The sequence below is a fragment of the Arctopsyche grandis genome, chromosome 9 (assembly GCF_051622035.1).
Source record: "Arctopsyche grandis isolate Sample6627 chromosome 9, ASM5162203v2, whole genome shotgun sequence".
Taxonomy (NCBI): Eukaryota; Metazoa; Arthropoda; class Insecta; order Trichoptera; family Hydropsychidae; genus Arctopsyche; species Arctopsyche grandis.
In genome coordinates, this window is record NC_135363.1 from 22,059,573 (window position 1) to 22,193,516 (window position 133,944).

Consider the following 133,944-nt stretch of genomic DNA (forward strand, 5'->3'; position numbering starts at 1 on the left):
TTCTCAATTTGAAATTTTTTTTGAGAAATTCTCGAGAAATAATTCTCGAAGAAACACTAATCCCGCCTTCAACGCATCACGCCGCGAGTGTGACAATAATCGCGCCGCGCCTACCTCGCACTCGAATGTGCTGACCATTCAGGGCTGTACCACAAACATACAGCGGATGGCCCACTTCAGCAAACATATCTATACCTATATATAAAATTGAATGTCTGTGGAACGGGAACGGGAACAAGAACGGAAACAGGAACGGGAACAAGAACGGGAACGGGAACGGGAACGAGATCGGGAACGGGAATTGCACGCGTTGTTGTGGCATTGCGACGCATGCCGGGTTCAGCTAGTTTATTAATAAATAATAAATGTGAATAGATATCCAAAAAAGGCAACTGAATATAGTCAATGATGAATTATTGAGTACACGAAATTATATCATATATTTAGTAAGAGTGATACTCGTTAGATAAGCCTCAGTTTACAGATAGAGTTTATCATCGAATCTGTAAACTCATATTTATTATCACTAGAGATTTTCATCTAAATGGTAGAAATTATCGTAAAAATACATCTTAGATTCTTATTTAATCATTACGCACAAATAAATTTTTAGTGTGTGATTTTGACGGCATCTGAAATATTGGAGAATCTGTGATTTGCGGGATGGGTCCACTAATGTTTATTTTGTTTTATTATTATGAATATATTGACCACTCGCAAAGTCCGATGATTTTTCATCCAATACCTTCTATATATCAGGTTTTAAATGATTTTTTTTTAATTTAATACCATACTCTTAAAATAAATGCATCTAAATTGCATATTGGCACGTGACCTTTAAGTACGTGATACCGCACAATTCTATAACGTGAATCAATTATTTAGTCGCCACGTAAGAATGAACATTTGGGTTAGTTAGTTTTCGATTTCTCTGCCACGTCAATTAAAAACTGATTATTTTTAATGAATTCACTAAGCTTAAGACTATCTAAAAGGTCAAATTTTTCAAGGACTGATCAAAATATCAATTGCAACGAGATTAATTTTAGCCGATAATATATATCAGTTGTTGCCGACTTAATTTTTTAAATATATTTATCAATTATTCAACAATTGCCTCAATGCTTCAAAGTAATTTATTTTTTATTTATGGAATTTATTATTTAAATCATAATTATAATATGTCTTATATTTGAAATCAATCACAAACTAGTACAATGTTATGGTTTATAAATATGACTAAAGTGTTAACATTCCATAGAAGTATTTATAAAGTTTCTACCACTTCTTCGATTTATTGAAGCATCACCAACAGATTTTTTTGAATTGCTAATAGTTTCCTTGTAGTGTAGTGTTCTGAATAAATGTACCGTTGTTGCAAACCATTGGTGTTTGTCAGAAAAAGAAAAATAATCAAAATCACAGGAATACAACTATATTTGCAAATTATAATGATTATAAAAGATAATCTGCTACATAAATAAAATAAATGATGTTTTTAGTCTATTATCTACATTTTTCAATTTACAACCATCAAATTTTTTATGGTACATATAGTTTCTCATGGTATTCTGAAATGGCAGAAATTTTTTTGATGAAGACCCATTTTTTTATTATTATTACATACATCCTTTACGTTTCACTTACGACTACAATTCAGGAAAAAGTTTGCCTCTTATCCGATCGTTTTCATACTTTGCCATATTGCTCATTTTGGTCATCAATATAATTAAATGGAGCCTCCGCCATTAGATAAAATATCGTATAAGAAGCATTTCAGGTCCGAAGATTTTTAATCTCGGTGACAGTTGGTAGTCATTAATTTTATACATAGATGGCGGTAGTAAAAAAAAATATTGGCGTTTTTATTCAAAATAATAATTTTATATACAAATTATACAAAAGGTATGTTTTTAAAAAACTTTTTTTAAAACTTTTTTTTCCAATTTTCATACCCCCAAGTACGACTAAGCAATTCAACTTTTACTATAACGATAAATTATATAAAATAACTACACAAATAGATTGATTACTGTACATATGTATCTAATATGCATGCGCTAATTTTATAATTGGTCTTTTATACCGCAAAAAATTTGAAACTGCGATGATGCAATGTTTTCTTACACTTACACCATGCAAATAATATTATCTTTATTGAACTTTGCTAGGGACGTCCATCAAGGGAGTAGCATATAATAAGTAGGAATACAACTAAAGATGTATTTATTATAAACCGTGCTAGTTGTTGGCACAACTCTCTAAAAAACTGACAGGTTTAATTATCAGATTCATGGACTTTTATATATCCTTCTTATAATATTAATATTTGACTCAAAACTAATGCTAATGATAGTAAATATGATTCATAATGTACTAACTTTTGAAGTGATTATGTCAACGCGGAGATTTATGATTGTTAAGAGGGCTGGACACCAGCGCCTTGTCCATACAAACGTATTACACTTCTCCCTTCCTCAGTTATGGCACTGGAGAAATTATTTTAATATGCTATGGATATCCACCACTAGGATGCATTTATCGTTTTATTTTTTGATTAGTTATTTTTTATAGGAGCTAGGAGCCGCCAAACATCTATAAAATCGCCTCTTTTTTACACCTACGAAACGAGTCCAGCGTGCTTATTTAACGGTCGATTTTTTAAAAAATACGCACATAGTTGCACAGAAAATATCTTTCTCATACCGATGATGAAATTTTTTTAAAAATTGGTCCAGTTTCGGAGGAGAAAATAGGAGAATACGAAACCTCGATTTTGTCGATTTAAATACGTTTTATCTGGTCGAAGCGCAACTGTAGCATTCACTCAATATATATATATATATATATATATATATATATATATATATATATATATATATATATATATATATATATATATATATATATATATATATATATATATATATATTGATATATATTGTCGCATTCACTCAATATATATATCGAAGAAAGGAACGGCAACAAAATTAAGGTTTCGGGTGTACAGCCTTCTTAATGATGATGCAAACATTACTATAAATGTGTTATTGAACACAAACTACTAAATTTCAGATTGAATATAAGCAGCTGAATATGTCAATCAAAGCACACGATACTGGGTAAGGTTAGTTTTGTCAATAAACAGTTGCATTAATGGAAAATAAAATGTTTAATGTAACTTTAAATAAACTTTTATTATTTACAATCATTTATACATTTAAATATATTCATATATACAAATAAATGTTTAATCCAACGAGATCACAATTATTTTATTCATTTTCGGATAATGTGTACGACGGCCTGTCTGCTTCAGTATCTGCGAAGATATCTAAGAGCCATTGTTAGCTCGATTTGCAGATTGAAATTTGTTGTTAATAAGATCTACACTGTAAGTAAGTACACAGTTTAATACAAGTAGACAGCTTGATAGTTTAGATTTAGAAGTATGCGGCGATGACAAGGATTGCTAAATTTCTACAAAGCCGTCAATGTTTATAAATATTTGGTTTTATTGAGTTAGTGATTTTTATCACTGCTTTGCACACATATTTTAAAATACATGATATTTCAAATACATTTAATATTGGTGTATATGTAGTAATATTTAGACCCCAAACGGAATGTACGATATTTTTTCAATGTACATTCAACGATGATCCCAGTCATAATCTGAATATGAACAAAATAAAATATTTAATGACCATTTATATATGTATATGGTCATTTTAGTGGCGACTTGAATTTACCATACATACTCGCATTCATCTTGCATAAAAATAAAAATAATTTTCGTACAAAAACAAACTCTCAAACATTTCTCATATCCATACTAAAAATACAAGTTAAGTTTCTACATCTAATTCAAAGCTCGACATTGGAAATTTAGCGTACAATTAGAAAAAATCTCCTGTAAAAATGAACTAATAACTATCTACACACATATATGTATTTTAAGTGTTCATATATGTATGTATGCATTACTAAAGCTTAGAACAGTCTAAATAGGTACACAGAAAACAACGGTGTCTGTCTATTTACACTCGCCAATCGTTCATATATATCACATTTGAGAGTTGATTTTGCAAAAAACGATTAGCAATATAAAACTGTTCATTATCTATTATTACATACACATATTCTACGTGGAAAACTACATTTTAATAACACACATATTTATTTATTCGCAAAAATAAATTACCATCCACATAGGGCAGTTTCACCCAGCATGGAATACACGTATTTTGAGCACAATATTTTATAAAATACTTATAAATAGAAGGAAAATTGCATGTTATATTATAAATGTGTTATAATTAAATACTTTCTTAGATCCGTTGAATGTTTAAATTACCATTAACTATTAGCTGCACATTTTCAAAACAGTTTTGAATTAATTTTCTTATATGGAAGCCTTTTGCTATATATAATAGACGGCATTTGATTGTAAAAAGGTAATAAGCAATCTACATACTTATGTAAATTTATATTATGTTACAGTTGTATACATCATGTGAATAACTTTAAGGAAATTAATCTATTGAATTACACATACATAGCAAGCGAAGTTTGATTACAAAATTTTAGAATTCTTTGTACTTTAAAATGTCTTCATATCTCTATTTATATATGTAGAAACTATCTCTTGCTTGCATAGAAGTATAATGGTAAGATATATTGTAAACATTAGCGTAACTACACTAGGATCAGTTTTATTTTTTGAATTGACATAATTTATTTTATGATTAGTTAAGGTAGATAATCAAAATACGTGGATGATTATATAAGCGTTAAGATTGCTTTGATTGTAAGTCCAGAGTTCTATACCAAATTTTAGACCCTACACACCATTTTGGATCCACGCCAAAGAACATTAGTTACGCTATTGAATACACATATGTATGTATTAAATATGTCACTAAATTTCAAACTCGGCTAACTGCAATTCTTGAAATATTTGAAATGAATGTATATATTTTGTTCTGATTCTTCTAGCACCTCTTTTAGTGAATAGTCATTGTTTGGATTTACTATATTTTTGTTTGAACTCTCAGATAACCAAGTTTGATATTTAGCGACAAAAATTTGTTCGCCAACAGATCATCAGACCAAAAGTTAAATATAATATGCATTAAAACGTCACTATCTAAAAATAATGAGTCAATCAAAGCTGTGGTGATTACAAGAGCAAATTTTAAAATGAAAATTCTTCTAAGAATACATAATAATGAACAGTGCTTTTAAGTTTATGAGTATTAATTAGCTGTCAATGCTCGTTTGTATTAATTCCCCAATAATTATAATCAAAATTTGTTCTCGTGGACTGGATTTTACAAACTATGATAATGATTATAATCAGTAATGAATGTTTGCTTACCATGCCAGCGACTCTATTTATTTTAATATATTTTAAAACATTCCATAATTTCGTCTATAAAATCAATTGTACTGCAAATTGAATCAATAAAACACATTGGCGTTATATATTGCTTTATTTTCATTGAGAAAATTGATATATAGGTAGGTATATTTTTGGTGATGTGATTAATAACGTTTAAAAAAAGAATATATAAATTCAATATATATAGAAAGACGGCTTAAAATGATTTTGAACAACAAATTAATAGTAATCGTAAGAGAAACATAAAAGAGGTATGTAAAAAGTCATCATTTTAAATTATTAGTTTTCCTGTGATACTACATACATATGTACGTTGAAATTAAAATGTATAAAATATATTATAATCACATATCAATAAATTTTAACTCATACACACTGATAAATCATTAACGCGATCTGTTCAAATTAAAAATACAATATTATTTCCATATACATACGTAATTATAGCACATAAAATATGAATAGATAAAAATTTTAAATAAAAAATATTATATAGGTAATTCATAATATAAACGCAAGCACGTAGCGTGCAAGATAAATTAATATTTATTAATTTAATTAAATAAAAATGGAATATTCCAAGATTTAAAGCTTTTCAGCTACATATTGTTTTTCTATTATGTGGAGACGTTGCAGAATGTCCATGTTTTCAACCGGATCATTATATTATATACACTTCGATTACTCGGTAACAATATACCACACAGTGTTCTAACACATTTCTTAATTATTTAATTAAAGTAAAGAATCCTTCACTAATAATTAATTAGTAATTAATGTAACATTCACATTACTAAATTTTCCACTGACTATTAAATCTTTTTTTTCATTCGGTCTAAATTTTCTCAATTGACATTTTTTTGAAAAATATAATATCTATTCAAAATAGATGTCTGGTATGCAAAAGGACAATATATAATATTATGACAATAATAAAAATTAAAACCAAGGAAAGAAAATTAAATTACAAAAATTGTTTTAAATTTTGACTTCAGCTTACAATAACTGTAATTATTACATACAAGTAAAAAAAAATTTACTAGTTTTATGGAGTTTATAATGTTATTAATATTGCATTATAAGCTTTTTTTTAAGTTCAAGGTTGATTGGTTTGTTTTACGTTAATACTTTGTATTCCACTTCACGTCTAACGAATACATACACATTATCAAATAGTATTATCCGATTAAGCAATCGTAGGGTATTATTATGTATTATAAATTGCAAAATAATATAGCAAGAAGAAATGAACTTCCTTTCTAGTTCACTAAAATAGCACCTTCAAAATTTATCAATTTATTAATGAAAATAAAAAATTAAGCGATTTTAAATCTTAAGTACATTGAAAATTGAAATAAAATAAATTTGATGTCAGAATAAGTACCTTCGAATATTATCACAATAATACCATCCAATAATCAATATTATTCCTTTAAAATACGAATATTTTCATAGTACACATATTAAAGAACTTTGTATAATGTAAGCATATGATAAGAAAAAATATATAATTCATTTGTAAAATCAGTCACATTTCAATTGAAGTGAATTAAAATAAATCATATTTAAAAACAATTAAAACTTTAAGTTTTCTCTGCTGGAAATAAGTACATATATGTATATTACAAATAAAGACACTCGTTGTATGACATGCAAACTGAATAAGCCGATAAAAGCTTTTGATGCAAAAAACGATCAAAAATTATCATTCGTCATTGAACAAGTGCTCAATTTCAACTGAAAATATGTACAAAATTGCATTTATTGAATAAAATAAATATATATTATGAAAAATATGCTGATAAATATATATATATTATATTAGATATATTTACAATTTAATGTTTCGTACGTTTGTGACTTAAAAATTGTGAATATACCTATACATACATATATAATATACTTAAATTTCAAACATACGAAACTTTTATTCCTTCGCAAACATAAATGCTTAAAATAAATTGTAATGGGCATTTTCATGAATAGCACAATTTGCAAAGATGGCTGGAATTTCATGCTGCGTGTTAAACGCTAATACGATAATACTATATGTATGTTTTTATTGTATAGAACTTAAAATTAATGTACATTTTGAATTGATTATTCGAAGTATTCTTCAGATCTTGGAAGGATTTTATGTATGTATGTCGTTCATACATAACCGTTTGAGTATAATTCATATGTATATTCTATACATGAAACCCCTCCAATTCCTAAAGAATAAACTATTCAAACACATTGATTTATTATTCTGTAATTTACTATTAAAAATGGCAACAAGGTTATATCCTCAATTTGGCATAAAAATATATCACAAACACTCGGCAATTTCCAGAAACAGCTTTTCGGTCATTGATTCGTCTATTGATCAGTTTTCAAATGAATACATTCACTGCAAATCAACGATCAACCGAGGTTTTATGCGCACTTGTGTAGTATTAATATTTATTTTTTTGATTTTTAAGAGTGCACACTTGGAAATCACCAATTTTACAACGGCAGCGGTATAAAATAACTAAAATGGCATGATTGAAACAAAAAGAAGAAAAATAAAAACGAGAGATCGCATCCAACTCACGTTGCAGCTTCATTTTATTATTTTTTGTCTATATAAGAGGTAAACATTTACTTCTCTTTATCAGGTACGTGTCTAACGCTTCACCGGACATTTTTGTGTGAAACGCACGACATGGTACTCCACGCGAAGAATACCGTTTTGTTCGCTTATATTTAATATTTCGGTCTTTCGATTCACTAGTTTTCACTTGCAGAAGCTTTTCTTTTAGGCAGGATGCTTCGCTTGAACCAAACAGATTTTTTCGGAATTGCACAAAATCAAATCACTAACGAACCGTCGGCTAAACAAGCAAATGAATTTATAGCACCGATTCAATCTGCTTGATTTCTCCTAATTCTTTTACGTCTCCTTCACTCTTATCCGCCTCGGTTCTAGAATCTTCCTTTTCACCTGGCTTGCTCGGGGGATCGGCGTTCATGGGACTAGCAGCCGTGTGCGTTATTTGGGGCAAGTGTCCGCCGTTCACATGCTGTTTGCCCATAGTGATGGGCGTATCGTCAGGATCCTCCTCTTCCATGTCCTCTTCGTCTTCATCGATTGGTGCCAAGGCATCAGGGTTTTGCATGATCGGCTCTTCTTTGACACATCTGCACACGTAACAAACCATAAATTAATATTATACACACAAACATTTCAACATTGAAAGGTGAACACCAAAGCTTTTACCTTTTCATCATGGGAGCCATAAAACTAGTGATTGCTGAAATAGCAAAGAAAGATCCGGCCATGTAGAATGAGATGGAATAAGAATGAGTTGCATCATATACGGCTCCTGCTAAAGGTGAACCGACAATAGCTGCGGCTCCTCTGAACAAGATTAATAGGCCGAAAGCATTTGTCAATTTGTCGAGACCCAAAAGATCAACGAGAATGATTGACGTCAACGATATATATCCAGCTGGAATTAAAACGAGTCAAAAGTCAGGTATTGAATATTATATTACATGCTATATATAATGTGATATACATATGTACATTGCGCCTTATATTTCTAGTTTTTGAGCTCTTTTTCCTATTATGCTTTAGATTAACATTAGAATAATATAATACTATAATTACTAACCAAATTAAATTAAATTGTAAAATATAAAATGATCAGTAGATCAGTAGCTATTAAAATAGATATAATATGTATTGTGAACATAATTTCGTAACAATAAAAATAAAAAAAAATCATTCTAGTACATCATATATACATATAATAGCACTATTCTGTGTGTATGTGTGTCTGTGTATATGTGTGCGATAACGCTCGCCGTATATACGTCACAGTTAAAACACTACCAAAAAAACGTATGAATATAATACGAACATAATAAAAGATTAACAAAAAACTTCTATATATACTGTTTGCTACCAATGTTTCTGCTAGGGCAATAAGTTTCTGGGCATTTAGCGCCATCTATTGAAAATTTATTTAATTAATTAATTTTTGTATTGTTTATATGTAGGTAGGTAGGTAGATTTTACCATTTTTATTCATATTAAACAATTAAATATAAATATTAAATCAAATATATTTAAAAGGTATTTGAAAAAAATACGACCGCGTGCAGATCAAACACAGGACTGACACATTTCTTTTGATTTTTTAAAAATTAATAGCTTAATATGCCATAAACCCATGCGATGATATTTCATCGGGTACAACACTAGTATATTATATTAATACTTACATACAGCGATACCGAAGAAAATAGCCATAATGACATATGAAGTGTACGACTGACACAGAGGTGTCATGGAAACGGCCACAGTTGATATAACTAAGCAAATATTATTGAGCAAAAGTGAATTGATCCATGGGAAATCAGCCACCCATCCACATACAACACGACCTATTGTATTTGTGATACCAATTATCGATAGCAGGAACGATGCTGAGTTCTGCTCTATACCCTGAAATCAAAGCACAACAAAAAAGTTATACATAAAATGGCTCATTCAACATTAATTTAACGGTTAGCGTGGAAATTGTTGGTTACATTCAGGACAGCGGCGTCAACCAGGTAAACGAAAGGCACATATAAGCCCGCCATTCCAAATACGTTCGATATTCCAATCATCATAAACACGGGATCTTTCAGGAGACTAACATCCATCATAGAAGACAGTGCTGATTTAAATGATTGCGGTAATACTAGACATGGACACAAGTCATATTCTGCAAGTAAAATTAGAATCACATTAACATAACACAATACATCTATTCAAACATACATTATGTGTAGTTGTTAATACATACTTTCTTGGGCTTCAACATCTCCTTGACGAGACTGCACTCCAGAGTGAGCTAAAGACATTACACTGTTTCTATAGTTGGTGAGTGATTTCTGGCTTTGATATTCGGGTAAGTTGACCACTGATCCCGAATAGAATATATCCTTTCGAGACATCGGTCTCACCATACGACCAGCTTGATGTGACACGGTGAGAGACATTTTGGAGTTGTACATACTTTCAACATCACCCTATAAACAATTTAATAATTTCATATCAAAAAGTCTAAAAATATGTGTTATTATGAGGGTCACTTCTTAAGTCAGAATCGTTTTGTCATAAACTAGTACTGTAACTCAAAATATCTGTCTATCACTATGAGAATACACATTTTTCAATATAATTTTTGCTGACATCCAAGCTTTTTTGGGATTGAGAGTCGAGTTTGACAATCCCCTCGTTGAAGAACTATGCTGCTAGTTCCTTGAACCAGTCGATTACACTATTGTGGATGTCATTGCCGATCTGAGGTACCCAAGAGATATCTGACAGCTTCAGAGATATGTCAGGGTATGGTTCTAACCAGGTTGCATTCCAATGTTAATTTGCTTTGTTTATATATTGAAACGATTCGTACTTAAAAAATGGAACCTCATACGATAGAGTATATTAAACATACATCATTATATTCAGAATTGTTATTCTTTCCGGCTATGGAATTGTTGGATAAGCGCAGTTGCATGTTACGTCTAACGTCACCGTTGCTGCTCATGGAGCCTCGCGAAGAAGACTTGATAGCAGCTAGTGATGGTTTGAATCTAGTTTTAAAGTCAATTGTTACGTTTATATAAATATATATGTATATATAGACACAATGTTATAGTTTTCAATACTAAACAAGCTAATATACCTTTCTCCGGTGGATGGTTTTCGCATTCGGTCAAATGTTGGCACTGACCCATTCTTTGGCATACCTTGATGATGTGTGGTAAATGCTGGCGATGATGAATTACGAGGCATTATACCGGTAGCTGGCCGCAGCGGCTTCATCTCTTGAACAATCTATGAAATATTTACAGCATGACAATAAATGAACAACAAAAAAATATAATTGATCCTTAAATATCTATCTACCTCTTTAGTTGGTGATGTTTTGTTAGAATTGCTAGAATTGCTAGAAGATTCACTTTGTTCTTGCATTTTAGCTTCGCTTATAGTGGGCAATGTTGGAATGGTAGGCAACGTGGGCATTGTCGGTACAGGTGTGAGACCTCCAGGTACTAACTGGTCTAAATTAAAAGACGAATGCACTCCAGGATCGATGTTGATAGGCATCTTCATGCGTTTTTCCATAGAACCGTCCGGTAATTGCACCATAAAATACGACCCGCCTATAGAACCTCTTTCCATTTGGAAACGCTTTTCTTCAGCCATGCGTTGTAACAGTGGCTTAATATTTGCAGATGACTGCAATTGTACAAAACTGTTAAAATCTAATATGGTTGAGTTATATTTTAGATATGATTGTGATTTTATAAACCTTCGGATATACGAGAGGTCGCATCATCGCACCGAATACGGCACAATTGAGAATGAGACCAGCCAAGATGAGATTAGCTCCTCTCCAATCGAAATGCTCTAATAAAGCTGTAGCCAAGGGTGCAAAAGCAAAAGTACCAACTCCACTCCCACATACTGCTATACCGGTAGCCAGTGAGCGCTTTGTTTCAAAATAATAACCGACCGCTACTACAGCGGGAAGGTAGATCATTCCAAACCCAATACCTGAAAAATAAAAGTCATAAAATCAATACTGTAAAAAGTTATGCATCATGTTTTCGTTACAAAATGAATCATTTGAATTTCGAATGTGTTATGTCAAAGGTATTTGTGTGTTATATTATCAAAGTCTTGTATAATATAATTGGAAAGTTCATGAAGGGTGGAGTTAAAAACAATGTATCGAAAAAGAGCCTTCAAAAAGTCGAGATCACGTGCCAAAACGTGACGACTGTTTTGAATTAACTAACGAGTTTAATTCTTTGTCAGGGACGGCTGGCTTTTTGAGCGATTGAAGCAATTAACTGGAATTGCTGTAACGTATCAATTTCGTTTAACGGATCACAACAAGCCGGTCGGAGCCAATAGCTGGAAAATAGCTGATCTACATGGATTGATATGTATATGGAAAATAAGTGGTTACATTAATCAACAGTTGTATCGGATTCTCTTATCCAAATGTGTATTTTTTTTTTAATTTTATACTAATTATTTTTGAGGCAAATGCAATAAGATATTTTTCTTTTTTTTTGGTTTATTAATTTGGCGCAACGACATCTCAGCGTAAACCAACTTAGCGCAACGACAATTCAGCGCATGGACTATTCAGCGCAACGTCAATTCAGCGCAAAATCAATTTTTTCAATAAGTTTTAAATGCGTTTTCGAAAATAATTACTGTATTGAAATTGTCGGCCATATCTACATGATAATTTCATAAATGCGAATAAATTTATTTGATACTCTTTGTACCTTGAAATATAACGTAAGCAGGGATTCTCAACTGAGGCCACAAAAATTTATTTTTAAGCAGGGTTTCTAAATCGGGCAGCAATTTTTTTTTTCAAATAGTTTTTTTTAGCAATCCAAAATTTTACGTATGCAGGGCTTCTGAACTAAGGTTCGCAAATCGTCATTATGAAACTTTGCATTTGATAAAAAATGAGAGATTCTTTGGTTTTCGATTTTCGGTTTCCACAAAAATTATGTTTTCAAATCCTACGTATTCAGGGTTTCTCAACTGAGTTCCGCAAAAAATATTTCTTAAAAAGAGTAAAATCTTACGTATGAACGGATTCTAGACCAAGGTTCGCAAGCCCGTCTTCCCGTCTGCCCGTATTGATGTATTTATCGGCCATTGATTTAAATTATCGTGCATTTCAATGGGTAACCATATCGAGCATTTCAACCAATTGAAATAAGATGCATTTGCTGTTCGTACTACTTCCGGTATCTTCCGGTCTGAAAATTCACACTTACCCTATTTCAAATATACTAATAATAACACTTATTTCGTGCCACCATGTATGTATGTACATATGTTCAACTATATAATAGCTTTTATACAATTCCACAAGGAAAATGTTGAAACAATTAACTTTATACGCAATTAAATCTCACCTTAGTGTCTTCGCTCTAAAAATAGTCAAATTGCTAGCTCTCATTTTCAGTTAATTAAACAAAGTGCAATTTCCATACAAAATGTACTGAAACGAAACATTTCACGCTATTGCCCGTTGCATTGCTTCAACGAAATTAAACAAATTCTGTAAACGTTCTATTTGGATAGTTGAGTTTCCGTGCAATAAAGCTTGGCAAAAACACACGAAGGGTTGGACAAAAGTAAAGCACTTTGTATGCAATGTTTGCAGCTCGTTAATTTCAAATCCTTCATACATATAATGAAATGTGTATATATTAATAATCACCATTGTCCCATTCAGAGTGTGAAAGAACTTAATATACACAATTTAATACATAAACGCGAATGGTTGTTCATTTTTTAATTATTTATTTGTTATGTATACATATTATATATGTATTAGGGTTTCTGTATTCCCAGACTTTTCCAATTCCCGGGACACGGGACGGACCCTGTGATTGTTTCCGGGATTCCCGGGATCCCGGGACACATGTTAAAAAACTTTTTTTTTTCAATTTAATATATTTTTTATAAAAATATAAAAAAGTAAACAATACATATATATGTATATCTATTAACTTGAAAAAATGTAATTATAAAAGTAAACTTATTTAAAGTAGCTTCTTAAGAATACTAAAATATTTAAATGAGAATCCGAAAGCTTATTTCTAGATTTGGTACAAAAATTTCCAGCAATGGAAAAAAATCTTTCAGTTTCGGTCGAAGTTGAGAATATTTTACGATTCTTTGTGTATTTGATTTATTATTTCCCTTCGTGCAGTCTTGAAAATGTTGTATATTTTCAATATTTTTTTTAATCCAATTCCCGGGATTCGAGATAAGAATTCCCGGGACACGGGACAACAAAAATTCCGTGAATTCCCTGGAATGTTTGTCCCGGGTCGACCCGGGTCAGAAACCCTAATATGTATATGTATATGTATATATATATATATATATATATATATATATATATATATATATATATATATATATATATATATATATATATATACAATTCAACTAGAATATTTATTATAACACTTCTAGGTAGATAACTAATATAACACTTCAACAAGTAATTAAAAAAGTAATAAACTCTAGAAAAGACAGATTATTAGGTTTATAGTGGTCTTATTCTGAACATTACATTCCAGTGCATCCAATACACTCTTTAGAGCTTCATTTTGCATGTCAATAAAGCGTCTTTATTGGCTATAAATGCAAATCACACTAATGAAAGAGGGGGAATTCAACTCCCAAGTCATTGAACAAATACTGAATCTACAATTGAATAATTTTGGATTGAAATATATAAACGTTTAAGTGCGAAAGACTGTCGACTGACAGTCTGGACAGTTCCGTGCCACCCGTCTTCACCCGAAGCCATTGCCAAAAGTTCCGACCCTCACCTTGGCCAATACTGAAGCGTTGCTGGCAATACGACCGCAATTACAGCCAAGCCCACTATGTGCTGCAATAATTGCACAATGTATGTATGTACACATTTTTTTCGCATATGAATCGATAAAAAAATCATGTGAAGAAAGATCAAGAGGAATTCTCGAACTTCATCTGGCAACAGTTCAGCTAACAAACTACAAAAATAGTTTAATGTAAACAGAATATTGTTGTAGTTAGCGATGTGTATAATCACTTAAATCACACCTATTAAAAACACTTACGGGTCAACTTAAAATAATAACAGCTTAGTATGTAATAGTGAAACACACAAGGTTGATTGTGAGAGCAGAGCAATATCATTCTTTGATTTTATTATATAGCTCACCTCCCATTACGCCATACACCAGCATAAGGACATTGATTGAAGGACTAAAGGTACTCAGCACGAATGCAGAAGATGCAATCAACGATCCAGCTATGCAAACGGCTCGGCATCCAAATTTGTTGCATAGCGCCGATACCACAGGACCTGAAAGTAGAGATTAACTAAATGTTATAAACTCATTTCGTACTATTATTATATATAAAAATGGTTAATTATAAAATTTTAATTGAAAAATTAACTTTGTGTTTGAAAATAAAAACTTAATTGACAATAGTTGAAGCTGTCAATAAGATAAGCTGTAATATTTATATCTATAAATTAATTGACGACAAATTGGCAGTAAATGTTGATAGTTAAAACTATTAAATAGTGAGATATGAACGCTTTAAACTGATGGTAAAAATATAGATTGATTACATGTCATAAACTCACATCAATAACTGAAGAACTGTAAAAGCAATCTTGTTCATATATGTATGTTCAAATAACTTTTTCTCACAATAGAGTGTTCTTTGTACTACCATAAACTATTCAGATTATAAGGCAACATAACATACATATATATATATTAATATTTGTCTGGCGACCTAAGATTTCATTGATACATATTTCAAGTCTCATCTTATTTTTTTCCTATTAACCCTCTGAATTCTGACCAACGTCGATCGGCGTTTTGCCAACAAGTCCATAGGCCTGAAGAACGCCGATAGGCGTTGTTTTTGAGCATGTACAAAGTAAACAAGAATACTACCCATTAAGCCTTTCCAGGGTAAAATTTATGTATATATGAGAATGTTAGTAAATAACGAAATTCATACGAAGATATAAAATCAGGAGCGAACAAACTGGCCAGGAAGTGGGGAGAAATTTTTGCATCAGGGCCCAAAATTGCTAGCTACGCCACTGGCGCTAAGGGGTTAGTAAAAAGTAGTAAAAATATGTCACCACACTCATCGAGTCGCGGCACGATTTTCACGGGCGAGTGAAGAACTCGCATAAGGTAATTTATAGCGCACGAAATATTCATGTGTGTGTGTATATGTCACCCGTCGCTAGGCCTGACGTCACACATGCCTGTAGTCGCTCGGCCTGGCGTCACACGACGCCCCCCCCCCCACTTCGTTGCTACCACGCTTCTCCGCGTCTCCTCGACGAATTGACTCCGATTGGCTGTGTGTCCACGGTCCGGCACATACCCACATACAAACATCGCATCCGTTTTAATATATGTATATTATTAAAAATATTTTTATTTATCTTAATAAATTGGACAGACACATTTTCAAAAATTTGTTTTTAATATGTATATTTTTAATTGAGTTTTGCTTTGAAAACTTTTAAATCAATTTTTAGTAAGTGGTCGATACATACATATATCTTATCGTCAATCATTTTGAGCGATACATTAAAAAAATAAATGTCTAATATTAAAGATACTAGAGTCTTATCAAGTAAGTAATATCAAGGATATTATGTACAAACATATATCACAAATTTAAAATTATATTATTTGCCAACCAGAAATAGTACGATAAGAGTACACTAAAAAAAAAACAAAATTTAAATTTTTAAGTGAATTTAATCTTCATTATCAAATTCTAGCTGAAAAAAACAACGTCACATATGTACATATTTATGTGTACGTCCCATTTCAAATCGTTTTTGGAGAACATCAGAGGATGCAAATGTAACCAAATCAGAAATGTATTACAGCATACATATTTTACGTCTCAAAATTTTGACGGGAGTGAGAATTCGCTATATGGCGAACCTTCGTCCTAGCAATATGTGCTTTTCGACGATATTTACCGAGGGGGAAAGTGGCCAAATTTATCTTACACACGTACATACATACATGCAACATAAAACTTTCTTCCACGACAAAGTTAAGGAAAGAGACTGTATTGACAATTTCATGTAACTCACACACCACCACCGTAGAGTTCCAAAGTTGTAAACAGCGATTTTTTTTTATGTATGTATGTAGATGTAAATGCAAATTCGCAACAAAATGACGTACCCACGAATAGCGAAAACATCGAAACGTCATTTGTTATGCAACATGTACGAGTTTTTTGAACCCATCTATACATACATATGTAGTTTCAAAGAATATGTTTGAATGAAAATGTTAATCTTAAAGGTGGTGGGACGGAGATGTAAGGGACAGATCCTCAGCCTGATGGCCTGATGTGATAGATATTCACTTCTACATATGTAAATAATATGTTTATGGTGATCTTTGTACTGCATGAAGTATTACATAAAATATACATATGATTTTGTCTATTAGAAGTGCGTACAATGTAAGTAATCTTTTATTATATTTTAAGTAACAAACTTCACATACTTATAATCTGATTATAATTTCTTACATTTAATGGATGCTAGACTTGTTAAATCAATCGTTCATTATACATGAGGCAAATAAAATTCGCACGTTATTATAATAGATTTATCATTTGGCTAGTTCGCCGCTTGTACTTGTATGTAGGTATTATACGTTGTATATGATAATAATTTTCTAACAATTAATAATAATAACTAATTTGGATTATATTTTTTACTCTACGTCACTTAACGAGTTCGAACTAAATTTTAAGAGGTCTAAAACAAAATTTTAACAGTAAACACGCCGACAGTGACAGTTCACGCGCATGCGCAGAAGGCTTTGCGCCTGTCGCAGATATATGTAGTACCTGCAAATAGCCAATAATTCGCAGATGGGGACGCGACAATTGGTGCAAGTCCAAAAGGTTCAACGACAAAATGTACTCGAAAATTAGTGCACTGACAAAATGTACCCGCGACACAATCTATACGATAAAAAGTACCATATATGTACATACATCGATAAATATAATACAATAAAAAGTTACTTTTTCCATTAAAATAGGAAAATTTAGGATTTTTTTAAGACATTTTGTCGCTTGAACATTATTTCCGTGGACATTTTGTCGCGGGTACATTTTGTCAGTGCACTAATTTTCGGGTACATTTTGTCGTTGAACCTTTTGGACTCACACCAATTGTCGTGTAACCTAGCCAATAATTCGCAGATATAGTACCTGAAAATAGCCAATAATTTGCAGATATGGTACCTGCAAATAGCCACAAACAATTTTTAATACTGTTAGTCAGACTTGGATATGTGTGACTCCAAGTCGATTGTTTCTTATCAGAGTTTGCCAAATTATCTGATTTCGATATTGAATCGGTTCCTCCATTAAATTGGCAAAAATCATCCTACCCACTGTCACAAATGTCTGAATTTGATTTATGTACAATATCTAAAAATTTATGTACAAGTCTAAATTCTTAGATGTCTCTATGGATTATTTAATTAATTAATTAATTGTTAATTTCGTGTTCTTCAGCCTCTCGAGATGCAGCGATTTATGTAATAAAAATGCTGCAATGTTTGTAATTAATTGTCTAGGAAGGCGCATTGGGGTCTACCTGTTAGGCCTTCCTGGTATATATCTATGTAAAATAAAATAAAATGTTTGATGTTTCTAGAAAATATTGATACTACATAGTATGATTCAAATATTTTCTGTATGACTCAGTATTGTAACTTGGCTCTGAGAGTTGAGTGTTTCACTTTAAACATTTATATGAGCATTATGGTATTTAAACAACGATTATATAAAACGCACTCTTTAGTTTGTATTACATATTCATTGGGAAATGGAAATATATATGAAAGATTGAGTGTGTATATGTACATGTAGAGAAAGGTCAAAATATCATCATGTTTGGTATTCATTGAATATAGAGTTTGGCTCCTATTAACAACTGTTCACTGGTAATAACGATACAGTTGGGTAAAGCTAGTTCAAATTACAATCTCAAATATGAATAAATAAATAGGTATATCTCACAAAATATATATAATTTTATGGTACTTGAATCTTTCCACCCAAAGTATAGAAAAATTATTAATTCCATTTATGAATAAATTGTACCTATGTATAATGCATTTTACTTGAAGATATTGAACGTAGTATAAGGACACAGCGGGACGTAATTGAATATGATTGTACAACATCGTTATTGGGTGTTCATTAGAGGAAAACTATCGGAAAAAATATAAAGTCAGCAATAAACAACATAGCGTTACGTTAGTGCGAACATAAAAGATACTGCTTTGCGACAATTTTCAACAATCTATCTCAAACGTAGTAAAAGATAATCTCCACCCACAATAAAAAATATATGTCATGTGATAATATAACAAACGTTACCAGATGAACTTCACAGGTAAAAGATAAGTTACTGGAAAAAAACTGGACAGTTTTTGTGATGGGGACAATCAGACCGTGAAGTATGTAAAAAGTCAACAAGTGTTGGAATTTTCAAAATCAATACGATCGATAAACAAATATATGTACTTTGAAGAAATGATATCATATTGGGTCAATTGTCTTGCATTATATAGTAATATAGTCTTACTCAATTGTTCCGCAATGATCATCACTTTTCTCAAGCATATACATCTTGTCAGCGGATTTTATATTGTATGATTTAAAATATATTTACATATGTCAGGTCAAAAAATTTATTATACTGTTACATTGTGTGCCCAACAGCAACAAGAGTGTTGATCTATTAGTTAATAAGCCGAGAGTCAATCAGCATGTTCTGACTTCTGACTCATTGTGGTTGGTGGCATGGAGGAAACTACAGGAAAAGACGCATTATTAAGGGCGAAAACACACTGAGTAGTATGGGACGTCACGTCCTTCTATTTTTGTGACCGTAAACAATGGGTGTTCCTCAAACCGAACACTTAACCCTTTGAGTACTGACATCTTCTCTGTTGAGAACCCGCCAAGTTGAAAATTTCGCCAACATTTCCAACTATAATTATTTAGAAATCCAATAGAAAGCAGGTATAAAAAATGTAGCTAATCCAAACAAACCCTAGATAACTACCGCCGAGGATTTCAAGATTTGTAAAGCTGTGTTTAGACTCTCTAATATATCTTACAACAATATAAAATAAACAAAAGAAGTCTATTAATGAGTGTATTTTTGCAAAACTACATAGTTCTGTCTTCTTCATTGTTGTTAACATGTAATGCTCACAATCTTAATTCCAAGCCACAGTGTAAAATATTCAGCAGCTTTCCATCGGGTAATTCTAAACGTTGACAAATTAATGACACGGATTACACGACCCATGTTCAATGCACTTTTTTTCAATGCTACCCATAGATGTAGAATAACCTAGATATGCCTTTACATACAAATTTCGTTGGAGATCTTGTCGCCACTATCTGAGGGGTGCGGGGGGTTTAACTAGCGGAGAAGTGGTGAAAAAAAGGAACGCAAAAAACGCAGTGGTCAGCAACCAGTTTATGTACATATGTACATGCACTGTAGTTTTATTTTATTTATAACTTTATTTTATTGGACACTAGGCGTGACAGTAAACCAAACTAATAAAGCCATATTATGATATACGCGTGCATTTAGAGACATCTGTGGCAGAGGTTGTCGACCGCTGTTCCATCACTGCATACAACACTACACCCATCCATCCGCCTTTTTATGTTTTCTTGAGTAATTGTAACACAATTTCACTGAATACGTTGGCATTTTCGAAATATGTCAATCGACCTTCCGACTTAGAAGCTAACTAGCTACTTTCTTTTGTGTGTGCATGCACCAACAGGGTGATCGGCTTAGAGCGTCAGGACGTATCTATGTATTCTATATCTATGATGCTACCTTTAAAGGCTTAGCAGGTAGTGTTCTTGTTTACTTTGTACATGCTCAAAATACAACGCCTATGGTCGTTTTTCAGGCACATGAACTAGTTTGCAAAACGCCGATCGGACTTGGTCAGCATTCAAAGGGTTAAGGTATCTAAGGCCTAGTTCACAACCATTTAATATAATGAAAAAAAATCAATCGTCAATGTGCAAAAACTGGTTTGGAAGCACGGGTAGTAGTCTCAAGTTTCAAGTCTGATTGAAAAGTTTGGTATTTTCACTGACCTGCAGCCAAGTACATTCCGGAGAGCAGACTTCCAACCCATGCTACTTTTCCTTTTCCCTCGCCGAAGTAGGTGACGAATTCCGGCAGGAAGATTCCGAAGGTGTAGGCAATGCCATCGACGATCAGGTTACACATGAACGAAGCGAAGACGATGACCCAGCCGTAGCCCCCATCTGGGGGCGGAGGCAACTCGGGTTCCCCCAAAGACAGGTCAGAGCCCCCGCAAGCATCTTCGGTGAGGCGGGTAGATTCCTCGCAGGACACCTCGCTCTCCGTCTGAAATAGAAAGAAAATTTGTAAAAAAGGACAATTCAACATTTCAGGATTAAAGGACATTTGAGGTAAACCATTTTTGTAGCCATCACGCGGTCATTGCCAAAATAACAAAGAGCGTTTGAGATATCACATCGCTGTTTATATACGACGTATCTATCATATGTAATGTATATAGACTTTTGAGAGGAAGCTAGCATTCAATGAAAAAATATATATCGAAGAGAAAAATGACGATAAAAGGGGCGCTTATTTAAATCAACATTTTGTTTATTCTTTATGGCAGGTTAATTTGTTTTTAACATCCTACCTTTGCATTCCAAAATAGTAAAAAAAAGTAGTAAAAAACTTAAAATTTAATTTAAATGCCGTTATCATATATATAAAGACGGTAATCTGTGTGTGTGTGTGTGTGTGTGTGTGTGTGTGTGTGTGTGTGTGTGTGTGTGTGGGTGTGTGTGTGTGTGTGTCCTAACTCTCGCCGAACGTAATGAATCAACCAGTATGGGGAACAAATTTTTTTTTCTTCATATTTTTCATATTTTAAATTTTTTCAGTTTTTTCATTTTTTTCATTTTCCCAGTTTTTTCAGGCCCCGGGGTGCCGAAGGCATCGGGGACGCTGGGGGCGCCGGAGGCGTCGGCGGCGCTGGGGGCGAAGCCCCCGGGGTGCCGGAGGCATCGGGGGCGCTGGGGGCGAAGCCCCCGGGGTGCCGAAGGCATTGGAGGCGCTGGGGGCGCCGGAGATAGAAAGCTGGGGGCGCAAGATATTGAAACCAGTCGATTCAATATCTTTAACTTTATTTTTAAGTTTCAATTCCTTTTCGAAACCACCCGTTGAAATCAACGGGTCCAACACTAGTTTATTAATAAATACGATTATTTTTTGATATGGAAATGCAATTAATGTATATTTTTAAGAAATGCTAATTGATTATTATTACATAGTATAATTTAATTTATAAAATGTAAACTTTTTCTTCCACTAATGTTTGCGATGCGACCCTTTAAATATGTGTGCTCTTCACTAGAAAATTCCAGTATAATCCTTGTATCATTGTGATGAAAAAAAAAAAAAAAATCATTAAATTTAATAACCCATAAGTGGGATTTATTTTTCTTAGAAAGGTCAAAAATGTTTTTACCACTCGTTTTTTTCCACATCACTGAACGCATCAAGCTGAAAATTTATATTTGTATTCTTTATGTACTAACTTGAGTTGATAAGGTTTCGGTTAGAATTCTTAAACCGGAAGTAGTAATTTTTTTTAAAACAATATTTCATTATTTTATTTTGAGCTTTAAAATTTTTTCTATCTTCTTGATATTTTATATATATACATACATATAATATTTATAGGGATGTTAAGTAATAAAAAAAATCCGACAACCGGAAGTAGAACTTTTGTCTTGTGTTAGTTTCCCTACATTTGCGCTCCATTTGTATCGAAAATGCTCTCATGTACATATTTATCATCATCGAATTTTGTTTTTTATACTTCTTAAATCCCTCATATACATAGATAATATCGTGGGTTAGTCACAACCGATTTTTTTTGATATGATACTAAAATGAGGGCTTTGCACGCTTCAAGTTGAAATGAAATGTGCCCAACAAGTCTACCGTTATTATTATATGATTTATCATGAAATTAGCGCGTGTCATTTTAGGCTAGTCCCCTCAATAGATAACATTTATCGATCTATTTGAAATACATATTTCATGTTGGTGAATTTTAAATTTGTAGTACATAGTTATAAGTAACCTTTTTACATTTTAGACTTAAATTACATGATTAAAAAAAAAAACTTGTACATATGCAGTTGTGGTTTCCAATCATTTTAATTTTTAGACTATGCATATTATATCATTGGACGGATTCATTCGACGATAAATTATACTGCGATCTGCTTGAAGTTTAAATGCGTGACAATTCATTTCGGGGAATAAATAGCAGGCGAGAAAATTTCTCAACTATTGAACAAAGTTTTGAGAAACCGCTTTTCAGACTTCAAACTACGGAAATGAACAGAAGAAAATTCTGAAAATGTACACGGAGAATAGTGGTTTACTTTGTGAGTACTTTGTACTTACATAATACATATATACGTAGAAAATTTATGATTTAAAATTTATGATGGAGATATATAAGATATATAATTTAAAATTTATGATTAAGATATATGGATAACTGTCTTGTAAAATATACACAAATATGAAAATTTAATCCATGAAATTAATTGACGATCTTGCTTTTAATATTAATAATAAAATTCAACTACGCATGACTTACATAGACTACTACAAAAACATAACCTGGTTTTATTAAAAAAAAAAATCGTTGCATAACTTCTATCATTTACAAGAAACCCGAGCTTTCGAGGACATTATGCCAATGCTCAGATTCAACCCTCGGTTTTCCTGAACTGAAAGCACTTCCGGTTGTCGTTCCCACTGTTGGGAGCTCTCGCTTTCCTGTTTCCTGCTACGACACGTTATCAAAGATATTTTTTACAGCGGGTTTTTCAGGTCAACATTTGCCACGGTTCTCGAATTCAACAGACCTTTTACTGCCGCAGATATAAAATTTGAATAGGTATATGTATTTAGTAAAGATTTCATTTAATATTCAAATAAATAATTTATCTCGTATGAAAAAATATTAACACTCGATTGTTTTTACTTCATTTATTTTGTTTCACTGAACATTTGAATTGTGAACAAACAACAAAATGGCGGAAAACGAAAAACATATCGTATACAAATGATACTTGAATGTATGGTTAAACTAGAAATAAAAGCGATAGTCGCAATAAATATTAAGAAGGTATTGAGCCTTGTATACGAAAAAGTATGAAAGCTAAATCAAATAAATATTTTGACCAGGTTGTTAATGTTGGCGACTATTGTCAAATTTTACACAATACAAAACAATTTCATATTGACATGTTCGTTAAAATATTTTATTACCCATGTGAATCGAATCATTAAATATGAAATTATATCCATATATTGTATATACCTAAGTAACTCAATTCACCAGTACGGGTTTCCCAAATAAATGGGACACAAAGCACTTTTATTACATACTGAAGTGAGATGGCTATCCAGAGGAAAAGCATTATTAAGACTTCATGAACTTCGAAGTGAGTAAGTGGTCTTCTGAAGGCACAAAATAATTCAGGACAAAATTTTGTCGAAGCTTTAACAAATCCTTTATGGTTGATAAAACTTGCATATCTGGCAGATATTTTTACCAATTGCAATGAAGTTAACTTATCATTACAAGGAAAAAGTATTACAATTTTTAATACAAGAGATAAAATTGCAACTTTTGATAAAAAATACAATTTTGGATTTCATCAGTTGAATCTAATAATTTTGATTGTTTTCCTGCCTTACGTGAATGTTTGAATGAATTAAATTTTAAAGTAGATGAAGAAGATTCCAAAGTATTTTTAGAACACATATGTATGTACATAACTTGAAAACAACCCTTTTACAATATTTTCCGAAAACTAGTAAGGACGATTCCTGGGTTCGGAATCCATTTTCCATGACAGCTAATCCAGTAGGCTTAAACGCGAGTGACGATGAAAATCTAATTGATTTAATTAGTGACTCTGATTTGAAACAAAAATGCAAAGATCAGCCTTTAAATGATTTCTGGGCGAATGTGCCAGAAGAGTACCCCAATTTTTCAAAACAAGCTATTATTGTTTTACTTCCGTTTTCTACAACCTATTTATGCGAAGCGGGGTTTTATTATTATGCTGCAACGAAGTCAAAGTGGAGGAACATACTCGACGACACACCAGATATTAGAATGCAACTTACCAATATTGTGCCTGACATTAAGAAGATATGCAAATCAAGGACACGAAGTCATCAAAGTGTTTTTAAATTAAGTGCTTTATTTATTCATATTTTTATGTTTATATTATATTATAGTTTTATATTTAAAAATAATTACTAAGTAAATAAATAATGTGTTTTAATAACATTTTTTTAAAATTTTTACTAGTAGGAATTACCCAACCTAAAAAAATAGTGTTTCGTTAAAATTTCCGAGTTTGTGGGTTTCCAAAGTTTTTCCATTGTAGAAAAAGTTTTGGAAACCCTGAACTAGTACATACATATAATACATACAAATTGCATAAAAACGTTTTGACATCAAGGGAAAGCAATACATAACGATCGTAACTTGGAAATTGAATTGAAATATCGAAAAAACAAACGTACTATCCAGCGTACTTACACTACATAGTATGTATGTATAGCAAAACAGCATACAGTCTAATATTATTGAATAGACTCGTCTCAGAACAATTGCCACAACTGTTAGGTCACACTTTGCACACTGCCAAAAGTCAATGACAGATGAATAAGTGACAAGATTGAGTAATTAGGAAACTTTTACGAGTCGGAGTCCGTCTGCGTAGTGGAATACCTATAAATTTGCATCTCTTTGATGTGTAAGACGTAATTGGCGAACTGTGAGTATGTGTCTCTGAACGGAATAGTCCATTCGCGTGTCTGATGCTGAAAAGAACCCACATCCGCACCGAAATGATTACCAAACCGCAACCATTAAATCAAATTATATGCACTACCGCAAATTGGCAATAGTAAACAAAAGCAGTCCAGATGTGGTTCTAAATATAGGACAATATAAACTTTCACTAATGTATGTATGTATGTATATTGAAAAATATCGTTTGAAGTACATACATATTACAGACGAAAATTTAAAAAAAATCAAGCATTGACTGCTATCGAGGAATTTTATCTAAGTTTGTTGAATTTTATCTAAGTTTCAACTCTTATCTAAGCTTTTAGATGAGTGCAAATTAATTAATAATCTTAATATATAATTTCAAAAGAGACTTCGTATGTATTAAGTATGTAAGCATGTAAGTATATTTGGTTGTAAACAATTCAATTGGTTGAATATTATATTTTTTCGATTAAAATAAATTTAATAAAAAAACAAATGAATATTTACCATTAGATTCGCCATGTTTACGCTGTTTATTAGAAATACTGAGCGAAGCCGGGTAAAACAACTAGTATTTAATAAACGTAGTTAATTTCAAAAGGTCACTTGGGTCATATTTAGTAGAGTAAATAAGGGGAGTTACTTATGTGCATAGATGTTTTTCTATATACATATATTTATGAATATGAATGTACATATATATTACAGACACAGCGTTAATTTTGTTAGTGCATAAACTCACTAGTCAATGTATATGTTTTAATCCAAGTGTAAATTTCGTTCGTTCGTGATTAACGGAAACGGGAATTATAGCAACGTTGTTATGTGGTTTCTATAGGATTTCCCTTTTAAATATTTGAAGTCTTGACAGCTAAGAGTTTCATACGATCACCGATGAGTCTATCTATATGGAGATTTTGACTGTTAGCACTTAAACAAAGACCAATAGTTCGTATATGAACAAACTCAGTGCCGGTTTTAAGGGGGGCCGCACGATGCACCAAAGGCGCTTTAAAATTTAAAATTAAAGCGCCAAAAGTCATTCAAAATTTTAGATTAGAGCGCCATGAGGTGTAACGCCGGCACTGACAAACTAGTAGGTTCATGACCGCACCGGAGTGAACACTTGAACCGTATCATGTACACAAATATAACATGTTCATATATGTTCATGAAAAAGACTATGAAAAAATTCACTAGTTAATTTAAACACAAACTATTCGGAATTTACCCTACATTTATTGTTTAATGCATACATTATTTAGTAAAAGTACACATAGAATATAACAATGTATACTTTGACGAAAACTTCTATTTAGCGTGTACAATAACAATAAATACACTTTAACTGATATAATATATATACACAATATTTTTGTCTAACGATGCCGTATTTTATCTCACGATTCGAACTAGTAAAAGGAGCGTATAGAATACGCTCTTAGAAAGCATATTGATGAAGACATCAATGTACTCAATATATGTATGTAAAAGAAATTACAATACGCCTTCGTGATAAATACATTGTATTGGAAAAGCCGCTTTTCCTAATATGTACGTACTCTTACTGCAGAATAGGCAAATGATGGGTCGAATTCGAAAAAAATAAGAGCGTCTTTTTCATTTAGCACATGTACTTCAATACATAACAATTTACACATGTAATCTGTCACGGGCTTCTTGAATTGGATGTTCAAACGACAGTCGATATTGTACTCTCGATAATAAGTGACACATGTCATTAACAGTTCAAATATTTTACCGCGACAAATAAATACACATGGTAGTTACATATATACATATATTGTGTGTGCATATTTGTCAAAATAATGTTTGTGCTGTTGATTTTCGGACCGACTCTAATTCGCGGTCAAAATATTCGAATGTCGTATCGGATTCTGATTCGATGATGAGAAATCCACGGGGGAATTTCCCCCTGAAAGCGAAGGCAAGTACTAAAAATAAATTTCAACGGTTCAGGCTTTCAATTCTTCGAGTAACAAACACTTCAATTCCCGAACGTCTCGTAAAAAGCATCAACATCCACTCTCATCTCTCGCAAGTAGCACACTAGTGCAGGTCTATTTTCAGCGATCACTTCAGGTGTTTAGAGATATTTTTCATTATTTGTCGACACAAAGAACCGAGTACCATACTTTCTACCGAGTACGGTGGAAAGTATTGGAATTTAGCCATTGATGTATAATACCATTGATGTATTATACATCAATGGAATTTAGCACAGCTGGTTCAATGCAATTATTGTGAACGGTACTATTCAATGCGTCTAAGATGTGATTGTGTACTTGTTACTTGGACCAATCGAATGTCGTAAATAAAGGAACTTTTGATAAAGGATTACGTTTGATAAGGGTGCAGGAAGAATGGATATAATCGCCTAAATTATAAAAAAAGGCGAGACGACATGATGTTTTTTATGATCATTATTTTGCCTAAGGTTCAATTCTCAGCGTCTTTGCTCCAATCCTAGTAGATATACATACATATAATATTTAATATCATTGAGAGATGAAAAATGGAATAACCAAATAGTCTACAAATATATTAAATCATCATCTACAGCCATTCACCATCCACTGCTGGATGAAGGCCTCTCCAACACGCTTCCATTCGTCTCTGTTTTGCGCAACCTTATCCATCTCACTCAACACATTTTCCTGATTTCGTCTACCCATCTTCCCTGCGGTCTTCCTTTTACCCTTTTGCATTCTCTCGGGTACCATTCTAGCATTTTTTTGTTCTTTTCTTTATTCTAGGCACATGGCCCGTCCACTATATCCACAACCCTTGTCAAACTTCCCACCCACGTACCCCGTTTCCTGTCTTTCCTCGTTATGTCAAGCATACAACGTTCCATACTTCTTTCAGTGCATTGGACTTTCAGTGCATTGGACTTTCAGTGCATTGGACTTTCAGTGCACTGGACGTCATCACTGGCAAAACATATTAATCGAAGATCTTTTTCTTCAGACTATATTACATACATATGAACGACAAGAGGGGATCAGGTAGAAGATGTAAGTTGCAGCTAAAATACAAGTAAGCCAATTAAATCACTAAAAACATGCAAGTTAATTTATGATGTCCTTATTCAAGAAGGTAGTAGAAAAGCAAAAATGTAGAGCTATAACGTCTGAAACAACATTGCATTATAAATAAGAAGATTAATTTATGCAATACCTTCCCCTAAAGTAACAAAGTATATGGGTATGTATGATTTTGAAGAAAATATATATTAAGAAGGGGGAAAAGAATGTTGTACATATGAATGTAGGTATGTAAACGTATATGCTAAACAAAATTGCTTTTCGAATTTATTTTTATCTTTAAGTGCTTCTCTTATTTTATTTCAGTATCATTTTATTTATTGATATTTTTGCTTTTTTTTATTCTAAAGAAAATTTAATTGGATTGAAAACCGTTGTAATAATATTATATAATTTTCAATATTAAAAATTGATTTTATCTCTGATTGAGACTGATTCTATGTACATAGTTGTTAACACAATTTAACAGGTTGATAAAAAAATGATTTAGTTGATAAGTTGACATTCGATACAGTTTATCAATCAAGGCCTTTATATATAAAATGATATTTTATATACCAAAATACAATATGAAATACTTACTTTAATACAAGAATTTTGATAAAAAAATCCTTACAAATAAATGAATACGTGGCTGCAAAAATTATATTCAAATATTAAACGAACGAACAAAGAGAATAATTAATACGATTCGTTCGGAAAGCTCAATTATACAATTCGTAATTAATTTTGTAACAATAAATTGCGTCGGTTGTCTAAAACGTACGAAACATTAAATTCCATTTTATTAATTAAATCTCAATTAAATGAAATACAATAATTTCAAACTCACATTCAGTTAAATATTTATACCTACACATTCGGTTTATTACGCTGACAATCGTTATATTTATATGTATGTATACTGATTCAGCAGCACAACAATACCATCGTAAGTAGACTTTTCAACTTTCATTATTAATCACCGAGAATCATTAAAACGGCACAAAATTCACACATCGGTCTTGCAAAATGCAACATTGACCAAAGTCGAACGTAAATTTTATTAGCAAAATATAATATTGATTTTGCAATTTTGCACGATTATCGTCCGCAGGCGATAATGTCGACATGCCAATAAAGAATAAGCGACACATTGGCAATATGTACACAACGAATACGCTTCAATAAAGCAAGTAAACACGTTAAGCCGTTGAAAATGCACATACTGTATACGTCAAAATATTGATTTGAAAGTTAATTATGTTAAAACGTGGAATATGATTAGCAAGCTTCGGAAAAGTGTGCGAAAATCCATAAAGTTGGTTAGCGCGCGTCGTAAAAATAAACCGTTCCACGACAAAAACAGCAATTGACTCAAATAACATAAAAAAAATATGTTATTCAAAAACCTAGAATACGTATAATTGAATAACAACGTCAATACAACGTAATTTATAAAAGCGATTTGCTAAAATTCGGCTCGACGAAACCAGACCATAGAGTTAATATGATAATGGCACGTCAATTACCAAATATGTACATATGTACATCCCAATTATTCAAACAATATCAAATTAAGCATAGATATTTACATACATACATATTCAACATATTGGCATTCATTTTGATCTTCAATGTAAACGCGAAGAAACTTTGACATTCGAGGCGCGTATTTTCGTTGTTTTGACCTACTATGTTACGTACAGAACGATTAGCATAATTCTGGCGTAAAGATTATCAACAGTCGGTGCACACGACAAGGTCGTAAATATTAGCAAAGGCTTCGCACTTATCCATTATATTATAAAAATACTGGAAAAATTTTAATAATTCCAAATTACACTCAAAATCTGCGAACAGGTGTTGCAAAAATGTGAAGTGTATTTGTACAACTCAACAATCATATAATCCGCAATCGGTATTAAGTTAAAAGACACACAGAAATACGCGGCGTATCTCCCTTTTTGTTTTTTTATTTATTTAAAGATAGTTTTGCACAAGCAAAAAAGGCACGCTAGACGTATTTCGGTACGCCAAATCTGTACCACCGCGTCCCTTCGCAAAACTCCCCAAATGGAAGGTTTTCAGTAATATTTTATCCATGATTCTAATATTTGAAGAAATTTACCGTAATAATAAGATCGTACGAATTAGCCAGTAGCATAGCTTGATGGTTGCGTCAATGTTAACCACCGAGAGGTTGCTGGGTTTAATCCCGTGGGTTGACCTCGATTGAAAACAATTTATTCCGAGTATTGTCTGTAGTGCTACGGGTCATATTTGGATATTTGAGTCGATCGTTTCCTTGCAGAGTTTACCAGTTTATTTGATTTCATTATTGAAACGGTTCCCCATCCTTACTACGTTACCACTATTTGAATATGATTCCAAAATTTATATTCTATAAAATGTATATATGTACGTACAAGTTTAATACCATAGATGTCGTTTAGGGGCAATTCGATAAAATATAAAAAAGGGTCAATCGGTTCATCGCCTTTCTCAAAGTATAATATAAATAAATTATAATTAATAATGGCATGAAGATACGCTTCTTACCACTAGAGTCCACGTACGCATCCCGTGCCGCACTTTTCAGTGTGTTCTCACCATTAAGTTGTTGATTTTAGATAATTGACATCGAAATTTCAAAGAAATATATATATATATTTCGCTCAATATATTCTGATGCGGCATTTTGTTTTTATATTCTTATAAATATTACAACAGATTTTTCTAAAGGATTTTTCAAGTTCTACCTAACATTGTTCAGTTACGTCGCATATTGACCCACGAAATTGTATTTAAATGAAAATATTTCGGTTTTGAAATGATTACATACATAATTCGGCACCTTCTTTCTTTCCTCTTCCCATATTACATATAATAGAAGGCAACGAAAAATAGGTCGATATTCTTTCTCAGATATTCCATGGCAAACAGAAAAAACTATTTTAAGTGATAAAGTTTGAAATCAAATATTCCGTTGAAGAAGAAAAAATTTTCACACATATTATAATATATTTTCAGTTTCGTTCAATTTCATATATTCAGTTGGTTTTCTTCCGAGCTATGCTCGACAAGGACATATACATACATATATGAACGCACTCAGAGATAAAAAATGATAATATAATAAAATAATATGCCCCATATGCTACATACATACATATATTCATACCAAACGGTTCATTAACATTTCGTAGAGCAAGCAATACGAAAATATTTACCGAACGCAAATTTACAATTAATGAAAGGATCAACGCGTCTCATTTTGGTATATCGGAAAATTGCGACATTTGGACGCGAAAAGTCGATAAGAAAACACTGGAACATTCATTGTCTTGGCTACGAAGCTACATATTACACCTACAAACAGGTAGATAGATGTTCGTAGCATAGGTAGAGGTAGCCTTGACCGACATCCACTCCCGATGGCGCATTACACAACCAAAACACAACGGCAACCTTCTAAAACTGGCGTAATTCAATCGACGTAACAGTGACCTTAAGGTTTTAAGGAAAGCGCCCAAAACGACAAGAAATACTGACCTAGAACCTTCTAGGTCAGTTTTGGGTTTGATTTCAAAACGCCAATCATCAACGACGTGCGAATTTCGCAGTCGGAATCAAAACACCGAAATATTTCTAGATGCTTCTATGAAATAAACAATTTTCGGATAATTTGTACTACATATTCACATGTATACAATGTAAGCTTTAACCGGTCTAACGCCTTGTATTTTTTTTAGATCCCGAATAGGATTTCCAGCATTCGTCTCTTTGTACATAAGTATCATCATGGTAACGCAGAAGTTCCACGAAATATTTTTCGATTAGTCTCTAAGCAACGATTATCTATAATTGAAACACTCGGGATATTTATTAGCTGCCTCGTTTTCCTTTGTTTTTCTCAGAATTATCGGCTTATAAGACACGTACATATGTTAATATCGCATTTAATTTCATGATAATAATAATAATACATACTCTTGGAAAATCATTAGCAATCTACATACATATATACTCGTATAAAAAAAATCAATGTTTGTCTGTCTGCCTTGAATAGGCTCCCTAAACCACTGAACCGATTACGATGGAACTTTCAGGATTTTTTGTATGCATGTCCGGGAAGATTACTGTGAAAAAAAATGGGATAAAACGGGAAAAACGGGAATGAGTGACATTGCAACGCAATAATTTCAAATGTGTTCGCTTCCTGCGACAAATGGGAACGGGAACGGGAACGGGAATTGCGTGCGTTATTGTGGTATTGCAACGCATGCCGGGTTCAGCTAGTTGAAAATATGTAAAATAGCTTTCGAATTTCTATCGGGAAATAAAACCTTTGCATTTATTACAAATTAGTGGTTTTACCCGGCTTCGCTCGGTATTTGTAATATAAACCGCTTAAACATGGCCAATCTATGTAATAGTAAACATTTTATTAAATTTATTTGAATAGTTGTTAATAAGTTGATAAAGTCTTTTTCTTAATTATATGTTAGATACTAGATATACATATGTACATAGTGTGGAACAATGAGAAGGTATTGATTTAAAAATACATTTGTATTATATGTATTTTTCAAAGTAAGATCTTTGTAAAATGAAAATAATCATTTGGGTATTTTTCCTTTTCCGAATATTATGTAAGCATATTAAGTAACATAAAAAAAGCGTAGCAATACCGAGGGAATAATAGGCTTAAAACATCTAACAGGAAAATATATATGTATATGAAAATATAATGAAATTAGAAATGACGTGGCAAAATTATCATATAGTAATAATATGTAGTCTGAAACTGTTTTTTCCATTTTTAAATAGTCAACACAAGATTTTTGGTAGAACAACACATTAATGAAATATTTATATTTGTTATCGTTGTTATTAAAAAGGATAAAAGTAAAAATATGTACATTGTATATACATATGTATATACATATTTACATATCGGAGTCGGAGTCGTGGAGTCGGAGCAATTCAAGCGGAGTCGGAGTCGTAAAAAACCAACCTACTCCGACTTCTTTTTATTATTTTCTTTATTACGGTATTTCTCAACTAGATTCTCCAATTTTATTGAAGTAAAACCACTAATAATTTTGTTTTTAATTTCTTTATAAAAATCATGAATTTAAATTCGAAAGAGCATGTTTTTTTGTATGTATGTTTGTTTGTTTGGTTCATAAAATAAAATAAAAAAATAAAAATCAATATTCAATCAAATTTAATAAAATGTTTACTATTACATTGGCCATGTTTAAGCGGTTTATATTACAAATACCGAGCAAAGCCGGGTAAAAACACTAGTTAAAAATAAAATCGTTGAATTGCACCTACGTATGTATGTATGTATGTGTGTGTTATAGCTGAAACCGATCGCTTCCTCCGTCTCAAACTTTTTTATTTTCATTTTTTTATTAAATTGATTTGTTTGTGAAAATTTCGAAAATTATGAAATTCATACAAATACACTATGATCCACTATTATACATTTTATTTATACCTATTTCATTACCAATATTTCAATAAATTGGGTCACATGTCAATTTTAAGTTTTTTTAAATTATTTTAATTACTTTTTTTTAATATTTTGAATATCGCTATTATTATCAATATTAATTTTATACGTTGGCAAGAAAAGGCGATCTTACTAAAATTGTTCAAGTTGGAGTCGGAGTCAAATCATAGCAAAAGTCGGTAAATTTTGAAACCAACTCCACACCACTACTTTTTATACATTATTATAATTTTGATTAAAAATCTGTGGCCTAGAAATTAAGAACATGATTACGATCTAAAGCCTCGGGTCTAAGTTAAGCTTTTTAAATATCAAAGTTTTTAGAATAAAATCAGTCGATAAAAATTAAATTCATCAACTTAACTCTCCAGTTATTTTTTGTAGTTTTTTTTTTGGTAGAATTATTTTATTTAGTTGATTAAAGGCGCGCTCATGGTTTTCAGGTGGGAAGGGCACTTTTCCGGGTCATTGTAGCCGACTATTCATTTGAGACCTGTAACTGTAACCCAGTGGATACAGTAGCACACGATATATGTATGTGTACGTCCTCAACAACATGAGACCATGGCTCGGGTCCTCGTTTCCACAATGTTCATTCTGAACCCGGGCTGACGAGATGTCCAATCAGTCATTGTGCAAATAGATCGGTTTGAAATATGTACGTTGGAGGCTCGCCGCTTCAAACAAAATCCACGAGCTAACTGCGAGCCTCCTTTGAATCGTCGCAAAAATCGACACACTGACGGATCGCTGCGAGCTGATTTCGGTGGCTCGCGAGCCAATATATATTATATAGTATGTATGAGCCGTCCACACTGGCTACTGTATCCACTCGGCTCGCAAGTGAGTATCCAGCTTATTTGCAATTGACTTTTTCATAACAAAATAAAGAAAATAAACATGGCATACTTAGAACGGCGTAACCGAGCGGCGACATCGTGCACGAATTGCCATGTAACATAATTCTCGTACGATATATGACAACATTGGTAAAACTTAATGAAATAATATAGTGTAGAGTTTGATATATAAAAGGTCCCGGTGAAAATAAATCGAAAATAACTTCAATAACGACCGATAAAGTTAATATACATTGCAATGTGCACTTGGTCTGAGTAGGTTAAGTTGAAAATTAAATTCAATTTACTAGATTTTAAATACACTCATTAAAATTTTCAACATTTAATCAAAGAAATAGAAACTTAGCATATGTAGGTCAACATTAAATCATGAATCTAAACGATTTGTATAAAGTTTAAAACAACTTCAATAATCGTAAGTGAGGTTAGTAAAGGAGGTTTGTAAAAATAGGTCAGTTTTTTAAACACACAAAATCAATATTATTATTTGTTGTCGTTTCATAACCAAAAGCTATCGACCCAAACAGGACAAAGCATAAGTGTACCGAATTGGGAATTTTCCAGCACGTAAGAGATTTCCACTGTAATTTCGGGAAAACTTTCAATTACATTATTCAAATATAGGGCGAGTATTAAATATCAGTACGAGTCGAGATTTACACTTCAAATGTAATCTAGTCGGAGACCGTGTATTAATTCAATACCCAAGTTTATCTCTAAAAATAAAACAGGCCACACGAACATTATTTATTTATTTATTTAATAGTTTTGGACCATTGTGGCATTACAGGAAGAACCTAATGCGCCACAATGGCCTACATTTGAAAAATATATAAAAACATGATATAAAAACAATTATACATATGTATGCGTGTATTAGGCGACTCAAATTAATTAAATAACTGCATATAAAATAAAAGTTGTAAGGCCGAGAGTGCAGTGCAAAATGAACAAACGCTGCAACCGTTACCGCATTCGATCGATGCAAGCGGAATTTCAATGTCAATGTCACACTGCACCAATGCAAAAAAGCGCATTATGTATACAGATGTGTAAAATATAAGGAAGTTTATCTATTAAATCGATCAGACAAGCAAAAGAGACTTTGAAATTTAATGCAAGGTGATAGAAGAAGGCACAGGAAAAAATAGTTCGGTAAATGCACGATCGTTAAGATTGGAAATAGAGTAAATAGCGTGATGAATAGCTGTGTAAGTATTTTTGATGCATTGAATTAAATGGTCACAAGTTTTAAAATGGAAAAATCAAAACTAATGTTTTGTAAAGACAAGGAAAAACTGGGGCTCTGTTAAGCCGGAAAATTTACAGTCCGTCAAAAATTCCGTCATTGTTGTTCACATTTTTGAAATAAATATTCAAATATTGAATACAAACATATCAAAAGATGAGAATAGTTTTAGGAAGTAATCATTAATATAATATTTGAATAAATAAAATAATTAGAATCACAAAAGGATTCTTAAAATTTCAAATCGGTGTTATTTCCACATTATTTATTGCACGTGTGATTTCACTATAAAATATTTACAAATTCGAATAATTTACCAAATATACATATGTATGTCAAATAGCCGAACAATAAAATCGCTTAGAAAAATTTTCAGTCCTTTTCAGCAACAATGTCGGAAACTAAACTAAAACTTCAACATGTGTATGAGCCGATGAAAGTGGCATAGATCCACTTTTCTTCATCTCGAGAAATATGTATGTATCTCGAAAACATTAAATCGGTCACCGTGATTTGACCTATTTGATTAACATTCTGTCAAGTCACGTAGACCCGTATTTAATAATATTTAAAAATATTGGTGGCCTGTAATACGTTTAGTCTGCTTTTCCGAGATTCTGGACATATCGAATTAAAATAATGAATATCTGTGAAATAAGTCAGACAAAAATAGTCTCTTCGGAACTGAAAATTGGACTTTCAAATATACTCATACATACATAAATGTGTAACTCAGCTCATACATAAATGTATTTACTTAAAGTTTTTTATTACATATGTATTATATTTCGACTGCTGAACGTGCTGTTGGAGCATCTTGATATTTTCACTGCATCATACATATGTACATATGTACATACATATATACAGTAATCTTAATCAACATCTTTTGAATGGCTCTTATTTACAAAATCTGACAAATTCAAAAATATTGGAAATTATCCTATTTTGAAAAATTAGCCTACTTTTATAAATGCCTATGTCATAATGTTAAAAATAAGACATGGTCTACATATATACATACATACATGTCAATATGATATTTCGACATATTTTTCATCAAGTGATAAAATGTGGCATAAGCACTTCTTACATTGAGGCTTTTGAAAAATTTTTGTATTTTTATAAGTTGGCCATTGGATTTTCCTATTAGGTTTTCCTGGTAAAATTTTAAATAAACTAAAATATCTAGCATATATGTTACAGTCCTATCGTTCACTCCAGCCCGTTCATGAACATACTAGTTTGAAATTGGAAACCCTATGGAAACCGCATTGCAACGTTGCTATAATTCCCGTTTCAGCTAATTTGGAACCCAGGGTAAGCATGTGTACATAAATAGAATATGGGAAAAACGATTGAGAGTACTAAAACTTGTTCTTAATAGTTTGAGTATGAACAACTTACATATGTACATAGTTTGTTTGGCAATTCATTCTTTTATGAGCTACAGTATGACTGGCCGGATTGGTTAATGTATGAACAAACTATGTTCATGAACTAATGAAATGCACACTGGAACTGTATGACATATGTACATATGTATATACATATGTATGTATATACATAGAACAAGGAGATAAATTATCCTAGTTAAAGCTACATAGTTTTACGATAAGATACGTTCATAGGGTACACACGGGAATTGTTATTGTCGCATAAAGTAGATATCACATAATCGTTGAACAGTAGTAGCTGCAATTTCAATCTGGCAGTTTTATGATGGGATCATTCTGTACATACACGTTTTACTTAGATGTATAGTGTGCCTGTAATCTGTCCACGGATTTTAAATCGGTGTTTGGGCTCACGCTATCGGCTATTCTTGGAGAGTATCGATTCGACAGGAGGGCGCTAATAACGGCTACCCCATGGCTCTCAACAAGTGGGTCGTAGGGGTAGATATGTACTTTATTCGCAGGCAAAACTCGGGACTGTCTGTCACATCGCGATAGAACATTAGCCCAACAGCTAATACTTGAACAAGATATGGGATAGTGGCACTCAACTCACGATCGATACACGCAATATTCGAATAAAATTGCACTTTAAATGAAATATAAGAGAAATTAATTATTCGAAATATATTTTTAACAGGTTTAATCTTATCGAACAAGTTTTCTAAAAGAAAAAGTGAATTTTACATGATTTTTAGTTATGCATCTTATTTTTAAGGTCAATTGCAAATTTCATATTAGAAATTTTATATTTACCACAAATTTCGTTGTCCTCTATAGCGATTTAATATTAAATATATGATTACAAAGTTTAATATGAGTGTAAAGTGGTGTCAAAGATTTAAAGAAAAATATTTGAAAATAACGAATCTCTCGACATTGAAGACGTGAAGAATGAAAGGGGATCTAATCTAAGCTTACAAAATAATAAATAACTACTAAAATGGTCCTATGATTAACTTCCAATCAGTGGCCGCTTCCAAATCAGGAGCTCCAAGCAAAGCTCCAAGAAATACATATGTACATATGTATGTAGATCGTTGACGCACCAGACTCGGCGCGGACAATTGTATGTACAGGCGGACCTCAACTTTCGCACATAATTGGTTCCTGAAAATGTGTGCGAAAGTTAAATGTTCGAAAGTAGAGGGATGTAAAAAAAAAAAGCAAAAAATGTATGTATTAAATAAAAATTATTTATATACATTAAAAAGTAAAGTAAATACATAAAATAAAAAGCAAAAAAGCAAAAGCAGAAAAACACGATAAAATAAAAAATAAAAACAAAAGAAAAATAACACGTAAATAAAATACTCAAATCCTATTCTTAGTTTTACATTCTGCAAAAGAAAAATAGTAAAAAAAAAATCACAGCGAGGCCCAAATGGAAGAGAGTAGATTAAGATTCCACACACACATCACATTCAAATTAAGAGAAGGCTGCCAGATACATATGTTAAAATAACATCCGATAATCTACACTCACTTAGGTGGAAAATATCGTATTCAGGCACGGCAAATTATAATCTCGTAATGAACTTGTCAAGAGTTAGTTGAATATGACAATTTTTTTTTCTTCATAGTGTTCTGTAACATACAGTACTCTTATGAATAGCCCTACGTACTTGAGATATTTGTTCTCCATTGGGATCACAGTCTTCCATAATGTTCAAAAACTTTTCGAGATGCGTAAAAGCTTCGTTCATATTTTTTATAGTTAAGGTATTAATGATTTCTTCTGGTTCTTCTTCCTCACTTTCAATATGTATATAATTCTCGTTCTCTTGTCGGTCCATTAGAAATTCATTGGTCATGGGTTCAGAATGAGATTCAATCATCTCATTAATATCTTCAATGTTAACATCTAGGTTAAGTTCGTTCATTAAGTGAACTATTTCAAGTGTGATAGTTTCTGGAGTTTCATCAAAATTTATATCACCCATCATTTGTGGGCATAGTTTTCTCCATGAACCTTTCATTGTTGACTCTTTTATTTCAGCCCACGCGTCTCCAATATTGTTTATTGCGTTCCATATGTTATAATTCCTCCAGAAATCTTTTAATGTGGGCCCACCTTCCATGTCAGTTGTCTTGATGGCCTGATTCATTATCGACCTCATATAATATCGTTTAAACGTAGCTATCACTGTTTGGTCCATGGGTTGTATGAGAGTCTTGTAGCATTATCTAAGATTAATAATATTTAAAATGGTAAATTATTAACTTCACAATATTGCTTTACTGCTGGTACGAAATGTGAAGTGAACCAATCTTTAAATATTAAAGCAGTAACCCAGGCTTTTTTATTTGATTTCCAAATGACTGGAAGCAATTTTTATCTTTCCCTTTCAATGCTCTAGGATTTTCTGCTTGATAAATTAACATTGGCATCAATTTTAAATCACCAGCTAAATTTCCACCAAGAAGCAATCGGTTTTTAGAAGGTTTATGACCAGGGGCAACTGATTCTTCCTTTGATAAGAATGTACGATTAGGCATCTTCTTCCAAAATAAACCAGTCTCATCTACATTGAATATTTGACTAGAGGAATATTCACCATCTTCAATAATTTTGGACAATGAGGAAATAAAGTCTTTTGCAGCATCTTCATCCGCATCAGCTGATTCTCCAGTGAATTTAATATTGTGTAAAGAATATCTTGTTTTAAAATTTGAAAACCAGCCGTGACTTGCATGAAACACCGTGTTAGAATCTTCTTTTAGTCTAGCCTTCCAATCCTTATGCAAACTAAGAGCTCTAGCTTGAATTATTGAAGTACTCAGAGGGATGTTTTTTGATTTTGGTCACTTATCCAATAAGACAAAGATTTCATCCATCATTATGCCGTGCAGGATGTAACACTTTTCACAGTACGGGCTCGTTCATACGCATTTCATAGTGCAACAGGGAATGGAGGAGAGGGAAAGAATTGCACGCAAACAAACATTTTTGCATTATCACCAAAAAAAAAAAAAAAACGATTTTTTAAAAATGTGCGAAATAGCGAATTGTGCGAAAGTCGAATGTGCGAAAGTTGAGGTCCGCCTGTACTATGTTTTGTCTTACAATATGTTTCATCAATGTAGAATATATGATGATATGAATTTGTTAATTTTGACCACACTAGCGCTCCTTAGGATGAGCTGACCATATTACAAACTCCAAACTCCAAATTCAGACTCCAAAAAGATATTCCATACAAAAAAATTTGAGATTCCTTAATTTCAAATAGAATGGTTAAAATCTGGAAAAGTATACCTAATGACTTAGAAACTTCTAGTAGCCTTAACCTTTTTAAAAATAAACTTGACGATTTCCTAAAAATTAATGGGTTTTTATAGTCCTTTACTTCTTTTTCGGTTACTGTTATTTGCTTTCATTTACCATTTACACTGACCAACAAAAATACCGGAGCGGAAACTAGTCAATCTTTTACCTAATCAATAAGTCAATCTAAAATCATTTACCGCTCGAATTAAAACGTTTTGATAAAAAAATATTGATATAATAAAACCAATCTTTATAAACATGGCAATGAGAAAAATTAGCGAAATTTGCTCATAATATTACGTTACAAAATGTATTTTTTGACTTTTGAAAATCGCTAGATAATTACATAATTATAAGTAATTTCAAAGCAATAAAAAATCAAAATCAATAGAAAAAACATTTGGCTATTGATTTTGATATTCACTATAGCACTACTACTCTCACAGCAATACTAGGTTTTGAATTAAGTATGCAAATGCGAAAAATCTATAAAAATGGTACATTTTTTTTAAACATTATTATTAAGAATGGGTACATAAATATTTAGTGTTAAAAATAATTAAATGATTCCCGGAAATGCCAAAATGGTTTCTCATAATGTTTTTACAGAACTCTGGAGAGGAAAAATTGAGGAAAATGAATTAAATTCGCATGGTAAACAGCATAAAACAATATTGTCAGCGATTCTTTAGATTTATCACTGTCATTGTTTGACTACTTTAATTTGAAGCGCGAGCTCAATTAAATAAATGAGATCTAAGAACCGACAAATATATATATTTTACATACAGACATAGAATGGTGCCGAGTCTTTACTTCGAATTTCAGTTGATTTTAATATCAAAGAAATAATAAAGGCGAAATTAGCCCAATATATCGCATGCTTTCATATTACATTTTTTAATATGGAAAAAGTCTCCTAGAACGTATTTTTTCGACTTGGGAACATTCTATGTATGTATGTACATATAAATGTATATATTGTATAGTCTTAAACGAGTTGATAGCCATAGCCGCATCTAAATTTCAATATGTTGTAAAAGAACAATGTCTGCAACATCTGAGACCAAAATGCAATTTTTCGTATATAACCGAGGTCTTCAAACGGCATGGTTTCGTGCAAAGACTAAACCAAGAAATAAGGTCATCGCATATATGTACATATGTATATATACGATAGATACCATTATGTATTCACTTTCATTTTTGTTAGTATCGAATGAGGTCTTCGAATTCATAATCAGCTGTTTACGAGCAAATAGAAGAGACTTCGCCGTTTATTATGTTGTGAAATTTTAAACTCTAGCGAGGATACACTTATCTAGAAAATACGTGCATATGCATTTAATCTGAACTGCACTCTCGTAGCATTTATGCATGAGACAAACAAGCGTGTATCATGTTTCCAAAGTAATGAGTGTCATTTTCTGATCATCTTACTGATTTGCACACAAATAAAGCGCTTCTTGCATATTAGCAGCAGAACCAGATGTGAATGAACTTTTCTATGATAAGTCAAAACCGTTATCTTATGCGGGAAAATCTTTAGATTATATTCAATTTTATAAAATAAAGTTATTTATATTATTACTGTGCATTTAGGAAATGATGTAAAAAAGAATTGTGTGAAAAAAGTAACTTTTACCACTGTTTAACTCAGTTGAAGAGGTGGTAGAAATCCGCGTTTGGATAGCTAGCTGTCATCTTCTATCTGACACTAGACTCCTATTTAATTTTTGATGAGTTTGTTAATGGTTAAACTTCTCTAGCTTCATCTCGGAGGCATTAGCCTACTTCAATGTTAGCTGACCCTCGTATGGCGGTAAAATATCAAAGCAATCTAAAGAGTGGTTCAAAATCGGATCACAAATTTTTGACGGGCAGGAATTTCATACAATTAACAGAGTGAAGCCAATAAAAAGCTTGTAAAATGAAAAGGAAGATTTTTGTAGAATATTTTCAATTGCAACGGACTTTTTACGTATTTCAAATCAAATGTTTGTAATGATTTGTACATTTCTATGTAATTTACAATATTTTTTTTTGTTCAGTACTTCGACTTAAGCGCGAGAGACAAAAGCCCCCCCGACGTAATCGCCCCGACATAACCGCGCGCTGACAAAACTGCCAAATTACAAAACTGCAAAAATTAAAATATATTTCACTTCGACTTCGATTACATATGTATGTATAATATACAAAGTCGGCCAAAATTCATAATGATTTGAAATCGAAATCAAAATCAAAAGCCTTGCAAAATGTGAAATTCTGCTTAAAGGTAAACGGATTATTGCGCAAATTGCGATCGTGCGCACGACAATAGTTGCCACAAAAATCACGAATACGGAATACCTGGCACTCGAGTTCTCGTCAGTACAATATTTTGCGTGTGTATCTTTCGATTGATGGAGCTATTGGGTGCCAGATGTTCCGTGATCGAGATTTTAGTGACGTGCGCGAGATCGCGTTTTGCGGAATAATCACCGAACCCTGTTGTCATCGCGTCGATTTGACAGTTGATTCTGATGAAATTTTTATGATTTTGTTTGTGATTAAATTCCTCAAACGTTATATCGGATACATGTTCTTACATTGTATATCGGTAAAATATCAAAGCGATCGGAAGAGTAGAAGTGGTTTTAAATCAGCTCAAAAATATTGCGCAATGAACAGTCAGTGAAACTAATAAAAAGCTTGTAATATAATAAATTTATAATTATTTTTTCAAGGTATCTATGTATGTCGCAATGCGGCTTACAACACAAAATGGCGTCTGTAATCAAAAAGTTACTTTATTCTTCAAAAACCGCAAATATTTAATCATCGACTACAAATAAAACAAAGAGATTAACAATAATAAGGATAAACTGTCTATTAAAACATTTTTACCGCTCGGGTGAGCAAGATTATAAAACCGATCAAGCGTGTTTCTGACCGCATTTTTACAATGCGATCACTATTGTACCATACCCACACTTACTGTGATCGATTACATTATTACAATTGGCAAATTGCATGAGGCAATCGGGACAAATTTAAATTCGCCTCGAGCGCTCTAGCCATTTATCCCTTTGAGTGTTAAATTAAATCTTAACGACGCCGATAAACTCACGAGTTACGTAAAATACCTATACATAATCATAAAATGTATAGAAGAGGTTGGGTCTCATTTTCCCGAGCCAATATCGAAAGTTCTCAATATGAAAAGCAAATATTTTCAAAACGAGGTGATTAATATGTCGGAAAATTAATTTCGTACTAAGGAACGTAAATATAGATTATTTTGCGTAACGCTTCGAATACACATACATTTGGCGTTATTCAGACTTGGCCCGTTGGTGTGCAAACTTTTTTCAGGCCGCACCCTCTTCTAGTCTAAATATAAATGTGACAAAATTCCTAGCACAAAAATTGTAATTATATTGGAAAAATGTCACTCCAGAATATTTTTCACACAAGGTGCTATCGAAAACGGTAAATAAGTATTACAATAGAAAAAGAAAATATGAAATATAATTAAAAATAACCGCACATTGTTTTCAAGAGGAAAATAATTACTACAAGAAGCTTCTACAAAAACAATTTTTTATACTTCCTTGGCCCTTTCCCCGCAGATGACTGCTATAGACGTCGTGATTTAAGTGTCGGTAGTTGGGTGGCGGATGGCGTGATTCAATGTATAAATAAAATACTTCAGGCGTGATTCACTATTTAAAAAATATAATTCAATTGACATATTTGGTCACTTGAATAAATATTACAATGTATATTTATTGTAGAAAGCTCGATTTGAAAATTCGCTAAAAGTAGAATATGCAAACATATTCATCGTATATATAATAGTAATTAATTACATGATATAGCACATATATGTATATGTATACATACTCTCTCAAACATATTACGTACTGGTGTTTTTACCCGGCTTTGCTCGGTATTTTTAATATAAACCGCTTAAACATGGCCAATCTACTAGTAAACATTTTATTAAATTTATTTGAATAGTTTTATTTTATTTAAATTTATTTGAATATTCATTTGTTTTTTTATTAAATTGAACGTCACGGATTTACGAACCAAATAAACAAACATACATACATACATATGTACATACAAAGTATCTTTCGAAATTATATATTAGATATGATATGTATTATGTTTGGCATAATATGCGAATAATTCCCTCATTTCACGTAAAAAACAAGAGTAAACTGCCACTTCCGGTCGAGAGATGCTTACCAAATTTTATACATAACATGTTATTAGTAGAGTACGGATAGCCAAGGTGCCGCTAATTGTTCAATTGTTGTAAATGTTTTGTAAAAAAGGTTCGGAAAACCTCTAACAATGCATTTACAACATTTGAACAATAAACGGCACCTTTGTTATCCGGGCTCTAGTTATTACGCTTAAACTTCTAGATATGAAATTTCAGTTCAATAAACCAAAAGGTTTCTGAGAAAAACATGAAAAAACCTCGATTCTCTAGAGTAAAAGTAGTACAGATAAAAATATTTTAAAAATATAAGATTATAAAAATTATTATTTCTATTACATGTAAAAAAATTTCGATCCGATTCAGTTAGCGGTTTGGGAGATAATTGAATTCAAAAACTTAAAAAAGAGTATACCTATAAGGGGAGGTACCATTTCCGGTGAACTTAAAAATTTGAAAAAAAATTACGTCGAGTCGATAAGAATTTCAGTAGCCGATACTTAGTTTCAAAAATCCCCAAAATGCACAGACACACACACATTTTTTCTAGATCATGAAAACGTGATCAGTAATCGATTCTGAGTTCGAATCAGTCAAAATCTCGAGTTCGAATTTTCGCATGATCACAAAACTTCATCTATTATTACTACGTACATAGATAAAGTAATCATTTTGTGAATGTGTCTTCGTCAGTGATCACGGTGCAATCTCCTACATTGTTATGTATTCCCGGTATATAAATGAATATTTTTCAATTTTTATTCCATCCCCGCGACTCGTCCGGCTGTCCACGTATATAGAAATGAGCATGTGTATGTCACTGTGTTCACGGCGCAATATCCTGCATTCTTGTGAACTTCTGATAATATTTTTTGAAATCCCCATACTTTTCCATGCAAAAAATAAGGGGAAGTCACGTCATACCGATTCCCCTTGTATCCTGCTCGCGCACACGTAAGGAAGACTGTGCGGCAAAAACAGGGAGATTTTCAACGCACGCCTCTGCTATACATAGTTCATATCTTCCATTATTATTTTGTAAATATGCACGTGGAAGTTATTGCACCCACTCGTGGACAACCACCCCCCTTGTGGTGTCACCATCTATCTTTACCTCGTAATGACGAGATATTCCACGACCGTATGACAGTGATGGATAGCGGTAACATATTTGATCCAAGTTTGAAGAAATTTCGGTCGACGAAACAAAACAGAGAGTCCTCGATGCATCACCTAGCGTATAAATTTAAGATTTAAAGTTGTCGCTTAGCTATTTAAGCAATCTTAGATTGAAAACATAGCGACATAGCTTTTCATTTTGCTTTTATAGTATCATCATCAACATCATTTACAGCCATCCACGATCCACTGCTGGATGAAGGCCTTTTCATTCGCCTCTGTTTGCCGCAACTCTCACCCATATCACTCCAAACATTCTTCTAATTTCACATACCCATCTTTCTTGCGCTTTTACTTTCACCCTTAAGTATTTAAAAGAGAAATTCTATGGAAACCACATTACAAAGTTGCTATAATTCCCGTCTCCGTAAAGTTTTGCAAACCAGGGTACAGATCTGTTACTGAGAGTTGGCGCGTTCTCGTACTCACACATAAGCGCGACAGAAGGTCTTTTTTATTATTGAATGCAGTGTGACAGCATGTTATACACCTATTTAATGACACTATATGTATAAGCGCATTTGTTCGCGCCAACTCTCGGTAAAAGACCTACATATAAGCATACATACAAAGAGGATGGGACGGTTCATTCATGAACATACTAGTTTGTTCATACACAAACTATTGGTTTCAAATGCTAACAGTCAAAGGCTATTTTCAAATATAATCACCAGGTGTCGCATGAAATTATTAGTTCTCAAAACCATTAATATGTCAAAACGCCAAAATTCAAAGGGGAAATATAATATGTATAATACATCGTTGCTATAATTTCCGTTTCCACTAATATTAAAAATATCGCAACCCAGAGTAAGCACACATACAAATGTACATACATACATAGAGGATGGGACAAATGATTGAGAATACTTAAGTCTTATGCCTGATAGTTTGTGCATGAACAAACTAGTTCGTTTGTCAATTTGTTCTCTAGTGTATACTATAACTGGCAAGATTGGTTCGTGTAAGAACAAACTAGTACATTTGATGAACGAACGAAATGTACAATTGGACTGTAACATATGTGTACATATATACATGTGTATGTATGTATATGCCGAATTTTGGCAACCCAGTTTCATTCACATTCATAAAAATAATCAAAATGAACTTTATCATTAGGGAAAATAAAATAGCGTATATTATAATGTCTGACAACTATTTCAAGCGTTGTACAGTTTTCAAAATTCCATCAAATAAATACATATATAAAGGCATACAACAGAGAATTAGTTTTTGTAGTGCGAATGGATCACAAGTGATTTTTCATTCGATACAGAAAACGTTTGCCGGATAAGTGGCCATATCTTGTGCCGGATTAACGAGGGTAAAAAAAAAAAAAACACCGACAAAATCCGGGTTCGATACTTGACTCGACACTTACTAAGTGTAGATGGATTTGTGAATTGGAAGTGTAGATGAAGTGAATTGAAACGTAGGAAATCATTTCAAATGTAGAAAATTGAAGGCCTTTCCCGATTACAAACGCATAGTTGCAACGAATTAATTTTGAAATGATATCAATAAACCAGAACATTATTGATTTTAATTGTCAATACGAACGATTGCAATCAGTGTAACGCCAGTAGAAAAATGCCGTACGTACATACATACATACATACATATTAATTGTAAAATCAAGCGTAATGATACATTGCAATTCCATCAATAAATCTTAATCGATCAAATGAATAACAATTAAAACGACATTTTCTTTATACCTATAGTTGTAACAAATAAAGTAAAAAATCTCACCGCAAATCACGTGAAATAGGAGTGTAGATTTTCCGCTGAATTAGTCGGCTTATTGCGGTAAACGCTTTTCTCATTATATTTGCAAATAATGAACGACGTTTATATGTGACAGTGTAAATATTTATAATGTCATAAATTAAAGCAGAATCGTGCCAGAATCATGGACAGAAATGCCAGTCGAATGCCTGAATTCCTAATTATTGTGCGTTATCACTATGTATGCGATTAGGTTGAACATTACGCACAATCAGTGAATTTGAAAAATACAAGTAGACCTACATTGAATAATTTTATGTATTTATTACAGTATTTAGTATGTACAGAGAAAATATTTTTAGCATTGGCAAGAATCGATGAAGCATTTAACTGGTATGAATTAATTCAATGACGTAATATGTACATATTAATATACAATACCAATATACCTATGTACTTCTATGTATATGATAAATTTGCATAGGTATGTAAAGTACTGAATTTATTTAAAAAACCGATAACTACACATTCCATACTAATCACAAATACGTGAGTTTTCAGCAATTCGTTCACCAAATACATATATTTATCACTTTAATAGATGACATATGTATGTATGTATGACATTAGGTCGGAGCGGAAAATGTGTATTTTGGATTTCCATCGATGGATCTAGTGGAAAATTTGCGTTGTATCAAGAAGAGGTAAATAAAAAATTTCATCGAACGAATTCATCGAATTAAACAATGTCCTGTGCCTGCAACCGAACGGTTTAACGAAAAAGTGGGTTTTATTCATATATTTGTTTTACTAGAGCAATTTCAATATTCCACCTATTGCAGAATAATTGGGTCGATTTTGATAAGTTTTGACTGATTGACGAAAATTTAAAGTCGCGGATTCACCAGAAATTCCCATACCAAAGCACGCCACGGCAATTGTATGGAGGAAGCGTTCTTTTCAGAAAAAATCGTCATTTTTTTCATGTTCCTGGGAGTATTTTGAAAATAAAAGTCGTTGAGGGCTTCCTCAGGTTTGAAACTTTAATTTGAACAAAAAAATTCCGAAATATTTTATGAATTTTAAGAAATTATAAGAAGGCCAAAATTACCTATTTTGACGTAAAACACGATATTTTGAGTTAAAATATAATACCCGCTTATTGCTCTTTTAAACATAACATATTTTAAAAAACACTTGCCCAATTTGTGAAAAATTTGCATCGATGAATGAAATAACAATGACTTTTAGCAGTGATCGACAACCTTAAGTAGCTCATAACTACATTTTTAGAAATAGTAACTGACTTGTGAAGAATATTAACTATTATTTGATTTGGTTTGCAAGAATTTTTTAATCATGCGATTCTAAAACCGGTAGTTTGAACACAGGTGCACATTCGACTAATGTATATGTACATAGCATGTTTAAAATAGAAAAATACAAAAAAACTCGGCGGCCAAATGTCTAGCGACAAATTTCTGTCATTTACATAAAAGCGTGCCAATTTTTGCATTGTTTCAAAAACACTTTACATACATATGTACATACATACATATAACGATACAATATCCTAGTTCTCACGTGGGTAACATTAAAAGCGTCTTTGAAACTTATTCAAATTGATATTATCTAATGGAAGATCGAATAAGGTAACATTGACAACGACAACCTTGAGTCTAGTTTGTACGTTACCTAGAAGTAACCATGTTTGGAAACAAATCCGGTTATGAACTAACAACAACAACAACAATAACAACTCATCAAAATATTCAGCAAGTTCAGGGTAAGGAAGTAGTAATATTTTGTCTTGCGGATACTATTGATCAAACAAAGATGCTCATTTATTCGACTAAGGATTCGTATAAAATATGTACACATTCACATAAAATAGAATATTCCAATCGATAGAATCCTTCTACGTACATATGTATATTAAAATAGATTCAGTGCAAAATGAAAATATACTACATGTGTTTGAAATGCAATGTCGTAAAATTTCAAGCAACGAGAGAGCGTTCATTTCTTTTTTATGTCGTAAAAATATCAGTAATGAAAATGTGTTCCGTGAAAAATTTGAATACATTATTGGAGCGGTTCACCATTTGGAAGAACGAGTTTTCAATAACTGTCCCATTTGTACTTTTACAAGGTATAAGTTGATTGAATGATTCATTCCAGCCGGGGAAATCCAGTTTTATTGCATAGGTCAGTTAGGTAAGTTTTTTTTTCGTGTATAGAATATATGTATGTATGTATAAAATATAAATGAAATTTGATTTTATTATTAGAATTCCCAGGATTCGGTTTCAAGAACGCGTAAATAAATTACGCATCGATCGCTCTTCGAAAAGTAAAAGAATCGGCTTCTGGAAGAATTCGCAACCGGTTTTGCGAAAGTCGAAAATATTTCCACGAATGTGTGAATCAACATCGTCAATTTGTCCATTTTAAAAATGTTTATCATCGACGTGTATGTACGTACGTACATACAAACATACATAAGGCAAGTGACGCATGTGAAATAAAATCATCGTTGAACTCTCCCCCGTGATTCACCGGGAACTTGCGAACTTTTTTTAATTTGACCGCAATTTTATTCTACAGACAAAATTTATTATAAAAATGCTCATACGCTCCCAAGTTCAAATAATTTAAGCTGAAATTAAAATTCCACACCAGACAGACGCAAAATGGAGCACGGACACGCAAATTTGAACGTTTAATACATGCACAAATAAATCTGTAGGTTGCTTCTAAAAAGGTCAATGTCAGTACGGATTATAATTCAGACAGCTAGCTATATAAAATTTAACGAATGGAAGTAAATTGTTTAATTCCTTGGAAACGGGGGTGAAACGAACAAGACGAAGAGGTACATTGTACAATATTATATCTATGTAGATGGTTCAAGGTCCGTTTATATTAACCAGCACTGTGCGTCAACAGATCGACACAACACAGCAAATACTAGTTCAAAGGCCAAAATGGCTTCACAGGATTTATTCAACGATTCCGGAGGTACCTCTTTCTACCGTGGATCTACCTTGTGTACCTCCTTATAAAGGACAAGTTGCACAGCATAGCTTCCCCGATCCATTAATGTGTCTATTATCTAGGCACGGTCTACCATGGCGGGTCGCACACACTCGACCGGGTCTATGAGAACTCCAGCGTATCCTTTGTTCGGGAACTTATTGAGCCAGTTAGTCTAATCCAGGGGTCTCTATTGTTCACCCACGAATGCACTTATCTCATATTCCCAAGTTACAATACTATATAGCAGAGCATCGTAACCTGTGCACTGCGGCAATATGTGTTCTCCGAACAGCACTTAATGCGTGCGAGTGAGATCGCGTGTGTTAGTGTTAGTGTTTTGTCCCTATGCATATACGGAATAACTAGCGACTGCCGATGAAGTAAATATGTATATACATAGCTGACAAACTCTACGAGTCGTAAACAATGTGTGCCGCGAATATCCAAAGGTTACGATGCTCTGCTATATAGCACCGCCCGTTTACGTCACGTTCATGCTTGTTTTGGACGAATACAAGGAAAAATCGACTTACATATACATTACAGGGAGCGACGATACGGCTTCCTCGTCTAGTCAACATTGTCACAATATGAAAATTCCGAAAATATTTACAGGCACATGTCAGCACTTACATAAGCACGTGTGCACTCGCCACTATGACGTCACGTCGTGCGTGAATATTTCTACAATGGTTAAAGAAAACCGGTTCTGCTTGATACGTTTCGGTGATATAGATAGATCGTCTCGATTGCTGCTGTTTAGATACGCCACATATACATTACGGAATATATGAATGTGTCCATATAGAATGTATTAATGAATATTTTTTGTACTGATATTTATGTGCTCGAGCTGTACTGGTATAAACGAACCTTGCGGAACATATGAATGTATCCATATATGTAGAATGAACCGAAGAATACTTTTGTACTAAGTATAATAAATAAATACAAATAATACGTGCAGTTGTTGGTCTATACTGTGCCAATATGAATAAACCTTTAATCGTGTTCGTTTTCAGCGACATTTTTGGTCGTTTTCAGCAAGCAAAATATAATAATTCCATCTAATTAAGTCAAGTCTAGATACGAAAATAATGACTATAATAGGTGAAATTAATTTTAATATAACATTCAATAATAATCTTGTTTATTATTTGAGAATATGAAAGAGTAGACATGTGTAATTCAATTTGGTCAAAATTTGACAGTTCTCGTATCAAAATCAGCTCACCAAATTAATCCGATGGGTTTACGACGTTATCTTTAAAATTAATATGAATCCCGTCTAGTCATAAAATGTCAACGTTGTGAGATTATTTGAAGATTAACAAATATAAGAATGGAGGGGAATGTCGGATGTGGTCATTTTTAATCGGTAGCAAAAATATTATATGTATGTATGCATAAAGTGCAACGGAATTTAAATGTTCTCATATTAATACATGTGGGATATAAAATTTCAATTCAATACATTCACAATATTGAAATATCATTTTCAAAACGAACGAACGTCCGCTGTGATTCGAGAAATCTCAATGGGACGAAAATGTGGGATTTTTATGCAAAAAAAACCCCCACGCATCTGCAAAATATGTACGCGGGAGATTTTAAGCCGTCCATTTTATTTTTTAAAGGAAAATATTACACAACGATTCGATCGAATGTGATTTAATTAAATGAAAAATACAATTAAGCAGTGTTTAAAATTTAAATTGGTTCGGAATTGAATCGCATAAGTCGTCATCAAACGACAATAACCCGGTTAGTATCGGACTATCAATTGAAGCGTAACGACCATGATCTGAATTCCCCGAAATTACGCGAAACAATAAAATAAAATCCTGTTTGCGATGAAAGTGCGACTCGTGAGGACCATGAGAGTTTTCCCCAAACGACCTTAGATTGGTGTGTTGGAAAAGTTGGCGAATTTACCCTTCGAAAGGGGTTAGCATTTGGAAATCCTCCGTAAGAAAACTGCTTTCACAACGGCGGAAAAAAGATTAAGCGGCTTAAAAGTTCTAAGAGAATCAATAACTTTTCCGCTCTCGACGGAAAATCGAGAAAAGTGAGATTAAAAGTAAAATTGAACAATGATCTATCTTTTCGTTTTCTCATTATACATATTTATATACATATACATATACATATAAAATAAAAGAGATATTACTAATGTTCAATAGTTATTGCATGCCTGATAGTATTTCATTAGATGATAAACCAGTAGAAGTAGTAAATAATTATTTATATTTAGGTCAAATAGTTGACATGTCCGGTAGTAAAGAAGAGGAAATAAAGAGACGTATGAAATTAGGATGGAGTTTTAAAATGAAAAATGCCACTTTGCCTGAAGAAAAAGATCTTCGATCAATGTGTTTTGCCAGTGATGACGTATGGATGTGAAACTTGGACATTGAACGCCAAGTTGCACTCAAATAAGTATAGAACATTATATGCTTGGCATACCGAGGAAAGACAAGAACCGGAATATGTCGGTGAGAAGTATGACAAGGGTTGTGGATATATAGTGGTTTTACCCGGGTTCGCTCAATATTTGTAATATAAGCCGCTTAAACATGACTAATCTAATAGTAAACGTTTTATTAAATTTATTTGAATAGTTTTATTTTATATAAATTTATTTGAATACTCATTTGTTTGTTTATACTAAATTGACTGTCACGAACAAACAAACATACATATATACTGTCTCTTTCGAAATTATATGTATACCAGAATCCGGCGCCTGCGCCCCCGGGGACTTCGAATCCTTTGAATCGAAAAAAATTTAATCGGCGCATATGAATCGAAAAATAAATAAATCGAACGTGTCGTCTACGAACCAACGAACGTAGGTTACATACATACATACATATATACAAAGTCTCTTTCGAAATTATATATTAAAATAGTAAAGAGATTGAAATGGCAATGGGCGGGCCACGTGGCTAAAAGAATGGACGAAAGGTAGTCGTTATACATATACATACAAATATTTTGTTTATATCCTAAAATTCAAAAGACAAATATCAAACCGGGCTTAGTGAATTTTAGCACTGAAAACCAGCAGAATAGACTAGTGGTTGGCATATAATGCTTCGAACAGAGTGGTCATGGGCTCAAATCCCACTGGTTTCTGCTGGTCAGACCTCGGATTTGTCACTTCGAGCTCACCAATTTATCTGATTTTCATTGAAACGGTTCCAACAAACTGGCAACCTTGCCCATTTTCTCGCAAATCTCGAGTTTTCAGCAATTTCGCTTAATTGTATATAATGCTCCAAATTTACAAATTTGACCATTTTATACATTTCTGTGGGTGTTAATTGATATGTATTTACTTTGTATAATTCTTGTATCAAATTTACAATGTTTCTGACTAGGAAGGCGCATTGGGGTTACCTGTTAGGCTTTCTTGGTATAGATTAAAAATAAATAAATAAATAGACTAAACATGAAGAAGCCCAAAAAATGTAATTTCAAAGTTGTAAGTTCATTTATTCCATTAAAAAATACGGGGGCCTTTTGGTAACCTTTGCAAGCAGGCGTCATTTGATTTTGTCTCCCCTCCCCCCCACCAAATAAATAATCAAAGATATTTCTAAATAAATAAAAAAAATTTGAGTTTAGAGAGTTTATAGGTATAACAATTTATACGTATTATAACTTTCGGGTCTTTTGGGGGGCCCCCACGAATGGTGGCCCTGGGCGGGCGCCTAGTACACTTATGGGATGATCCGCCACTGTTTATGTACATACATACATACATAGTTGTAGCAAAGAAAATAATGCGATGGATCAACTCAGGGATTATCGTAATTTTGTCTTATCGTAATGTAAAACCAAAAAAAAATATGTCAAATATTTAAAAAAAAAAGTAATAGCGCATACGTATTTTTGCACATATGTAATTTATGTTTTTTAAATGGTTTTTATAAACACATTTGCTACTACTGTTATGACGAGGTCACGTATACTAACCACAACGAGAAAACCATCATTGCGATCATTATAATTACATATTATGTCCCGAGTAAGTACGCGGTGAAAAGTTTAACGCGAAACAAGCAGTAGTTGAATACTAATTAGATAATAGCCGGGGGTAAAAGATTTATTTTTGCGACGCCACTGATTTCCAGCGGTGGCTGCGCAATCCGATACATTTATTTACTAGCTCGTTCGCTTATGAAATTGTGTTTGCAATGCCATTTTTTAGAATTGCAGTGCATGCATCGGCCTGCATATTGATCACGCCTAGCAACACTCGCACGCTAATTAAAAATGATGGTATCGATAGAGGAAAAGTACATACGTGCTCATACATTTGTTGTTTTAAACGATTGTCTGTGTTGTCTGTTTGCATATGCAGCACGTGTATTGATGTAATTAAAGCAAATTAAAAGCACATAACCGAGTAAGCAATACTTGTTACAATCCAACGTGCATTTCGGATACAATATTTATATTATTGGAATATTTATATTTAGTCAGTATAATTTAATGTTTATGCTGACTAGATATAAATAATAAATAAATAACACGCTCAATTGGATTTCAGTATTATAATAAATTTGATTGAGAAACACGGTTTTCCTTAGAAAATATTAATCGAATTTCAATAGCATACAATATTAATATCGCGTTTTAGAAAAAAGTTAATTTTGGAGCCTTACTTTTATTTGAGTAAAATTGAAATAATAAACAATTTAAATGGAACTTTTTCCTTTAGTTTTTTTTTTATTTAAAATTTATATTTCCTCTGATGCCATTACGGGTTGATTTAAGTGACACATATACTATTGAATTTATACATACATACATACATACATTTATAGATTATAAATTTGAAATCATATTCAAATAGTGGTGACAAGATGAGTAGGATGGTTTTGCCAATTTGATGAGGAACCAATTCAACAATAAAATCAGTTAAATTGGCAAACTCTGATAGGAAACAATCGACTTGGAGTCACAAATATCCAAGTCTAACCAGTAGTACTACAAAAATACTTCCGAATAAATTATTTTCAATCGAGGTCGACCCAAGGCTTGAACCCGGGAAACTATCGGCTGTTAGCATTAACGCAACCACCGAACTACACTGCGTGCTAATTAATGTTTGAAAAAAAAGGATGGGTGTTGTGCTGAGATTTTAAAATTGCACGTGTACATACATGCATACATACATATGTGCCGTACTTCAACAAATACACAAAGTACTTGCAATTAAACTTTTAATGAGAAAAATTATGATGGAATTTTTAAACTTATTTGTTGAAGGGCTATTTAAGATACTGAAATGAAAAACCGGGTAAACAAGGAAAAATATGTATATTTTTTTTAAATAAAAATCCAATGAAAATTAGGAATGAAGTCTTGTTATACAAGAGTTGATCAATTCGATTATAAGTAGGGTGACCATATTTACCAGGACTCAAAACGGGATGCCACACAGAAAATTGTATGTGTAAAATATGCAAAAAATGTGTTGCAAGTCCACAAATTTAATAATTTTTCCCTCAAGTAACCATTAATATTGTCAAAGAATTATAATTTTTTTTCAGAATGTACAATTCTTTTGCACAAATAAATAGAAGTAAGATAAAAAAATTTTTTTTTTTTTAAATCTGAAACGTGCAAAATTAACAATTAAAATAACTACAAATTTACCAAAGAGACGGTTTCTCGGCAAAAATTATGTGCAACTAAAAAAAAGTATTTCTTTAGTTTTCATATCTTCTTTTAAAAGTAATATACATAATATAATTTTTAACAAAACGTACATTTCTTTAAAAGAAGAAAATGAAACAAGAAAAAAAAATGTATTTTACAGTTATTTAAAAATAATTATGACAATTTTACGAAAACGACGGGACGAACGTAAAAATTGGGACTGTTCCGTTCAAAACAGGACGAATGGTCATCCTAATTATAAGGCATCGGCGAAATATCCGGATATAATAAATTCCAAATGAATAATATCATTTCGAACCTTATGCATATAAAAATTAATAATGATTTCAATGATAGTTGTCACCCGTTACACCTGCAGTCCTTATAAAAGCAACACGAATGATTAATACAAGTATAATATTATTAGGTAACTGTAACTAGTATTGTGTTCGATGAAATATCATCGCATGGGTTATGGCATATTAAGCTACTAATTTAAAAAAAATGCAAGCAGTCGTATTTTTTTCAAATACTTTTTAAATATATTTAATTCAATATTTATATTTAATTGTTTAATATGAAAAAAACTACCTACCTACCTACCTACATATAAACAGTATAAAACACCAATAGAAAAATTAATTAAATAAGTTTTCAATAGATGGCGCTAAATGAATAATTTGCCTAGAGGAAACATTGGTAGCAAAGAAAATATCCACGAGTTTTTTGTTGATCTGTTATTATGTTCGTATTATATTCGTACGTTTTGTTGGTAGTATTTTAAAACTGTGACGTACATATGTATGCAGAATCGAAACGACTATTATAGTACGGCGAGCGTCATCTTATACACACATAGACACACATACTAGCGATATTATATTATAACTAGCTGAACCCGATATGCTTCGCAATGCCACAATAACGCATGCAATTCCCATTTCCGTTATGTTCCCGTTCCCGTTCCCGTTCTCGTTTCCGTTCCGGTTCCCGTTCCCATTCCCATTCCCATTCCCATTTGTCGGAAAAACGCAGGCAGCGAACACATTTGAAAGTATTCAATAGTTAGTTTATTTTACTCTAACAACGCAGGTAGCGACGCGAAAACATTTGAAATTATTGCGTTGCAATGCCACTCATTCCCGTTTTTCCCGCTTCCGTTCTCGTTTTTGGGCAATTTTTTTTACAGAAACAATTGCGGACATACACACAATAACTCCTGTAAGTTTCATCGCAATCAGTTGAATGGTATAGGAACGCATACGTGACAGACAAACAAACAGACAAACATTGATTTTTTTATATTTAAAGAAGGATAATATTGTGGGTAGGGTTTGTCATTGAATTAGATTGAAAAAATTCAGAAAAAAAAATTGTATGCTCACTGAGAGACTTTGAAATGTTTTTCGAGCAATTTCTGTTTCCGGACGGTTGTGCGTTAATACAGAAAAATTGATGCAAATTTATAACAAGTCTCGCGTCTGGGACAGCGAGATTGTAAGGTGACACGTGGCGCGTTATCGCCGTATTTATAGTTGCAAATTCTCTGGAAACAAATATACTCACAAACACAAAAGGGCCAAATTGCGATGAGCAACATCAAAGAGAAAGAAGAGTGGGAGGACCGACTGCCTGGCTGCAATGGCGGGCATGGCAACGAGATTACAGCAACACGCTCCAGAGACCGACACATATGAATTTGCTCCAATTAATCTCTATTGACCCCAAAATTGACGTTTGTTTGCGCGGCAAAGTTGTTTGGGACAAGTGGCCATCCGTTTACGCAACTCAATTCCACAATGCGAGTCAACGAAGCACTACAGTAGGACGAAATTGAAATATGGACAACGCCGAATTATGTACATATAAGCAAAGACTACACGATGATTTCTCGTGTCAAGGAGCAGGGGAGCACTTTTAATCGCTGTTGACACAATGTGCCATTATCACCGAATCAAACGAATGACGTACAGTCTGGAATATACATAGATATGCCAGACGCGATTATTGATTTTTACTAAGTGCTCTCCCAAACAATGAGCTGATTAGTGTAAGTTGAAAAGTGGCCGCTTCGCAGCCGAACGAACTCTGTCTGCTAGACATTGTTGGAACGTTTCAGTTCCAAAAGCGAAGCTTTTCAGACGTTCGAAATTTCCAAGAAAGTCTCACAGGTTAATTGGCGTCGAATACGTAGAAAAAATAGCGGAATTACAATGCTACAAAGAAGAGGGCAGACAGGAACATGCCAAAAATAAGTGGAGCAATTCGACGGGCAACGGGAAGTTGCCAAAACGGTTGACTACACTATCCCACGCAACAAGTAGCACACGTGGTCACCAGAAGCTAATAGCTTCGAGTCTGCTACGATTATTTTGCGAATAAAACGTGAATAAACGTCATAGTTAGATGACGTCATCGAGTTGGGACTCTGCAGTGAGGAAACTTATCACATCGTCCCACAAGCTTTTGTTATCTGAAGCTTATTACTCACGGTCAGGTCAACACTGATCAGTGCACTGACAGACAATTACTAATCATTCATTCGACTTTATGTTTGTTTTCGATTGGCAAGACTGCGACATGGAACGTTGACAGAGAGGTTAGAAAATAAAATTGTGGCGTTGCGTTGGGGAAGGCTTTAATCTCCAGCGGTTGATTAACAATAGATCTTCTAATTGATTCAAAAGAAAAATGATGGCGTCACAGAAATAGAAAAGACTAAGCGAAGTATATAAGAAACTTCGTCTGCATAATGACCGAAGAAAATTTAAGTTGTATTGTTTTTGACATGACATTTCAAATGCACATAGATATATTTGGACTTCCAAAAAAAATTTTGCGTGCGGCGCATTTTTTTGGGGCATTATAATATCTATGTACATATATAAAAACGGTTGCGATGTGTGTATGTATGTGGGTATGTGCCGTTCCGTGGACACACATCCAATCAGAGTCAAGTGGTCGAGGATACGCGGGGAAGCACGGTAGCGGGGAAGGGAGGGGGTGGGGTGGAGGGTCATGTGACGTCAGGCCGAGCGATGACAGGCATGTGCAACGTCAGGCCGAGTGATGGGTGACACACACACACACACACACACACACATTCATTCATCATTTCAAACGAGTTGGATTGGTGAGCCTGTAATGCGCGCACTTTTTATTACGATTAATATTACATGCGCGCGCATGCTTATAAATTACCTTGCATTATATTTATATATATGTATGTAACATATAACTTTATTTTAATTCGTGTATCAATTCCTTTCCGAAGCCATCCGTTGAAATAATCGGGCACAACACTAGTATTGTATAAAGGTTATATATATTTATCTGATTTATTTATCTTTCTTATTTTTTTATATACATAGCAACGTTGTAATGTGGTTTCAATAGGATTTACCTTAGAAATACTTGGCTTTTTGACAGCCAAGAGTTTCATGCGACACCTGGTCAGTTTATTTGAAAATAGCTTTTGACTGTTATCACTTGAAGCCAATCGTTCGTGTGTGAGCAGACTAGTATTTTCATGAAGGAATCGTGGTGAAAACTTGGACTGTAACAACGATTGAGTAGAGCATGTGCACTCATGCAATTTGAAATTGTGCTTTTCAGACTCATTAAGGTGTTATGTTCCAGCGTTTAAGTGAAACCTGAGAGGCGGCTAAATATCAGAGTACCCAAATCCTTAATCTGTATCAATTATGTAATATATCTCCACTTTCGAGTTTATACTCCAAGCATCCATCTATAAATCCAATTTTAAGCTGTGTGTGACACATTTTACGTTTTCGCTTTCAACTCGCTAATGGAGAAAAATTGCGAGATGAAGCGAATCCAGTGCGAGAGATTTACACGAGGGAAAATTGAATTAACAAGCGCTAGACGAGAAAAAAGACGGACGTAATAAGGGGATTAATCGAGCGTAAACAACGTACTCAAAACGTGTTCTCGGAATGGATTGTTATTAATTTTATTACATTCTAGTACGTGGCATAACCGCAACAAAAAGGCAGAATTTGAAATAGTATGACTCATGCGGAGAAAAACTTCGCTTCTCAGAATGTGTTTGGGTTTTTCGCTGGTCTCCACGGTTTGAGAGCGTGTGATTCGCGTATTCCCGATGGGTGGATGACCGAACCCGAAATAAACCGAGAACATACACACTCGCATCTAGGGCACAGATGTCAAAACTGTGCCGCATGGTCACAGTTTTCATTGCCAAAGTTTGCACCATAGTTTGGGTTTTCGATCAAACGTCACTCAAAAAAAATATTTTTTGGTAAATATCTTTCAAATCTCCAGATTTATCGAAATTTTTAGATGCACTGACAGTGATGAATTTCTTTGGTTGTACTGTATATAATCGTCTACGGTTAGTTCATACAAAAACCGGGTCAATTGTGGTGCTGCAGTACCACAGTCTCTATGGACAAGCCGTGTCTGGGAATATATGTGCATATATGTATACTACATGCTATGAAAAAAATCCTCATTTCTATTACAAAATAAAGAACTGACTTTTTCCAACATCAATAATATAACTAATATCCATACACGCTAACAGTTATAAACATTTCAAAACAAAAGGAGAATCTACCAGTCATTTATTTTCAGACGAACTACTGAACGTACAGATGTCAGCAAATTGCTGTAACAAACGCAACTTTATTTTAATAAAGCAGGAAGCAAAATATTTTGAATATAAAGCTTCAGAAGTTAAAACCTCTTCTGGTAAAACTTCTCAGAATCACTGGCTCTGATCTAAAAATAAATATAATTATTACTGCGTAGTTGCCTCTATCGTAGTAGGAGTTGAACTTCCAGATACATATTTCAATCCCGGAATTGAAAACAAGTTTGAAGAAAAATCGAATCCAAATAATCTGAAAAGCCGTAAAAATAACAGTGAAAATCCAAAGGCCGAAATTTTTCACGAACACATTATTCACAATCTTCATAAATTGTAAAATATTCTATTTTTAATTCAATTTTATTGTAATTTATTTCCTATTTTGTTTGTGTTCTCTCCGGGTCCTTCACGATCATGCAATGGAGTTCATACACGAACTATTGGATTCAAACAGTCAAAAGCTATCTTCAAATAGACTTACCAGGTGTCGAATGAAATTGTTGGCTGTCAAAATTTTTGAGATGTCAAAACGCCAAGAATTCAAAAGTAAAATCAAATCACAAACCACATTGCAGTCATTCCCGTTTTCGTTAATATTAAAAATATTGCAACCATACCGTACCATACATAGAGGATGGGGCAAACGATTGAGAATACTTCCTAATGCCTAATATTTTGTGTATGAAAAAACTAGTTCGTTCGTCGGTTTGTTCTTTCGTGTACACTATAACTGGCCAGATTGGTTAGGGTAGGAAAAAACTAGTATGTTCATGAACGAACGAAATGTACACTTGGACTGAAACATACACAATAAAGTACGATAAAACTTTAAATATGAACAAAAAAAATTATATGCAAAATAGATAATGATCACTGGATCAGCAGTAACTATCATAAAAGTATTGTGAATATAGTTTATAAAGAATAAAAAGTATTTAAAATCAAAAATCAATCTATTGATACATCTTATATGTAGTAAATAAATGACTGATAATTATTTGATTTTATAAAAAATATTGAAATCAATATATTCTATCCCGTCGTTATTGTACTTATAGAAACTTATCTAATCAAAATTTTTACTCAATATTAAATATTTCCCATTAGTGATTTATTGGCTGTTCTTTGATTCATTTCTGACCCTTCAAAAAGGCAACAGGTAAATATGTAGATATATTGGATGTATGGAAGTACTAGTAACTTTCCTCAGACACTTCAAGATGTCCGACGATAGCATTCGAGAGGAAAAGTTTCAGATTAAGTATGCCACTCAATGAAAAATAAAATAGGAATTTGTTTCCGAGATAATAATTTTCTTCTTTTCGAAGAAATTTACTTCATAGAAGCTACAGGTCATGTTGGAACATCAGCTGATGAACGTCAGACCAAAGTAAGGTCACATTCTCAGTAGCAGCATTGGCTCGGAACCAAATTTTCAATTCAGTCTCATTTCCGCGACGATACCGGCTCCACTCACAAATTTTAAGCAAATTGAAATGAAACCGATGAAAAACCACGTGGATCTGTTGATCCAGTCAGTCTAAAGCAAACAGCGACGACCTTCTGACCTTCGATATTTCATAAAGCTTCTTTAAATACTTTTAAACCTTCAGAGTGCACTTGAGGGTGTGTTAACATGAGTGCTTCTGCACTCATATTAACCCACGTTTGCGTTTAACTAAATTATACTCAAGAGACGAACCATACAGCATTAAGAAAATGAGATAGTTGGGCAACGACACATAATGCAAAGTGAGTATATGTACATATGTCCATACATCATTTAATGTGATTAGGGACCGTTTTGTATTTTAGTTTAAATAAGTGAGTGGGTCAGCGGATAGCACCACACACAATTACACATTGGAGCGATTAAAAATCATGCAAATTGATGGGAAGAAATCAAGAGTCAAATGTCAAAAAAAACTGGAGCAACGATACGGATCAGCCAAGCCAAACGTAATTTAAAAAAAAAATACACAGATATATTATACACAATACACAGAATATTTACTAAAAAAAAAAGAAAGTTTATCTTGAATTCGGAAGACCGTTTATAACAACTGACCCGCATTTATGTCAATGGACGATTACGAATTTCAAAGACAAACAATGACTTTTCGAGAGAGCGACCGGCTTGGAATTTAATCCGCACAATGTCGAAACAATGTATGTGTACAGATGAGGTACGGCAGTCTCGATTATCCCTGCTAAACGGGGGATGAATTTTGAGTTTAATTCTAATCTGGAAACCAGTCCAGATGATCGTCGACCGTAAATGGGTCTTTGTTACAATATTAATGTGCAATCGCTGACGTATTATGTTTTTTGACTAGAGAGTTTATATTTTTTAACGCATTAATTATCGCTTTTGTAGGATTGCATACAATTAATACTACATACGTACATATAACCGAATAGAGTTGGTAGACTTTGAGATGTTGATTAATAGGCAAAGTACGTTTTTCTTCACAAACAAAGTAATGTCTTTAACACCTGACTGTCATTTAGAGTTGAAATTTATTAAAATACTTCAAGTTCTTTTGTTACAAACAACAAGGAAAAATATTGGGAAAAATAGTGAACCATATTGCCCAGTGAGACAGAGACCACTAAACAAGAAATTTATCGCAGGCAATTCGTCAACTAATTGCCTAGCAGATTGCTCGATTGCTAAGCAATTGGCTGGGCGATAAGTTTCCCGTAGATTCATCTTAAAGACGAGCAACTATTCTCTCAAATGACAAGGTTCTCAATACACCAGAATCGGTCAAATTATCCGAGCAAAAAATTGACACTTGTATGTACGTTCAGTAACATCAAATCGTGGAAACAGCATTGCATTTGACAAAAGAATCTTTGTTCGACAATTTTTTTTCAAAAATTACACCACATAATCATTAAATCGCTTGTAGCATTGACTGCTATGACAATTATCGTAGCAAGGAATATACCGAGTGACTTATCGCTTGATAATTTGCTTGGTGAATAGTCTTCTTCGTGTATGATGAAAAATATAAAATGGAAATATAATATTATACGATGCAACTGTCAACGTTGTAAAAACCACAATAATCACACACAAACTATAGAAAAATCATAAAACGAATTATCTTGGAGCAAAATGCAATAAGAATTGTGCAAAAGAAACAGAATATCCTTTATGGTAGGAAGCATTTGAAAATTTATTGATACATATCAGTGGCGTAACTGGAAAAATTTGGCCCGCATGCAAATGTTACCAAAGGGCCCCACAATTATTTTTCAATTAAATAAATACACCTGCAAATTTTAAATGTCCTTCTTAGGGCGAAATCACACAGTGTGGGATGTGAGACGTGGTTTTTTTTAAATAGTTTTAAATATATAGAAAAAATGTGGTGTACATGGTACCATACATGGTATCATCTTTTCAAAACAAAACATTCGAGCTGTTTCGTTGACATTCTATAGTAGTATATATACATATATAATTACACTATAAACTATTAAAAAAATTATAAACTATTTTTAAATAGGGTCTGAAAAGGCTTATCTCCAAACTGTTAATTGTAATGTTAAAAAAATATTATACATAAAGTATACGAATTTCTAAACGACCAGTTAATATTGTGAAATATTTTTTTTTTATATATATTTTCAATGTATGCACTAAAGTTAATATTTAGACTTTAGTTATACTATCTGTCAAGATGAAAAGTTTTGGCATATGTTGGATAATGTACATATGTACATATATCCAACTTGAAATCAGAATAATTACTGTTAATATGAACTAAGACAGACTGAGTTGTCAAAAAAACTAAGGCTGAAATTGAGTACATATGTCAAAATGATAAGAATACAAACATCGTAATGAAATTACATTAGGCATATTACAAGTAGATATAGAAATATACAAAAATCGAAATAAATCAAATCTAGCGAGGTAATTTAGTATTTTGGTTATTTAATTAAAATTATAAATATCATTTATCGAAGGCTTTAAAATCTAATATACATATAATTTCGTAAGAGACTTTGCATGTTTGTTTGTTTATTTGTTTGGTTCGTAAAATCCGCGACGTTCAATTTAATAAAAAAACAAATGAATATTCAAATAAATTTAATAACATGTTTACTATTAGATTGGCCATGTCTAAGCGGTTTATATTATATTACAAATATCGAGCGAAGCCGGGTAAAAACACTACTGTTTAATATACATAATATGTATGTATATTTTGAAGAATTTTCATTTGATTGAATAATAATGTGCCGCAGACGATTTTATACAAATAAAACTGAGACTGAATCAAATCCAAGATGAAATTAAATGCGAAACGGGAATAGTTCTGATTATTATTATATGTACATATACTCCAACATTAATAAGTATGAAAAAGAAAAAAACACACAAAAATGAAACAATCGCTTAACGATTATACAACAAATTGACATCAACAATACCAATTTTTTTGCAACGTTTTCGCAAACGTGCGCCAACCCACATAAATATACGATTTTGTTATTCCTTTTTATGCAAAGCGTGAATAACAATTTGTATGTGTGTGTGTGTGTGTGTGTGTGCATGTATAATATATGTTGGTTTAATCGAAAATGCATTGTGCTCGCGATGAACAATAAACACAAAAGCGATATGTATGTATGTATGTATGTAGAATACTTATGTGTGTTCAGATTCGCGCAAACGTGAGCCAAGCCGAGCGAGCTTCGATCTTATTTTGCACGACCGTGCAAATCGAGGAATCACACTCACCCGACTGATAAGGCGAGTGCGGCCAATCTGGGCGCCAGAAGCTATGCTGGGCAGCGAAGTCTTCGACATTTCGACCGGAAGCCACTGACCGGACAAGGAGCGGACACTGAACAGACACTGAACGGTCACGGAACTTGGCGGGAAAATTTAAGCGCGCATGTCGGCGGGGCGCTAAGATGGCGAAGCTGAACTGGCGAACGTGCGGTGCAGACGGTCGACGATCATCACTGTTTGAGAAACGCTGCCAGCGAACAGTACAGAAAAGAGCGAGAACGGATGGTCAGCAAAGCGACCTGCAGCACCGAAGTATTGGCGCACACTGTTCTCCGGCAGTGACTAATGTCCAGGGGTTCTGACTTCGCGATTCGAACGCCATTGTGACAATGATAAACTTGTTTTTAAATTATTTACATGTCTGTCGGAATGTTTTGTGACAACGGAATTGACAGGTGTACTTCTGGATACCTCGAATCAGTCGTGGAGTCGTACTTTCAGCGGTGTTGAAGGCAGGGCTGTACATTCTACATATGTACATATATAGTTGTTGAAAAACACGACTCCAACTCTGACTCGAACAAACATTTTAAAAATGTTAAATTTACCTTCGATAAACTCTCTTGATTACTACTAATACAGAGAGCCTACATATCTAGTTAATTAATCGGTCTCCGTGACGGGCCGGAATGTGAAATTACCGAAAACGCAAATATCGGAAGGCAAATATCGAAAATTGAAAGATCTTGAGTCGAAAGATCAAAAAAAAAAAAAAGGGTGCATGGTAAACGGTACATACTCAATTAATTTGCGCGAGCAGGATACAATAGAAACAGGAGGAACAGGCTTTTCCTCCCGTATTAATGTGCGCGCGCAGAATACAGGAGGAAAAGCCTGTTCCTCTTGTTCCTGTTGTATCCCGCTCGCGCAAATTAAGTGAGTATGTACCGTTTACCATGCACCCTTTTTTTTTTGATCTTTCGACTTAAATCTTTCGATTTTCGATTTCCGGCCCGTGAGGTAAACCCTTAATAATATATATAAAAATGAATGTCTGTGTGTGTGTGTCTCGAATAGGCTCCTAAACCACTGAACCGATTACGATGGAACTTTCAGGATTTGTTGTATGCATGTCCGGAAAGATTACTGTGAAAAAAAAACTGGAAGATAATCCGGAAAGATTACTGGGAACGGAAACGGGAAAACGGGAATGGGTGTCATTGCAACGCTATAATTTCAAACGTTTTCGCGTCGCGACCAACGTGTTCGCTGCCTGCGTTTTTCCGACAAATGGGAACGGGAACGGGAACGAGAACGGGAACGGGAATTGCATGCGTTATTGTGGCGTTGCAACGCATGCCGGGTTCAGCTAGTCTAATATATAATTTCGAAAGAGACTTTGTATGTGTGTATGTATGTATGCACATACATATAACCAGTACCAATATATGTATAAGAACCCTGTGAGGCCCAAATGGAAGAGATAAGATCGAAATTCTACTCCTACATCATATTAAATTATGAAAATAGTGATGAGCGCAGACTACCAGACAAATAGGTTAAAGTGTATGTACTTACATACAGTGAATTGCTATAAATAATTGTCTTTTAATACATTTTTATATATTATTTATATGAGATGAGAGGGAAATAAAAAGTAACTGTTATAACTGTTTAGCCTGTAAGTTGTGAATGGGCGGTAGAAAGTCACGTTTGGTTAGCTAGCTGTTATGGCTTCAATCTGACACAAGATTTCGATATCATTTTTAATGATTTCGTTAATGATTAAACTCCTCTAGCTTCATGTCCCCCCCGTATGTTGGTAAGATATCAAAGCGACCTGAAGTGGTTTAAAATCAGCTCACAATTTTTTGACGGGCAGGAATGTCACGGAACTAACAGAGTGAAGCTAATAAAAACTTGTAATAAATAAAAAAAGTCATGATTTCATGACTCTGACTCCGACTCCACAACCCTGGTTGGGGATTCAAATTTTATCTTGATAATTATTTAGCGTTAGATTAGTCAGTGTTTGGCTAGGTAGATTGGTCTTATCAGGGCTGTGGGTGAATTGGATATTTTTAAGCTTTAACTTTTTTTTGCTTTTAACCGGATGTGAAACGAAACGCTGCAGTTTAATGAGTTGCAGTGGCAATGCCTATCATTTTTTTTTTTTAAGAGTTGAAAAACTTCTGTTTGGCCTCTGACGTTACGCAGCGCGTTTGGGAATCGTGTGTCGCTCGCACAACAAGTTGAATACATTTTTTTACATTTAAAACTTAAAATTTAATACTTCTATCGTAAAAAGCCTCAATTTGTTATATATGTATGTATAAATTAAAAGTGAATAATTGTAAATGAGTCATGGTTGAGTAATTGTAAATGAGTCATCAAGTTTCGTAATCAAATTTGTATATAGTAGAAATCGAATCAAAGCCGTAGTCAGAGTGAAGACTTGGAATTGGAGTCTAAACTGATTTTAAAACCCGACTCAAAATTATGGCCAAAATTTGATCTGTAGTGACCGGAGTCAAAATCGTAGTTAAAATGTGAGCTGGGTTTGGAGTTGAAGTGCCGACCTGAAATCGTAACTGGATTTGGAATTTGAGCTAGAACGTAAAATTTAAGTCGCAGCCCAACTCAAAAAAAAAAAAAATTTATGACTTCACAGCCCTGGTTCCTGAGTATCGTACAATTTTCATTATTGGATTTGCAAAACGAGGAAGCCCTTTAAGTCGACATAAAATTAATTAATTTATTAACAAGTTCTTTCGCGCAGAAAAACAATGCGCTGCTGGCGAAAATTTTTAAATACATATATGTACATATGTATTTAAAAAATGTTTTTGCAATTAAAAAATAGCGAGAATTAGATTATTTTTTTCCAACACATTGTCTATATTGTTTTACCGTCATTTTATATATCGCACACTGATAAGAAATGTGGGATTTTACGTACATATGAATCACTATAATTACACTTACATATGTACATATGTATTAAATAGCAGTTTCAGAACTACATACAAACGCGAACGAAAAAATCTGGCAACATTACTATTTAAACAATTTTGCCAGCTATTTCGAAGATTATATCATAAACAATGAGACGATCCAAAACTATGTCGTATTTACAGCTTTTTTGTTTTGATTCAGGTAAATTACAATGATTGAATAGTTCTTACGATTATATATTCAATTTGAATTTTGCTTTTTACATAATAACTTATGTTTTATTTGTCTTTCGTTTTTGTGTCACTTAAAATCACGTGTCGAAAAATATTTTCTGCATTAATTTAATATGGCCTTGAAAGCCTAAAATCAAATACTAAATTTGAACAACAACAAATATTGTCGAAATTAATGCATTATTCATATTTCAAATATCGATCGGCTTTATCTACCCCTGCTGATCACATACATATTATACATTGACCATTGTTTTTCTTATGTCATCTCCAGGGACAACCACAAATAATATGTTTTCACATCGGAATCATATCCAGTTATTAATGATTTTATATCAAAATGATGGATTGGCGTATTTGATCGTTGGATGCATTGGTTATAGAAATATCTATAAAATTAAGAAACCACAGTGTGAACACGTTTTTAGGGAATTGCTGTAAAATCACAGCTATTTGTAAAATATTCTAGATTAAACAAGCTTGTTAAAACTAATATAATAGTGTAACATGGGAAAATGAGGAAGAGTATCCACTGTCTAAGTGCATTCGTGGGTGAACAATAGAGACCCCGGACTAGGTTAACGGGGTTCAGCAAGTGCCCCCCGCGGTGCTACTTTAGTATGCGGTCTACATTAGCATGTAATCTACCTTTGAATCGCAGTCGACTATTTTTTTTATTTGTATCGTAGCAACGACCGTTCAGGTCAGGTCAGGTTAGGTTAGGTTAAGTTAGAGTTGGCCCTATTAATTTAAGATTAGGTTGTTGGGGTCGGTATTATTCAGTCTCACTGTCACACGCGAGAACTGAGTCAGTGAGACCGCATATTAAAGTAAAAACGTGAAGGTAGATCGCATACTAAAGTAGATATTTGAAGGTAGACCGCACACTTAAGTAGCACCGGATACGATGGAGTTATCACATAAGAACAGATTCACCACGGTAGACCTTTACGTGCCTAGACAATAGATACATAAATTGATCGGAGAAGCTGTGGTGTGCAACTTGTCCTATATAAGCCAGCAGCATAGCTCGGTCGTTAAGCTTCTGCTTAGCGTCGAGAGGCGCCGGGTTCGATCGCAGATCCGGGCCTCGAGTAAAAATGAATTTTTTCAGAGTATGCTGTTGGTCAGATATGGATTTGTGACTCCAGGTTGATCGTTTCCTATCAGAGTTTGCCAATTTTCTCTGATTTCATTGTTGAAACGGTTCCCGGAAAAAATTGGCTAAAATCCTTCCTATACAATATGTCACCTATAGTTTGTGATTGATTAATGTGCAATAAATAAGTTTGTGTACAATTTGATAGATGTCTCAATGATTTGCGAGTTTTTCAGTGTCTCGTAATTCAGTGACTTATATATAAAAAAAAAATGCTGCATTGTAATTGTAATTTATTATTGGTCAGGAAGGCGCATTGGGGTTTACCTGTAAGGCCTTCCTGGTATATATGTAAATAAAAAATAAATAAATAAGGAGGTATACACGGTAAATCAGGTTATTCTGAATCGTGCGGTGGTTACGTGTAGACCTCCTGAATCGTAGAATAAATACTGCGAAGCTACTTTGGCATTTCATTTGGATCCTTAACCCACCCCTACGCAACAATAGTTTAAACAGTATGCTTTGTCTGCTGTCATAATACATAGATATGCACATACGTTGAGACAATTTCTGGATTATTACTATACAGCCACCCTTGTAATGGCCACGTTTATTTTAATATTCAAAATTAGGACAACGTGATAAAATTTTTAATTCGACGCGGATTGTATTCATTAGATTTACATAATTTTACGGGGCCCTGTTTAACGATCATATGATATGAAAGGGATGTGTGCAAATCGGCCTTGTATGTATGTCTCGAGTTGGGGGATTGACCTGGAACGGGGACTCTTCTCGTCATTGTTCTAACGAGTGATCTCTCGCAGTAGTAAATTATAATTGAATATAACAATTTTAATTGGAAAGACTCACTCTGGACTTTATCTGGATCATTTCTAGTTTTGATCGACATGAGTCAAAAGTAATTTTCGACAAAAGGGCCCTTTAGATTTGTGTCTCCGTGCGCGCCTTATTATCTGTACGGGCGTTGTCTCCTTATTCGACAATTTGAAATATTTTATTTTATTTTACTTACATACATATATACCAGGAAGGTCTGGCAGGTAAACCCCAATGCGCCTTCCTGGCCATTTATGTACAAGCATCGATATACAATTTTTAGAATAATTTTAACAAAGCATCATAGAGACATCTATGGATACATTTTTGATAAACTTACATTTTCAGAGCATTTTTTTTTATTTTATTATATACATATATACCAGGACGGCTTAACAGGTAAACCCCAATGCGCCTTCCTAGCCAATTACATATAATGCAACTTTTTTTTTTATTTAAGTCGCTGAATTACGAGACACTGAAAACTCGAAATTAACGAGACATACATGAATTTTAACTTATATGTACATAAATTTTATTGTACATTAATCATACTCGAATAGTGGTGACACAGTAGGTAGGAAGGTTTTTAGACAATTTAATCGGGGAATCGTTTCAACAATGAAATCAGAAAAATTGGCAAACCCTGATACAATCACAAATATCCAAGTCTGACCAGCAGCATAACAGATATACTCAGAATAAATTCGTTTCAATCGAGGTCAACTCACGGGATCGATCCCGGCGCCACTCTGTGCTAGGCAAAAGCCCGACCACCGAGCTATGCTGTTAGCTATAACAAATCATCAAATTACGAGATGCTTTGAAATTCGAAATTTGCGAGACATTTATGGACAAATTTGCAGCATTTTTATACGAATCAGCGAAATTCGAGATGCTGAAAACTCGAAAATTGTGAGAAATGGATAAAGGTTACCAATTTGTTGGAACCGGCTCAATGAAAATCAGATAAATTCGCAAACTCTGATAAGAAACTAAACGATCGACCTGGAGTCACAAACCAAGGTCTGGCCAGCAGCAACCAGTGGGGCTCGAGCCCGTGACCACTATGTTCGAAAGCATATATCGGAAGACAAAGATCGAAAGTCGAAAGATCTTAAGTCAAAAGATCAAAAAAAAAGGGTGCATGGTAAACGGTACTATGTACATATATTTATATATAATATATATATGAGTGGGGTTTGGTGCAAACGATCGAAAAGCGCCAGACTACAGATTAACTGGATGGCTGCTTTAAACGCAATTCTCGACTTCACGAATGAAAAATTGCACATCAGATGACGAGTAACCTTTCGATGTGCACAGATGCAATTATTAAAATGGTAATTATTAAAATTGAGTTGGATCTTTCTGGCGAGTATTTAATAATTTAATATGGAAAAATTCGGAACTAAAGTATCAGAAGCACAGAACGTATACAGGGTAGGTATGTCGGGACTTCGGGTAGATTTCGCTTAGTGTAAGTGCGAGCAGTGCGCACGCATAAGGTACACGTGTCGTTAATCTGTGGTCCAGTCTGTCTGGCGCTTTTCGATCGTTTGCACCGCATCGATATGAGTGGCATGTGGTGAAATAATCTATTTTTGTCATACAGCCTTGTTTAATGTGCGCGCGCAGGATACGGGAGGAAAAGCTTGTTCCTGTTGTATCCTGCTCGCGCAAATTAAGTGAGGATGTACGACGGGGGAAGAGAGAGTTTTACCGCACGCCACTGATATACATACATATATACTAACCGTTTTTCATATGTTTGCATGATAAACGAATATTTTCGACTTTTTCACGGTCACCCGCTAACCACTAGTCCACGCCGCTGATATTATAGTTTGTATATACGAACATACATATGTAGATGAAATTAAATACAAACAAAATTGGCATCATAAAAACTGTAAACTTCACTTTGCTAAAAGGGTAGAAAAATCGATATGTAACAGCCTTAGTATTTTGACACGTATCGATTTCAATCAAGTCCCAAAGTTGACACAGCCACGATGCCCATTGCCAAGATGAATATGCTGCCACTATGCGAAATTGTTTGTCGCGATGATAATTATACACACACAAAGAACTTTCTCCGTTCTTTGTATCCAGTGGATCTCGACAGACTCGGAACTGTTCAATTTCTAGTTCAAAATACTGAAAAATCATCGAACAACGAGTTCGTCGCGAGTTTTACATCACCTGTCCCACTTTTTTTTTGCGCTTCGAGTATCGAATGACTGAAGCCTCGCGCTCGTTCAATATTCAATACGAAATTCGATTTGGAAATGCTGAATACATACGCAGATTAAAATGGAAATTCAAGCGGCGATAGTCGGATGGGAACGCCGCACAAACATTTCACAGTCACAAAGAAACGTCAATTTTCCACGTAAATACAATCAGGAGATTCGAAGAAAGGACTCTTCTACATCAACGGCCCGTAAAATCGAATGAGAATCTCATATGATACAATTTCCAACATTTCAATGTAGGCGAACTGTGGCAAATGTCAATACTATGCACATACGCAGTGTATACTTTAACATGTCGATAACATATTCGTTGCGCTTTAAATGGCGCGTGCAAAATTTTCACCTACGAGCGAATATATAATTGATTATTATAGGTCAAGATTTCACGAACATTATAACACCCGATATATGTATGTATGTGCATATGTTGAAAGGATTTTCTTATTCAGTATCCATTACATTATATAAACGATAAAAATGTTCAAGTTGTACAACTGGATACATATGGATATGGTCATCTGTTGGAGAGTGTCCAATTGAGTTTCTTTGGGAAACTTTTAAGTATTATACTTTTGTCTCTTGGCCCTTTTGAATATATTTTTTCGACATATTCGTTTAAGTCTACATATATAAAGTTCTAGCTTGAAATTTTCTTTTTTAACCGAGTGGGAACAAGATTCCTCTAATTAGCTATCCTCATCTATTATTATTAATATTGTTACGTATACTAAAAAGAGCCGCCGAGTAATTGCGATCGGATTAGGCCGGGTAGCGTCCTGAGACACCGTGTGACCGGTGTAAGTGGTTTTAAGGATTAGCGATAAGCTAAGTGCATGTAGGCTAAGCAATGGCGACCGAGTTGGCTGGTATTGGTCATTTCGCAGAATTGACCTGTACCGTGGGAGCGAATGTCGGGGGAAGACATATCCGTACGTGACCATAACAATAGGTAAACAAATTAGACGTCGAAGATGTCCTGAGAGATGTATCCCTTATAAGGCGATACTTAGGCGATATCATGTCATTCTGGACTGAGCACTGCCAGTGCGTGTATCTCCTTAATCAACAATAAATGCTGTGATACGACTGTTGGCCTTTTACTTGGATCCTCCACCCACCCCTATGCAACAATATTATGACACTGTGAAATATTTGTAAAATTAGCCTATTTATCACGTGGACTATACTCGGTAAAAATAATTTTCTTTAACCCTTTGAATGCTGACCAACGTCGATCAGTGTTTTGCCAACAAGTCCATGGGCCTGAAAAACGTCGATAGGCGATTTTGACCATGTAAAAAGTAAACAAGAATACTACCCCGCTAAGCCTTTCCAGGTAGCATTGAAAAAAAATCATTGAACATGGGTCGTGTAATCCATGTCATTCAATTGTCAATGTTTATAAAGGCTGGTATACACTGGAATTTCTGAATTTATAACCGTAGTAGAATTTCCCGATGGAAATCCTTAACTGCTGAGTATTTTAGATTGTGGCTCGGCATTTATATTGTGAGCATTACATTTTAACAACTATGAAGAAGATGGAACTAGTTTTGGGAAAATACATTCATTAACAGACTTCTTTTATTTATTTTATATTGATATATTAGAGAGTCTAAACACACCTTTACAAAATTCGAAATCCTCGGCGATAGTAATCTAGGGTTTGTTTGGATTAGCTATAATTTTTATACCTGCTTTCTATTGGATTTCAAAATAATTCTAGTTGGAAATGTTGGCGAAATTTTCAGCGTGGCGGGCTTTCAACAGAAAAGACGTCAGCACTCAAAGGGTTAATAAAGATCATTTGGTGGTTGCATTTATGTTTAGCACCGAGAGGTTACCGGATTCGATCCAGTGCTAATCTTTAATACTGCTGGTCAGACTTGGATATTTGTGATCGATCGTTTCTTATCAGAGTGTGTCAATTTATCAGATTTCATTGTTGAAACGGTTCCTCCATCAAATTGGCAACAATCATCCAACCTGCTATGTCACAAATACATATCTGAATTTGATTTATGTACAATATGTAACAATGTATGTACAAGTCTAAATCCATAGATGTCTTTATGGATTAATTCATTAATTAATTAATTTTTAATTAATTAAAGTTAATTACTTAATTCCTGTTCTTCAGCCTCTCGAAATACAGCGATTTATGTAATAAAAATGCTGCAATGTTTGTAATTAATTGCCTAGGAAGGCGCATTGGGATCTACCTGTTAGTCCTTCCTGGTATATATCTACATATGTAAAATAAAATAAATGATCTCGTGGAAAATAATCATCAAAAAATTGTAATTAAAAAAACATACCATGTTTAGTCAATATGTACATATATTTGTGTAATAATATGGATTTATTATGCATAGAATATGATGTTACAAATGGGAATTTCTGGAACGGTCGCTCATTTAATAATTTAAAATGGGAAAAACGATTGCGTGCAGACTTTTCAATCAGGTATGTAATCACCGGGAAAACCGTAGAAAGTGAAAAGTCGATATAGGGCGCCATCGAACGTTCATAACGTTTGATATAGTTGTTTACTTAACTACAGCTCATTATTTAGAAATTACCGTATTTATTATATAAAATGATATTTTCAAGTAAAAAAAATATGGTGCTGAGATACGATGTCGACAAGTAATTATTTTATAAATAAAGGTAACAATGTAATTAATATACGACAAACCTTTAATGATCGTGTGCGATGAAAAACCGTTCAAAATTGACGGTTGCACTAAATAACATTAGTTCGGCGCAAGTCGTAACACTGATTTATGTGCGCATAATAAAACAATGTCCATAAAAAAGGTACTTTCATTAAACACAATTTTAAAAGAACCTCTTGAAATGAACATAGCACAATTCGTTGTAGTAAAATTATTTATTTAGATGTATACTACAAATAATTTATTTGCCTTTCAAAAGCATTTCAATTAAAACGAAAAAAATATATAAAACTTTAAATTAAAAACATATACATATGTATTACACGTATAAGAAATTTTGTGCTTGTTTGAAAATGAGCATTTTCAAAAGGAATGTGAAAAAATTTGTCTGGACAACAGCTGACGTTGTAGTGTGTGTAACAGGGGAATGATGCGACTAGTGAAATTTAGGAGATGGAAAAGAGGTGTCGGGGGTGCACTTACCAGATACGAAGGCAAAGGACGGGCCTGTATAGTTTCGAGCGGATCGTCGGCGGAGGGGGGCGGCTCGCGGCTGGGCGCAGGCCCCATGCCGTTCAATACGGCCCCGCCGCCCTGCCGCCCCTACCGCCCTTCCGCCGCCGACACCCGAGCGCCGACTGTCGACTGCGACAACCCCCAACCCCCAAATCCCCTTACAACCCCCTCCCCCTTACACCAAAGCCAGTTGCGCGCGTCGATCGCACAAATACTGTGCATATAAACGCTCGTCGAATTTGGAAATCACCTTTTTCCTTTACAGCCTACGGGTTTTCATTTTCCCATATATCCACATGCCGGACAATAATGTGTTAAATTGATATTTCAAAATGTTCTTATTGGAATCTAATAAACTCTATTGACGTTGGCCGTGTCGCGACGAATACAAGCCGTGACGAAGCGATGCATCTTGCTTTCACACAAGGATTTTTTACCCCGCATTTACACGGGAAGGATGGATTATTTACTTTACACCGGTTGTGGATTCGTTCGGAACGTGTGAAACAGTGCATACCCACCCATACAACGCTGAGCCTAGTACCCGGCACAGGCGCGATGCCAGTCTAATCCATACCTATCCAGCACAGTCTGTTCATACCTATCCAGCACGACCCGAATTCTGCAAGTATCCTGCAAGTACGGACAGTATTCTTTAGTACATTCTATATGGACGCGCATGAATGCGTAAATGCGCATGCGCGAATGGAGTATGAATACGTCCATATAATGTACCAAACAATACTATCCGCACTTGCAGGACACCTGCAGGATACGGATCGTGCTGGATAGGTATGAACAGACCTTAAAGGCGGGCTTAGTGTACAAAAATTTTATCACGGAGTGGGGCAAGGCTTAAATGAAGATCGGGCATGAACAATAAAGGTCTGTTCATACTAAACAGCACTGCACGACTCCGTTACAAATATGTAATTTTATTACATTTCTATTCATATCTACCTACACGTCGCGGTCACGTCACGTTTACAGCAATTTGGCCGAGTGCAAGGCAAAATCGGCTTAATTATACATTACAGGCCATGATGATACGGCGCAATATTGCTTACGTCGTATTGTCGAGTACTTACAATATGAATGCATACATACACGTGCATTCGTAGCTACGCGTCAGAATACAAGTCAGCAAAAATGTTTCGGCGTTTAACGAACGAAAAATTATGTAAAATCGCGTTGTTGTTGGAAGAAGAAGCTCAAGAAGGCAATAAAAAAGCACGGAGGCGTTTTGATGTGCATCCCATGTTAAAAAATAGAAAAACCGAAGGAGAGTTTTGGACACTGTATAAGGAGCTTGTGGAAGGACAATTTTTTTTAAATATTTCCGTATGGACCGATACCAATTTGAAACAATACTGGATAAAATAAAAACACAAATCACCAAAAAATCTACAAAACTTAAGGAAGCATTGTCAAAAAGTCATTGTCAGCGCCAAAACCATGTTGAAAGATTGAACAGCCGTCAACTGTCATTATCGATAATTGGTCCAAAACAGCGAAGCGGCAGACTCATGGCACGTAATTCGCGTGTATATCTCTACGATGGCCAAAAAGACGGATACGATACGTTGATGGATGTTGCTGTAAGGTATGAACAGGACATGTCGGGTACTGCTGTAAGCCTGCCGTGGCGTAAACGTGACGGTTGAAATGAACATACCCATACAAAATGTACCAAAGAATACTTTTCGTACGGCCGGATACCTGCTGAAGTCGGTTCGTGCTGACTAGGTATGAACAGACCTTAATGGGGCAAGGCTTAAATGAAGATCGGGCATGAACAATAAGAATAACAAGAACAAGGGAAAAGGATATCTAAAATTTCATACACCATATGAAGTCTGTATATTTTTTTATAACAGAATATAAAACATTGATCTGGGATGAGACTTTTGTGAATATGCCTTCATTTTTTTTTAAATATTTTATTTTCGTAACCGGCAAATATTGTAATACTTGTTACGGCCAAAATGTTATTTTAGATGACGTTTATACGTCACACGAGTATGTGACAGCTGTTGTGTGCCATTCGTTCAAAAATTTACATTATTTAATGTGAATTCGAGTCAAATTAATATTTTTTTATTTTTAGCCGATATTTTAATGTTACAATTAATTGTTATAATACTATAAAAACAAAAAAAAAACCACAATGGAGTTAAACGTCATACTAGCGATTATAACCTTTCTATTCCTCGCCTTCATGGGCTTCATATTCTACATATCACCATTTTGGAGCACACGACCAGGTATTTGAATCTTTAACTCTTACATATTAACTCCATTTGGGCACTGTTTGAAAGCGGACTGTTTTAGATGACACCCCTGAAGCGTCAACGTCTAGAGAACCGGTACCAGGCCCCGGAGCACGGAGTCAGAGATCTCGTATGCGAGCCAATGGTAATTATGAACGTCATAAACAAACCGTTCAACATAGATGTGAATTAAGTAGTTGTCTTGTGGAGATAATCTTCGGGCTCCACGATTTTTTATATAATTAATATTTTGTGATACTAAATTCGGTTTTGCATAGCAATGAGACAGCGGCAAGACTTTGTTGAAGAGAGCTCATCAAACGAAAATGTCGAACCACCACCGAAGGAAAAGAAAGTGCAACTGCCAGGCGATTTAAAAATGGGCGCAAAGAAACAAGCCAAGCTTGAAGAAAAAGCTCGTAAGAAGGCTGCCCGAGAAGAAGAAGAGCAAATGAGAGAAGAAAGAAGAGCCTTGGAACTAATCAAAGATGAAGAACGAAAACAGCTATCGGATAAAGAAAAAGTAGTTGCCGTTTATTGTGGTTAATTGTTTAATATATTATTTTACGATTACTAATTTTTAATTTTATCAGGCTGAAGAATTACTACGCGAAGATCAAGAACGAAAAGAGATCGAAGAAAGAGAAAAGCGCGAATATGATGAATATTTAAAGATGAAAGCTGAATTTTCAGTGGAAGGTGAAGGTTATGATGAAGAGGGTGATCTCGATGCTGAAAAAAATTTACTTAAAGAATTTGTTGACTTTATAAAGGTTGAATTTGCCCATTTTTTTTCAAGATTTTGTCATTTAACTATTTTCTATATAAAAAATTAATTTTCAGATGAATAAAGTTGTAGTGTTAGAGGACCTTGCCGCTCAATTCAAGCTGAAAACACAAGCAGCGATTGATCGGATAGCCACTTTGCAAAGTGAAGGTGTGCTGACTGGCGTCGTCGACGACAGAGGAAAGTTCATTTATATATCTCAGCAGGAATTGGAAAACGTTGCAAAGTTCATCAAACAGAGAGGTCGCGTTTCAATAGTAGATCTCGTCGAAAGTAGTAACGAACTAATTAACTTGGTACCTTCCACAGTCTAACTGTTAATATGTATGTGTTTTGTTGATAAATTAAAATAAACTTTTGTATATTGATCGACATTTTTATTAGTATACCAACACATTCATAAATTATTTCACTTATCACTATTTGATATGTCAGAAATTTAATATCATAATTGAAATCGGTACAGTTAATCTTGGATGTTAGTACATAACCGAGAAACTACTCGATCAATGCTGTTTTTTAATTAATTTTCTACAATATCTATACAATTAATATAATTGTTTTGCATGCAAAACCCACTTTCAATACTTAAAAATATCACATGTTTGGTACGACAAGTAGCATTTTCTACACGAGCAGACATAAGTAGTTCATTTTTAATTCGACCATCAATTTCACAAAAAGGCTTTCCATGCCATATTATCCCTTATATAATGATCCACTTTCTATATTTGAAACGTATACCTAAGTAACATTGATATATTATAAGTGTACGTACAACACCAACACATTACCCATTCCACTCATACTTTATATTATAACAAATTGACATATATAAACTTGACGTATTTTGTTACTGACAGAATTAGGCTCCATATTTTGGAGATTTGGACAGTTGAGCAGTCGTCACACTTAAGAATTCGAAGAGTTAGCATTGCACATTGATAAGTTAATTGTCAAAACAGTATATGCATGTACATAAGCATTTCAAAATCTTATCTTCATTAGATGATTTATACTAAAATGAGACCTTATAATTGTGTTCTCCATATAGTTTCGATGATTATAATCTTAATTATGACTTAAGTATTGTCATAGAATATTCATAGTACATAATACCACTTCCAACAACTACCTACATATATTATAGTACCTAATCAATGAAATAATTTGACACATTTTATGCAGTCTAAAACACAGAAAAAAATTATATTTTTAATCACTGTGAATTATATGAATCACGACACAAACTTTAGGTCCTTTGGCATATTCATATTTACGGAATCAACTCTTAATATAAGAGAAATCAGCATACGGAAAAAAATGTCATAATTGAAACATTGATTTTCGAGTATGCGAATTTAATAAAACATTTGATTCTTTCTCAAAAATGGAAGATCGACGTTTTATAATGGTTTTATTAGGCTGGATTTATGGATCATAATAAATAAATAACATAAAGTAATCAGATTCACAAAGCTTGTTTTATTAGGGAAATTTTGACGCAAAATTTAAAATTCATTTGTTTTGCGAGCATTTACATTAAATTCCCAACAAACATAAGCTGAAAAAGTTTGAACATCAATCAGACATGTCTTCAATCTCTTCTCCGTCCTCGCTCATCTCTTCGCAACTCGTCACATCTGGATCACCGCTTTCCGATGCGCATCTCGCACAGTTACAAGTGAATAGATAATTGGACGCCAATTCCTAAAAAAAAATTTTTCAATTTAATAAAAAAAAGTAATCAAAACCAAAAATCACCACTAAATTTTTGATAAACAAAAAAAAACCTTTTGTCTGGAATGTTTCGACCGCGTTAACATACATTCGTCCAAATAACTGATCAAAATTTCATCGCCAGGCTTTATATCAGTCACTGCCTTAAGCTGCAAACAATGGTTTCCGTAAGGAAACGACGGCTCAGCGTTTGGAATGCAACTGTGATTACAAATACTTTGTAGACTATAAATACCAGATCCTTCCGTATTCAGAAAAGATCCTGCCTCTGTAATAAAATATAATAATTTGATGAAATATCTTATCAAGTAAAGCGCAATTTATAATGCAATTTTATATTATATAGCAGTACAGCTCAGTGGTTGCGTTAATGCTAACCACAGAGAGGTTTCTGGATTCAAGCCATGGGTTGACCTCGATTCTGCAGTGCTGCTAGTCAGACTTGGATATTTGTGACTTCAAGCCGATCATTTCCTATCAGAGTTTGCCAATTTATCTGATTTCATTGTTGAAATGGTTCCTCATCAAATTGTCAAAACCATCCTACCTACTATTTGAATATGATTTCAAATTTTTAATCTATACATTTATAGATGTTTAGCATCATAGGTGTCACTCAGGGGAAAACCCAGTGGCAGATTAAGTAAATGGGGGGGGCCCAGGCGCATTTGAAATTTGAGGCCCTCACTTCAGTAAAAAAAATGCTATCATCTTTTTTAGTATGATTTTCAGTATATAGTTTTTCATTAGGATTTTACAAAACCATATTTTTTAATTTATTCACTATATATACTTGAAACACTAACAGTTTTGGGAATTAGTTAAGTAAAAATATATATAAGAGATAATGAGAACCTATAATGCAAATTTTATAAGATATAGTGTGAAAAATAAAAAGTTGTAGGCGTTCAAACAATTAAAATCAGACAAAACGAGAAGGTGGTGAAAAGGAAATATATACCGACCACTAAACGTCAAGATGGTAAAAATTTTATCATTTTTAAATGTGTCTATTACGATTATTTTTCAACATCGTACTGGTGGAAATGATTTAAATATCTATCGTTGACCAAACCGCGCAAAATTGCAAAGTTTCAAAACGATCGGAAGAATGTAGGATATATTTTAGGTTGTGTCTATTTGCAGGTACTATATCGGCGAATTATTGGTTATTTGCAGGTACTATATCTGCGACAGGCCAAAGCCTTCTGCGCATGCGCGTGAACCGTCACTGTCAGCGTGTTTACTGTTAAAATTTTGTTTTAAACCTAGTTCGAACTCGTTAAGTGACGTAGTATGAACGATTGATTAAACATATAAGATTAAAATAACGAATGATTAATTAAACAAGTCTAGCATACATTAAATGTAAGAAATTATAATCGGATTATAAGTTCACGCGCATGCGCAGAAGGCTTTGCGCCTGTCACAGATATAGTACCTGCAAATAGCCAATAATTCGCAGACATAGTACCTGCAAATAGCCACAACCTATATTATAATATATTGTCAGACCAATGAGCGAAGTGAAATATAGAAGAGCCTTGTAATAATAATAAATAAAATAGATACTATTTTAAAATACTATGTAAAATAGCGGTCTCCGTGACGAGACAGAATGTTAAATGACAGAAAACGCAAATATCGGAAGGCAAAGATCGAAAATCGAAAGATAAAAAAAAATGGTGCATGGTAAACGGTACATACTCACTTAATTTGCGCCAGCAGGATACAACAGGAACAAGAGGAATAGGCTTTTCCTCCCGTATTAATTTGCGCGCGCAGAATACGGGAGGAAAAGCATGTTCCTCTTGTTCCTGTTGTATCCTGCTCGCCCAAATTAAGTGAGTATGTACCGTTTACCATGCACCATTTTTTTTTGATCTTTCGACTTAATATCTTTCGTTTTTCGAACTTTGCCTTCCGATGTTTGCGTTTTCTGTCATTTAACATTCTGTCCCGTCACGTAGACCCGTAAAATAGGTATTAATTTAATTTATTCTTGTCTTATAAACGTATTGTGGACAATAATAATTCGTAAGTTGTAAATTTTGGTAGCTAAGGCCTATTTTGGGGGCTAAGCGCGTGCTCATTTTCAATGTATGATAAACCGCCGCTATGTAAGCCTATAATGGCATCATGGTAAGCTATAAATTATATTAAAATAAAGAAAACGAACCTTTTTCAATATCATCATACAATTTATCAATGTACAGGTCTAATTTATTCTTCTCTGCCGCAGGTAGGTTCAACCTGGATACATTGTTGACCCATTGTGCCATTGGACTGGTACCGATACCTTGTCCATTAGTGCCAATCAGTGCCATAAGAGACGAAAACCCCTTCTCAGTTAAATACTAAAACATTTTTGAGTAATGGTATAAAAATCTCATTATAGCATACTACGTGAATGTTATGATTTTCTTACTTGATTCACGTGTGTTCCAGATATTACTTGAGCCGCCATTTCCCTCAACATTTCCAAATTTCCTATAAATTGATCGCCGAGTAGTTTGTGCACCAGTTGTGCATCTTCGTTGACAGTGCGATGGCAGAATTGATTTAATTTGGTGCAAGTTATGTCCGGCTCGGACGATTGATGTATCATTGCTAATATCCGTATGATCAGCATGATTGTGGCCGTTTCTGGCGGAAAATGCACCTGTCTGAAATAATTAAACATTAATTATAATCCACAAACAAAAAATAGCATATGACACAGGTTGGAGATTTTACTCACTTCCATGCTTCGACAAGTTGTTCCAATGGATGTGCAGTATCGTTACTACTGTGGCACAAGGTTCTGTGATACAAATTGTAAGCTATCTCTCGACAGTTGTTGGAACAGTACTTGGTATCGCAATTTTCGCATTGTGTTATATTCTGAAGAGACGTTGTGCAGCATTGAGGATGCGGTAAAATAATAGCTGGCTCAGCGGCCAACCTTCGAACATTCTGTTCCGCTGTTTCGAGTGGGCTGGAATGAAATTATGTGTTTCAAATAACGACTCAATTTCAATTAACAATATAAAGGCCGATTTATATACTGACCGCATGCAGTGATCACACGATAGATATTTATAATCTTTATTCCATGAAAATTGGCATGATATAAACGGTAGCTCTTCCAAGATTACATCACCCTCACGAAACGCTCTTGTTGCAAACAAACCTTTACCCTAAAAGAACCACAAATATTAAAATTTAGATATTACACCAGTTTTGTAATTATCATCATCATTTACAGCCGCTCACCATCCACTGCTGGATGAAAGCCTCTCCAACACGCTTCCACTCGTCTCTGTTTTGCGCAACTCTCATCCATCTCACCCCACACATTTTCCAAATTTCGTCAACCCATCTTCCCTGCGGTATTCCTTTTACCCTTTTGCATTCTCTCGGGTACCATTCAAGTACTTCTTTTGTCCACCTGTCGTCCATCCTTCTAGCATATGTATGCACATATTGGTATATTGGTGCTGAATTTTGATACAATTCCCAATTTTTCTCCTTGTATTTAACCATTATTATATGTTTTGTGACCACTTCAATTATTTTTTGAACTTTTACTGCTACCATCTCGGGTACCATTCTAGCACGTGGCCCGCACATTGTCATTTCAATCTCTTTATGTTCACTACCCTTGTCATACTTCTCACCCACGTATTCCGTTTCCTCTCATTCTTCTTCATTCCGAGCATACAGCATTTCATACTTTTTTGAGTAATTTTTTTATATTATAATACAATTAAAACACACTTAAAAAAGGTAAATTTGTATAATTTGTTACCCTGTATGTGTTCTTGATCGAATTGGGTTGAATTACTGATATAATAAAATAGAAAACGGATACTTTTCATTCAACTTAAGCTAATGAATGACTATTGATTTTACAAGTACTAGAAAATTCTAAAGGACAGTTAAATTTAACGATTTACCAAACATTTTTTTTATAAAAAAAAACAATTTCAACAATGAGGTGTATATGGAGGTTACAGTAGAAAGTAAGAAATATATCCAGATATAATTTTATCTAAATATACTATTATAATAATAATAAGAATATAGTATTGTCCTCTCATGAAAGCGGAATTTACTAGTACTATTACTTCTTCTTTATGTGCCTTGTCCTCCTAGAACGTTGGCAACCAGAACTTTCATCCATACTCTGTCCACAGCTGCTCTGAATAGTGCTTGGATGCCGAGGCCATACCACATGTTATGCAGGTTTTAAATGTATAGGAACAAATATGTATGCATACATACATGCATTAAAACTGAAGTCTTATATTGACAGACATTTCGCTGAGACTGAATAAGGCCGTTTTACCAGTACGAATCACGAGATAAAAGCACATGTACATGTGATTGGAATATTAGTACCATTTGGACGTGAACGTGAGAAGTTCGTATTGTGATTTGAGATCATTTAAAACAGTAATTATGAATGAAATTGATGCGCGAATGTTACCTTGAGGTGGTCGACAAGTCTGATTTCAAACGAGGCAAACTGCTCCGACATGGTGAGGATTGAGGTTACGAAGAACGCAGCACGTGGGAGCACACCTCACGTCTGATTGAACGCCGCTAGTGTCAAACCCGGCGAACAGAGCTGCCAACATTCATGTGCTTTTCTTCATTTTAATAATACTTTAAGTTGGTATCTAAGTATATTTGTGCCAGTTTAATTAATATAATTCTAAATAAATGTATATCTTATATAAAGCCTGGTTTACGATTTTGCAAAGATAAAATTATAGGGCGGGTGATAGGTTTCGACCGTTGAGTTTGAAACTCAGTTGAACTTTTGAAGGGGATCTTTATTGATCAATTAATACGGTTACCTGACAACTCGTTCACAGATTTTCCGTAAACCGATGATGCGCTCCAGGCATTACGTATACGGCCATCTCTTTCTCACCCCGTCTGTTCACCATGATCTTGTTTACTATGCCATTACGTATGCAGCCATCTCTTTCACAGACCGTCTGTTATCGGTGAAAAAATGGCTGCATTCTGTGAAAGAGATGGCTGCATACGTAATGGCAGAGTAAACGAGATCATAGTGAACAGACGGGGTGAGAAAGAGATGGCCGTATACGTAATGCCTGGAACGCATCGTCGGTTTACGGGAAATCTGTGAACGAGTTGTCGTGTCACCATTAATACAGGTGTTAATACTAGTTAATAAGTTATACTGTTAGAACTTAAGTTAGTCCGTAATCAGCTCTTGTATTGAATATATTAATAAATCATTATTTTTTATTCAAACCATTGTGGCGGCTCGCTATACGACATGGTCGAGTTTGGTCACCTTCCTGCGAGTGGGGACCAACTCGATTGTGTTCGGAGCTAACTACTCACTCTGCTTTCAGCTGTCATAAATAAAACACGTGCATTAACATGCCAGTCGTCTCATTCGTTCATCCCCCATACCGTTCGTCTGCAATTCTTTATTTACGCCAGTTTTGGTGAGGACGTTTTTTTGTATTGCGGATAGATTTGCGGTAACTGACAAACCGAGAGAACTTTTGCGGTGGACTGTTGCAGTAACTTGGTGTGTACACCAGTGGCGGCTTGTCTATATGGGCTGCGGGGCTACAGCCCTCCCAGTATAGTACAAATGCATGCTAATTTTGCCGTCCATATGGGCTGCAGGGCTGCAGATCTCCCAGTATAGTATTTTTGTCTGCATTTGATCACTGATATGGTCAACGAGCTATTACATCCTGATTAATCTCTGCAGCCCCCCCCCCCCCTCTATGAATTCTCACGAGCAGCCACTGGTGTACACCCTGTTGCTGTAACTTAACCGGTGGACTGCCCAGACTTTAAGGAATTAATTTATGGGCTAAGACGTAATCCTATAGTTTTTTAATTATTTTTCTCATAACAAGGACTATTGCAACTACCATGTATTTTTTTTTCCAGATCAAAATTCATTCCTTTTTTTCAAACTTTTAGTGTTGCCATCACTACAAACCGAATTTCGTTATCAACAAATAAATTTAAATCAACACTAAATAAAATATCTATTCCCCGGTAAACGGACTACTAGTCATATGTGAACCAGTCACAGGACAACCGGTCGCTCTAGATCGGTCACACGTGATCACCCGTCACACCAAAACTGGTCACACCCTAAAATCGGACAACCAGTTTTCTAGTGACCGATTGTAGGGTGTGACCAGTTTTCTCGTGACCAGTTTTAGGGTGTGACCAGTTTTAGTGTGACAGGTGATCATGTGTGACCGATCTAGAGACCGGTTGTCCTGTGACCGGTTCACATTTGACTAGTAATCACCGAACCCTTTTCCCCATGGCAAATGAGAATTTTGTCCGAGCCAACAAACCCACATGGCCGTGTTTTGGGCTCTTACGGGCGCGCACTCATGTTTACGAGGCGCACTCATCTGTCAAACCAGACGCCCGCCATCCGCCGGCCGAGACGGTACTGGCGTAGCTGGTCTACCTTGCCTGACCAGCTGCAGCCAGCGTACTCATCCACAGCCCCCGCCATAAAGGGGCACAGGCGCCGGCAAACTCCCCGGCTCGCCATCTATTCGTTAATAAAAGGGATAACTTGACTTAACGTGTCTAATTTCCCACCCCGCCCTGTTCCAGCACGTGCTCCAGAGCGAGCTGAACACACAGAGACGACGACACACATACACAGCCACTGGTCACCCAGCATTTACACACACATAAAGCTCCTGCTAAGCTATCGTTCAAATTTCATGCCTCATTTGCCATAGGATACTTCCAAAAAAAATTCATTCGTAGGTTGCAGGTGTGGTTAACCATTCGGTGGCTTATCGATATCATTGCATAAACGAAAAAGTATTTTTTTTTATTTTTAAATTCATTTATTCAAATATAATTTTGTATTTTTATTATGTTCTAAAAATTTATACATACATACTCTACAAAGTGAGAGAGCAAAAAAATACTTGACAATGCTAAACCATTTTTTGTGCATAAAAGCCACCTATCTCTGATAATTACATCTAATAAACAATACACTTCAAAGAAGTGTAGGAATCTCTTCATCGCCATCGAAACATCTAGTGCGACGGAGAATACATTTCTCACGCTCAACCATTGACGTCATCTCAAGTCGAAGAACACCTGCATCCATTAAGCTAAATCGAGTGGAACGACGCCAAACATTCGAGCATATTCCACCCCAACAAAACAAGCAGAACGACATCAAGTCGAAGAACACCTGCATCAATTAAGCTAAATCGAGTGGAACGACGCCAAACACTCGAGCATATTCCACCCCAACAAACCAAGCAGAACGACATCAAGTCGAAGAACACCTGCATCCATGAAACTAAATCGAGTGGAACGACGCCAAACATTCGAGCATATTCCACCCCAACAAACCAAGCAGAACGACACGAAGAACACCTGCAGCCATTAAACTAAATCGAGTGGAACGACGCCAAACATTCGAGAAACGCCCACCCTAAACAACAAACCACATTCCTCGCACAACTCGCACACGTAAACACCACCTGCGACAAGTCACGTGGATCCCCAAAAACAATATAAAGGAGGTCCATCCCAAACAACTTCAGTCGACCCACAGCAACAAGAGTCGACACACAGCAGCGAACCAGTCGACATCCAGCATCTGAACAGCTACCACTACACTACCCTACAATGGAAGAACGCTTGCAACTCAGCCGAATGCCGAGCCAGCAACACACTGCCATATCCAGAGACATCTGAACATAGCCGAATGCCGAGCCAGCAACACACTGCCATATCCAGAGACATCTGAACATAGCCGGATCCAGAGCAACGACACATTGCAGACCCAGCGGCCATCACGACACCAAGTCAACAGCCAATAGCCGCTTCGAGAAAACTTCCTCAAATATTCTAATACACTTGTACAATATTTAGGCAAACAATAAAACAACTTAAAACAAGCACAACAGTGTTTCGTTAGGCTGGGATACGGTCAACACTACCTACCCCGCCTACAGAAGTTTCAAAATGACCACTTTTATTTCAAGGGTTTTATTAATGGGCTCGGGCGCGGTTCTAAAGTTGCTGCAATTTGGTGTGCAGAAGGCCTAATAACACGGGTGAACATGAAAATGTTGTCATCGAAAATAGCTGTGGAATCCGAATCCAAAAAACAAAATGTTCCATCACATCAAAATTTTCAGCAAATATTTGAAAACATAAAAAAAAATATTTGGGAGATATTAAACAAGGGTTGGAAGAGAGGTACGGAAAGTCCGTAGAAAGCTGCATCACCATTTTACACCAAGTACACCATTTTACATGGGTTTACTTTGAAGTACATACATACTTCGAAATGGAACCAAGATGGATGATCTCTGGGCGCGTCTGCGATGGAGACGGCTCGGGAGAGATGTGCCCCTTGACGGTCGGAGTACGAATGCCCGAGAGAACGGCGACTCCCGTCTGCTTTTTCCCGCGGCAGGAGTTCTGGTGGGGTTGCCATTCTTAAAAACAGACTACTGCTGCCAACTGACGGGACTGCTGGGTGGACGTCATGTTACAATACATATTTATATTATGTTAAGATTATCATTCTAATCAGTACCATTTCCCAGGCGTCGAATAAAGAAGTATTATTAATTTTATTCTTAGTTTGATACTCGTCATAATATTGTAGCGTATTCTAAAAAGAACCGCCGTTATAATTGGTTTCGAGGATTATCTAAGTGCAAGTCGGCTAACAATGAGAGACCCCCGAATGCACTTAGCGGCGGTAACGGCACTCGGTCGCATTCCCGTGGAGTTCTTAGAACTGACAGCGCCAAAGCGTGGGACTGCATATCCGAGAACGTGACTAAACAATGGGGAAGTAACCGGACATCGGAGATGCCCTGAGCGACCTGTCCTTTTTAAGGAGGTACTTAGAAAATATCAAGACATTCTGGACGGAGCACTGGCGGTGCGTGTATCTCCTGAGTCACCAATAAATGTTGTGAAACGACTTTGGCCTTTTACTTGGATCCTCCACCCACCCCTACGCAACAATATTATATTATCATGTCCTAACATACATAAGTACCAATATCAAGAGTACAATATATTCTTAAATGCATAGTATTTACGCCATTGATGCATTGCATTTGGAAAAGATACTAGATACTTCATAGACTTTTCGATAGTTACGGCCAAATACGTCAAAACAAAAACATGTGAGCAGCAGTGGCGGGCGGTGACTTTTCAAACAAGGGATGCTGTCCCTTGTTTGAAAAAAAAAACCGACCAATTTATTTTTTTAAATTTAATTGTATTCTTCGTTCCTTTTTACAAAATTCATCGATAACCGCATCATAGAATTTTTTATTGTTTTTTAAATTTGACATTATTTTCTTTTCGATTGCAATTAAAGCAAGACCAGAGAGTCTTTCTTCACTTTGACTACTTCTGGTGAACGTTTTAATTCTTTTCATAGTCGAAAATGATCGTTCAGCCGATGCGCTCGTGGAAGGTATCGTACAAATTAATTGTATTAAACTTAATACTTGTTCCAAAACGTCTATTAGATCATCTTTCACAATTAATTCCTTTACGTCATTTATAGATTTCAAATGAAAATCTTGCGTTGAGTACATGTAAATTAATTCGCTTTTTAATTTCATAAAATCAAAGTATTTTCCATAAGTTAGGTGGAGTGATTTAAATAGGAAATCTGGAAAATTATTTTCATATTCTTTAAATTTTTTGACGTTAAAAAATTCGAGAAATTTTAAATTTTCGATATCTCGAAATCGATTGGTTGTATTTACTGAAAGAGTTTCTAAAATTTCAGAATAGTGAAGTTTATACGTTGTTTTCACATCTTCTTCACATTCAGCATATTTTCTTTTTCTATTAAAATTTTTAGTTATTACTTTGTTCCACAATGAATCAAAATCGTCTTTTTTGTTATCTAAATATTTTACAAATTTTTTAATTTCACTTACGCAATACGATATGTCAAAGGTTTTTTTTTGTAAAATTTCAAATAAAAAATCTGCCGAATTAAATATTGCAGAAAATAAATGCAAATTGAAATTGAATTCAAACTCTTTTAAATAACGATGAAGGACTTCAGCATTTATGACAGCATCAGTATCCCATTCGTCTTCATCATTAATTATTTGATTAAATATTTCCATTAATTCTGTTTGATATTCTAATATCATATTTAAAATTTTGCTATTGTAGTTCCATCGTGTAGGGGCAGCAGTGGGAAATCGTTTTTTTATTTGACAATCGAGAAGGGAAATTCTTCTTGAAGACTTACAAAAAAAAGTTGAAAATGACAACATACGGCTGAAAAAACGTTTGCATCCGGATATATGTTTAACAGATTGCGACAAAACTAAATTCAATCTGTGAGCGTAACAATGGACAAATAAAGAATTAGGACAAATATCTCGAATTTTTCGTTGCACTCCATTATGCTCCCCGGACATTACAGCCGCTCCATCGTACGTTTGTGCAATTAATTTGTCCAAACAACCAAATTCTTCCAAGGTCTCACGTATGTGCTGAAAAAGAGCATTAGCTGTTCTATTGGGACTAACATCGACAAATCCAACAAATCTCTCCTGAATTTCATTGTTTTCATCTACATATCTAAAAATAGTAGATAGCTGAGCTTTGCGACTGATATCTGTAGATTCGTCCACAATTATGGAAACAAATTTTGATGCACGTATTTCAGTTTTAATCTCATCTAGCAAGACTTTTGATATTGCGGATACCAAGTCATTTTGTATATCGTTCGATAGTCCAGTAAACACCGTAGAGTTATCTAAATGAGTTTTCAATTTTATGTCTGATTCACTCAACAGATACAGCAACTCAATATAATTCCCTCTATTTTCCGATTCCTGGTGTTCAAAATGTCCTCGTAAAGGTTGTTCTTGTTTTGCTAAAAAACAGATCGCGCTTATTAATTTCGACAAAATGTATCTATTTGCAGTAACTTCTTTGTTGTGCATTTCAATATTTGCTTTAAATTGAGCACTTAAAAAATTTTCTATACGAGGTCCCTTTCCAAATTTTTTAAATTGAGCAGCAGAACATATGTGAGCTTGAGAACATTCATGTCTCTTGCGCGATTTACTTAAATTGTTTAGGTCAGAAAATCCAAATTTACTCCAGACATTCACTTCTTGAGAAAATAAAATACATGGCCAACAGAATAATTTCGTTAAGTGAGCACATCCACAAATCCATGAAATTTTTTCGTATGTTTCTGTGTTAAAATACCTTTTAAATGTTTTTGTTTTAGACTGAATATTTAATATTGGTGTGGGTTTGGGGCTCTTAACAATAATCTCCTTTTCATTAAATGGGAGAGAAGCAAATCTTCTTTTCAGCACATTTTCAATTAAACAATTGCAATTATTATTGATCTCGACGACAAGTCCACTCTCATTGTTATTTTCGATATCCATATTAAAGGCAATAATGAAAACTCGTAAGTAGTGGAACAGTAAACTAAAAATAAAGTTAGACGAAACTAATTTAAATGAAAACTTAATTCAAAAGTAAAAAATAACCAACTTACAGTATAAATGATTAACTTCGTCTAAAGAAATGAATCGGCTAGCTTTTTGATAAATAACTTGGGGCGTAGCGTGCGGAAATATCGATCAACAGCGGCTTCCAAGTGAAACTCAATAGATAAGCAAACAGAGAAACCGAATCCACCGTAGAGGTTAAACAAGTGTCAACGCGTCCGCGCGAATATGACAGCCTCATAGTGCGCATGCGCAAATGGGATCGGTCCGAACTCCGAATCCATGACGCGCGCGCACTTCACTCAGCGTCTACTCGCCAGCGTCACTCGCCTGTGGCCGGCCTATGCGAATGCGGCCTATGCGAATCCTAAATAAAAATTATCAAAAGATCCTATATAATGCATCATGTAACAAAAAACACGTGATATGTGAAATATATATATATATATACTCATATACTACATCATAATCACGTACATCACTAAGAATACATCGAAGCGAAATTCAAATATTTATTAAAAATACTCTTGGCTTTTTAAAGTTATAGGGGATGCGCCGCATCCACCGCATCCATGGACCGCACGCCACTGGTGAGCAGTGACGTTTGCACTCTTCTTTAAAAGTTCGATAAATTAGGAACATAAAACAATAGGAAAATGGTTTTCACTAATTTAAATATTCAAAATGTTAAAAAACCATCAATCAATGGAGTTACGTATTCTGTCGATGGTTCTCTTGACTATTACCATTACAATTGTGATGGCGTGGACGACCAAGTAATGTATTCTGCTACTTCTTATTTTTTTTCACTGAATAAGTATTCTGGTATTTATGTACATTATTTTAGGGTTGGGGTTGCGGCTATAGAACCTTGCAGTCAATATGTTCTTGGATTAAACAAAACGTTAAAACTTGTTACAATTTAGAAATTCCCTCATTGCAAGAAATACAGAAGATTTTAGTTCGATTGGAAGACAAGCCAAAGTCTTTCGTCGACTCGAGAGAATGGATTGGAAGTATTGAAGTATACAAATAAACACAAATTGTAATTTTTTTTTGTGAAAAAAATTTATAATTATCAAGAGTTAATTTTTATAGGTAGGAATTATTATTGATGAAATATTTGACATTCCCTGTAAAATAGTACACGTGAATTCGGGAGGTGCTTTACAAGATTCTATCGGTACAATTTGTGAGCATTTTAAAAGTACTTCATGTCCCATAATGATGGGTGGTGATAAAGACTGTTCCTCAAAAGCTATAATGGCTGTTCATATTGATGATGATAAAACGTACTTGTTAGTGGTGGTACGTATATATTTAATTGTGAATATATGTACATACATATTTTAAGTTATGAACTAATTTTGCAGGATCCACATTGCAGAAGAAAACCAAAATCGCAAAGTGCATTGCAGAGTGATGGTTGGATCGATTGGCGAGATTTAGATAGTTTCGTTGAAAATTCATTCTACAACCTTTGCTTACCACAAATACCGAAATTAATTTAAAGGTTTGGGTTGAAAGTACTTATGTACTTAAAATGGTAGTTTTCAGTATGATCATATTATGGATATAACAATGGGAATAATTATAAAAAAGATAATTTTGTATAATACTAGTGTTTTTTCTCGGTTTCGCTCGGTATTTGTAATATAAACCGATTAAACATGGCTAATCTAATAGTAAACATTTTATTAAATTTATTTGAATAGTATTATTTTATTTAAATTTATTTGAATAGTTTTATTTAATTTAAATTTATTTGAATATTCATTTGTTTTTTTATTAAATTGAACATCACGACTCTACGAACCAAACAAACGAACATATTATATACAAAGTCTCTTTCGAAATTATACATATGTTATGTACATATGTATATTAGATTTAATGGAAAGAAAACATAATGCATATACGTAGTATTATTGGAGCTTCTGTTGGACACAATATTTTAAATGTGATTGTATATTTAATGTACATAGAATTCAATAAAATTGATTTCTTTAATATGGAGAAATTGTTTTATTCAAGCGGTAACAGCAATGTTATGTTAGAGTAATAACACAAAGCAATCATAAATAAGTGAAAACTTTTATCCCCAGTATCATACCTAATATTATAAGCAGTGGCGTAGCTAGAAATTTTGGGCCCTGATGCAAAAATGATAAATGATACTTGATATATTTTTTTAAATTCGAAATGAAATAAGTTTATGTACATATTTTAAATAATAAATATTCATATATTAGAAATAAGCTCACCAATTTTAATTTTTTTTTCTTTCATGCTTTCATATTCACTAATAAAATTTTTAACTTCTAATTTTGCCGCTTGGTTATGTTCAATGGCCTTGATTGTCCGATAGAGTTTCATTTGTAGTTTTTAATCATTTTTAATTTACTGAAAGATCTTTCAACACTCGCCACTTTTATTGGTAAAGTAAAAAATAACATAATCCTCACCCAGTTTACTCCATCGGAGTCCCAAAGATTAAACTTGCTCTCGTCAGTAAAGATTACATTCTCCCAATCATCCTGGGTCCAAATTTTGTGGAATTTTTCACAATAAAACCGTTTTTTCCGTATAACTGCCGTTAACGTCGTGCACGAAGTCCTGCTTGTCGAAGTCGTCTCCTTATAGTTTCGACGATGGTGTAATTTCCAGTCGTTTGTCTGAATTCTCCTCTAATATCCTGAGCAGTTTTCAAGCGATCCCTTTAACACGACCGTTTTATCATCCGATTTTCTTGGGGGGGGTTGTTTTTTTTTTATTATTATTGAGGAAACGTGCTACAATTTTCCGTTGACATCTCAAATGCAACGTAATTTTTCGTGTGAACCTCCTCCTATCTTCATAACGAAATTATTTGCCAATTTTTCGCCACATCAAGTTTCGCACAATTCGCCATGTTTTGCACAAATCGTAGTTACTCATTCAAAATTCGCACAAGAACTTAATAGAGTACCTCAAAATGTTCGAAATACTACCCTTTTGAATAAAAAGAAGAGTATTTTAGAGAGTAGGGGACCTTCTACTGAGAAATTCCGAGAATTCAAAATATTTAGAGGTGATGCGATTTCTATGCACGGTACTGTATATCCAAACTTTCTTAGGGAATAGGCAGATATTTCTTTGAACAACAAAAAAAGGTATGGCACTTAGCGGTGGCTTTGATATTTAGTAACGGACGAAGACCAGGTCATAAACCAATACAATATTATATTGTAATTTCAATTACCTAACCATAAACCTAAAACCTCTAAAAGTTATCTACAACAACTAACAAGGTCTCGCGATCCATCGATCAATGACCTACATATCTGTACAGAGTACTCGATAAGGTATAAATATTCGGCGGTTTTGGTTCGTGATTCATTCGGAGCTGGGAGGTCGATGGATCAAGAACAATCAACTACTTTTCCACTACTGCTGTATCTTTCACTCTGATCTCGGAAACTTCCCTGCACATCCACGCTACATTATCATACATGTATTGTTTAAGTTTGTTCGCCACTTACGCGCAATGTCGGTGTATGTGGTGTTGTATGACAGGAACGAGTAGGAGAAAAATTATAAACACAATTATGATATGCTTATATTTTATTTTCAATTGCAGTTCGTAATAATGTGATTCAAAAATTGACATCTTTTGAGATTAGTCTCGAATTATAAACACAAAATACTAGTCACAAATAATAATGTTAATATATTATTATTTGTGAGATATTAAATATAACATAAAACCATATTGTCGAGTAAATGATTTTAAACAAATGCCACACTTGTATGATTGTATCCCAGAATGCAATTTTCCATGTGACACGAGGCTAGATTTTCGTGTACATGATTTTAAATAAATTTCGCACTTCTAAAGCTTTTCCCCCCGTGTGACACTTTAAATGTACCACAAGATCAGATTTTCGATTAAATAATTTTAAACAGTTGTCACATTTGTGGGTTTTATCCCAGTGTGTATTTTTTTATGTAACCCGAGCCCAGATTTACGAGTAAATGATTTCAAACAAATTTCACACTTGTAAGGCTTTTCCCCCGTGTGACGTCTTAAATGGAACACGAGGCCAATTTTTTGGATAAATGATTTGAAACAAATATCACACTTGTAAGGCTTTTCTCCTGTGTGACGTCTTAAATGTAACACGAGGCTAATTTTTTGGATAAATGATTTGAAACAAATTTCACACTTGTAAGGCTTTTCCCCTGTGTGACGTCTTAAATGTAACACGAGGCCAATTTTTTGGATAAATGATTTGAAACAAATGTCACATTTGTGTTGTTTTATCCCAGAATGCGTTTTTTTATGTAACTTGAGGCTAGATATTTGAGTAAATGATTTTAAACAAATGTCACATTTGTATGATTGTTTACCAGTATGCAATTTTTCATGTAACATGAGGTTATATTTTTGAGAAAATGATTTTAAACAAACGTCACATTTGTATGGTTTTATCCCAGTGTGTATTCTTTTATGTAACCCGAGCCCAGATTTACGTGTAAATGATTTTAAACAAATTTCGCACTTGTGAAGCTTTTCCCCTGTGTGACACCTTAAATGTACCACAAGATCAGATTTCCGAGTAAATAATTTTAAGCAATTGTCACACTTGTGTGGTTTTATCCCAGTGTGTATTTTTTTATGTAACACGAGCCCAGATTTAGTAGTAAATGATTTCAAACAAATTTCACACTTGTAAGGCTTTTCCCCCGTGTGAGATTTTAAATGTAACCCGAGGCTATTTTTTTGGATAAATGCTTTTAAACAAATATCACACTTGTAAGGCTTTTCCCCCGTGTGAGATCTTAAATGTAGCCTGAGGCTAGATTTTTGACTAAATGATTTTAAACAAAAGTCACATTTGTATGATTGTATACCAGTATGCAAGTTTTCATGTAACACGAGGTTATATTTTTGAGAAAAGGATTTTAAACAAATGTCACATTTGTATGGTTGTATTCCAGTATGCAATTTTTCATGTGATAGGAGGCCAGATTTTTGGGAAAATGATTTTAAACAAATTTCACACTTGTAAGGCTTTTCCCCTGTGTGAGATCTTAAATGTACCACGAGGCTAAATTTATGGCTAAATGATTTTAAACAAATGTTACAATTGTGTGGTTTTATCCCAGTGTGTATGTTTTTATGTAACCTGAGTCCAGTTTTTCGAGTAAATGATTTCAAACAAATTTCACACTTGTAAGGCTTTTCCCCCGTGTGAGATCTTAAATGTAGCACGAGGCTATTTTTTTGAGTAAATGATTTTGAACAAATTTCACACTTGTAAGGCTTTTCCCCCGTGTGAGATCTTAAATGTAACATGAGGCTAGATTTTTGACTAAATGATTTTAAACAAATTTCACATTTGTGTTGTATTATCCCAGAATGCGTTTTTTTATGTAACCTGAGGCTAGATGCTTTAGTAAATGATTTTAAGCATATGTCACATTTGTGTGGTTTTATCCCAGAATGCAATTTTTTATGTGACACGAGGCTAGATTTTAGAGTAAATGATTTTAAGCAAATGCCACATTTGAACGGCTTTTCTCTAGTATGTGAAACAAGTTTAGATTCACTGGGAAATGTATTTGAACTAATTTCACAATTCTTTAAATGAGTTGTCGGTAATGAAGGCTCATCGTCCCATTTTACGTCTTCCAACAAAATTTCTTCAGTCTTGATCTTCAAACAATCACCTAACCTCAGTTGAGACGTTTCGTTGCTTCGAAAACAAGCCTTTCGAAAGCTGATTAACAATTCCAGATTGGTCTTACACGATAGACACACCGTGTCCGGCAACCCGTCGCCTCTTTTAACCTGCAGATGAAAAATGGAGGATTGAGCGGTGAGAAGATTAACCAATTGGGTCCACAATAATTGTAACTTGAAACCAGCAACCGACCTGAATTTGACAGCAGGTCTGGATGTGTTGCTCCAGACGCTCTGGATGAGAATCGCCGAAGATCGAGACAGAAGTTTCGGCCGGAGCTGATCCAAGACAAAGCCTACACTCCATCCTTCCCGAATTTAACTATGGCCAGCAACTGACTCGTCGCATTAAATCGTCTTGGCCTCGCCTTGCAATTTTTTTAGTGACGTCTTTTGTCTAAATTTGTTACTAGTCATACCAACTTTTAGGTAAGTGGGCAACTGCTCGCTCACTGACAAGTGAGCAACTCGGTTCGGTGATTACTGGTCACAAATTACTCGTCACAAAGTCACTAAAATCTCTATAACGGAACATCTGGCAGCCGAAAAGTCCATCATACTAACGATAACTATCATAGTAACGAGAACTTGAGTGCTAAATATTGTGTATTCGCGATTTTCATGGCAAAAATTGTCTTTGTGACCACCCCAATGTGACGAATAGTCCAATTACCGAGCAACTCGTACCAAACTATTTGCGCAGAGGCAATTCCTCAAAAGCTGACGAAAGTGGCAAACATTGCTGAGGAGAAGGGGTACAGCAAATGTAAATAATCAGGGCCCAGATTTAGAAAAGTCCCGGTCGTAATATTCGATAATATGGTAAATGGATTATTCCGCAAAAAGCGATTTCGCGCAAGTCACTAATATCTAATATCTCGATCACGGAACATCTCACACCTGTGTAGGGATATAGCACGACTTATACCATACGAAACTAGATCGATAATATCACCTATTTCCCTCATCGAACTTAATCTGTACAAATGGCATCATCACGTCCTGTTCTCGTACACGAAAGTCAGCCATGGCCGAAATACTTCGTCCAGCTTACCCATAAAGGCGATTCGACTAGCTCCAGATACGCAATCACGAGTAAATGGGAAATCCCAAGGAATTACGCGACTACGCATCAAACATAGAACACAAAGGAAGACCTCGACCCCGTTGGAATCTTTCAGAACGTGATCTCACCGGCCTAGCTACACGTTGCTCAAGCAACACCTTTATAAACCAGCGCATCGTCCCCAGATGCCAGTGAGCTTCAGGAACTCGACCTGGCTCGTTCCAGCGAATCCCCCTACTTACTTCGCTGTACATACAAATACAACTGTATTAATCGAGTAATAAAGATCCTCTTCAAAATTCAACTGAATTTCCATAGGCCGGGAAATGGTCCAAAACCTTTAACTCACCCTATACCTGCTATTAGGCAAATTATACTATCCAACCTTTTCTAAATATTAAAAAAAAAATTATATTGTGACGAACACCTTAACCTTTACGCGCGAAAAATGACCGCGGGACGCGTTCAGGCGTTTTTCAGGTATATAATATTAAGAGAAACCGTGGACTGACCTGGAATGTGTCGTAGGGGTTCGTAGGGATTCTCCCGGTTCTATTTATATAAGTGCGATGTATATCAAACTACGCACCACCCCTAAACGCACCTGCAGGACGCGACCTCCAGAGAAGGACAAGTCAACCTCTAAACGCAGCTGCAAGACGCGGCCTCCAGATAAGAAAATTTGGACCGTAGTAAAACCCCCACAGTGGACTCAACGAGGGAGTTCATCCAGAGAAACTAGCTCCTTCTCCTCGAGTACATTGTACCATATAAGCATTCGTAATGACACTGTACAAAATAAATATTTGTAATAACACTACAAAATAAGCTTTTGTAAACAATTCAACTGTAAAAGAAGCTATCGACTAACACTTCTGGTCAATATATCAATCCCTGCCTACACGTCTTTTGTCTAGTTTATAGGACGGGTGATAAGTTTCGACCGTTTCTCAGCCTATAGAAACTCAGTTGAGTTTTGAAGAGGATCTTTATTACTCGATTAAAACAGGTGTTATTGTATGTACGGCGAAGTAGTTAGTTGCTTCGACAGAATGAACCAGGCCCAGCTCCCGAAGCTCACCGGCATTGGTTGCTGATACGCCGGTGCATCTGTTTCAATGGGACGCGTGGTCGTGTGTAGTTGTCCTTGTCTAAGGGTCGTGGTGTATGTTCCGCTTGAATAGAAACGCATTCCAGAGGGGCGCGGGCATCTATGTGACGGGGAAGTATGCGAGTGTATTGACCTCGATAAGGGATAGTACGCGATATGCTATATTCCCAGTGGTGTCAATGTGTCACCCTAATGGTTTCCATGGGTTTCCGGAAACCCGTTGTTAAAAATCAAAAGTTTCCGGAAACCGATTATTTAATCTAAAAATTCATATAGTTTTGTCAAAAATTAAACGAATCTTGAAAATTTAATGAACTTTCATGCCTTGGACGAAAAAAAATGTTTATATCTTATATATAATTTTGAAAGATACTTTGTATGTAAATATTTTTGGTTGAGAACTGTCGGGAAAGTTACTATCACGACGATTCGATTGAATATTTCATGAATTTACTATTAGATTCGCCATGTTTAAGCTGTTTATATTACAAACACTGAGCAAATCCGGGTAAAACAACAAGTATATACATACGCCAGGGGGTTCTCAATCGAGAAGCCACCTGGACGTGATGTTTGAAGAGCTCGTAGTAAAGCGTGGCGTAGCTTTCCTCATGGTGTCTTCCTTCGTCGTATGTGGTCTGGTCTCTGCTGATGGTGGCTCTGCTCTCTGTCCCTCTCTCTCATACAGTGTGCGTATGTGAGTGTGATTCGGGAAGAAGGAAAATGGAGGGAGATTATATGCAATGGCAACAGTTCTAAAATCTGTTTTGTATGCAACTATATTTCAAGTTTAAATGTACAGAGAGCAAGCAGGGGGGAAGGGGGAGTTCGTATACAAAGAACACGTGTTGTGTGGCTTGAGGCTATGCACCAAACTTCACCCAACACACGCGGTTACGTGTTGTTTGCTTTCGGGACGAAGATAGACCAGGCTTCCTCACTACACCCCGGACGAATACTGGAGCTGGTCTCCAAGTATCGTCAAACATCACCAGTCTCGAACTGATGATTCGGGATCGAGGAAGCGCGCCGCTTAGAAGCAGTGTTCAAGCGGCGACGGTTGGAGCGGGAGTGTGATTATTGGCCACACCAATGTGGCCAGTACAAAAAACATGGGACAGCTCGTAGGTCGTAAGGCCACGAAAGCTGACCATACGGAAATTGGTTTGAATAAAGTATACAATATTTTCAAAATAATTTTAATGAAAAAAAATTTCGAAACCCGTTGTTCCAAAATTGGGGTGACACCACTGTATATTCCTACACGTCACTTAACGAATATTGTTTACGTACGCACTCGCTCAGGTGTGGGAACTCCAGTGTATCCGTTTTCCAGCACTTACTAAGTCTCGTTAGCCTAATCCGAAGTCTCTATTATTCATCCACGAATGCACAGACAGTGGATACTCTCTCTCTCATGTTCCCAGAGAGTAGTGCGAATGATTTGAATAAAAGCGCGGCTCGGTATCAATGGCGCGTATTTGCGGTGTTACGGTGTGCTGTGAGCGGCGAGCGCGTGCGGTTGGCAGGTCGGCTTGCGTGTCGGCTGTGTGACGTGTGACGTGTGAGTGTGGCTGCGGTGAATTTGGCAGGTGTGGAGTCCGAGTCCGAGTCGGTGTCATCGTGACAGGCGTCGACCCGATCCCGACTCTTCGACGATGTGGTCTCGGAGCGACGCCTTCCTGCTAGTGGCGCTCATCTCGCTGCTCTCTCCGGCCGCCTCTCTCTACTTTCACATCGGCGAGACTGAGAGGAAATGCTTCATCGAGGAAATACCCGATGAGACCACAGTCATTGGTACATCACACCCCCTCCCCCCACCCCTCTCTCCCTCGCATATCCACGCTAGCTTCTTCGGTTCATTATATATCACACTGGAGATTATTTTGCCGAATTGCTAATTTCGTATTATTATCATGTTCATATGCTTAGTATATGTATATGTGTACGCTCGATATGGGACCGTTTTTGGAGCATTAGAAAATTTTCTTCATAATTTTATGGTTTTTAGTTTTCTATGTAATTTTATTTCAATATGTTGGCGTATTATAAATTGACTCAGTGATGTGATTCGGTTCCCATTTTCACATTAGCCATGTTTTTTGCGATGAACGCAAGTTACAAGTTTAAACTTTGATTTCAAATTAGGTGTCAACTTCTTTCAAAAACCACCCATTAAAACTTCAAAAGGGAAAACACTTTTATTTAAAACTTAGATTTGATTATTTGAATTTTCTGAAAATATATCCATTGTGTATCAAAGACGCGAAATGAATCATGCACAAGCACACCTATGTAAATATACTTACCTAGAATGTGCAGTGAATACGCATTGCACAGTGCATTTGTTATATCTTCCATTTGTAATATATGACTAGTTGGAATATATTCCATCTAACCTAGTACCAACTACCGTCATAATTGAAGTGTATTTTCAATTGATATTTTGACTAGTTGGAATATATTCTGTCTAACCAGCGTAAGTTGATTCCTATGGCGAATTTAATTCCAATTGGTCAAAATATATTACAACTATAAATTGGTACCAGATTAGATAGAGAGGTTAGGTTTTTGTGGAAACGTCACTCGACTAGTAAATTGATTAGCAAAGCCATATTTTTGTTTTGAACACATTCTTAGAGTTATCGTAATACTGCACTCATTGTCTTTATTCGTGATATATAGTAAATATTAACGCATTATTGAATTCTAAAGCATTTGTAATAGCATCAGAACTGTCAAAATTCAACTGACGCACATTGTTGAATGTGCATTCGCGCTTGTAGACATAATTTACTTGTTGAATTGTATTCGAATATGAATGACGTAAAACGGCAGTCAGAATATACATATTACAACCGAAAATACACTCCAACTGTAATAACAAATATAATATCGATTACAATTACAGTTACATGACATCTCGTTCACGGATGTTTCGTTCACGGAAAATTCACTCACGGCATTTCGTATAACGCAATCTTGCTCACTGACGCTTCGTTCACGACAACTCGCTCACAATCGTTGGTTGACAGACCTGTCGTACACAGATATTTCGTTATTAAATAATTATTTAAAAAGCACAAATTTCAACAGTAACTATAAACGTGAGATTTTAATGTGGTTACCCTTAAAATTGCTTTAAAAACCAATTTTTTCAAGAAGTGCCTTTGCGAATTGTAAACGATATAATAACTTGATTATGGAAAAAGCCGAAAAAAATTATTTGAGTTCTGCGAACGAGTTATTTTATATTTGTAAACGAAACGTCAGTGAACGAATTATCGGTGAAGGAAATGACTGAACGGCGAGCCTGTGAACGAACTATCGTGAGCGAGTTGTCATGAATGAACCGTCCGTGAATGGAATATCCGTGAACGAGATGTCGTGTCATCATTATAAACTCTCATTCACTACCTTTTTGACTTGATTGATTGACATATAGGGCGAGCGTAAACAGAATACAAAATAAAAATGAAGTCGATAAGAACTTATTAAGACTGACAGTCAAGAAAATTGATGGAGCCTTTATATATCTTGATTAGTGTTTTAAAGTAATAGAAGACTGTTAAATATGTAGGACAATTGATCAAAATAACACATTATAAATATGTATTTTTTTATCGCTCTGTATTTCAAGAACGATAAATAAAACTGTGCTAATTTACGTTACGAAATGTGAAATTTTTATTTATTGTTCAACGAGTGGCAAAGTCTTTTCTTGTTATACGGAACAAAGTTCAAATTTGGAAGTGTTGCTCAAATTAATATTCACATTATTTATAAATGTTTTCTCAGCATCAAAGCCACACATCTTGAAATATGTACTACACTTGCAACTATTCTGATCATGAAATTTCTGTTTCAGTAAATTATAAGGTGGAGTTGTACGACCCTCGATCAGGTGGATATATGCCTTCTTCCGCCGGAATAGGCATGCACGTCGAAGTTAGGGATCCCGACGATAAGACTATGCTGTCGAGAGTGTACAGTTCAGAGGGAATGATTTCCTTCACGTCTCACACTCCCGGAGAACATGTCATTTGCATGTATTCCAACAGCACTGCTTGGTTCAGTGGATCGCAACTTAGGGTGAGCTCAATAAGTTTCATGATTTAATTTTGATTCAGTTGCATTTTTTTCATATGGATATACATGATATTTTCAGGTTCATCTCGACATACAAGTCGGTGAGCACGCTATCGATTATGCAAATGTTGCGCAGAAAGAAAAACTCACTGAACTTCAACTGAGAATAAGACAGTTGCTCGATCAAGTAGAACAAATTACAAAAGAACAGAATTATCAAAGGGTATAGTTTTTTTCATATCAATTTCTTTTGTTTATGATTTATTTATTTTTAATTAAATTTATAATACTTTCAGTATCGGGAAGAACGTTTCCGTCATACTTCAGAAAGTACTAATCAACGCGTGCTGTGGTGGAGTCTTTTACAAACGACTATTCTCATTATTATGGGAGCGTGGCAGATGAGACATCTCAAGAGTTTCTTCGAGGCGAAAAAACTTGTTTAAGTGTTATTTTTTGAAATATAATTTTAGTGAAAATCATTCATTTCGATACATCGTCGTTCATCAGTGTCATCGTGTTCTTAACTATGGGAAGTTTTGAATTCTTATATTTTCAGTGCAATGGATAATATATCTCTATACTTTACTGTAAAACATTTAGTCCTGTGTTGTGTTCATGTATGCAAAATCAACTTATGCATATTTCAGATAAAATATTCGAATTATTAAAACATATTTATAAATTTTGCATTGGAATAAAAATATTTTTTTGTTAAAATGAACTGATACAAATATAATTTTAATTGTAATATTCGTTGAAATAAAACTTCTTGTGATAATGATCTCTATTTTTCATTCTTCAGCAGTACTTTCTATACCATAATAACATATCCCATCCTAATACATATCCCTGAGAAAAACAAAATACTAGAAATGTTATAAAAATCATAAATGTTTCGAGTTATTGAAATAATAGTATAAAAAGTTTTCTTGACATAATTTATTATACAAATCCTAATAATTTATCTAAGTGTTCAAAAAGAGGGGTAGCGTCAGCTTTTGGGTAAGGTTTCAGTAAAGAAAAGTCTGCATTTTTAAGCGTTGATCGTAACGTATCACAGGTACAATGATATAAATGTCCGTCAATTTGCAATTGTTCTGCGATTTCAGTCTGGTGGTTGTTCATGAGGTCGGTGTTGATCACCACCAGTAAAGGTTTTCCTATATCGAGGACTTCTAAACAAGTGCCGGCTCCTGCGTGGCTGATCACAAGGTCGGAGTTTCTTATATCGTCCGATATGCTGTCTTTGAATCGGTATATCTTTGCTGGTATGCCATAGTCTCGGTCGTCTTCTGAAGTGTGTTGGCTGTTTCCGATTTGAATAGTTAGAGCACTGTAGCCTAAAGATTGGAATAATTCTAGAGATTCAGGTTGTAGAATTGTTCTGTAGAGCTTGTCAAATTTTGTGGTTCCCACCGTGATGAATATTTTTTTACCAGTCATTTTTTAATAAAAAAATCTAAAAATTGAAATACAAGCAAATTAAAAATATTATAAAGATTGAAAAAGTTGATTTGAATAGATTTTACATTTTAGAAATTATTTTAAATGTAATTTATCAGATGATAGGCAAAAAATGTAATATAAATTTTCCACAGGTCGCAAACGTCAGATCCACGATGTGTCAAATTGAGTTTTGGCTCAAACCACTTAAATAATGCCCTTATACTGATACGAATGAAATTTTAATTTCAATATATAAAATCATTTTATTTTGTATAAAACTGTATTTTATAATATATCAGTTATTTTTTATGGTTTTTTTATTATTTATAACAATACAGCATCGGGTCTACCTCACGGGACCGAAAGTGAAACGCCCGAAAACGCAAATATCAGAAGGCAAAGATCGAAAATCGAAAGATCTTAAGTTGAAAGATAAAAAAAGGGTCTCTCCTCCCCGTCGTACATACTCACTTAATTTGCGCGAGCAGGATACAAGAGGAACAGGCTTTTCCTCCCGTATTCTGCACGCGCACATTAAACAAGGCTGTATGACAAAAAGAGAGATAATTTCACCGCATGCCACTCATATATATTATATATACATAGTACCGTTTATCATGCACCCTTTTTTTGATCTTTCGACCTAAGATCTTTCGATTTTCGATCTTCGCCTTCCGATATTTTCGTTTTCGGGCGTTTCACTTTCGGTCCCGTGAGGGAGACCGATAAAATCATTTTATTTTGTATAAAACTGTATTTTATAATATATCAGCTATTTTTATGGTTTTATTATTATTGATAACAATACAGCATCATATACATATACGACAGAGTTGATGAATCAAATTGAGATAATCTTTTGGATATTCTAATATCATATAATATTATACGAAATACATTTTACTGTATATTATACGATTAATTGAAGCTTTAATTTGAGGTCGTTGCTAATTTTTACTTAAAAAAAATGATTTTTAATTCAATTAGTCTAATGTAAATAATAAGCCATTCAGATTTTGAAGCTAATATTAATGGAGTATTGGAACACAGCAGTGTTCTTGTTAATTATTAGTGGAAAGGCTACGAATTCACTTTTAGCCTTAAATTTGACACATGAAATGAGACACGGCTAGTCAACAATATATCTCCCCTATTTATTATTTAGTAAAACTGTAGTTTGTACGAACCATGTTAAATTTTACGAGATTATAAATATAGTATCACAGTATGTTACTATTTCCTCGTACTAATTCTATTGATTACGATTGCTTCGTTAATATTACACAACGTGTGACCTTTTCGAATCAGAATTAACCATTCAGATGCCGTGCCGACCGGGAAATATATGACGCTTCCACACTGCGGCATATCACCCCAATGTGAAAAGTCGAGAAATTCGTTCACGACCCGCCTGATAATAACCGCTAAATATAAATGGGCATCGAAATTAATTTTTAGAAAGTGAATTGTACGAACACCTGTGAAAAATCGATGTGTCGCGAGCGATATAAATTTGGGAGAGAAGTAAATATGAACCTCTTCTTTTTTGAAACGCGTCGTGCTATGCTTGAATATGTTGTGCTTTGTGATTGTCAGCTTGCTGGGAGTGTGCACAAAATATATATCAGCATCTGAAGATTTTCCATCGTTAATATCGGCGAATGCGTCATTGGGTATAATATATTAATTAATAATTTTGCAATCATTGATTGGTGTGAAATCGGCACTGGGTCATATTTTTTTCAAGAACATTTTCAAACATTTCACATACAATTATTACGATATAAACGTATAGGATTAATCTCGTGGACCCCACACTAATTATTTGTTGCAGAATTGATTTATTTTAAACATCTATGGTAGGATAATAAGAATGTTACAATTATAAGGAATCCTAAAACATTTATTTTTAATTTACCACTGTGCCACTACTTGCAATGCCTTATTATTTTATTTTCTATTTACTAGCTATAGTACTGGATAAAGAATTTTTGGCCGAGGAATATGCTGAAACTTTGGAAAGCATAAAAGAGTATATGAAAGAATTGACCAGAGAACAGTTGAAGCATGGAGGAGTTAATGTCCATTATTACTCATGGACAAGTATCAGTCTTAAAACTGGTATTTATATTATTTGGGAATTCGTCAATTTGTTTACACAGTTAATTAATTTGAATTTATTCACTTTTCAGAATTATCAGCTGTGGTTAGTATAGCTTCTTGCGATGGTACTAGACAATTGCTAGCATCTACGAGAGCTCAGAGAGTGGCTTTGATGAGTGCCACCACTGCTGACTGTCCTCGTCTTCCACCACCAGGAGCTGTAGCTATTCCTCTGATGGATCCTGGTCAAGAGTTACCACAATTAGTTCTCGACATGCGAACTGCGAAAATCGTCGATTGGAAGTCGGCAGTTATTATCCACGATGACTCACTCAGTACATCATTATACTTGTTGACTAATTAAAAATCAAATTGTGGTATATGGTAATTTTTTTCCTGTTTTTGATAGGTAGAGATATGATTAGTCGTGTCGTTACAGCGATGACTGTCGAAACGGAAGATAAAAGTGTATCCCCCATCGCCATTACGGTATTTAAAATGAAACACGAAACTGACGCTTTATTGAGAAAGCAAGAAATTGAAAAGACTATTTCGAAGTTTAGACCACAGTTCAACGGTATATCAAATTAAAATTAATTGTTAAAAAAAAAAATTTCTTAACTTTATAAAATATTTTAAGGTGAGAACTATTGCGTGATTGCATCAACTGATGCTATGACTTCTGTAATGGAAGTGGCAAAAGAACATAACATGGTGCATCCAAAAGCTCAATGGTTGTATTTTGTGTCGGATACTAACAGTAAACATGACAATATGACTATGTTCAGTGAAACTTTAGGCGAAGGAGAAAATATAGCCATCGTGTATAATTTAACAGTTGATAATGATAACTGTAAGGTAATTTTTAAAATTCCAATACACAATAGATTTTTTCTCTTAACTTCTTTCATTATTATATTTTTTTGTGGTATACATTTTCCATGTTAACTAAAAGTATCTCTATCAGGTTTAAATTATGCTTCTGCTATTTATTTGTGACTTTAGAGAGGTTTTATCTGTCAATCTAAAGAGCTTCTTAAAGGCTTTGTCTTAGCTTTAGAAAAAGCCATAATCGATGAGATGGAAGTTGCAGCTCAAGTATCCGATGAAGAATGGGAAGCGATTAGACCGACGAAGCAAGAGAGAAGTTCGTCTCTTGTACAACAAGTTCAGGTAAAAAAACTCATAATGTGTATGTATATATGTATAAAAAAAAACAAAATACTATTTTGACTGTTTTTTTCTACCGTTTTAGTCATATTTGGAGACATATAGTATTTGCAACAATTGTACATCTTGGCGAATGCGCTCAGCTGATACGTGGGGCTCCAGTTTTCAAAAGAATAACTCCAGTTTATCTAAAATCAATCTTCTTCAAGTAAACATAAAAAAATATATCTTTTTATGCTCAAAACAATGTTATAATGATTTAATATTTTACGAAGGTGGGTTATTGGAGACCAGTGGATGGCTTGAGGTTGGTCGATCAAATGTTTCCCCACATATCCCACGGCTTCAGAGGAAGACGACTACCGGTATTAGCTTATCATGTGAGTAGTTTAATAATAATTTCTCAATTCGTATGTGTCGTAATTGAATAATTAATTAAATTTTATTGCAAATTTACGCTCAGAATCCTCCTTGGGCTGACCTTACATTTAACGATACAGGATACATAACAGAACACAAAGGACTTGTTTTTGATATAATGAATGAATTATCAATAAACTTGAACTTTTCGTAAGTATTTTTACGAGATCATATGTAGTATTTTATACTTTTTGATTAAAATAAATAAATTTCAGATATTTCATCGTATCAACATCATTTATGATAGAAGACAATAATACAATGGACGACTCCTCTGTTAGCGTTTTCTAAGTTTTTATTTTTAAAATAACAGTATTAGAGTATATGATCTTAAAACCTATTAATTTTCCATTCAATTGTAGGACATCAGTTCTGATTTGTTCAAAAAAATGATGCAAGAAGAAATAATTAAAATCATAGAAAAAAGAGGAATACTTTTGGCAGCTAGTGCTTTTACTATCACTGAGGACAGAAAGACTAGGGTAAATTTTACGATGCCAATTAGTATTCAACCTCATGCTTTCTTGGTATCGAGACCTAGAGAACTCAGCAGAGCTTTACTTTTCATGTCTCCTTTTGCTTCTGACGTAAGAGACTCGACTTTGATTGTGTGTTCAGGGTATATTTTCAAAAAAAAATGAATTTCCTGAAAATTTTCAGACTTGGTTGTGTCTTGGGTTTTCGGTAATTCTAATGGGACCTGCCCTGTATATGGTTCATCGTTTGAGTCCGTTTTATGACGTGTCTAAAAAGAAACGGGGGGGGCTTTCCACACTCCATCACTGTTTATGGTATATGTATGGAGCTCTTCTCCAACAAGGTTTGTATTGCTTTTAAATAAAAAAAGTGGAACAAAATCGAATTAGCTATTATCATCTATTGATATTTTAGGTGGAATGTACCTACCAGAGGCGGACAGTGGTCGTTTGGTGGTTGGTACTTGGTGGTTAGTAGTTTTGGTCGTCGTTACTACTTACTGTGGTAATTTGGTAGCATTTTTGACCTTTCCTAGACAAGAAGCACCCATAACTACTCTCAGGGAGCTGCTGCAGCATGGGGCTACGATTACTTGGAGTCTACGCAAAGACACATATTTGGACGACTGCTTAAAAGTTGACTCAATTTTATTTAAACAAATTTAGAATTTCAATATTGGATATTTACAATGATAGTTTTTAGGAGACTGATCAACAAAAGTATAAAGATCTTTATTCTGGAGCTATATTAAACACAGGGGAGACTTCAGAGAGTATTATGAAAGTCCGAGATGGAACGCATGCAATTATAGATTGGAAGATAAATCTTCAATACATTATGAAGACGCAGTTCTTAAAAAATGACAAATGTGATTACGCTTTAAGTGAGTCTCATTTGAATATGTATAATTTTAACAGAGTATGTCGCACTACGTAGTTGGAATAATTTTGAATAATTCTCGATTGAAGGCACGGAAGAATTTATCGAAGAGCAAATGGGTATGATAATGGCCAGGAATAGTCCATACCTTATGATGATCAACGATGAGTAAGGAGTGGCCAATATTTAATTTGATTTATTTATCTTTACATATATTAGCATTGCCTTACTTTTGGGCATCATGGCATTTAAATCTTATTAGAATTGTTAATTCAGATTCTGGATCAACTCAAATTTATTTTGTAGAATCAAACGAATGCATCAGGTGGGTTTGATTCAGAAATGGTTGACCAAATATTTGCCAAAACGCGATAGATGTTGGAACGTGGGTAAAGTAGCCGAGGTTAACAATCACACTGTTAATTTGGATGATATGCAAGGATGCTTTTTTGTACTATTTCTCGGTAATTATTTAAATTATAATATGTTAGGAAAAAAATATATACATGCATAGATAGTATCGTTTCACGGTAATCACTGCACAAATTGTAAACAATATTAAAGAAGATTTACCTCAATTCATATGAAATTTTAAAAAGTGTGTATGCTAATTCTCTATATTATTGAAATCCACGTCCTTGTATTTTGACTGCTTGCACCTTTGATATTTGTTTTGTTTTCTTCAAAATCTATAGTAAAATCATTATTTTCATAAACGAGTTCGAATCAATCGACATTTAATATTCTAAAAAACCTTGTTTTGGTGTAGCCTGTTGCGTGTATGTTATTTTTGGACCCAACTTTAATAATATATGTATGTAGATGTATGTATGTATACTGACTGGTGACCGTCAACTGTAAAAATCAGGGTGTTATGCATCATATGTAAAAAATCATATATAAAATTTTTATCATAAGTTTATGATAAATTTTACCTCCTTTTTTTACACCTGCATACTATCAATTCGTTCGAAAACATTCAATAGTTGAAATCCACACAAAATTATTTTGAATTTATATTTACATATAGCCATAAATATAAAATAAACCTAACAAATATTGCGCAAGACAAAATCGCTGTTTTAAAAGTACACTATCAATTTTTACTTTATCTATGTACGTTGTAACAATAGATGAAGTTTTGTGATCATGCCAAAATTCGAACTCGAGATTTTGACTGATTCGAACTCAGAATCGATTACTGATCACGTTTTCATGATCTAGAAAAAATGTGCGTGTCTGTGTATTTTGGGGATTTTTTGAACACCGTTAGTTCTATCGAACTGAAACTTAGTATCGGTTACAGAAATTCTTATTGACACGACGTAAATTTTTGAGTTGACGGGAAATGGTACCTCTCCTTATATGTAGGTGTCCTCTTTTTTTTAAGTTTTTGAATTCAATTATCTCCCAAGCCGCTAACTGAATCGGACTGAATGTTTTTTTACATGTAATAGAAATAATAATTTTATATTTTTATCTGAACTGGAAGTAGTACTTTCACTCCAGAAAATCGAGGTTTTTCTCAAAAACCTTTTGGTTTATTGAACTGAAATTTTATATCTAGAAGTTGAGGCATAATACCAAGCTATGTATAAAATTTGGTGAGCCGAAACCGAAGGTGGCAGTTTACTCTTGTTCGATTTTTCTTCAACTATTTTTTCGACCCTTTAAACATGTGTGTTCTTCTCGAAAAAATTTAAGTATAATTCTTGTATCCATGTGATAAAAAAATGACTTAATTTAATAAACCGGAAGTGGGATTTTTTCCTCTTAGAAAGGTCAAAAATGTTGTCGCCGCGATTCTGTCCACATCCCTGAACGTATTAAGCTGAAAATTTATATTCGTATTCTTTATGTACTAACTTAGAGATGCTAAGGTTTTGGTCAGAATTCAAAAACCGGAAGTAGCATTTTTTTTTAAACAATATTTCATTATTTTATTTTGACCTTTTTAATTACTTTAATCTTTTTTGTATTTATTGTGTACTTAAAATACTGATAGTGATTTTAAGTAATAAAAAAATTGAACAAAATCCGACAACCAAAAGTAGAATTTTTGTCTTGTGTAAGTTTCCATACATTTGCGCTCAATTTGTATCGAAAATGCTGTCATTGCTATTAGTATTTCATAATGCTGCCGGTATGTGTGAATGCGTCTGTACGGTTCAATATAGAATTTTGTTTTTTGACTTTATTATATTCCTCAAATACATAAATCATGGGTTGGTCACATCCGATTTTTTTTACATTTAGTACCCACTTGTAACTTATTGATTAGTGTATTTTTAACCAGTTAAAAGGTTTAAAAGTTGGCCGAAATCGGAAAAAGTAACTCAATTATCTCTGTGGGTCACGTAGCTAGAAGCACGGACGATGGATGAAAGAAGTGCTCGAATGGTGCCCGAGAGATTGTAAAATGGTGCAAGGAATGACACATGGGAGATGGGTGGATGAAATCATAAAAAATGTGTGGGATGAGATGAATGAGAGTTGCTCATAACAGAGACGAATGGAGAGGCCTTCATCCAGCAGTAGATGGCGAATGACTGTAGTGGTAATGATGATGAGTTTTATAATATATTGCTTGTAGTTTTAGGTGTATGTATAATGATAAAGTTGAAATTGACCTCCTTTTAGAGTTGCCGATTTTATGTCTTTATTGAAATGTTTCCATTAGAAAATTATAGTCATCACCATAATCATTGGTTTTTCGTAATTCTCGATAATGTTTGCTCCGAAAAGAAATTGTTAGCCACAGTAGAAAAACATTTCCCAAGAAAAACTTAGTACATGACAAACAATAAAAAATGTTTGATACGACAAAGTATTCGTAGTTACGATTAAAATTTAAAAAAAATGATACATCAATAATTACAAATTTTCATGTACATAGAGGTATGGAATTTAATTTAAGATCTTTAAATCCACAAAATGGATTATACATATGTAATACGGAAAAAAATTTAAAGCTAATTTTTATTCATGTTATTTTAATATAAACAAGGATGGCACGTGGAACCTTGAATTTGAGAAAGAAACAAGAATTATATAACATGTATGTACATACATATAGTCTTTGTATATAATAGCTTCCGCCATTTTTTTTTATATCTGAAATGCACTTCATTGCTGCGGTGGATGACCTTATAAAAAAACCATATTTTTTATTTTAATAAATTAAATACGGGTTCGTAAGTACTCTTAGTTCTACAGTTGTACATAAAAGGAAATTATGATCGATAAATTTACGATTTGGGCCAATGCGATTTCTTTCATATCGGCGATTCTCAAACATTATGTTTGAGGACAAAATCTGTGTATTTTCAACACTAATACAGACATGTCATTTTTTCACATTTTCCATCATACTCACTGATAAAACTGTGAAAATTGGTAGTTTGAAATTATATTGCTTGTTCAGGTAATTAACAAGAAAATATAGAGGAAAATACGGATATTTCACAATATTGAATTTTTTTGAATAATATACATAAATGCATAAAAGCAGATCAAAATTCAATACATATACATATTGATAGTATTGAATTTAGATTTTTTTTAAATCTTAGTTGCACGATTTTTTTTAATTTAATTTTTGTTTTTTTCTTTCACATATTTATGTATGTCTGAATTTCTATTACTTTATCAAAACATGAGATGTTTTTTTTAGGTTTTTTTTCTGCCCTGCTGATTTTAGTAATAGAATGGTGGTGTCGACGAAAAAGAAACAAACTTGATAACTCCGCTGTAAAACCATTTACAAACTAAAATTAAGTTTTTTTAATGAAAATTTTATTTAAAAAACTAATTAAACATTTTCCTTATTTTTACGTAAAGTATTGTACGTCATCATTGTATTTGAGACCGGATTTCTACAACAGATTTAACTTTGTGTTTCTTAGAATATTTTGAATACGAATGATTGATTAAGGATATATATATATGTATGTAGGTCCTACGAACCATGATATCTGAGTTAAGGCAAGTATAGAGGTTTTTTAAATAATGTCAATGTATATAAATTAACATAATGCACGTAAGGATAGATCATCGTATTAAATTAATGTAGTTTATTGTCCAATAAACGGATGATGCAATTTAAACAAACTCTTACGTTTGATTCTCAGAGATAGCCAATCATGTAGGAAATTATAAATAAAATTTAATAACACTGCCATTGCATGTCTTCAATTTATGGAATAAATGCTATACGAAAAATCAATGTTTTATTTATTCGCCTCTTTTTTACATACTCCTAAAAAATTAATTCAATCTACTATACGAAGATTAAAGTTTATTTGTTTTCTGTGAAAATCTACAGTTAACAATTTAGAATCATCAAAATTGGTATAGGTTTATTTTCTAAATAAAATCAGTTTTTACCCATTTGAGCAATTTTCAACCATTTGAGCAGCACTAGGCAATTCAGCTATACTATAATAATATGATACAACATTGAATGTACGCATTTTTATAAACTTAAATAAATAATTTAAAATACTTAAGTCCTAAAGATAATTGATCTTTTTACACTCATATAGTGTAAATTAATATAACATTTTCACAGAAATTGTCTTATTTTTACTAATGCTTTTTATGGATATTATTGGTATGGGAAAAAATATGAAAAATATAATATTGTGCGTCAGCCTTTACGGTTTTTTTGTAAAAAATTTAAATAATTAGTGGATATTCCAATAACACATTAATTCTGAAAATGACCTATAAAACAGCTGCACAGACAATTTTCATTAAATAAGTGCACAACTTAATAATATACAATACATAATAAAATTAAGCTGAGAAAATTTTGTGAGGCTTATTGCACTCACTGGCTTAAAACTGGTTTTAAATATATTTCTTTCTCGTTGGGTTTTTAACTGTTAAAGCTTTTTATTTAGTCACGTAGTCGCGATTTCATATTTATATCGAGTTTCGGGGGATAGGGGAAATAAACTTGACTGTGTTTTTGCAACGAAACCAGATTGGAAACATCCATGCGTAAGAAATCACTGGACGAGTTGATGATCAGCATAATCACTGTTCTTCTTCGCTATTGTGGATATCAGATGAAATTGTGGCACATGGGGAAAACTGGTTGTTGCTAAGGACTGGTTTTGCTTATAAGGCGAGAGGATAGATGTTGAATGCCATTACCCAGCCAGCACCGGTCAAGGAGACACCGAATACATTTTTCTACAATTTCGTTTACAATTAACTAATGTGTCAATGACAAGATACCTTCCAGGACAAATTACAGACAAATTTCTGCCTAGGTGAGATTTCATTTTCTTTCACAATTTCATTATTTATTTTTTTAAAAGCTTTTTTTCCATTCCGACTAGTAAAAAAAATCCCATAATAAAGTCACATTAATAATAAATCACTTTTATTTTGATGGCTTAAATAAGTTTTTGATTTTTTCAAATTTCTTTATTTTGTTTTAATACAAATACATATGTAATAATTTATTCAAAACTTTGAGTCATTCTCATTCAACCGGTTAGCATCGAGTTTGGTTCAAAATTAGATTTTTGCCGTCCATATCGTGCATATTAACGAGTCATTAGATAAAAATAGATGTAAGTTTCTCTTTTGTGTTTTAAATGCCAAAAAGGTTAAAACATTCGTTATAAAATGAAAAATGCTTAAATTATTTATTTGTACATATATTTGGTCATTTCACGCTATTTTGTGGCTTAAATTATATTTTATATTTCGAGTCTTTATCAACTTTTTCAAATAAAAATGTTTTTCTTTACAGATTAGCAAAAAATTTGTGCACTTTGAAAGGCAGTCGTAGAGCAAACACAGGAAACCGTTTAGAGCACCAAGTCTTAACACAGTTGCAACACGTTCCGTAGATCGATTCGATAATCCAGAAGTAATTTTGCTAGTCAAATCTATTACGCATTCAATTGAAATTCGAATAACGCTAAACAAAGACCTTTAACCAAATTAATAAGGCAGAAGTGAAGAGGTTATCGATAAACTAATCTAAATTAGCAGAAAAAAGGAAAAAAAAGATGGCACTAGGAAGCGAATGCAAATATTCTTCAAATGTCAAGGCCAACCTAAATCTGACGGCAATTGAGGGGTAATTTTTATATTAATAGAAGAGTTTTATTTCTAAAAATTGGAAATTATTCTTATAAATTTTTGTATTTTATTGCAGAAAAAACAAAAAGGATACGCAACAAAAACCAGTGGACAAGAAAGACGACAAGAAAGATTACGGTTCTTGGGGATCGGTGTATAAGAACAAACAGCATTTTTCCAGCATGCATAACTGCTGATTTACAAGTAGCTGCTGTTAAATAAATTTTATTCTAAAATATACATATTATGTATGTAGAAAGGAAAATGTTGGTCTTCTAAAATAAAATAATTGACTAAAATGTAATTTTTATTTTAATTATTGTGTGATATTTGATTTTAGTTCAATAGTTTGTTAGTATTTAACAATAATAATGAGTTATTTGAAAAGAAAAAAATACAAGTCAAATTTTTAAATTATAATAAATTCATAAAAATTGATAAATTGAAACACATTAAATGTGAATTAATATCGAAATATGAATATTTAATATTGAAAATATTGATATTGTGAAATTTGGTAGAAGAATTCTTTAACTAAAATATATATGTATATTTTGCAATGCATAGGAAATATTAATTACGAAATAAATATTAAATTTGATTAAATAGCGGTAGTTGCCACAATTTTTCAAAAATTAATTTTACATTCGTTGGGAAACACTATAATTTTCCCAAATACATTAAAATAAACCCCCCTCCCTCGAATGCGATAAAAAGATTCCGAAAGAAATATAATAAAAAGTGAAAATGCAAGAAAACGTAAATCCCTTATTCTTATAATACTATAAACAATCATCGGTGTGGCACCTTATAAATTCTCGGAATTTATACATTTTTCATCTGCTTGATATTAATGATTAAAAACATATAAACAAAAATGTAAGACAGTAAAATACTAATTTTATGAGGTAAATATTAAGTATTAAAATAATATAGTAAGCATTGATTTTCAAACGTTTTTCAAATTATTTATGAGGTGCGTTAATAGCTTAAAAATGCAAGAATGATCACAATATTTCTCTTCTATTAAATATATATTAGTATATTGCATATCCATATGTACATATGTATACAAACAATATTTTTGTATATGTATGTATATACAAACCCCTGTTCAAGTAGACGAGAATTTTAGCAAGACCGAGTCGGTCAAATGAGGATCTGCTAAACGGACTAGACCCAACAATCATAATATTTCAAAATATTCCATATTGAATTATCATTTTATTTTGACAGTGTAAATATCAAAGTGCTAATCGCTCATAGTAAAGAAATATGAAAAAAAATATCAACAATAAATTTGTTTTTTTGATCAGCAAAAATCGTACTCTTGAAGCTAGTTGTGACGTTTCTCATCTCATAGTAAAATCTAGAAATAAATCACACTTTGGAGGATTTAGTTAAATCAGTTTTTCTCAAAAACGTTCTGAAAAATTTGTCAAAGAAATGCCACTGAATAACAATAACGTTAGTGTTAGTAATATTATACATATAATACATGAGATGACTAAGGATGCAGAAATACAACTTATTGAAAAGTTGAGTTGAAAAGAAAATTTGTGGAAAAATTGAGGGGTGGTTGCTACGTTTTTAGCATACTTCTATATGGGACAGAAGCATGGACCCTGAAAGTTGTGTCAAAAAAGTTATAGGCCTTTGAGATGTAGACATATATGTAGAAGGATGCCGAGAATATCATAAATGGCGCATCGAACCAATGCCAAGGCGGTGGTCTTAATGAAAAAAACATGTCGAAGTACTCTACAGCAGAGCATCGCAACCTTTCACGCACCTCGCCCGCACGCGTTAAATCTATATGGTGGTATACGCTTCTACGCTGCCGCGGCACACAGGTTACGATGCTCTGCTCTACAGTGTGAAAAGGGGTAAATTGAAGTATCTTAGACATGTAATGCGGAACCAGAAATACGATTTCCTACGCCTAGTAATCCAGCGAAAGATCGTAGGCCAACGTAGTCGGGACGAAGGAAAACATTAAAGAAGCTTCGGCAGTAGTAGGGCCTCAGCACCTGAGCACTGTTCAGAGCAGCCGTGTACAGAGTACGGATGGAAATTCTGGTTGCCGACGTTCTAAGAGGACCGAGCACGTGAATAAGAAGATTGTGGTGTGCGCGATTGCAATGTGCGAAATAATCTGTTTACCAACCAAACTAGTGCCAGCTCGTAGGCCCTGGATTCACCAAGTTGCAGCAACTTTGAAATTGAAACAGTCGCACCGTTGAAATTGAAATTGATAATCTATGTGTGCAAAAGTCCAAAACGAAGTAGATGTCAATCCCAATAATTGTTATATTTCTCAGCATAGAATAAACAAGTGATTCCTGAGAAAGCATAATTTTTATGTCTGCTCAATAAATAAAATACATATCGCTCACAAAAAATGTGACGGCAATATTTGTCACCTAAATTAGTCTCGTTTTAAAAGTTAAAGTGAACGCACTGCTTTCAAAGTTCTTAAGTGAATTTTTTATTTTAAAACTATGGAGTTTTCATCTACAGATATGTACTACAGATTTACACAACTTTAGTTTAATATTAATAACTATTTAGTAGTAGTATTTTTAATGCAAAGTTAGAGAGACATTTTTATCAATAGTTTTAGATATTTTGTATTTTATTGGACCAAAACTTTCTATGTCCGCATATATCCAAGCTGGCACATTTTTTATACATTAAAGTATACAACCCATACAAAATTATTTAAAACAATCACAACGTCGTAAAATATTGAATTTACTAAGCTGCTTTATCTTAGAATGAGCTGTTTATAAATTTATGCGGAATTAAATTATGAGTGGAATCAGCTCTCATAGAAACATAGAAACGTCATAGATGCTCCCATCCACACCTTAGGGCCGGGCCGCACTGTGCGACTTGCGAGTGACTTGGTTGAGGGCGACCAGACCAATGCATGCAGGTAGATGGGACATGCTTAAAATGACCATACGTCCCGTTTTGAACGGCACCGTCCCGTTTTTAGGTAGCCTGTCCCGTTGTCCCCAAGCACAGCTTCAGGACGTCGAAATGTCCCGTTTTCAAAAAGAGAGTATATTTATTGAATTATTATATATATGTATATATCGTATAATTATTGAATAAATTTTATGCTTGCCCGGAACTAATGCACCCGTAGAAAGAGTCTTTTCACAGATGAACAAGTTGTGGACGACCGAAATAACGCAATTTCAAGTCGCAATTCTTAAAACGATGTTGTTAATTAAAATCAATTTTAAGAAATCCTGCCAAGAATTTCATTCTTATGTATTTAAAAACAAACCCGCTAAAGGTCTGTTCATACCTATGCAGCACGACCCGAATCCTGCAAGTACGGACAGTATTCTTTAGTACATTCTATATGGACGCGCATGAATGTGTAAATGCGCATGCCCGAATGGAGTATGAATACGTCCATATAATGTACCAAAGAATACTATCCGCACTTGCAGGACACCTGCAGGATACGGGTCGTGCTGGATAGGTATGAACAGACCTTAATACTTAAGAAAATTTGTTCATCAGAAAAATATAAAAAAACATAATTATTTTATATTTATATTATTCATTCCTTTTCTTTTCTTCATCAACATTCCTGTTCTTTTTATTAATAAATAAAAACAATGAAAAAATACGCGTTTTCTTGAATACACATAAAATTACGTAAAAATTGGTAGATATCCCGTTTTGGGATGCGGTGCATCCGCTCTAAAATCGCTAGACAAATTGAATGACAGATGAACGGATGGCTGCTTTAAATGCAATTCTCGTCTTCTCGAATGATAGATTGCACATCAGATGACGGGTAACCTTTCGATGTGCACAGATGCAATTATTAAAATGGTAATTATTAAAATTGAGTTGGATCTTTCAGGCGAGTTTAATAAGGCAAGATTCGATAAGTTCCGAATCTTGCCTTAATAAACTCGCCAGAAAGATCCAACTCAATTTTAATAATTGCATCTGTGCACATCAAAAGGTTACTCGTCATCTGATGTGCAATGTATCATTCGAGAAAACGAGAATTACGTTTAAAGCTGCCGTTTTGTTAATCTGTCGTTCGTTTGTCTGGCGATTTTAGAGCGGATGCACCAAACCCCCCGTTTTGAGCACAAAAATAAATGGTCACATTAGACATGCTACACCCATCAACTTGTTTGTCGCACACATTTCCATACATTTTTTCATGTCACGCAATTAGTCGGCCGACAAAGTTGCACGGTGCGGCCCGGCTCTTACAAATGTACATAGTTACAAAGCCTCTTTCTAAATTATATATTATATTAGATGTAATGTATATAATTAATTACATGGAGATTTTCGAAGCGGGCGTGGCACAAAAGGTTGGGAAATCTGATCTAACGTGAAGAAGAAGCATTATAAAGGTCTGTTCATACTTAACAGCACTGCACGACTCCGTTACAAATATGTCATTTTATTACATTTCTATTCATATCTACCTACACGTCACGGTTAGGTCACGTTTACAGCAATTTGGCAAAATCGGCTTACTTATACATTAGAGGCCATGACGATACGCCGCAATATTGCTTACGTCGTATTGTCGAGTACTTGCAATATGAATGCATACACGTGCATTCGTAGCTACGCGTCAGAATACAAGTCAGCAAAAATGTTTCGACGTTTATCGAACGAAAAATTATGTATAATCGCGCTGTTGTTGGAAGAAGAAGCTCAAGAAGGCAATAAAAAAGCACGGAGGCGTTTTGATGTGCATCCCATGTTAAAAAATAAAAAAAACCGAAGGAGAGTTTTGGACACTGTATAAGGAGCTTGTGGATGATGGACAAATTTTTTTTAAATATTTCCGTAAAAAATTTAAATTTTTTTTAAATATTTGCGCCAAAACCATGTCGAAAGATTGAACAGCTGTCAACTGTAACTATCGATAATTGGTCCAAAACAGCGAAGCGGCAGACTCATGTATATTTCCACGATAGCCAAAAAAACGGATACGATACGTTGACGAATGTTGCTGTAAGGTATTGTTACGTACGCCGCGGATTGAGCGAATTGCACTTAGACTAACGGATATCTGTTATCGGATTAACTAGGTGCATGCAATTACTTCCAAAGATTATATCTGGACTCTAAGTGCATTTAGGCTAAACAATGACCGTTATTAGTTATTTCTCAGAATCGGTACGGGGCGACCCAATGTCGTGGAAACACATATCCGAATACGGGACTATACAACAGGTAAACAGATTAGGTGTCCTGAGAGATCTACCCTTTATAAGGCGGTACGTAGGCGATATCATGTCATTCTGGACGGAGCAGTGACAATGCGTGTATCTCCTTAATCATCAATAAATGCTGTGATACGACTGTTGGCCTTTTACTTGGATCCTCCATCCACCCCTACGCAACAGTATGTAGGCGGGGTACATGTGTGTTGACCGTATCCCAGCCTAACGAAACACTGTTGTGCTTGTTTTATAAAGTTTTATTGTTTGCCTATGGTTGTACAAAGGTATTATATTTGGGCAAAAGTATGGCGTTCAGCGGTCTCTGGATATGATAGAGTGTCGCTGGCTCGGCATTCGTTTATGTTCAGATGGTCTCTGGATGCGGCAGTGTGTTGTTGGCTCGGCGTTCGGCTATGTTCAGAAGGTCTCTGGATGCGGCAGTGTGTTGTTGGCTCGTCGTTCGGCTATGTTCAGAAGGTCTCTGGATGCGGCAGTGTGTTGCCGGCTCGTTGTTCGGCTATGTTCGGAAGGTCTCTGGATACGGCAGTGTGTTGCTGGCTCGTTCGGCTGGTTGATCTTCCAAGTCCGCGGGTGTAGTGGTGGCAGGTCAGGAGCTGGATGTTGACTGGTCTGCTGCTGTGTGTCGACGCTTGCTGCTGTGGGTCGACTGGCGTTGTTTGGGTTGTACCTCCTTTTATAGTGTTTCTGGAATCACCTGACCCATGGTGGTGGTTGTTGATGCGTAAGCGAGGAATGCGCTTTTGTCGATGGGGTGGACTTTTCTGGAACGATTGGCGCCGTTCCGCTCGATGTAGTTTAATGGCGGCGGCGTGTTTCGACCGTTTTGGTTCCGCTCGACTGGCAGGGGCGTTCCGCTTGAGTTTAATATAATGGCTGCAGGTGTGCTTCGACTGGTTTTGTTTCCGCTCGACTGGTAGGGGCGTTCCGCTTGAGTGTGAGGGGTGGAACTGTCTCGAAGGTTTTGGCGATTGATTCCAAGAAGTGCACGTGTTGTTTACGTGTGTGAGTTCTGCGCGGAATGTGGTTTGTTGTTGTGGAATATTCTCGAATGTTTCGATGACGATGACGAGATTCCTACAAGTATGAACAGGAAATGTCGGGTATTGCTGTAAGCCTACCGTGGCGTAAACGTGACGGTTGGTATGAATATACCCATACAAAATGTACCAAAGAATACTTTTCGTACGGCCGGATACCTGCTGAAGTCGGTACGTGCTGACTAGGTATGAACAGACCTTCATTCGTTTGAAAATCGTACCCGATAAATCGAAATAGTAAAATGTTGGCCGTCATTTAGGTTGTATAGGCCGGTGTTGGTGTAGGTGAGCTCGGGCTGGGTGTGTATGCGTTGAGTGTTGTGTAGATCGGTGCGATTGGTAGTGGTGGGGTGAGCCGGCTGTCGGCTGGTCCTGTCATCGAGGCTGTCGTCGATCTTCGGAGTGCGAGTGGGTGTGGTGACGAGTGACGGGTGACAGGCGAAGAGTGGAGACGAGTAGGACGACAGGTGTAGGAGCAGGAGTAGCAGTAGGAGTAGGAGTAGGAGTAGGATTAGGAGCGGGACAAGTGTAGGTGGCATGGGCGGGTGTGTGGGTCGCGCGGCGGCCGGCTCGGGGGGCTCCGGAGGCGAAGCCCGCGCCAGGCGAACCCCCGCACCCCCTCACCCCCATTCGCACCCCCATCTCGCCAACTCCGAACACACCACAGGCAAGTCTCCACACACCACACACCGCACACCGCACATTTCTTCATACCATTCAATTCAATACCAATCTACTTTGTTTCACACTACACACACTCCACTCGATACAACTCCTTCACCTACTGAATTCTATTGTATTTATTTTTTCATATATGCCATTAGGCCATGACAGGTCACCTTAAATCTACCCTATGGCTAACGGTCTACATATCCAAACGCATTATACAATACAGGTATACAGATATTGATTACAAATCGCAAGCAATTGTAGCAACAATGGATCAACAAATGGAATTTGCGAGAAAGGGAGGGGATCTCATCGGATCCGCAACAACAATTAATATTTATCAAATTGTGATATGGATTTAATAACCATCCAGATGTTCCGAGCACATACAGACGTAATCGATCCTGGCTGGGATTTGAATCCATAGCTTCTCTACTGGTAAACAATCGCTCACTAAGTGAGCTACTCTGTGGATTTGGTCTAAAACACGATATGAAATGGTTACAAAATCAATTTTATTTCATATTTTGCCTGCTGCAATGTGTGTCGGCTGTTGCTATGCCAAACATTTTACTATAATTTTTCGAAACGTATATGAAATAACTAGCTATTCAGCAAGAATAACTCGGTATGCAGTTACAAATTTTTGATATATTAAAATTGAGTATCCATTTTCGTATGATCAAATCGACTACATACATATGTACATATGTAATTGCTAAATTTGTTCTCTGTATATTCACATACATTTGTCTGCCAATTATCTTGTTACCTGTTGATATTAGACTTTTTGGCTTTGCATTGATGATTTTCATACATCACAGTAGTTAGTGGTTCGGACTTTAACCACTGTGGCTAAATTAACCTAAATAGCTTATTTGAATTTTATCTTTTTGTCATGTATGTATGTATTGAGTTTATATTTCGTTTCACATCTGATTGCAGCAGGTAACTATCGGTGATCAAACCGCGCAAAATGGCAAAGTTTCAAACCGATCGGAAGAATGTAGGAGTAATAGTGCCTGAATTATTTGCAAAGCGAAACAGAGTAGCCTTGTAAAAAAATATGCAATTCCTGTTGATCGTCTAAAATGTTCTGACAAATAGGGATCATGTATTTTGAGAATCGTATACATTAGAAGTCCATATCAAAGCTCCATACTCTTTCCTGATCTTTTTAATATACATATATGGGGAATACATAATGAGAAGAGTTCTGGGTGGATGGAAGGTGGCATAACAATAGGCAGTAGAAAGATTTCCAATATAAAATTCACGGAAGACATGACATGGCCAGCAATGACAATTAAATTTTATTTTTTCACATATTAGCCATAGTGACATTACAGTGCTCTAACACGTCACTGTGGCCAGACATATAATCATAAGATAAATAAATAGATACAAAACATCCGTGCTCAACACATTTATATTTCATAAAATCAACCACAAGTGTTGCTCCAAAACTACTCAACCAGTTCAGCACAGCTTACATTAAACAAGTCAATTTCACTAGCAACCCGGTTGAGCGGATAAATGGATCTAGAGATTGGAGACGTTGCCGACATATTTGTGCAAGCCACAGGAGAAGGAAATACATCACGATTCCTCAAGTCCCTGAACTTACTAATTAATGGCTGAACTACTTTGTAGAATAGAAATAGATAAAACAAAAATCCTCTTCGTTGACAGTCTTCGTCTCTAATAAAGTGCAAAGCTTTAGAAGACTCTGAGGAAGTGGATGATTTTATTTATCTAGGTACTTTGATCTAAAGAGAATGAAGATGGCAATCAGAAATACGCAGAAGAATGCGAATGGCGAAAGCGGTGGTGATCAGACTGACAAAGCTATGTAAAAACCGTTCCATAACAAGGAAAACGAAAACCCGTCTGGTGCGATTTCTGGTGATTGCCATTGCATTGTATGGCGTCGAGACATTAAAATAGAGAAAGGAAATTGTTAGATGCCTTTGAAAAGTGGTGCTGGAAGTGGATGTTCATAGACTGCAAGACGCACGAATGTTTGAAAGACGATTCTTTCCCACTTTGGCCATATTGCCAGGAAGAATATGGAGAATCTCGGGAAATTGGTAGTCACCGGAACACTGGAGGGAAGGCGAGCGAGAAGACGTCCTCCCATAAGATGGTCAGATCAAATCAAAGAATGGACAGGATCGTCCTTAAACGCTGCAGTTAACTGGAAGGAGTAGAAGCGGATCGTACACCGGATCCCAAATCTTTGGAAGTAGCTGTGACCCTTAAAATTTTCTTCCTACTCCCGAGCTAACTGGAATGAGGCATAATTTGGAAACGAAACTTATGAGCTAACGCTTTGGATATTTAAAGTCATATTAAAAGAACATAACATTGCTGTAGTTTTCGCTTTCGGGTTGAAAGTGATTATTCAATATACGGCCTTATGTTCATATGACTTATTTTTCAATTGATCCTTTCTATCACAATTTACAATGATCTCTGAATCACCCTATTAACTGTCGGTTCTATATTTACATTACAATCAAAATCTCATTTCAATTACACACAAATATATATATATATAAGTTCACGTGCAATTTAATTTAAAAATAGATAATACAATACATGTGCCTTTGTGTTATACATATTTACCTATTAGCATTAACGTATTATACAATTTTCATTCCAGGTGGTATTCGAAAGAATCATCCATTGTGCCATGAGACGATCAGGTGGAAGTCAGATGTGCCACTGACGGAAGGTCAACTGAGAAGTAAAAGAGACGAATTTTGGGACACGGCGCCAGCTTTCGAAGGTCGCAAGGAAATATGGGACGCTTTGAAAGCCGCGACGGTCGCAGCAGAGAGTCTCGACTTTCAGCTGGCTCAGGCCATACTCGATGGCGCAAGCGTGTCTGTACCCAACGGCTATCTCACCGAGTGCTACGACGAATGGGGCACCAGGTACCAGGTGCCAATCTACTGCCTGTCTCCGCCCATTAACATGGTACGCGGTGGTGGAGTCAGTGGACGCGACTCTCCGGCAGAGTGCTCGGAGCCAGTGGAGGGAGGCAGTGCCACCACGCTCCGTCTCCGATTATCAACCACGTGTCAAGATGTCAAACTCATCGTGTACTCTCGCGATACGGTGGCTCAGTGCAAGAAAAAATTGCAGGTTCGTACAACGCTTAAATAGGAATGCCATTAGAAAAGAGCATGTGTACTGTTTATGATTTATTTCTTCTTCCTCGTTTGCTCAATGCTGAGCAAACGAGGTCATTGATGTCATCTAGAATCCGGTGGACGACCAGCCTTCACTCCTGATCCTGAGCCAAGTTGAAAGCAACGTTTAGGGATGATTCCTTCAGTTCTCTAATATGGTCTGATCATCCTCCAGCTCCCTTTATCTCTAGTGTTCCGGTTATTACTAGCTTCTCTGGACTCTGCACATCTTTCCAGACAATATGGCGACAGTAGGAAAGAATCCTTTCCTTACACATTGTGGAGAGTCTCTCTGAAACTGCCAGCTTCATAACGATAGGGATGTTCGTGCGTCTTGCGATCTATGGAATGTGCAAAATCTGCCTCCAAGACCACATTTCGAAGGCATCTAACATGTCTCTTTCTCTATTTCTAAGCGACCCTATACAATCAAATGGGAATCATCAGAGATTGCACCAGATGGATTTTCAGTCTTCTCATATTTTTATGATTTATTTATAGCCACAGCCTAGTGCACTGGTAGAGCTATTGCTTACTAGTAGAGAGGTCTTGGGTTCAAGTCCTGGCCAATCATGCTGTTGGCGAGATCTTGTGGTTATTAAAACACAGATTGACTATCTTCTGTTAGAACTTTCCGATTTTTTCTAACTTAATTGTTGTGATGGATCCAATAAATCGGTATCCTCCCCCTCAGTTTCTCGCAAATTCGAGTTATTAGCATCTCGAATTTGTAGAATCTTATAAAATGCTACCTACATAATGTATTTCACGCAAATTTTCTATGTACCAAAAAAGTTGATTGTTCATAGAAGTCTCTATTATATTCTATGTCTTGTTATGTTTGAAAAATTGTTAATATGTACTAAAATAATCTAACCATATGTGTCGCCTTGGGTTAATTCCTGTCATGGCACATACATACATATGATGGTTCTTATGTACACGGTTTTGCGCGAAATCTAGAAACAAAATCAGATTAAAACCGTGTGACGTCCTAACATGTTCTTCGAAAAGAAGACTTTGTGTGGAAAAGAGGGTGCATGACAACCCTGTGCTATAGCTTTAAAGGCGTTTTGAGTGGAGTACTATGATCTGTTTTCATTTTTCAGAGACAAGAAGGGGTGGATCCTTCGCGGCAGAGGTGGTTCTTCGGAGGCAAACTGCTCGGTGATAAGTTAGTGATAGAAGAGGCTCACATCCAACCCGGCTATGTCGTGCAAGTGATCATTAATACAGAAGATCTGACCGACAGCTAGTGTCGCTGTGTCTGGTATTGACTGATTGCCGAAGCATTAGTGTATAAAGATATGCTGTTGATGCAGTTGATTTTATTTTCTTCCGACGGGAATATTGTACAAAGTATTTTTTTTTTTATAAAACAAATAGAATGCATATTTGATATATATACATACATATATCTATATAAATAATGATAAATTTAATAATGAATAATAACCGAGACTGATGGCATTATAAACATTGTTAGAAGTTGTTCATTTTATGTAAGACAATTAAATTATACTCATTTAATTGATAGGACTAAACAAGCTACATATGTATATATGTACTTATATATATATATATATATATATATATATATATATATATATATATATATATATATATATATATATATATATATATATATATATATATATATATACATATATACATATATACATATACATATATACAGAGTTTATAAATCGAACTCTTTTTAATTTTGGTTTAAGATTAAACTAACTTAAATATTGCTTAAATGTAAGTAAAACACTTCTTAAAACTTCAAACGTTGAAGAAGATGATATTATTATTATTTTATTTAAAATCTTTCGATATACAGGGCTATTTCAATGTATCGTTATGTACTTTTTCATTTTGATGAATCGTAATTTTTGTTCATTGTAATATCTTTTATATTTTGAAATTATCATATAGGCCATCACGATAGAATGCCTTTGAAAAGAACAAAGAGCTATCAGCTTAAAAATGTTGAAATAGAATCGATTATAGTACAATCGGCCGGTTTGATCGAATCGTGATTAATGGTAAGAACACGCTGAAAAGTGCGGCATGGGACGTGCTTGCGGTTTCCAACTGTGATGGGCGTATCTTCACCTCCTAGTTAATTCGTACGATCTTATTATTCCGACAAGTTTCTCCTACATTTCTTCAAATATCTATCGATCACTGTCAATACAAAGATATAATATCACGAAAAACACTACAGGGGGGTGAATTTTGTCAATGTTAGGTGTGCTAGCGGTTTTTTTAGACAAAAGAATGTACCACTGTGTCTGCACTTTTCTTTCCCCAAGGATTGGGCCTCGTATCGGAGACCAGCTGTCATTATACAGCGACGCTTTCAAATAGCCCTGATTTATCACTCAAACTGTACTATGTATGATGTAGTATGTTCCATTACATATCAATACATTATCAATTGCATTGTTATACTTTTTAACTTAGCATTTGTACTTTCGTAAATAAATACGTAAAAAGAATTAGAAAAACGTGCACATATAAATACATAGTACATCATATTATATTTATTTTGAAGATTGTACTTTTCATTTTATTGACATTCCTTCTTGAGGCTAGAACATTTGTATTTATAAGTATGTATTTTATTTTTATTTTTTTGTATATAAATGAGAAATAATTTATGCGTATTTTTCCAGTACGTATACATATGGCCATAATTTTTTAATTTAATATTCTCCGTATATGAATATGCGTCAGTTCCTATTTGTAATGTTCAAAATGAAATGAAAAATGCTATGAAAATTTTTATTGTAATTTAGTATGTGTTGTTGTCGATGTGTTTGTGTTTCGGATTCGATACGATTTTTGATCTTCGTTGAAGTGTTTTATTTACATTCGTCTGGTATTCAGCATCGCTGATGATGGATTCAGAACTACGCTGTCGAGTTTCGGTTGAAATTGTTTAAACTTTCTCCCGCACTCTACCACGGGAATGGTTTGTTTATTTTTTTTCGTTTACACTGCGTTTGATTTGTCTGTATGTTTCAAATTGTGTGTGGGAAGATTATTTTATCTTTGAGATTATGTTGAAAATGTGATTGTGAATTTTGCGTATGAAATATTTATTTATTCCATTTGTGGATTGTTTACGTATTTTGTGCTTTTGTTTGCTAATGTTGAAAATAACAAGTCGGATCATTCGTCGGCCGTGATGATGGTGCAGTTTCGGTTGCTTTACTCCCTGGACTCGTTCGTTGTTTTGTTTTTGTGCCGACTGGCGAAATTATGTCGAGAGTGCAATATTTTTTTGTTGTTCACAGTTTTATCAGGTGCATGCAGATTGTATTCAAACTTTGACTCTTTTTTTTTAACGAATGTACTAATCGGAGAGTTCGTTTGATCGCATGGCATTTGTTGAAAAGGCATATTTGTGTTCTATACGTTTGTAAATTAATATATAAGGCCGATGTTCAATGATATCGCGTCCGTAAAACAATGCATTACCTGTATTCCAGTCTCGGAACGAATTGTGTCGATACACGTCTAGTTCGCCATTAGCCGTATAACACGTGTGATTGTGTTCTGAACAGTTTTGGAAGACACAGCACTGAGGAATCTTTTTTGTGCCGTTTTATATATACATAAATATATAAATATTATATTTAAAAGACGTTAGTTTTGTATAGTTGGTTAATTTTATATATATATATGTATACTTTTAAGCTATACACACATATTTACTTATGCACGTGCATACATATACGTATGCATATTATACTATGATTATTGTTTTAATTATCTCTAAACGACAATAAACAAATTAACAAAGCCTATTTTACTCGCTAATCGTCATTTATGTACATTTTCGTGTCATTTGTGATTTTTCTCATTATTATTATACATATATTTATTTCAATTCCGTACAAATATTTTGTCGTATACATACTTATGTATTTAATTTGGGGCATTTGAAATTTAATCATTTTTATTTTGTTGGAAAATCATAGCACTTGTGATTTTGCCGCAGCATATATATGTATGTAGGATAATTTAACTGATGTAATTTTTGTAGCGCACCAAAGCAATGTCGGTTTGTCAGTGTTTAACTTTCCACGTTGCGTGCTGTACAATTGAAATGTGACGGGTTTATTTGTGTATGCAGTTTTTTGTACTTTGTATGAGACATATGCATGTGTATTTAAGAAATCTCTATTATATATATGTATATAAAATTGTATTACGCATGTGTTTATAGTAAATTAAAAAAAAAGGCAAGATCAAATGTCGAAGACACATTTCTAAAGCACGTTATTTCAATCTGGCGATGTTTTCAGTCGCTTGCAAATTTATGTGATTGATGTGTTGTTGGACTTTGTATACATATTTGTAAGATAAATGCATTTATTGGTATGTTAAAATGGACGGAAGTGGAATTCGACAAATTGTGTGTAAATGTGGTTAACCCCTTCCTGGTTTAGTATAGTATATCATATGTTTAATTACTAATATTGTAATGTGGTTTCGCTTTCATTAATTCTTGTACATCCTTATTTTCAGAAGACTTCACCAGTTAGGGGTAAAAGTTTTGTTTTGAAATTGTTTTTTTTTTTTCATTTGTTGTTTAAATTAAAGCCTTAATTGATCAGGGTGTAGTGGAAATTTACTTGTTGGCTAAATTTTCATGTACGCATAGTTTTTTTTGATTATTTAAATCTCCAATGAACACATACCAGCTGAATATGTATTTTATAATGAAATAAACTGCCGATTTTTTTTCATAGTCATAAACGTCAAACAAACCGACGAAATATAAAGGTGTACAATATTATTTAAGGACTTTTTTTTACCATTTTTAAATTTATTACTTTTTATTACATATACACAAGTTAATTTGTCAAATGTGAAATAGGCACAAACTCAAACAGGTGCTTTTGAAGTGTTGTTGAATAAATATATTTTTTATTCATATCCATATTGTTTGATTGCCAAAATTCCCTTATATCTCCTATATAGAAAAATATATTGAAAATCTCTTAAAATCCTACGTTTCAGTGAAATCATAAACAGTTACATTTTCACTATCAGTAAAATGACCTGTCCATTCCCACTCTCCTCATGATCCACTATCTCTTTCAATTTGGCTTTTTTTGATGCCGCATGTGTGGGACTGGATGCGGAGGCAAATACATAATATCTTAGCAGCCAACACTTATTTATTTAAGGTTAGGTTAGGTTCGGTTAAGTTAGGGTTGTTTTTATTTATTTAAGATTAGGTTAAGTTAGGGTTGGTAGTACGTTGTAATTCGAATTCGTACGTTGTAATTCAAAGGCATGGTGCATTAGTGTTCAAATTACAAATTCACCGACATTGAGCAGTGATGCAATTTGTAATTCTATTGTCACCGCTTGAGTCAATGAAATTATAATTTCACTGTAACTAGGGTTGCCAGGCGTCCTGGTATTTCGGGTTTGTCCCGGTTTCAAGCCTCTCGTCCTGGCGTCCCAAAGGGACCTTTCAGGACAGCCAATTGTCCCGGTTTTCGATAGCTGCCTTTCATTGTTCAGAAATACAGAAATACCCGCGTGCAAAAAAATGCACGAATCCAAATCTCACCGTAGATCCACATCCATGGTTAAAAAAGCGAGATTGAGAAAATCAAAAAGAAAGGAAATACTAGTTTATAAAAAGAAGGATCTTAAATGTAATTTGTTGAGTGTTTACG

At 34.4% G+C, this 133,944-nt stretch overlaps 9 protein-coding genes and 1 long non-coding RNA gene across 11 annotated transcripts; 6 read left to right on the forward strand and 4 right to left on the reverse strand.

Annotated features, from left to right (window-relative positions):
- Positions 1-7,497: 7,497 nt before the first annotated feature.
- On the reverse strand, positions 7,498-66,996 carry LOC143916379 (monocarboxylate transporter 9). 2 transcript variants are annotated; one of them, XM_077437455.1, is made up of 12 exons: positions 66,611-66,996; positions 21,198-21,474; positions 15,193-15,336; positions 11,743-11,987; positions 11,337-11,669; positions 11,113-11,264; positions 10,882-11,020; positions 10,228-10,453; positions 9,968-10,146; positions 9,659-9,881; positions 8,649-8,880; positions 7,498-8,569 (listed from the first exon to the last, which is right to left on the reverse strand). In XM_077437455.1, exons 1-12 carry the CDS (start codon positions 66,677-66,679, stop codon positions 8,281-8,283), a joined length of 2,508 nt encoding a protein of 835 aa, XP_077293581.1. In that variant the 5' UTR covers positions 66,680-66,996; the 3' UTR covers positions 7,498-8,280. The 2 variants fall into 2 exon arrangements, with proteins under 2 accessions (XP_077293581.1, XP_077293582.1); XM_077437456.1 differs by lacking the exon at positions 66,611-66,996 and adding an exon at positions 21,546-21,612.
- Positions 66,997-79,162: 12,166 nt separating this feature from the next.
- Ddrgk1 (DDRGK domain containing 1) lies at positions 79,163-80,609 on the forward strand. The gene is made up of 5 exons (XM_077437459.1): positions 79,163-79,450; positions 79,518-79,601; positions 79,735-79,979; positions 80,050-80,229; positions 80,300-80,609. Exons 1-5 carry the CDS (start codon positions 79,354-79,356, stop codon positions 80,555-80,557), a joined length of 864 nt encoding a protein of 287 aa, XP_077293585.1. The 5' UTR covers positions 79,163-79,353; the 3' UTR covers positions 80,558-80,609.
- Positions 80,602-86,613, reverse strand: Smyd5 (SET and MYND domain containing, class 5). The gene is made up of 7 exons (XM_077437458.1): positions 86,455-86,613; positions 85,035-85,162; positions 84,724-84,960; positions 84,412-84,649; positions 84,163-84,340; positions 82,037-82,251; positions 80,602-81,953 (listed from the first exon to the last, which is right to left on the reverse strand). The coding sequence occupies exons 1-7, from the start codon at positions 86,503-86,505 to the stop codon at positions 81,825-81,827; spliced, it is 1,176 nt and encodes a 391-aa protein (XP_077293584.1). The 5' UTR covers positions 86,506-86,613; the 3' UTR covers positions 80,602-81,824.
- A 7,479-nt stretch (positions 86,614-94,092) lies between these two features.
- Positions 94,093-95,164, forward strand: Ufsp1 (UFM1 specific peptidase 1). The gene is made up of 4 exons (XM_077438390.1): positions 94,093-94,272; positions 94,344-94,520; positions 94,595-94,804; positions 94,870-95,164. Exons 1-4 carry the CDS (start codon positions 94,153-94,155, stop codon positions 95,005-95,007), a joined length of 645 nt encoding a protein of 214 aa, XP_077294516.1. The 5' UTR covers positions 94,093-94,152; the 3' UTR covers positions 95,008-95,164.
- Positions 95,165-95,782: 618 nt separating this feature from the next.
- LOC143916439 (uncharacterized) lies at positions 95,783-99,664 on the reverse strand. The gene is made up of 2 exons (XM_077437545.1): positions 99,415-99,664; positions 95,783-99,329 (listed from the first exon to the last, which is right to left on the reverse strand). Exons 1-2 carry the CDS (start codon positions 99,526-99,528, stop codon positions 97,434-97,436), a joined length of 2,010 nt encoding a protein of 669 aa, XP_077293671.1. The 5' UTR covers positions 99,529-99,664; the 3' UTR covers positions 95,783-97,433.
- Positions 99,665-102,674: 3,010 nt separating this feature from the next.
- Positions 102,675-106,283, forward strand: eca (transmembrane p24 trafficking protein eclair). The gene is made up of 4 exons (XM_077438932.1): positions 102,675-103,195; positions 105,267-105,490; positions 105,567-105,710; positions 105,784-106,283. The coding sequence occupies exons 1-4, from the start codon at positions 103,057-103,059 to the stop codon at positions 105,931-105,933; spliced, it is 657 nt and encodes a 218-aa protein (XP_077295058.1). The 5' UTR covers positions 102,675-103,056; the 3' UTR covers positions 105,934-106,283.
- A 108-nt stretch (positions 106,284-106,391) lies between these two features.
- Alg13 (Alg13 UDP-N-acetylglucosaminyltransferase subunit) lies at positions 106,392-107,122 on the reverse strand. Its single transcript, XM_077438933.1, has 2 exons — positions 107,020-107,122; positions 106,392-106,949 (listed from the first exon to the last, which is right to left on the reverse strand). The coding sequence occupies exon 2, from the start codon at positions 106,931-106,933 to the stop codon at positions 106,433-106,435; it is 501 nt and encodes a 166-aa protein (XP_077295059.1). The 5' UTR covers positions 106,934-106,949; positions 107,020-107,122; the 3' UTR covers positions 106,392-106,432.
- A 1,369-nt stretch (positions 107,123-108,491) lies between these two features.
- Ir93a (Ionotropic receptor 93a) lies at positions 108,492-116,201 on the forward strand. The gene is made up of 15 exons (XM_077437415.1): positions 108,492-108,609; positions 108,905-109,057; positions 109,129-109,374; positions 109,449-109,616; positions 109,680-109,897; positions 110,045-110,212; positions 110,295-110,417; positions 110,485-110,589; positions 110,673-110,779; positions 110,845-110,905; positions 110,992-111,216; positions 111,290-111,449; positions 111,521-111,741; positions 111,809-111,989; positions 115,659-116,201. The coding sequence occupies exons 1-15, from the start codon at positions 108,510-108,512 to the stop codon at positions 115,754-115,756; spliced, it is 2,334 nt and encodes a 777-aa protein (XP_077293541.1). The 5' UTR covers positions 108,492-108,509; the 3' UTR covers positions 115,757-116,201.
- Positions 116,202-116,848: 647 nt separating this feature from the next.
- LOC143916409 (uncharacterized) lies at positions 116,849-119,038 on the forward strand. Its single transcript, XR_013260974.1, has 3 exons — positions 116,849-117,264; positions 117,753-118,085; positions 118,164-119,038. It is a non-coding gene; the product is annotated as an uncharacterized LOC143916409 (long non-coding RNA).
- A 7,785-nt stretch (positions 119,039-126,823) lies between these two features.
- Positions 126,824-129,492, forward strand: LOC143917310 (ubiquitin domain-containing protein 1). Its single transcript, XM_077438794.1, has 4 exons — positions 126,824-126,891; positions 126,987-127,129; positions 127,675-128,189; positions 129,346-129,492. Exons 1-4 carry the CDS (start codon positions 126,824-126,826, stop codon positions 129,490-129,492), a joined length of 873 nt encoding a protein of 290 aa, XP_077294920.1.
- Positions 129,493-133,944: the final 4,452 nt, after the last annotated feature.

Bases quoted from the DNA above. Each gene is read 5' to 3' on its own strand.
- eca (XM_077438932.1), top strand. From the start codon at position 103,057: ATGTGGTCTCGGAGCGACGCCTTCCTGCTAGTGGCGCTCATCTCGCTG. The intron at 103,196-105,266 runs GTACATCACACC...TTTCTGTTTCAG, and splicing joins CGATGAGACCACAGTCATTG to TAAATTATAAGGTGGAGTTG. The intron at 105,491-105,566 runs GTGAGCTCAATA...TGATATTTTCAG, and splicing joins TCAGTGGATCGCAACTTAGG to GTTCATCTCGACATACAAGT.
- Ir93a (XM_077437415.1), top strand. From the start codon at position 108,510: ATGTTGTGCTTTGTGATTGTCAGCTTGCTGGGAGTGTGCACAAAATAT. The intron at 110,213-110,294 runs GTAAAAAAACTC...CTACCGTTTTAG, and splicing joins CTCTTGTACAACAAGTTCAG to TCATATTTGGAGACATATAG. The intron at 111,990-115,658 runs GTGAGTCTCATT...TGTTTTTTTTAG, and splicing joins CAAATGTGATTACGCTTTAA to GTTTTTTTTCTGCCCTGCTG.
- Ddrgk1 (XM_077437459.1), top strand. From the start codon at position 79,354: ATGGAGTTAAACGTCATACTAGCGATTATAACCTTTCTATTCCTCGCC. The intron at 79,451-79,517 runs GTATTTGAATCT...GGACTGTTTTAG, and splicing joins ATTTTGGAGCACACGACCAG to ATGACACCCCTGAAGCGTCA. The intron at 80,230-80,299 runs GTTGAATTTGCC...ATTAATTTTCAG, and splicing joins AATTTGTTGACTTTATAAAG to ATGAATAAAGTTGTAGTGTT.
- LOC143916379 (XM_077437455.1), bottom strand. From the start codon at position 66,679: ATGTCGAAGACTTCGCTGCCCAGCATAGCTTCTGGCGCCCAGATTGGC. The intron at 11,021-11,112 runs GTATATTAGCTT...CTTTAAAACTAG, and splicing joins AAACCATCCACCGGAGAAAG to ATTCAAACCATCACTAGCTG. The intron at 9,882-9,967 runs GTAACCAACAAT...CTTTGATTTCAG, and splicing joins TTGACGCCGCTGTCCTGAAT to GGTATAGAGCAGAACTCAGC.
- LOC143917310 (XM_077438794.1), top strand. From the start codon at position 126,824: ATGGCAATCAGAAATACGCAGAAGAATGCGAATGGCGAAAGCGGTGGT. The intron at 126,892-126,986 runs GTAAAAACCGTT...ACATTAAAATAG, and splicing joins GATCAGACTGACAAAGCTAT to AGAAAGGAAATTGTTAGATG. The intron at 127,130-127,674 runs GTAGTCACCGGA...TTTACCTATTAG, and splicing joins TGGAGAATCTCGGGAAATTG to CATTAACGTATTATACAATT.
- Alg13 (XM_077438933.1), bottom strand. From the start codon at position 106,933: ATGACTGGTAAAAAAATATTCATCACGGTGGGAACCACAAAATTTGAC.
- Ufsp1 (XM_077438390.1), top strand. From the start codon at position 94,153: ATGGTTTTCACTAATTTAAATATTCAAAATGTTAAAAAACCATCAATC. The intron at 94,521-94,594 runs GTATACAAATAA...TAATTTTTATAG, and splicing joins AATGGATTGGAAGTATTGAA to GTAGGAATTATTATTGATGA. The intron at 94,805-94,869 runs GTACGTATATAT...CTAATTTTGCAG, and splicing joins AAACGTACTTGTTAGTGGTG to GATCCACATTGCAGAAGAAA.
- Smyd5 (XM_077437458.1), bottom strand. From the start codon at position 86,505: ATGTCGGAGCAGTTTGCCTCGTTTGAAATCAGACTTGTCGACCACCTC. The intron at 84,961-85,034 runs GTCAGTATATAA...ATTTCATTCCAG, and splicing joins TCGTGTGATCACTGCATGCG to CCCACTCGAAACAGCGGAAC. The intron at 84,341-84,411 runs GTAAGAAAATCA...AAAATGTTTTAG, and splicing joins CTGGAACACACGTGAATCAA to TATTTAACTGAGAAGGGGTT.
- LOC143916439 (XM_077437545.1), bottom strand. From the start codon at position 99,528: ATGGAGTGTAGGCTTTGTCTTGGATCAGCTCCGGCCGAAACTTCTGTC. The intron at 99,330-99,414 runs GTCGGTTGCTGG...TTTCATCTGCAG, and splicing joins AGACCTGCTGTCAAATTCAG to GTTAAAAGAGGCGACGGGTT.